Source organism: Pipistrellus kuhlii, unplaced genomic scaffold, assembly GCF_014108245.1.
Source record: "Pipistrellus kuhlii isolate mPipKuh1 unplaced genomic scaffold, mPipKuh1.p scaffold_m20_p_12, whole genome shotgun sequence".
NCBI lineage: Eukaryota > Metazoa > Chordata > Mammalia > Chiroptera > Vespertilionidae > Pipistrellus > Pipistrellus kuhlii.
In genome coordinates this window covers 21194762-21316657 of record NW_023425427.1, presented here as the reverse complement: position 1 = coordinate 21316657, position 121896 = coordinate 21194762, and the positions used below count along the sequence as shown (strand labels likewise).

Here is a 121896-nt window from a genome sequence, read left to right as displayed (position 1 = left end):
ATAAGGGCCCGGCCAGTGTGACTCAGTGGTTGAGCACTCACTTATGAACCAGGAGATCATGATTTGATTCCCAGTCAGGATTCATGCCAGGGTTGTGGGTTTGATTCCCAGAAGGGAACAGGTAGGAGGCAGCTGATCAATGGATTCTCTTTCATCATTGAAGTTTCTCTCTCCCTCTTTCTTCCTCTCTGAAATCAATAAAAATATCTTAAAAGTAAAATATACATAATGCATATTGTTAAAATTCCAGTGAAGTTAAGAATTGTGGACATGAGCTTACAGATATTATAGACATTGAACATTCAGATATGGATACTCCAGTGATTTAAAGTCACAAGTATGTGCCTAGGAAAATGTCTGAAAGAGCAAAATATGTCACACTTGCATTTAATGCATAAGAATTTGTGTGGACTATAGAACCACTGAGGATTTGACTCCTGGACATTTCATTCTAATACTTAGCATAAGACCTGTGTGTGTGTGTGTGTTTCATATAAGACACACATTGTTGAATAAGGATTTATCACTTTATTGACCTGGACAAAAAAGCCAATTGGCTAGTGAAAATTAAGTCCACTTAGTGAAGTCCGTGTGTATTTTAGCTGACACATTGGACCCTGAGTTCCTAAAGATAACAAGAACCATGGGACCAAAAAAGAAAAAGAAAAAAATTAGCAAAAGAAAAACTAAAGCACAAAAGCATCTTTATTGATGTTGTTATGGCCATAGCTACCTATACCTACAGAATTCCCCAACACTGTTACCTATAACACTCGACATAGGAAAGGAACTAGTATTTTTTGGATGTAGACATGTCTTCTTTCAAAGGCTCTGGTATGAGTGGGGGTGGGGGACCCAAAATGAACAAAAATAAGAAAACCATAAACATTTTATATACATGCAAAAAGGCAAACACAATGACAAAATGTTTAGACTAAAGAAATCATGTGAAATACAAAGTAAAACTATTAGTACTGTATGTAAAAAACAATTTTACTTGCCTTGAGCAGATGCGTTAGTTTTTCTTTGTGAGGGCACTAACTAAACTAAAATGACAAGAGTTTCACTTCAGAATATATTATTCAGGATATTATTTATATGTGTATGTATATAGCATATAAAGGATATATGTTTAACTGGAGGAAGGAAAAACCTGTACCTCGGATATTTAGAAGTCAGTTCACATTTGCAATATCAAATCTAATCACTGTTGGTTGGATAAATCTTTTGAGTTGGCTTTCAGAAAATGTATTTATATTGCCACAGATAAAACAAATATGTGTCAATTTCTTGGGCAAGCAGGATTCCAGTATCATTCTTACATGATTTCTAAATTATTTAAAATTGGGACCTTCATTAATAAATATATATTTATCCTATATAATAAAAGTCTAATATATAAATTGTCCCCTTGACTGGGATTCAACTGGGAGTTCAACCAGGAGTTTGACCAGGGGATGGGGCTAGCCAGCCAACTGCTGACAGCCCCTCCCCCTGGCTGGCCTGGACTGTTCGACCACAATCAAGGCAGGCCAACCAGATCCCACCTGTGCACAAATTTGTGCACTGAGCCTCTAGTTAATATATAATTGCTATGCTTTGTTAAGGCACTGGCTTTTGCCATTATCAATCTATATATACATTACATAGGATACACATTAAATATATGTCATATAAAACAAAGACAAAAGGAGGCTCAAAACCAGAATCTGCCTTCAAATAGTCTGTTAAAAACAAAATTTCCAAGATAGTTTATAAATTAATTGTTTGAAGCAGTTTCTCATTGGGCCAGTGTTATTAACTGTAGTTCATTTCCCAGTTAAGTCCACAGAAGTTTATTTAACCCATAATTTAAGTGAATTTTAGTACCATGCTTAAGAGATATATAAATTATTCACCAATTTAGAAGTTTATATTGGTTTGGTTTCCTTTTCCTATAGTTGTGGGACCATGGAACCCTACTACCTAGTGGCTAGAAACTTAAAAAAAAGAAACCGTAAGTCTTTGAGCACTGGTAATAGTTTGGGTCTTAGGTAAGGTGGTCAGGCTCAGTAGCAACAGAGAAAGGGGCAAAAGAAAAAAATAGTAGCAGCATCAGATAAGAAAAAATCAAGTCAGCAAGGAAGTGAGTGGCTCACTGAGTAGGCATCTATAAGGGTGTTTTTGCTACCATCCCACCAGACATGAATTAATTTGACCAACAACTTCAAGTGAGACTTTGAAAAAGTAATAAAAATCACAATATAAGTTTTAAAAAAAATCTCTCTGGTCATTATAAAGGAATATTTTCTATGATTGAAAAATATAGTGCAAAAGTAAAAACTGTATTATGTTGGGCAAATCACTATTTAGTTATTAATCCCAAATTATGTTGTTATATAATAAGGTTTAGACAAAAACTATTGAAAATTTTTCATTTACTTACTTACAGCCCAAATGTAGTCTGGCCTGTCTGGGTGCAAAGCCTGACTAAACAGGTTATAGAGAAAATTCTCAGATGAAGTGCATCATATTATTAAAGATCCTCTGGCTCGACGTCAAGCTTTATAGGTGTATTAGAGGCCTGGTGCACAGATTCCTGCACATGTGGGTCTCCCAGCCTGGCAATCTGGGACCCCTCAGGGAATGTTGGACTGCCAGTTTCGGCCCGATAACCTGGCCTGCGGGGATGGGACAGAAATCGCCAGTCCAACAACCCCTGAGGATGTAGTGGAGTGCAAAGCGGCAGGCAGCCGGGGAGGCGTCCAAGCCCAGGCCGGCACCACGCCACTTCTGCTTATCCAAGCCCCACTGAACCTGCCACCGCTGGGAAGCACTGTAGCGGAGGCAGAAGAGTCTTGTGCCGCCATAGCTGTGCTTGCCAATCACGAGCCGGGCATCTGGCTCATGTCAGTCAGCTGTGGGAATGCAGTGACCACCAGGGGGCAGTTCCTGCATTGAGCATCTGCCCCTTGGTGATCAATGTGTGTCATAGCGACTGGTCAAACAGTCTACCGGCCACTTAGGGTTTTATACATATAGATTCCATGTGACCAGATATATTTTCCTTGAAATGTTAGAATGCTTTAGTGTTATTCTATTATTGCTTCCCTGTTCCATAGAACTGCACTCATTTCTCCCATTTTTAGTAGCATAAAGAGAAAGATGTCGAATAGATAGGGCAGAAAAGAAATGAAAACTTACATTCTATAATATTATCAAACCAATATTATAACATTCTAAATACAATTTCAAAAAAAGAACAGAAGCCATGTTTAAAAAAATCAAGATCACTCAACCTTTGTGGGTTCTAGGACCATAAATTAACCTTAATCCACAAACCTAGCCAGTTGCTTTAGCCCACAGACTACATTTTGGCATAGGTTTTTAGCTGTGTCAATACATGTAGAGTAGGTGACTTTCCCTCTGACATAAGCTATCTTTAACTGGATCTTTTTAAAATAACAAAAATATACTTGTATTTGAAAATAACAATAACAAACGTAAGATAAAATTATTGCATTATAACATACATAATATACTTTTATATTATATAATAATATAAATTTGATTAATATACAGTTTATTATTCTACTCTTTGTCTTGTTCTTCAAATAAGCCTGGAAAAGAATTTTAGACGAATTTATAAGTGGAAATATTTAAATGTTCCATTACTGTCAATGTTCCAAATGTGTGTTTGGTTATTATGGAAAAGTAAATTAAAAGTTCTATTAATAACTGCCTAAGTTTTTAAGTCATTCGGTTTCCTAGCTATTTCAATGGAATCGGCAGTCATAGAACCAGCCCCAACTCCAAGACTGGACCTTCGTAATTTTAGTTCCAAGGCAGAAATCTGACGTAACTCTTTGCGACACAATTTTACAGGCATGACACCATGAATCTGTCCCACATTTCCCATTGGCTGAATTTGAGGTGGTGGTTGACTGTGAGGTTTTGTAAACTGATTGTCATCTATGTCTGTTTTATCCTCGTCGTTTAACAAATGCCCTCTAGTGGGTGCTAAAGAGCTATAAATTGGAGGTAATTCAGGGCTGTCTTCCCAGAGCTTCTGAGAATTTGTTTGTTTTCTTGAGCTGCTTGCTGAACTATCTAATTCTCTTTCCCTTCCACTTAATTTCATACTTTCAGTTCTGGATGCCCATTTTAATTCTTCTGAAACCATGCTTGCTTCTTCTGGGTTCAGAACTTCATCTCCAGCATCATGATCTAAAAACAATACAAAAAGCAAAGAAAATTAGAGAGTTCCTCAAAAGTAGGTATTTTAGTCATAACATCCTAACATTATGCCATTAGTGTTTTTCTTTTTAAAAAAATATATTTTATTGATTTTTTTACAGAGAGGAAGGGAGAGGGATAGTCAGAAACATCGATCAGCTGCCTCCCGCACCACCCCCACAACTGGGGACGTGCCCACAACCAAGGTACATGCCTTTGACCATAACCGAACCTGGGACCCTTCATTCCACAGTCTAATGCTCTATCCACTGAGCCAAACAGGTTCCAGCAGTGTTTTTCTTTTTTATTGAGTTTATTGGGCTGATATTGGTTAATAAAATTATATAGGTTTTCAAGTGTGATAATTACATTATTATCACTCATAAATTATCTTTCAGGGTTTTTTTTGTTAAATAATTTCTTAGACAAATATAAGTGTGAATATGAACTATTCTGATTTTATTTTGAGACATCTTGCATGTGAATAACTGGGAACTTTTTTCTCTGGAACGAAGTTGAAAAATAGTCTGCTAGTGATTTTGGTACTCCCTGGAAACACAGAAGTGTTTGGGCGTCTCTGGTACCCTTCCAACCTGCCCTCCACTGGGATTGCCACCGGTGATCACATTCTAAATCCTAGCTAAGTGAAGCCAGCACTGGAGAATACTGTCTCTGCCCCATATCTCCAGCGACTCTTCTGGGACTTGGCATTATGTGTGTGAAAATCTAGTCTTGATAGGAGGGTTCTACTCTCTGAATATACTCTGGGGTTCTATTATCAAAATGGAGATGGAAGCAACGCCCCTCAGTGACGAACACTGTGCTGGAACAAAGCCTGAGGTTCTCAAATTATAGAATCATCAAACAGCAAAGACAAAAACTTGCTTAAGGGAAGCAGGTACTGGACCTCATATAATGAAAAGATGCCAACTTTAACAGACGTTGATACATGATTAGTATAGTTCTAGATCTATGAACATGAAGTTTAAAAACAGAAGTTGCACAATGGCAACTCCCAAGCCAAAGGTTTTAGTAAGCATATAATATCTGACCCAAAATTTGAAAATTGGAAAGTTTCATATAAAAATACAGATTTCCAACATTTCTAGAAAAAAAAGAGAACTGACAATTTCTGAACAGCAACTGGAACAGAGTTGCCCCTGTCCACTTAGACAACAGCTGCAGTCCCCTCTGCTCACTGTGGCTTCCCTGGCTCTTGCAGTCATGTTAGTTTGTGACTCCTGGTTTAAAACATAATTTGTTTTCTAGTATTTAAAATTCTCTCAAAAAACACCTGAATAAGCAAATGACATTGATCCTCACATAGAACTAACAGATCCTCACAAAGCTGACCACACACAGTGCTCTCAAGGTTTGCTTCACATTAGAGTCAATAGGAAGTTTTAAAAATCCTAATGCACAGGTCACAGTGGCACATGTGGAAGAACACAGATGGGCTCGCTTGAGAAGCCCACTCCCATGCCAGTCTTGGATTCTTCAGAATAGAAAGTTCCCCTCTTCCAGAATTTTACCATTAGGGAACAAATTAGGGAAAGATTACAGTAATTCACACAAGGTCACACAGCTAGTAAAACAAGAAGTTAGGAGTCCAACTCAGATCTTCTTTATCTTCTTGTTTTATTAAACCCAGATCTTTTGATTCTATTGATAGTATCCTCACAGAGTTTTACAGTGATTTAAATTGATACACGGATAGAGACTGAAATATGTAAACAAGTGCATAGACTGCATGTCCTTATAAACTGATTCTATTCTCATAAAATATGTTACAAAATAGATGCTCTATTCAGAGACATGACTCAAAAGTGACCACAATATTTTGGTCAAAAGATTAATTTTTAAAAAGTATTTTACTGATTTGTTTACAGAGAGAAAGGGAGAGGGATAGTTAGAAACATTGATGAGAGAGAAATGTCAATCAGGTGCTTCCTGCACACCCCCAATTGTGGATATGCTCACAACCAAGATCCATGCCCTTGACCGGAATCGAACATGGGAACCTTCAGTCCACAGGCTGATGTTCTATCCACTGAGCCAAACTGGATAGGGCAAAAGATTAATTTTTATGCATTTGAAAAATGCTAAAAAATACTCAAAAAAGATAAATACAATACAAGCCCAAAAGGCAGACAATGAAAAGAGTACTATAAAAACTAATAACCTGAATACCAATTAATATGTATTAACTAGAGGCCTTATGCACAGAATTCTTGCAAGAGTAAGCCTTCCTTCCCCCTACTGCCAGCACTGGCTTCCCTCTGTTACCCGGGACCTGGGTTTCCCTCTGTGACCCGGGCTTCCCTCGCAGCCCTGGCTTCATCTGGAAGGTGGTCGGGAAGGACATCTGGTCTAATTAGCATATTATGCTTTTATTATTATAGATTAGGATACTAACTATTAAGCATATAGTATATTTTAGAAAACTCAGAATTTAATATGTTTAAGTTGCTATAGTTTATAATTCAAACCAATCTTGTTTAGTTCATTAGTAGAGTAACATTTTGAAATAAGATATAATACAAGCTATATTCCCAATATGATTCCAACTTTATTTTTTTTAAAGCATGAGGAAAATACAGACAAGAATTTATACTAAATGTTAATAGTTCTGAATAGAATTATGGGTATTTTTTTTTTTTGCTATATTTTGAAAACTTCTATAATGACTATATATCACTTTTTATAGACAAAAATAAAAGTTTTTAAGATGGGTCAAAATAGAATAGTAAATTAGCTGAAATCATATATATATGATTTCATTTAAAATAATATATATTTTAAATCCTCACCCAAGTATATTTTTTACATAGATATTTAGAGAGAAAAAAGAAGGGAGTTACTTTAGGTTAGGGAATACAAAAGTCCATGGCACATGGCAAGCAAGCAATCGATTTGTGTAGTTTCCTTCATACATATACAATTATACATTCATTAAATTTCCCTGTGGTTTGTCTTATAGACAGACTAGAGAATTACTTTTGTTTACAGAGCCAAATAGAAGTTAAATTTATCTAGTCCTGAATAACCAGATCAATTGGGAAAAGCTGAACTACAAATCAGACCGACTTCACCAAATGCTAGAAAAACAGTGTTAGCATGACAAGTAGCACTAAATGCTTACGTTCAGATGGTACCGGTGGCCTTCGAACTGCTTCCCCTAACAGTTCCTTAAGTTTCTTCTTAAGATCTCTACTGGTTTTCTTATAGAAATAAAGATCTTTTTCCAGCTGTTGGATTTTATCTTCATATGATTTTAAAGTTTCCATAATGCCTTCGCCATCTTGCTCTATAAAATAGAAATTTACATTTAAAATCAGCTTAAAATAAATGTTTGAAATGATGTGTTTTCATATTTAAAGGGTCAGATTATGTTACAATATATCTGTTACCTGAATAGATTTGTTTCTACCTACAATTTGGATTCTGCCTGTAAAATTTTTCAAAGTAGGAATGTTACCTTAGTCACCTTCTCTACCCTAGCCCCATCATATTTTTATGATTCATAAGCACTTGAATAACTCCTAACTAGATCTATCTTTAGAACAACAAACCTTTTTTCTATACAAAGTTCACATTTGGGACTCTGTCCATCAGCTACATCAATATCCAAGTTTGTATTAGGAACAGTGGGTATATGAAAAGTCACAAGCCTTTGACTATATGCCCAGAGAATATACAACAATAAACTCAAAAAAACAAAACAAAAAAAAAACAGCTAAAAAAAAAATCTAAAAAAAAAGCTAGAAAGATTAAATTACAAAGGAAAATGCAACAGAAAAAAAAGGGGGAAATAGCATAGTAACAGGGTGAGGCAAAAGTAGGTTTACACTTGTGAGTAGGTGAAACACAGGGTTTATTTTTATACTAGAGGCCCAGTGTACGAAATTCGTGTACTTGGGGCAGGGGGTGTTTCTCAGCCCAGCCTGCGCCCTCTTGCAGTCCAGGAGCCCTCAGGGGAAGTATGGCTGACGGCTTAGGCCTGTGGGAGCCTAAGTTGGACATACTTAGCGCTGCAGCAGAGATGGAAGAGGCTCCTGCCACCACCACTGTGCTCACCAGCCATAAGCCCGGCTTCTGGTGCACTGACCATCAGGGGCAGCTTGTTTTTTTGCTATATTTTACATGACAACCTGTTGTTCTGCCTTTCAGTTGATTTGCATGTTAGCCCTTTATTATATAGGACTAGAGGCCCAGTGCACTAAGTCATGCACAGCCAGGGTCCCTAGGCCTGGCCAGTGATCAGGGCCAATAGGGGCCATCTCACCCAGTCCTGATCAGGGTAGGCTGGAGGGAGGGACCACGGGAGGTTGGCCTGCCAGTGGGGAGGGACTGCAAGAGCTTGGCCAGCTGCAGGGAGGGACCAGAGGAGGTTAGCTGGCTGTGGGAGTGCACTGACCACCAGGGGGCAACTCCTGCATTGAGGTCTGCCCCATGGTGTTCAGTGTGCACCATAGCGACTGGTCATTCTGGTCATTCAGTCATAATAGTTGCTTAGGCTTTTATATATATAGACTAGAGGCCAAGAGCACAAAATCATGCATAGGTAGGGTCCCTAGGCTTAGCCTGTGATCAAGGCCATCTTCTGTCCACTCGCCAATCCCCAGTCCCGTCCCACTGCCACCGCTCCGGTTCGCCCTGGTTCCCCGCTGGCAGCAGACTCCAGTTCCCCAGAGCCTGTGGCTGGGGGGAGGGACCAAGAGCTCAGCTGTTCTGCCCGCTTGCCAGTCACCTTGGTTCACCATTTTCCCTGCTGTGATCAAAGCCTGCAGGCTGGGGGGTGGGGAGGGACCGAGAGGTAGTCAATGCACCTCATGGCGACTGGTTGAGCGGTCTTTCTGCTTATGGTTGCTGGTCTTTTATTATATAGGATTATTATTTATCTATCTATCAATAATGTGTTTTTCCATAATGTAAACCTATTTTTACCCCACCCTGTACACCAGAAATTATATTAAAATACCACTTTTAGAGCCTTAAGGCAGAATTAAAATAAGGTAAGCAGAGCACATTTGAATGATATGATGTAATGGATCCTGTCATCAGGCAACTGGATATCAATTAACTGGTTATAGAACTAACTTAGAAGCAAATTGCCTAAGCACTCAAATTCACATATTTTCCAATTTTCTGCTTCCTTGGTTTGCTTCTTCCAGATCCCTTTAAAAGCATTTCCAGCTATAAATGCATAAGAATCAGGACTAAACAGCTAAGTGGCCTGGACTGAAGCATTACCAGTATCCCCTGGCAGTGATTTTTGTTGTCATAGCAACTGCTTGTTTACCAGCCATATGCCCAGGTAATGTGAGGACTGACTGCTCTGACAGCTCTTTCCACACCAGAATTAATGGTTGAACTATTGCGCACTGATAACAGTATTTGCTCAGAGTAATTTTGGCAGAGTAATGTTGACCTATGATATTACCTTAATGCATAAAGATCATAATCAGCTGAAAATTATAACAAGAAATATAACTAGAAATCTGTCAGAGCCTATCACTTTAATTTTATGAAGGGAAAGTAATTTAAATATCAGTTACTATATCCTTAGGAGGCAGAAATTTTTCAACTGTATACCACAAAGCCAGAAGACATTCTACAACTCTATGTAAAAACTAAACCAGCAACAAAGTAACAGGATTGCAGCAGTTCTTTTGTGTGATAGTGGGGATAAGCACATGGGGTGGCATTTCAAGCATGAATAGCCCTATATCAAAGGCTAACCAAAACATAGAAAGCAGAAAAACATGAATAAGCAGTTAACTGTATACCTGCTGGACTTTTAAGTGATCAAATGCTGTTCTATCTTCCTTTCCAAATCCCCCTCCTACATATCTCCTGTTCAGAACTGACAACAGGGCAGGCAGGTACCTGCGAAATGATGTAACAGCAACTGCATTTTTTGCTCATGTTCCTTTTGTTGGAAGGTCAGTCTCCGGTCACATTGCAATTTCAGATGTTCCAGCGCAGATTCCAATTCACGAAACATATTATCCCGTTCCAGGATTTTCATTTTCATTTCTTTATTCTGTAACTGGAGTTTTCGCTCAGTTTCTCGCAAATTAACCACCTAGCAAATACATTTTTTTACTTTTTCAGTCTGTCTTAGATAACCTGATACAATAGATTGATCTACTTCTGTTAGGCAATGTAAGATGAACTTCCTTAATCACCATGGTATAACTAGGCAAATGCTTTGTAACAGACCCACAAAATAACCTAACATTCTTTTGAATTTTTTGGGATTCTGAATTGGTGGTAATTTTATTTCAGTATAATGTTGCTCTACTAACTGCTCCTCCAACATTTCTTAGACATTTATAATCCTATAATTTACATTTATAATCCTATAATTCTATTTCTTTAGTCTAAGAAGATATTGAGAAACTAAAGACTTATAACAGCGTGAAGTCCAAAATGGATGTTATAAATAAGTGACCAAATTTTTAAAACTCTATAAATACCAAGTTTGGTTTGAGATTGTCCATTTAGTCCATTGGGTTCCTCTCTGCATTGATATGAAGTAAAAAATGTCTGTGTCACAGAGCTTGTTAATAGTATAATGACTTTTTAAGAAAAGCATTTTTCTCAATGGTTCTCAGGATCAGAAAATCCACTTACCTTGGCCTGGATGCTTTGGGTTAAGAACACTTACTCTAAGATTACCACAAAAGAGTTATTTATATAAAAAAAAACCTCCAGAGTACCCCACCATTTTTCTACCCTGCACACATTCAGCAATAGAATGCACTCTCATCAATAACAGCAGCTTACTACTGACAGTAATTATCCAAGAGGAGGGTTGTGCACAACATTTCTATTCATTTCTCATCTTTTTTTCACTTGTGTAACAGAATTAAAACTTTATTTTAAACTTCAGTGTTTTATTGCTCATTAGTTGTCTGATATTCCCTTAAATTGCATATGCTTTTCAGAGAAAGAAGTTATCTACTTGTTTAATACTTCATAATATATATTTTAAAAGAAAAAAGATGGATATAGTTCTCCATGGTACAGAGAACATGGTACAGAGCATTTCTGGATCAGTAAATTGTCAAATACATATAAAATCCAATATAATAAAAGCCCAATATGCTAATGTCTGGTCGTTCAGTTGTCTGTTCAACCAATCTAAGTGTAATATACTAATAATATACTAATGCCACTCAACCACTCGCTATGACGTGCACTGACTACCAGGGGCCAGTCAACCGGTCAACCAGTCGCTATGATGTGCACTGACCATCAGGGGGGCAGACACTCCAACTGGTAGGTTAGCTTACTGCTGGGGTCCAACCAATCAGGACTGAGCGAGATGGGCCAGACATACCCTGGAGCCCTCCTGTGGTCCTTCCCTGGCTGGCCAATCTTCCACATCCCTCCTCATGCAACGATGGGGACCCTTGGCCTGGCTATGCCCTCTCACAATCCAGGACCCTTCGGGGGATGTCAGAGAGCCAGTTTCGGCCTGATCCCACAGGCCAGGGCAAGGCACCCCATGGGTGCATGAATTTGTTCACTGGGCCTCTAGTATATTTTTACTCATATTAAGCATATTCAAGTTACTGCTAAAATCTATTATTGTCTTTGCCAGTGATGTACCACTTCATCTCCATATCAATTCACATGTTATGATGAAAAAGTAAGTGTACCCCTCTCCTACAGCAATGAAAGAAAGGTAACCCAAACTTGCAGGTCCTTGATTTTTCATGAATGCTCATTAGCAACATCTAAATCTGGAAAACATCAAGAAGCAGTGACAGGAATGTAAATTCTTTGATTTTAAAAAGTACTTCAAAAAGCTCTTATTTCAGAAGGCCCTTCAACTTTAAGAACCACACCAAGTTAGGCATACATACTTGGATAATCACAAAGCTTTCAGATGACAGCATGCAGTACTGTAAAGAGAAATCGTGCTTAAATCTGGAGTTACACCATTTTTATATGTCTTCTAATTTCCTTAAAAATTCTAAATATGTGAGATGTGTAAACATCTGGACCCCTCTTTAGAAGAAAATCCTCTCTCTCTCAAAACTAACCTTATTGAAATATCTGAAAAGGATAGCTCTAATCTCAGTAGGATTCAGGCCAATTAGTTTTTCCAAGATGTTTGCTTCACTATGAGAAAGGTTTTGAAATGAAACTCTGAGCGAGTTCTGGCGACTTTGGATACTTTCATTCTTGTACTCAATTGCAGCTTCCAAAGCTTCAATCCCTTCTTCAAGTTGGAAAAGAGCATGTTCTTCCTAAGATACAACAGAAATCATTCATTTTATTTTATTATTTTAAAAAGATATATTTTTATTGATTTCCGAGAGGAAGGGAGAGGGGGAGAGAGAGAGAAACATCAATGATGAGAGAGAATCATGGATCAGCTGCCTCCTGCATGCCCCCTAATGGGGATTGAAACCACAACCCTGGTCAATGCTCTATCCACCAAGCCAAACCAGTTAGGGCAGAAATCATTTTAAATGAAACAGTATAACTTGGACTTTGTCACATACTAAGATCTTATTATGCTACATTAAGTCCTCACTTAATATTGTCAATAGGTTCTTGGAACTGCAACTTTAAGCAAAACAACGTATAACAAAACCAATTTTACCATATGCTAATTGATACAAACAAGAGTGAAGTTCCTATGCCATGTATCTGGCCACAAAAATATCATCAAACCCCTAAATAAAGACCCAAAACACTTCTAATATTAAACATTGAAATAAATGTGAGCTATACATATATTTAAGGAAGGTTAATAAAAACAATTATGATAATGACTTTCCAACCCACTAATTCAGGGTTATGGGTGGCTGACGCCTGTCTCTACACTCAGTGTGCCAGGTGGGAACCCTCCCTAGATAGAACACTTCCATTGCAGGCACACACTCACCACATTCACTCAGACTGGGACAGTTTAGACACATGTGTTTATCTAATGTGCACAGCTTTTGAGATGTAGGGGGAAACCTGAGTCCAAAGAGAAAACCTTCAGAGACTTGGGGAGAAGGTGCAAATTCTAAATAGATAGTGAACCTGGCCTGGAATTGATGCCTCCTCTTGCCCTCATGCACACACACACACACCATCAACATTATAATGAAATGACAATTTTATAATATATCTCCCTCCCTAGCTCCTAAAGTGTATATTATGTGTCAGGGAGATCTGGAGACCTCTTGATGTTTCTTCAAACATCTATTAAAACAATATATTGCTAGGAGGGAAAGAAGAAATAAGATTCAGAATAAATTAAGAACTAAATCAGAGTTGAGTCTCTAAGGGAAAAACAATATGGCATTAAAAAAAAGTAGTGAGGATTTAAGGACATGAAACATTTCATAAGAGACATCATTGGAGGGAAAATATGGCAGCATAACATTTTTTTTATATGTCAGAGATTTTCTTTGTAGGAAAGAAATACGATACGATAAATACCTCAGAAAATCTAGTGGTTCTCTGAACTATCCAAATAACATGTTATTTGTGGGGAGGGATCCAAATATTGGTAAGCCATGTTTCACACTTGCCAAGACCTTGCAAAATATATATTTGCACATGTGCTGGAGATTACCTCAACTCTAAGTTCCTGAGTGCAGAGTATCTTGTCTATATTCATGCCCTGGTTGCCTAGCACAGTATGTCACACAATTTAAACTCATTGTCTATTGCACATGTATCAAACACAAGGCCCGCGGGCCAAATCCGTCCCGCCAGGCCTTGCAATGTGGCCCGCACCGCGCTGTCATCACTGCACTCCACTGCGTTTCCATCACAATGACAGTTTATGACTGTTCAGTAAACCATTCGGCCCGCGATTTAGGCTGGATTTTAGATTTTGGCCCCTTCTCTGATTGAGTTCGACACCCCTAGTCTATTGAATGAGTTGATGAAGAAGAGAAAAAAATATTTTTTTTCATTATGTTTTGGATATAGGGCCCAAATATTTCTTTGCATTCCTCTCCCCAGCATTTCCAGAAAAATAATGTCAGTACTTTAATTTACCTAAAAAACAGTGATTTCCAGAGCTTATTTTCTGAAATTCAGGGAAATAGTATGTAACAACCTATTCCAGTGAAAGGTCAAATAATATGTATTTTTAAAAGCTAGTTTATAAAATATCAACAGTGTTCTACAGCCATTTTATTTCTCTGTGCAATCACTAACCTTCAAGAACTTGATGATTTGACAGTCACTCCATAAGAAAGAAAAAAATAAACTTAAATCCTGAAAGGTACAAGGATGAATGAATCAGGAACCAGAAAATAAAGGTAGGTTATCCAAAGAACATATTTGACTCATAAATGCATAGTGTGATTCTATTTTTACCAAAAACAAATGTGGAAATAGTTTGACTTTACATATGGCTGGGAACAATTAGGTGCTAATTTAATTCCTACAGTTTTGGATCCAAGTTAAGAAAGCAACAAACTATAGCAAGACAGTATAGCAACTACGGAACCCTGACACAGCCTGCTCCAATGGGGCTGCATTGCCTAAATATCCGTGGGTCCCACTAACCCAGCAATAGGGGTGTGTGTGTGTGGTGTGTGTGTGTGTTGTGTGTGTGTGTTGTGTGTGTGTGTGTGTGTGTGTGTATATATATATATATATATAATTTTTTTTTATTTTTTTTTATTTTGTACAGAGAGGAAGGGAGAGAGAGAGTCAGGAACATCGATGAGAGAGTCATCGATCAGCTGCCTCTTGCACACCCCCTACTGGGGATGTGCCTGTAACCAAGGTACATGCCCTTGACCGGAATCGAACCCGGGACCCTTCAGTCCCAAGCCGACGCTCTATCCATTGAGCCAAACCAGTTTCGGCAGCAATAGGTATAGATTGACAAGATGAGTGGCAATGGGAAACTGTTCCTGGATAAAAATTTGCTACAACTCAAACCATCGATTACCAAGAATTAACTATCCTTTAGCATAGAGCACTTTTTAAAATGACTGTGTACCAAGGAGCAGGTCTGGGTGGAGCCTGAGGCTCTGCATTTCTAATGCCAGGGGACTCTGCTGCTGCCGGTCCAGAGGTCAGTGATCTGAGAGTAGTAGAAATGTAAAGCAATGGGCTCCATACCTTTTAGATTACACATAGCAATCAATACAAAAAGAAAACAAAACTAAACGTTTTGAGCAAGCACTACATATATGTATATTTCTCAAGTTAAATATAACTTATTATCCTAAAACCTAAAATTGGAAGCATACCTCAATTACTAGGCAACTACTCTGCATTATTGATTTTTTTAATTTTAGTTTCTGAATTTTACCAAAGGAATTAATTTGCTTATATTAAAGTGTATAGTGATCTATTGATAAAACCTATTACTTTCCCAAATTAGAAAAATATTTTCATTTATTGTGGAAAGAGAAAATAATTCCAAGCAATAAAGACATCAAAACAGCAAACCATTTTACCTAGATTCTACTGTCTTGTGTCACCTCAGCATTTCATGTTCCCCACCATCTGCTATTGGCAGGCATATTTGTTAATATTAATCTCAGATTGAAAACAGTGGGAAGAACAGAGCTCATTTCAGAGCCAACTAAAAAGAACCATGTGGTCACTGGGCCAGAAGCTTAGTTAGCTCTGCTGCAAGGAACTTGAATAGAACCTGGGGTCATTCCCAATTAACCTCTTTCGTGTAGATCCAGCCTGAGATTCTGCCTGTGGCTAAGTTGTGGGTCTTATGATGCTGAGGAAAGGTTTTACTGGAGAAAGTATCTGTGCTCCAGCTTGTCTTTGAAGCAGAGCTTGGAATGTTCCAATATGTCTATTATAATCAGCTTAAAACTTAAAAAAATAAAAATAAAAATAAAAAAAGATAATCAGTAGTGTTATGAAGTTATTTTTTAATGTTTTTTATTGATTTCAGAGAGAAGAAGGAGAGGGAGAGAGAAACAAACATCAGTGATGAGAGAGAATCATTGATCAGCTAGCTGCCTCCTTCACACCCCCTTCTGGGGATTGAGCCTACAACCCAGGCAATGTGCCCTGATCGGGAATTGAACCAGGACCTCCAAGTTCATGGGTTGCCACTCAACTACTGAGCCACACCAACTGGGCTCAGCTTATTTATTTATTTAAATAAAGGTGTTTGTTTAATCCTCATCCAAAGGTATTTTTCCATTGATTTTTAAGAGACAGAAAGATAAGAGAAATATCAATGTGAGAGAAACACATCCATTGGCTGCCTCCTGCAGGAGCCTGCAACTGAGGTACATATCCTTGACGGGAACCAAACCCGGGAATCTTTGGTCTGCAGGCTGATGCTCTATCCATTGAGCCAAACCAGCTAGGGCTGGGCTCAGCTTATAACTTTTAATGAGAACACAAGGGCTGAATATAGCAGCAGCATCCTCCTTTCCTGACTGCCAAGTTGAGCCTTTATAGGTAAGAAATGTATAATAAATGTGTGTATATGTAAGGAGGAGGAGGAGAAAAGAAGAACCGTGTGGAAGAAGGGTGCAGAGAAGCTCACACAAATAAATGGAACTCCACCGAGGCTCATCACTCCCTCACACCAACCCAGAGTGGCTGCTACACTGGTAGCATGCACACTCTATTTTCACCACAAAACTTTACACGTCTTTAGTTATAGAATTCCATGTGAAGAAGAAACTTTTCTAATGGCAATAATGAACCATTTACCCTTCTGCAAACATTATTTGCTTATTCCCATCTCTATTCCTTATTTAACAGTGTTGTATCTATAAAATGGCCTTTTCTATATTGACCAGTGTAGTATATTATGTTTTTCATAATCTAACTCATTTCTAATCCACCAAGACTGTCCTAATAATCTTCCCCCACCTGATCACTGCATTGCTTTGTATAAATAATAAGTATGGCTTATTTATGTTCTTCAGTGTTTAGAGTTGTCTTATCCTATTTTCTCCAGATAGAGTATGAATCTCTCAAGAGAAGCATAATGCTTTTTTGTTTGTTTCTTCCATTGGGCCCAGTAACAGTCTTGGGCAGACAAGAATTTCTTAAATACTTATGTGTTTTTCTGTATTTTAGGTTCTCATACCTTCAAATTTATAAACTTGGGCTCCAATTTAAACCGTCTTGTAAGGACAGCCAGAAACTGTGATCCACTGCACAGCTACCTAGGTTGAGTAATAAAACGGCAGTAGAGGCTTATAATACCACATAGCCCTCAATCGACTTAGTTTTCAATACTTTTCATCAACTCAGTGAGCAATAATCTAGTATCATGAAATCCTTTCTCCTCTTCCCTCTTAATTAGTTCCCTTTAACTTCTTCTCATACTTTCTCTAAAACACTACAAGACTCAGCAAGGTGCATGTTTCCCAGCTACTCAATTTCTCTTAGCAAGTTTCTCTTTGGTAATGAAAAGACATCACCAATAAATATTCATAGAGAAAATTATGGCTCAAAAATTCATCATTGTCTGATCAAGTACAGTACAGGTACCAATGCCAACTGAGGTAAAATTCTGAAAAAAAAAAAGACAAAGTCTGGGGCAATTTGAAAGCCATAAATGAAGTATCTTTTCATATTTTTAAAAATAAAGGTGAGAGAAGCTATATGGCCCCTTAAAAGGGTATTTTTATTAGGGTTTGAATTTTATGCATCTCTCTGGAAGGTACATGCTTCTGAACGTTGGGCTTTTTTCAACCAAGGTAATAGAATTAATCCTTAATGCCTGGGCAATCATTGTATGTAACGAATGGCCTAGGATCGTTCAAGAAAGATGCAGAGAGAGAAGGGAGGTGCCTTCTTTGGAAGAAATGAGAAAAAAAGAGTCCCTTCAATCATTGTCTATTTTGTGAGTTCAGATAAGAAACCCAGCTGAGAAGGGCCAGTCTCAAGGACAGTGTTAGTCTCCCAACCCCTGGCAAACCAGGAAGGGGCCACCCACACTCATGGACCTCTACATAAGGACATGGCGGTCCCTAGTCAAGCATGGCTTGTGGTGCCAGGTAAACTCATTTCATCTGACAAAGTCTCAAGGAAACAAAGTTCACCAGATGTATCATTTTTTATGTTTAAGTGACAGAGGGAGGAAATCATCCAAGTGGTCCATCATACAGCACTTCCAGTTTCAAAGAATACTGACTTACTTCAGGTGATAACATGCTACCATTTTTAAGTTTCTCTTCCACACTGTTTCTTCGTCTCTGTAGCTGATTTTTTTCTTTCTGGAGGGCTTGAACTTGTTCTGAAATCTTTATTTTTTCCTCAGTTGTGCTGCTCTGGAGCTGCACATTCTTTTTGGACAACTCTTGGTCCAGCAAGTTCAGGCGAGTTGATATTTTCAAACTATCTGTGGTTAAGGCCTAAAAAGATACAATCAATAAGAACTCAAAAAAATTATAAATCCAGATTGCATATAATTAGTAAAAACAAAGAGAAAATTACTAAATAAATATTTTTTAGGTACTACATTATTTTATCCCATGGATTTTTTTTTGGGGGGGGGGGGGCGGGGGTAAGGAGAGATGTAGAGGGACTTCATTTTCTAAAATCTTAAGTTTAATGCCTTTTTTTAAAATGAAAAAAGCAAACAATGAATTTACTACCAAATATTGCTTGGCCATATCAGACCACACAGCATAGGTTTTGAGAAGTACTATTTTTCTTTTATTTTCTAAATTGAACTTTTCTTCTTTGGTCTGGTTACATAGTAGAATTAATTGCATTAAAATTTCCTAGAGTTTGAGATTTGGTTGGTTTATTATTTAAACATATAATTTGTTTCTACTCATTTCATCTGCAGAAAATACAGCCAGTCAGATTTATGGAGCTCTTAATTATGGACTAAGTTAATTTTTAAAAATATTTGTTCATAAAAGTAATTATATGTTTACTAGAGTTCCGGTGTACAGAATTTGTGCACGGTAGGGTCCGTAGGCTTAGCCAGTGATCAGGGCTAATCAGGTTCGCCATCTCCCTGCCTCTTCCTCCCCTCATTCTCTCAGCACCCCGCCACCACTGCTGGTCACCCACCATGTTCCACACTGCCCCCAATGGTCAGCATATGTCATAGTGAGCTCCCAGTCTTGTTGTCAAACTCCTGAAGGGACACTTTGCATATCAGCCTTTTATATATATAGATAGTAAGATACGGTGTATACAGTAATTTTTTTAAAAGCCACCCTCTCACCTGAGTCCCATTCCCTGGAAACAATCATCTTCAATGTTATACATTGGTATATAACATCAAATAGTACAGTTTATTTAGAAAATATCCACTAAGGTTAATAATAGAAGTCTCCAGGGGAAATGGCGAGTTACTGCTAAATGGTTAGAGAGTTTCTGTTTAGGGTAATAAAAAGTTTTAGAAACATACAGTAGGGATGGTTATACAACATTGTAAATGTAATTAATGCCATTGAATTGTTCATTTTAAAATGGTCAACATGATAAATTTTACATTAAATTTTACCACAATTTAAAAAATACAAATAGTAATAAATAAATCATATTTGGCAAAACATTGAAATTTTTACTTAAAAATTGAATAGATTTCAGTGATGGTCATTAGATAATAAACAGTAATAAGCAAAATATTCTGAAAATCAGAAGTTTTCTTCTGATTTCTGGCTTCACAATGGTTTACTTCGTAGAGAAAAAAAATCCTGCTTTATATGACTTACAACCAGAATGAAACAGTGTATTAAATAGAATACCTGACTAGATCTCAACTTCTTATTTTCCAGGTAGCTCTTCTCCTGTAACAGGGCCTCCTTCTTAGAAACTATGGCCTCCCGCTTCTTCAGATCTTCTTCCAGCTCCTCTAATTCTTGGCGTTGGTTCAGAACTTTCTCTACTTCTTCATCTAACCATTTCTTTTGCTCATCCAATTTCTACATTAAAATTACAAAGAAATTTTATTTGTTTTCCTTCTGCCATAAAATTTATAAGGTACTAAAACTTCAGTTGGCCGAAAGACTTTAAATGAACATGTGGAAATAACAAAATAATGTTCCTGTCTAAAACTGTCTAGAAGTGAGTGGTTCCACTTAACATGTTGCTGTGTTGTGTAATAAGGAATTAAAACTCTCCTAATATATTTGAGTCTGAGATTTATTTAGGCTGACCAAGAAAGGGGTGACAATTTCTTTACATAGAGTAAGAGTTCATTCTGAGAACAAGCTGGGAATATTTTTCTCTGTCAAAGAGATGCATAACTCCATCACAGCACTTACACTCTTGGTTCCCCAACTTGAGATCCTTGATTGAATATGAACTGTACTTTTCACCACTGTATCCCCAAAATTTGGCCCATGACTGGCCTCAATAAAATGTTAAATGAATGACTGAATGCCTGATTCAATCAACTAATTGATGAAGTGAATAAATGAATACACACAGTGGAAGACATTGATGATGGAGCATAGAAATCCACTCTGCACTGTATCCTGTCAACATCAAATAATTATTCAGTAAAATACAGTCAGAAAGATTTCCAAAGCAAGCAACTTAATACTCTCTTGAATTAAGGATACCCAGAAGCAAAAACAAACAAAAATATGAAGGGAATATGACTGTTCAAAATGAACTCTACTAAGCACTCATTTGCACTGTGTGTTCATAGTAATGAAGCAATGCCAACTAAACAACAAATAGATATAAAATCAATATAGTACTATGTTCCTGAACTTTTGAAGCTTGATAAAAAATGATCCCTAGAAATCTACATTAAGACAATGAGATAGAAAATATGCATGAGAAAAAGAGAGCAAAGTAGCCACAACGAAGTTCGAAGACTGACTCATAGCAAAAAGCTATGAGTATGGTCCTACAGCAGTATCACATCCAAACCACAAAGAAGCCTAAAATAGTAGTGCTATACTTTTGAGAAATCAAAATGCTATCCAGAGCCATATAGAAATACTTTATTTTTGTTATATCCAGCAATACCATAGAAAGTCTTTATATGAAACTCTATGAAGTCTAGCAATTAAACATATTCTACAAACATTCCTTGACTATGTGTTGGCTTTGAAAGATGAACAATAGAGCTTTTTAAAGTTCCATTCCAACAGGAGAGAAACCAAAGCATTATTGGTGATAATAAATGCTAACTCCTACGTACCATGTAAGCAAAAATGGAGAGGGATTGGCTTTGTTTGGAAATAAAAGAAATGCCAATGCAAGTCCTACAGAGTAGGTAATATTTTAGCTATGCTTTGAAGAATAGGTAGGAAGGAGTCTGCTAACAATACAAGATTTTTAGGGAAATAATAATAGATTTTTTTGCATTTGATATAATAGAAGTTATGATTTGTGTAATTCACTATATCTTAGTTTTCTGAAAACTTCTTGATTTGTTTTTTTCTCTTTTTATAGCAAAAGTTCCTACCATAGAGATTTAATTTTAAATACTTTTTTCTTATACAGGGACTTCATATCAAGTCATTGTCCTATAATAAGCCCTCTGGATACTCACATTAATTAACATAATTTTGTCCTTGTTTAGAATCAAATTCTGGAAAATTTTTGTTTTCCAACATTAAAAAACATAAACTTTTGTGTGTATTTTTCTTAACCCAAAACAGTCAATGCAAGCATTGTAAATTTTTTATTATTGTACCTGTTTAAAATTTAGATCCTAAACATTTTGAAAAAGCAGATCTCACTATTCTGCATATTCCTACCTCTTCTACTCCCCTCACACCCTTTCCACCCAGAAATGCTCTTTAAACATATTCTAAAACACTCTAGTAAAATAAATAACTGGGAATACAGTAAGTCTTCACTTAACATCATTCTGCAATTTTAAACAAAACTATGTATACATAATGGAACCAACTTTACTATAGGCTAATTTATATAAACAAAAGTTAACTTCCCAAAGTATTTTATCAACATTACAATGAAACAATATTGAAATAATATGACATTATTCCAGGACCTGCTGTATATTCATGAAACTCTACTATTAAAGTATAAAATTCAGGAACAAATAATAAATTTTTCAGAATCAAGATTATGTATATGCATGTGAGTGTAATTATAATATTTTTTGTTTTGAGAAAGAGATTCTATTTATTTTTTTATTTATTGATTAAAGAATTACATATGTGTCCTTATCCCCTCCCTGTTGCCCCCCAAAAGTGCAGTTTTCTGTAAGATTTTTAGAACTGCCATTTTGAATTTACATAAAATTAAAATTTTGTTTTTTTGAACTTTCATAGTAATTTATGAATTTCACTTTTTAAATGTGGCATTAGTCCTGGTGATTTTGCTCAGTGAATAGAGCATCCCTGGCCCTCAGTTGTGGTGGGTGCAGGAGGCAACCAATCAATGTGTACCTCTCACATTGGTGTTTCTCTCTCTCTTTCTCTCTCTCTCTCTCTCTCTCTCTCTCTCTCTCTCTCTCTCTCTCTCTTTCCTCCACCCTTTCACTCTCTCTAAAAATCAATAGAAAAAATATTCTTGGATGAGGAATAAATAAGACACTAAAACAAACAATAGTTTTTAATATTTTGTATATGGTGCATATGAAATGAACGGGAAGCTCTGATTTTTAGAAATACATAGTTCCATGGGAATAAGTCAGTTTTGACATGGGAATAAATACAATCTGGTGAACATGGATTTCATGTTTATATTCCACATGAAATAAATCCATATCTGGATAAGAAAATAATTTTTTAATTTTTTTTTGAAGAAAATAATTTTAAGAACAGAAAAGTTTCAGAGGAAATATAAATTTTACGCTTAAGTTGAAAAATCTAGTGTTTGAAGATTTTATTCAGAGTTCACCATTTTTTACCTCTATTTAGACAATTACCAAATAGAAGAAAAACCAAAAATCACTAAATAGAATTGACAAACCTGGAGTTGGTCTATACTTCCAAACAAACCTTTTCTTCTTTCCATCTTAAATGCATCTAGGTCCTCAGCTTTCAGTATCAGACCTTCTTCCAGTTCTGTTTTTAACTTTAATTCCTACAGAAAACAGAAATCAGAAATACCTATGGCTTTCATAGTGGCCAAAGATTACTATGATAATAATCATTTTTTAACATTTGCTTTTTTTTTTTTAATATATTTTATTGATTTTTTACAAAGAGGAAGGGAGAGAGAGAGAGAGAGTTAGAAACATCAATGAGAGAGAAACATTGACCAGCTGCCTCTTGCACACCCCCTACCGTGATGTGCCCACAACCAACGTACACGTCCTTGACCGGAATCGAACCTGGGACCTTTCAGTCCGCAGACGGATGCTCTACCACTGAGCCAAACCAGTTTTGGCAACATTTGCTTTTTTAATTGCAAAAAGAAAGAGAGTAGATGAAGTCGGAGCCATTTGAAAATAACATTAGCCCCTTAGTGAAGCAATAAAATCTTACAGCAAAAAAATCAAGTTTTACTAACAAAACTAAGGGTTGTTGGTGTGTGTGTGTGTGTGTGTGTGTTTCATTCTTTCCCAATGCTACAAATTAGTGTAACATGGACAAGTCTGAAAAACTATAAATGTGCTTTTTCTTGTGCCTTCTGAACTCATTACCCTCAGTTAATACATCCAAGGCACTCATCTGTCATTGGGATATAGGATTTATGATAATAGAAATGTAAAAAGTAGCAGTCAATTTCTGGCATTCAAAAATCAGATTTTGCAGTATGAGAATAGCCTTGCAAAAGGGATCATGGTCCTGTGAAGGGTATTTTCATTTAGTTTCCATCCATACCTTAAGGGTCACATCAGAGAGGCCCATTGCTCACAGTGCTCTTCAGGTTTAGTGAAGATGCTCTGCCACCACTATAGCTTAGCAGGAATCAGAAAGGAGGTCGCCAATCAAAGGGGGCTAGTCCTCATACTATCTCCATGGTCCATGATAGAGAAGTATAGACATTGAGTGTGTTTAGAAATTCATAGCAATTTGACAAAATAATTTTATGTCTATTGAATATAATGATTAAAAGATGGACTTTTATAATATATTTTAATTTTTATTAAAATAGTTCATGTTTTTAAAAAGCATTGGGCTGGCACTAGTTGGTTTGGCTCAGTGCATAGAGCATCGGTTTGATTCTGGTCAGGGGCACATGCAATGGTTGTACTGAGCTCCGGCCCTGGTCAGGCAGTGAGGCAACTAATCGATGTGTTTATCTCACATCAATATTTCACTCTGTCTTTCTCTCTCTCTTCTACTCTCTCTAAAAATCAATGGAAAAATATCCTTATGTGAGCGTTAAAAATATAGATATATTGGGCAGTGATATATTAGTAATAAAAGTTGTACCTTTTCTACAGGTAATTTCAGAAGTACAGAAGATATAAAGAAAGGAAAAAGGAAGTTTACCATTTACTAGCCCTAGGAACAGCATAAAGGAGAAAAGAGACAGTAAGAAAGATGTGTGTCTTACCCTAGCTGGTTTGGCTCAGTGGTTAGAATGTTGGCCCACAGACTTAGGGATCTCGGGTTCGATTCCGGTCAAAGGCACATACCTCGGTTGCAGGCTCGATCCCTAGCCCTGGTCTGGGTGTGTGGGGTAGGCAACCAATCGATTTGTCTCCCCTCACATCAGTGTTTCTTTCCGTCTCTCCCCCTCCCTTCCACTCTCCCTAAAATCAATGGGGGGGGAAATACCCTTGAGTGAGGATTAAAAAAAAAAAGATGTGTGTCCCCATTTTCCTCTCTTAAGTTTTGGCTCAGAAAGGGGGTGGTAAGTGAAGGTGTCACTGAGGGTAGAGGGAGAGAGAATGTAGAGTGCAGAGGCCCCACTCCCACATGGATTGCCCAGCCTTGCTGAAAGAGCAAGGTATAATCAGGACAGACTAACTGAACCCCTCAGCCCCAGGTGACAAGCACCCTGAGGTGGGAGCTAACGGGGTCAGTAATCATGGAGAATTGACTTGCAAAATGAAGATGAGGACAGACCACAAGGTTAGCAGGCTAGGTGGAAGACCTAGGCTCAATAGGGATTTATAATGCCACTAGGAAAAGAGATGAAGTCAAAGCACCTCCATGCTAAGATGAAAGCAAGACCAGACTTTGAGTCATACCAGCCGTGAGTTTCATCATCAGGGGCCAGCAGGGAAAGGTTGACAAGGGAGAGCAGATTCCAATCAGTTACATCCAAAGAACAAATGAAACTCAGGGGCCACCTCCTCCATAGGATGCAATGAAAAGGTACACATCCAATCACCACATACATTGGATTCCATCTTAGGGAGAGAAGCACAGGGTGGAAGAGGCTAAAAGTCTAAATATTCTTATTCAAGAGAGCTAGGAATTATTTAAAAGAAATGTTTAAATTCACAGAAAAAGCTTAAAGAGACTGGACATTTGGTTAATTCTCATGTTTCCAGCAATTATCATGACATGGACTGGGCGGGACAGGGGGTGTCGCAAAGAACACAAGTCTGCTATAAACTAAATAAGTGTTCTCTGCATGCATTATGAGTGAATTATACTTACTACCCACCAATTTTTCATGCTTCCCTAGATCTAGTAGTTCATAGTTATAGTTTGGCTCCTGTCTTCGTCACAGCAACTTCAGGATGCTTAAGTAAAGGTACCTTATTCTTGGAGTTAACTCTACTATTTCTGTCCTTCCACATATGCTTTAAAAGAATACTGCAGTAGGTCTAATTCCCTCTTCTGCATATCACAATAGACATTATTGCCTTTATTTCAATTGTAATCCCTGGCATTGTGCTAGCCTTTTTATATCCACTTAAGGACACTACTTTATCCTCAGAATAATCCTATTGCCAAGGATTGTTATAAACTACATTTTATAGATGAGGAAAATGGTTCTTAAAGGAGTAAATAGCCCAAGATCACTATGGCCCACAATTCCAGGAGTTCCCACATCTTTTCTTTATAGATTATCCATGGACTTCAGTTAAGAATTGCTGTTCTAAGGAGAACCCATGCAGAAATCATAATATTTTCTGGAAATGGCTTAGTTGAATGGAAAATGGACAAAGAGAAGAATTAGCTCTAAAAAGAAGGCAAGAGGGGCTTTAGGACTGTGAGCAGGTTTTCTATTTGTGCATAAAGTAGGACAAATTTCAATATTTCTTTGGGGCACACTGTTCCTTTTTCTGGAATACTTATTCTCTCCCTTAAATGGTCATTTCCCTAACATGCAAAATATGACTAAAGAAACAAAATTGTCTTACATAACAACATAAAAAGCTTAAGTTACAGATAGAGTTACACTTCAGCATTCTATGCACCCTGACCACAGTTTTTTCTTTTCCCTAAGCATAGATTTAGAGAATTTTGTGTCTTAAATGTTTAGCCAGGGCCTATGAGGGATGGATGAGAAGCTGAGATGAAAAGACCATTAAGAATGACAGGCAAGCCTGATCCTTACATTGGAGGAAGGACTGTAACAAAAAGACTGGGTTACTGGCAGTAGAAATGAGAACTGAACAAATTCAAGATATTTAAAAGATATAATCTACAGGATTTAGCAATTCATTGGATATGGGTGATAAAGGAGAGGATAGAGTTAAGGATAACCATCAAATTTCTAGCTTACCCAACTAAACAGATTGAGATATCATATAAAGCATATTAGAAACTCTATTTTCTCCTCCATGAAGTAAGCAGTGAGTGGGGAAAATAAGGAGATTATTAAGGAAGATCATAAATTTATCTATAGGATAACCTAATGAAGATATCAATAGTCAGATATGAATCTAGGTCTCAAAGTGCAAACTTGGGATCAAGGATTAAATTTGGAAGTTGTCAGAATTTAACTGCAGCCATGGAAAAAAAATTAGGTCATCCAGGATAGAATATAGAAGATGAGGGCACAGGCTAGAGCCTTGAAGAATTCCCATATGTAAAGGACTGATAGTGTAGGATAAGCTAGTCAAGACAGACAATAAGAAATCAATCAGAGAAAAAACAAGGAGAGAATAATTTCACAAAGGCAAAGAGGGAAATATTTCAAGATGGAGGGAGTAGTGAACTATGCTAGATGCAACTGAGGTGGTGGTAAAACCCTTTGTACAAAATAAGCATCTATAGATGCAAGCAAGATAAAAGCGTCTTTGAATGTGTGGCAGTTAACTAGTTAAGACAAGGATTTTAGTGACAAAGAGCAGAAGTAAACTGAGAACTTTGAAATTGATGGTAAAGCTGAGAGTCAAAAGCCAGACTAGAGAGAATAAGAGAATGAATGGAAGCAGAGAAAACAAATAAATACAGTAAACTTTTTCTAAGAAGTTTGGTTATGAAGGAAGAGAGAGAGTAGTATAAGACAGAAGGATAATTTTAGGATGAATAAAATCTAAGGTGTTTAAAGGATTCTAGAAGAAGAAAAAAACGTTGGAAATATAGAAGAAGAATTAAATATGTTAAAGCAAATAAGTGCTTAGTGTAGATTAACTGAGGATACTCAATAAATATTAACTACTGCAATAATAATAATTATTATCATTATGATTAAGAATGAGTAACTCAAGGAAATTTAAAAAATTCCATTTATAACAACACCTAAAAGAATAAAATACCTGGCAATAAATTTAACCAGGGAAGTAAAAGACTACCACACTGAAAATTATAAAACCTTGCTGAAAGAAATTAAAGATTTAAATAAATGCTCATGGATAGAAAGATATTATATTGTCATGATGTCAATACTATACTAAGAAATCTACAGATTCAAAGTAATCTATATCAAAATTTCAATGGCTTTTTTGCAAAAATGGAAAAGTTGACCCTTAAATTCATACAAAATTGCTAGAGGCCTCAAATAGCCAAAACAATCTTGAAAAGAACAACAAAGGAAAGAACTTACTACCCAACTTCAAAATATTACAAAGCCACAGTAATTTGGCATAAGGACAGATATGTACACAAACAGAATAGAATTGAGAGTTTAGAAATAAATCCATAAATCTATAGCCAATTGATTTTTGACCAGGGTATAAAGTCCACTCACTGGGGAAAGAACAGTCTCTTCAAAAGATGTTTCTAGGACAATTGGATTTCCATATCCAAAAGAATGAAATTGAACCTCTATTTCACACTATATAAAAAAATTAACTAAATATAGATCAATGACCTATTAAATATAAGAGCTAAAGCCATAAATTTCTTTTAAAAACCCACAGGGGTAAGTCTTCACAATCTTAGATTTGGCAATGGATTGTTAGATATGACACCCAAAGCACAAGTTACAAAAGAAAAAATAAATTGGATTTCATAAATATTAAAAACATTGCTGCATTGATGAGTATTATCAACAAAGTTTAAAGACAACCTATAGAATGGGATAAAATATTAGAAGTCATGTATCTGATAGAGTTTAATTTCTAGACTACTAGTATATAAAGAACTCCTATAACTCAACAACAAAAGATAAACAATCTAATTAAAAAGTAGACAGTCTCCTTCCATCACCATTTATTTCTCCTTTACTCTTTCCTACCTCCCATCATCCCCTTCTCTTATTGTAATCACCATGCTGTTATCTGTGTCTGAGAAGTTTTGTTTTGTCTTTCTCCCTTCACCCTTTTCACCCTAATTTTATTAACCAATATAACCCAAAAAATTCAATTAAAAATTAAAATAAAAACAGGTTGTAATAGGAACCAAAAAAAGTAGACAAAGAACCTGAATAGACATTTCTCTAAAGAAGGTATACAAATGACCAATAAGCACATGAAAAAATGCTCAACATCATTAGTCATTTGAGAAGTGCAAATAAATATCACTTCAGACATAATTAAATGTATGTAACAAAATACACACACACAAACACACACACAGAAAACAAGTGTTGGCAAAGATGTAGAGAAATTAGAACCCTTATACATCCTGGTGAGAATGTAAACTAATGCTGCATTTACTGAAAATAGTGCTTCCTCAAAAATGTAAACATATGACTCTGCAATTCTACTCCTAGATATTTCAATTCCAAAGAAATTGAAAGCAAGGACTTAATTACTTATATGCCAGTGTTTATCACAGCATTATTCACAATAGCCAAAGGTGAAAACAACCCAACATCTAACAACAAATGAATGGAAAAATAAAACGTGGTATATGAATACAATGGAATATTACTCAGCCTTAAAAAGGAATTAGGTCTGCCAAAACCGGTTTGGCTCAGTGAATAGAGCTTCAACCTGGGGACTGAAAGGTCCCAGGTTCAATTTTGGTCAAGGGCATGTGCCTTGGTTGCGGGCACATCCCCAGTAGGGGGTGTGCAGGAGGCAGCTGATCGATGTTTCTAACTCTCTATCCCTCTCCCTTCCTCTCTGTAAAATAGGGGTGTCGAACTCAATCAGAGAAGGGGCCAAAATCTAAAATCCAGCCTAAATCGCGGGCCAAATGGTTTACTGAACAGTCATAAACTGTCATTGTGATGGAAACGCAGCGGAGTGCAGTGATGACAGCGCGGTGCGGGCCACATTGCAAGGCCTGGCGGGACGGATTTGGCCCGCGGGCCTTGTGTTTGACACATGTGCTGTAAAAAATCAATATGATATATTTAAAAAAAAAAAAAAAAAAGGAATGAGGTTCTGATACATACTATAATGTGGATAAATCTTGAATTATGCTAAAAGTTTTGGAAATAGTGATGGTTGTACAACATTATGAATGTAATTAATGCCATTGAACTGTAGAACTGAGCATGTTTAAAATGACATTTCATGTTATATATCTTTTATAACTTATAAAATTAATTGTAATATATAAAATCCCATTTACTGTCTACTTTAAATGGGTGAATTGTATGGTATGTGAAGTATATATCAATAAAACTGTTTAAAAAAAGAATTAGTAGCTTGGCTTAAATACTTTTTAAGTTCACTTCTCTCACTAAATTCTATGATTTTTTTTTAAAGGTTTGAGAATAGATTATATTCAAAAATTAATATCTAGGAAATCTCCAATTATGTTCTAAGCTGTGGGTTTGGTTTAACATTTCAAGAGAAGAGACTGGTATGTAGTGCTAAATAAGTGTTTGTTATTGTTATTATGATGGTGATCATCCTCCTCTTTCTTCAAAAAGAGTTCTGTGAGGCAAGAATGATTAAGGCTATTATTGATATGAATAAACAGACTCACAGAGGGTAAGTGATTTTCTCAATGAATGATCTAGCTAGGAACTGAGAGAGCTGGGATTTAAACTAACTCTGCTGGCCTGGCTTGAGAGCCCAGGCTGACACCACACCACTAGTTTACTCCACTCTATAAAAACTGCTGGACGTACAGGTTTGATCACTTTTCTGCTCACTATGAATGAAATAGTACCATTTTACTTTGTACTTTTTCCATGCCACCACATGGACAATGCATTTCAAAGCACTTTGAAAATGGGAAATCCTATTCAAATGTCAGAAGTTATTTAGAAAGTTGGCTTTATATGTTTTTGAGTCAAAACTACAGTTAAGAAACGGTATCACTGAACTTTCTTTTATGAAGTCAAAGCCTTCAAGACAGTACTCAGAATTCAATAAATAGTCTTTACTATGTAGGTGAACAAAGCTTTAAAGAGAATGAGGACAGTAGCCAAGGAGAGGCCAAGATGAGATATCTCACAAATAAAATCAAGACCTTGGCTTCCTTAGCTCTGAGCCATTTCATATTTAGCAGGAAAGTATGACAATATTACTTTGATTTTTTGTTGATCCCGCTGAATTTCTGTATCCAATAGCTTCCTTTTTTCATTTTCTTCTCGAAGTCTCTTTTGCAGCTGTACCTTTTGATATTTCATGTGATCTACACTCTGCTCTAATTCATTAGCACGTTTCTCATTTTGGATTGAAAGTGATGCCAACTTCTTACTATTTTGTTGCTTCTTCTGTAAGACCTGGGATCATATGGAATATTTCAAAATGAAAAAATTGTATTTCTCATAAACTTCAAATAAACTTAAAACTTTCAATTCTATGGCAAGGATAAGCATTTTGCATAGATTTTTTTTTTTTTTTTTTTTATAAATTCACAACGGTTTTTTTACATTTTTACTTTTACAATTGGGAAATTACCATAATTTCCACTAGATATAAAGGATGATGAGTCTCCCTGATGCTGACACCCAAACAGAACAAAATTATTATCTTTGTTTTTTATTAATGATATTGTAATTTAAAATTTTAACATGTACATGGTAAATATTAAAATAATACAAACCTGAACTTATATTTAATTTTGACAGTAATTGCAAAACTGCTGCAAAATGATGCTACTAGAATTTAATGTCTTTTCATATCACTATAAGTACTGAAAATCTTATTTAAAAGTGAGATAGGGCTCAGCCGGTGTGGCTCAGTAGTTTAGAGTCAAATATGCACCAAGAGGTCACTGGTTCAATTCCTGGTCAGGGCACCTGCCCAGGTTTTGGGCTTGATCCCCAGTAGGGGTGTGCAGGAGGCAACCAATCTATGTTTCTCTCTCACAGTAATGTTTCTCTTGTTCTCCTCTTCCTCTCTCTCAAATCAATAAGACATAAAAAAACAAACAAAAAAACAACCACCCCGAGAAAGGGTATCACTACCTTTTGCATTTATTCCACAGATGCTCAAGTGTACCAATTAGCATCAAAATATTAATGCAGCATATAGCTACATATATAATACCACAAAGAATACAAATTTCAGGGTTTTTCAATTTAAAAATTTGTTTTATGAACTGAAACAACTTCATAATACCAAAACAAAACAAAAAAATGTATTTCAATATTTAAAATGGTATATGTTAGAATACTGAAAGATGGTATTGTTATAACTATGTGACCCTTAGTTTTTTCATCTTTCTAAATTTCAGCTTGCTCGTTTATAAAATAGGGTAAAAAATACCCACTTCAATGAATTAAATAATGATTAAGTGATGCATACAAAATACCCAGGATGTATATGGCAGCTTATAGACACTTAACTGGTAACTGTCATGCTCCTCCTCACCCCCACCACCATCCTCATCATCTTCCTCATGCCCTCCTCCAATAGTTGTGCACCCATATGTCAAAGGCACAGAAATTTCTAAAACTGCATGTCCTTCCAAAACTGACATTATTTCTGTGTTATATTTATTTCTTACCTTATGGTTTTTTAGAAAAGATTAAAATAATCTATTTCTTGAATACAGAAATATTTTACCTAGATGGAAATTATGTAAACCTACCAATGCTCTGGAAAAGAAAAGTTGTATTCTAGTTTCTCTTGCTATTAAAAACTGAGTCCTATTTTTTTTCATAACTAGGTACAAGAATCCTCAAAAGCAGAAAGCTTTAAAAAGGTTTTCTCAATTACATTTTTAAATTACCTGGATTTTCAGCTTTGCGGCATCCATCTTTTTACGGAACTCCCTCTGTAATTTTACTTTCAAAGCAACATCAGACAGATCTTTGTTTTCCAGTTCCTGTAGCTGCTTTTCTGTCTCAATTAATTCCACTTTTGCCTGTTCTGCTTCGTGGGCAAATTTTGTTACTTTCAGAGAATACTGTTTGCTTACAGACTTGGCATCATTACCTTCACCAAAATAATAAGAACAATTATAAATTATATATATTTTTAAAAAACTAAGTAAAACATCAAAAACATAAAAATGCTCTACTCTTTTTTTTTTTTAACCCACATCCAAGGATATTTTTTCCATTGCTTTTTATAGAGAGTGGGATGGAGAGGGAGAGACAAGAGAGAAACACCATTATGAGAGAGATACATTGATTGGTTGCCTCCCGCATACTCCCACCAGGGCCCAGGAACCTGCAACCGAGGTATGTGCCCTTGACCAGAATCTAACTTGGGACCCTTTAATTTCAATGCTCTATTCGTTGGCAAAAACACATAGGACAAAAAATGCTTTACTCTCAAAAAGACAGCTGGGCCTGGTCGCCATGACTCAGTGGTTGAATGTCAACATATGAACTAGGAGGACATGTTTTGATTCCATCAGGGCACATGCCCAACTTGCAGGCTCAACCCCGTGTGCGGCATGCGGGAGGCAGCCAATCAATGATTCTCTCTCTTCATTGATGTTTCTATTATTCAGTGCTTCTCTTACAAATATTTAGAACACAGAGAAAAACAGAGTAAGATATTTCCATATCTCTTTTCATTCTAAGGTCAGCTACTAAACCTAAAAACTTCGTTTTGAAGAGTCAACTGTCCCTAAACTAGATTAGCAAACTCATGGCAGTGTTAAGTAAGAGACCAGAGGTCCTGGAATGAGTAATTTCCAGGGACAGTTTCTCATACTATTATACTGAAAATCTCTTAATATTTTCATAAAAAGGAGTTCTTGAATTAAATGTACTGGCTCTGCAACTCTGTGATAATTTTACTAACTTTAAAATACATACAACTACTATATTTTAGTGAATCTAAGGCCCTATAAAGTATTCAACACAATATTTTATAAACTAAAGAAAAAGGCACAGTGCCAATTAACCAATGACATGACAATGTGTTAAGATGCCAATGATTATGACATACATCCTGATTTCAGAGATATTAAAATGTAAAAAATATGTATCAGTTGATGAAATACAGCATAATTATTATTATCTGAAGTAGTTGCTATTCAGGAGAAATCATAGAGGCACCTTTGAAAAGCAAGCACACATTGACCCTTTTGCTAGTCACCATCTCTAGGGTCCTTTGGAAAGCTCGCAACTGTCTGTGGTTCTAACGAGTAAGGAGAGGACCTTCTCTGTGTAAGTTCAGGTGTCCTCTATACTAAGTTATCCAGGATGCGATACCCCGTGGTGTGATAACCTGAAGGGTAAATATCCTCAACTACCACAGCAGTACCCTAAAATCTTGGAGACGAAGAAGCTATTTAATCCCCTAAACCAGTTCTTGGATACTCCTAAGAGAGTTTTACTGGCAGTGATCCTGTCTGTGAGGAAGGAAGATATTCATACTCAATTAGACATTGGGGAGACTGGAGCTGGGGTGATGCACAGCATAGAGGTCGCCAAGAATAAGGAAGAAAATGCTTTGGGACAGGAGCAGGGTGAGGCGGTTTAGAAAGGAGGACGATCAGCCAGAAAGCAAGTTTGCAAGAAAAGGGGGGAAGTAGAAAAATGGGCAGAGGAGTTGGGACCCGTCATAATTCTTTTTTTTTTAAAATATATTTTATTGATTTTTCACAGAGAGAAAGAGAGAGGGACAGAGAGCCAGAAACATCGATGAGATAGAACCATCGATCAGCTGCCTCCTACACACCCACTACTGGGGATGTGCCCGCAACCAAGGTACATGCCCTTGACTGGAATAGAACCTGGGACCTTTCAGTCTGCAGGCCAACGCTCTATCCACTGAGCCAAACCGGTTTCAGCCTATCATAATTCTTGTAATTTGGGTGTGAGTATAGCCAGGGGCTTAAAGAAAAGAAAGATATAATTTCCTTCAGTTCCCCTATATGTGACCAGAGAGTTGTTTTTCATTGGAATTGGGGAAAAGAAACACTAGTGTCTCTTATTCCTCTAATTCTTAACTGAATTTCTAAGTAGTCAGCTCATACTTTGAGTATATTTGGGGCAGGAGAGGGTGCAAAAAGCATGAGATATACTTTTAGGGCAATTTTAATGTAACTGAGGGTGAGGAGAAGGTGTGGCACATACAACCAACCTGGCAGAAATTTGAAACTAAAAGTCAGAGGTAAAAGCTTGGCTTGCTCAAGAGAACAGCTTTTAAGAATAACTCCTTACATCTTTAGAGAAATAAAAATTAACTACATTTATATGTACACATATAATACCTTAATAAAAAAATTTTAAAAATTAACATTTAAAATATAAAGTTTATGATTACTGTTAAAAATGAACTATCCAAAAATTGATTAATAATTGAAAATAAATTATTATTAAAACGAATTAGAAAAACATCCCAGACATATTTCCAAATGCCTAGGATAATATTTCTTTGAAAGTGGCAAAAATGGAAGTGCCACAGAGTTTTAACACAGCACAGAAAGCACACTGGTTAGAAAAATTCATAGATGAATCTCAGTATAACAAAGTTCTTTTAATAACTAATCACATATTGGCTTCCAAACACACCTTGTTATACCAAATGCCAAACTACAGTGGAGTGTCCTGAGCATCAAAAACTAAAGTAAATGTTACACATCAGAAATAATTTTAGAAACTTTTCTTTCTTATATTAGCTGGTTCATAGGCTATTATTACCTGTTTTCACTAATTCTTTAATCAGATCTTCTTTCATATTGATGTTAATTGTAAGTTCTCTTATTTTTTGTTTAGCTTCAGTAAGTATGAGTTCTGAATGCTTTAGTTTTTGCAAATTCAACTCTTGACTCTCCTGAAGACATTCAATCTTTAAATCTTTAAAATAAAAGAAACAAAATTGGAAAATAAAACTATCTCCTTATAAAATATTCAACAGAAATGGAACTAAAAGAAGAAAAGTGAACACGGAAGATGTCTAGAGATAGCAGAGGAAGGGACAGAAACAGGGAAGGAAAAAATACATGGAAATTGGGATTTTAGTTTTCTAGTTTACAGTAAGAGTCTTTTTATATGCTTTCGTTGTATCCCATACAGTTCTGATAGTTTTTCATTCCCCTTAAATATTCTGCAATTTGAGTTTTTTACTTGAGTTATTTAAGAAAGGTATAAAATCTCCAGGTGGGTATAGTGAATTTTTCCTATTACTTTTAGTCGTCTGGTAATAAAAGATCTAGACTATACCAGACTACTAGAATGTGGGCCAGCACTGTTTGTTCTTATCTTACACTAGAACATAGATAAACTATGTCACCATTAAAGATTAAGTTCAGCTTATCTTTCTTTTCATAAGGAGTCTTCCTCAGTGAAGGAGCTAGTGCACTGATTTACATTCCGGCATAGTTTTTTTCTTGGTTGTAGATCAGTAACAAACAGTTCAAGAATGGCAATTTGACTAGTACTTATCTGTATTTCTTACACATTTTTTAATTTACTTAAGATTTATTTGTGACATATAGGTAAGTTTTTGTTAAATATTTATGCATAACCACTTTAAAAAGACTATTTTAATAGCGTAGGGCTTATCTGTCATGTTACTTATATTCTCTATACTCTTACTTTTTGTGCTTTAAGCACTCATAGGCCAATATAAACTAGTTAAAATTTCCTACTATAATTTTGGGAACATAAACATTTTAAACTGTTATGCACCAAATAATGTGTATTAGAATATTATAAGCACCCGCAGATATTTGGCTCCAATGGTAAGCATGTGTGCCAATGAAGCAGGAAAGCAGACACCTAGTAAATTACGTAAGATACATTTTAAAGTAGTCAAGAGTACAGTGCATAGCAACTTGGGCTTGTGTGTAAAATCCTCCTTCTGAGAGATTTAGCCTGTAACTCTATCCAGAATTGTTTGGTGGGAAAAAACTTTTTATTAAGGAGTAAAATGAATGAAAAAATTAGAAGTAGAGCACAGAACATACAGAAAGTTCTACCAATGAGGAAAACACTCCTACCAAGTTCCATCATCAAGAATTCCTAGATGCTTCTTAAATTATTGACTGAAGAGAAAGAGATGTGTCTTATAAACATTAGATATAAATTACTTAAAATCTGTGTACCTTCATTCCCCAAACTTGACTTTTGTGTTTGATCATGAATATCATTCAATTCAATAAGAGAACAAACAGAGCCTGGCTTCTGAATCCATGAGTGATTTTTATGTCTAAAAAAACAAAGATCAGGATCAAAGGTAACTTGTCTGTTAGTGTTTGCTAATCTGCCCTCAAATTAGTTTTGCCAAAAAGTGACTATAATGTTAAAGAATTATTAATTATACTGTATAAGATAAACAGAATTTTACTAACATTCACATCCATGTTGGGCCTTATATCTGTTGCCACTGTGGTAGCAAAATCAGGAAATTAAAAAACATTCTCCCTGAAAATTAATATCCAATAAATATATAAGCTCTAAAAGCAAAATTATTTTTTAATTTAAGACTGATGACTGTGTTTAAACACTGGTTTCATAATGCATTAGTTGACAGCACATTTATCAAAAACTACCTACTGTTATTTCAATAGAAAAGATACATTTTAATGAAAAAAAAATCTGTATATATTTATTGCATCATAAAATTATGTTTATTAAGCCAGTTTATATTTAACATACCTAATTTCAGATTTCTCTTGGCCTTCTGATTCTTCATCATCACTGTTATCAGAAAATTGGCAGTGGAGGACTTCATCTTGTTCTTCTATGTGACCCAGCAGGATCTGACTTCGTGTTCGAAATCCAGCCACTACTCGATCCAGAGAGTACATAGAAGGGCTTGTGTAGACCTTACAAGTAATTCCCCCACCCAACAACAACAAAAAATGATTTTTTAAATGTCTATTTTTATCTTACTCAAAATGTCTTAAGAGGTTATTAAATAAGTACTCTTAAATTGTCTAATTGCTGAAAATATGCATTGCCCCCCAAAAATATCAAGTTTCATTGCACAATACTATTGTGCTTCATGAGCACATGCTTCTTCCAGAATCCACATAGCTCTTCTTCTTCTTCTAAAAAGTTCTTCTATCTTCAACTACAGCTTCATAGAAAATTCTTTTGAATACTATTTGGACTAATTTTTATGAAAGCAAAGACTAAAAATATCATAGCATGGGTACTTCCCAATGAATGCAAAGCCCATACATAGTGCAATAGGAGGCAACTGTTTTACACCACACCAACCTTCCCAGTGCTGAACACTTGGAGAATTACAGTATTGCTGTAAAGGGTCAACATCCCCCTCCAATCCAAATCTACCAAATGAAGTCACCACTCCACTGCTAAGTCAAAATATTCTCAATTTGAAAATCCAAATGTATTTACTCACACTTTATATGTGGTGGTTAGGCATACTGAGTTAGTACTCTAAGTGACATACTTAATATGTCTCATAGGATAATTAAATGTTCATGAGCTAGCCTGAGAACTTTCTATATTATAGCATGCTTCTATTGACAATGTACCTTAATGAGCTTGAAAAACAACAATAATGAATTAGAAATTGCCTTTATAATTTTTTATATTTTGTTACCAAATATTTATCTTCACCACCTCTTTGTAACCGAATCTCAGGGTAATTTCTCAAAAAAGGTAAATAATAAAACCTTTACAGGATACATGCAATTTGTTACTATAAATTATTGTAAGTATTATAACATGAGGCCGTCAGTCAAGATGGCAGCAATACTCACCTCCTCCCACAACCACATCAAAATTACAAATAACTACAGAACAACCATCATTCAGAACCTCTTGAAATCTGGCCGAATAGAAGGCCTTAATTAGGGAATTAAAGAAGCTACATGAAGTCTAGGAGATGGGGTGGAGATGCAGAAAAGGTTAGTCCCATATCCACCTTTGGTGGATAAAAATTGGGAGGGATATCTTGGCTGCATAGGTCTCCCTTAAGAAGCCAAACTCCCAGTCCTCTCATCCTAGTGTTCCATGCCAGGAAGAGAAGTCCCCATAACTTCTAGCTGAAAAAACCAGCAGATAGTGAGGCTGAGTGAGATGAAGGGCTGCTAGAGTCCCAAGCAGTTCCTCTTAAATAGACCACACAAAGACTCACTCATACTTTACCCCTCTGAGCTCAAGCACTAGAGCAGCAGCTTGGAAGACACTGTTTGCCCCACCTTGGTGATTCTCTGGGGCCATGGCCACCCAACTTTCAGACCCACCCAAGCTGTTCCCAGTGGCTTTTCCATACAAATGATCTGTCTTGGTCCATGTTTCAGATTTTCCTAAAATCTCTCAAACAAGCAGCATCTGGCCTCAGCAAGCACTGTACCTCTCACTGGTTCCAGGCATGGCACTTAGCAGCAGCTGGCCTTGGTTCATAACATGGCCTTGCCTGGGCAAATCCAAGTTCACCACAAGTAACAGCCATAGGCAGATCACTTTGTAACCAATGCTGAATGGCCCCAGGCAGGTCACAAATTAAAGAAATGGAGGAAAGCAAATGACTGGATATAGAGTTCAAAACAGTTATAAAGTTTTTCTAAAATTTTCTAGAAAAGGCTGATAAATTTAGTGTGATCCTTGAGGATATAAAAAAGGACCAACTAGAAATTAAACATACACTGACTGAAATAAAAAATAATATACAGATATCCAACAGCAGACTAGAGGATCACAAGAATCAAGTCAAGGATTTGAAATACAAAGAAGCAAAAAACATCCAACTGGAAAACCAAAAAGAAAAAAGAATCTAAAAATAGGAAGATAGTGTAAGGAGCCTCTGGGACAACTTCAAGCATACCAGCATCTGAATTATGGGGGTACCAGAAGAAGAGAGAAAGCAAGATACTGAAAACCTATTTGAAGAAATAATGATAGAAAATTTCCCTACCTGGTGAAAGAAATAGACTTACAAGTCCAGGAAGTGCACAGAACCCCAAACAAGAGGAATCCAAAGAGGACCACACCACGACACATCATAATTAAAATGCCAAGAGCAAAAGACAAAGAGAAAATATTAAAAGCAGCAAGAGAAAAACAGTTAGTTACCTACAAGGGAGCATCCATATGATTGTCAGCTGATTTCTCAACAGAAACTATGCATGCCAGAAGGGAGTGGCTAAAATATTCAAAGTGATGAATAGCAAGAGCCTACAACCAAGATTACTCTACCCAGCAAAGGTATCATTTAGAATCAAAAGTCAGATAAAGAGCTTCACAGATAAGAAAAAAGCTAAAAGAGTTCATCACTGCCAAACCAGTATTATATGAAATGCTGAAAGGTATTCTTTAAGAAGAAGAAGAAAAAAAGGTTAAGATAAAAATTATGAACAAGAAATACATATCTATCAACAAGTGAATCTAAAAATAAAATGAATAAAAAATCTAATGAACAGAATAAATTGGTGAGTATAATAGAATCAGGGGCATAAAAAGGGAGTGGACTGACAATTCTTGGGGGGAAAGGGATGTTGGAGATGCAGGAAGAGACTAGACAAAAATCTTACACCTATGGATAAGGACAGTGGGGTGGGGGGTAAGGGCAGAGGATGTGGTAGAAACCTGGTGGAGGGGAGTTATGGGGGAAGAAAGAGGAACAATTGTAATAATCTGAACAATAAAAACTTACTAAATAAATAAAAAATTAAAAAAAAAAAGAAACAGCCGAAACCAGTTTGGCTCAGTGGTAGAGAGTCAGGTCTGTGGACTAAGGTCCCAGGTTCTATTCCAGTCAGGGGCATGTACGTTGGTTGCGGGCACATCCCTGGTAGAGGGTGTGCAAGAGAGGCAGCTGGTTGATGTTTCTCTCTCATCCACGTTTCTAGCTCTCTATCTCTCTCCCTTTCTCTCTGTAAAAAATTAATAAAATATATATATTTTTTAAATGGGGCACATTATTTAAAAAAATAAAAAAATAAAAAAGAAAAAAAGAAACATACAAGAACAACCAATGATACATAAATAAGTGGAACAACAAACCGATGTTTCTTTCTCCCCCTTCTTTCTTTCTCCAAAATCAATAAAATAGCCCTAACTGGTTTGGCTCAGTGGATAGAGCATCGGCCTGTGGACTCAAGGGTGCCAGGTTTGATTCTGGTCAAGGGCATGCACCTTGGTTGTGGGCACATACCCAGTCGGGAATGTGCAGGAGGCAGTTGACTTGTTTCTCTCGCATCGATGTTTCTAATTCCCCATCCCTAATCCTTCCTCTCTATAAAAAAATCAAGAAACATATTTTTATAGAATAAAATCAATAAAATTTAAAATTTAGCCCAAACCAGTTTGACTCAGTGGATAGAGCATCAGTCTGCAGACTAAAAGGTCCTAGGTTCTATTCCAGTCAGGGCATGTACATTGGTTGTGGGCACATCCCCAGTAAGGGGTGTGCAGGAGGCAGCTGGTCAATGATTCTCTCTCATTGATGTTTCCAGCTCTCTATCCCTCTCCCTTTTTCTCTGTAAAAAAATAAAAAATAAAAAATAAAAAATAAAAATATCAATAAAATATATATTTTTTTAAATTTAAATGTAATGCCTTCAGGGGGGAAAAATTGCAATTTTACAAGTATTCTACTTTTGTGAATCTGGATATTTCAGAAGGTTTTTAAATATATCTCTTAAGAATATTCCAGTTGGTTTTCTTAGTATACAATTATGTCAAATACTGAAAGTGGTATTATAAACATATTTGCCTTATTTCCTTTTCATGATACCACATTTCATCAAATCTAAAATGCCAGCAACACCATTATTTTTATAGCACCAAGAAGGGAAAAATATCTTTCAAATTATGACATAAAAAACTGTCAAACCATCAACCATAAAGTTATCCTGCCACCAAGGATGATAAAATGTGATAGTTTAAATCTTATAATCAATGAATTATGGTAGGTTTTCATCAGCATTTGTGTTTTGTTTTGTTTTTTTTGCCCCCCCCCCGCCCCAGCTTTTGTGTTTTTATACTAAACCGAATGACTGTGACCACCTTTCTAATTTATTTTTTTTCCAAAGTGCCTTTTTAGTATGTATAACATTAGCTTTTGGTTTTAATTATATCATATTTCAATATTTAAAAAGTTAGAAATCTCTATTATATTTTAAGTTGAAATCAAGATTCAATTTTGCATTTCATCAGATCAATTTTTGGTATTTATTGAGACAAATAGTTTTTTCTTTTTTTCATATTAATTTAGTACATAATATCAGTACTTTTCTTTTATTTACCTGTATACTATTTGCAAAGATATTTGTGCCCCTAGCCTGGTTGGTGCAGCTCAGTGGTTGAGGGTCAATGCATGAACTATGAGGTCACTGATTTAATTCCCAATCAGGGCACATGCAGAAGGCAGATAATCAATGTCACTCTCTCATCGATGTTTCTATCTCTCTATCCCTCTCTCTTCTTCTCTCTCTCAAATCCATAAAAATATATTTTAAAAATAGATAAATAAAATAAAATAAAAAACAGAGACCAAGAGAGGGGGAGAATAAGTATGTGTAACTTCTGTAATAAAAAAAAAACAAACCCAAATGTTATTTTTAAAAAATAAAAAAATAGAACCAGAAATACTTTCACATAACTAACCAATATAAAAAAAACAGAAAATTAGTCGAAACAGATTTGGCTCAGTGGATAGAGCGTCGGTCTGCGGACTGAAAGGTCCCAGGTTCGATTCCGGTCAAGGGTATGTACCTTGGTTACGGACACATCCCTAGTAGGGGATGTACAGGAGGCAGCTGGTCAATGTTTCTCTCTCATCGATGTTTCTAGCTCTCTATCTCTCTCCCTTCTCTCTGTAAAAAAAATCAGTAAAATATATTTTTAAAAAACAGAAAAATAAATATAGATGACTTAATATGTAAGTATTAAACTAAAATAACAGTGTGAATTATATGAATTTACCTTTCTCCCTAAATGTTTTATAAAAAAGAACTATATATTCAACCATAAGGAAAATGTTGATGATTCTACAAAGTAAAACTAAAATTAATAATAACAATGATTTCATTTTTTAATTCAATTACTCAAGATTGAAAACCATAGAGAATAACATGTCTGTCTTAATCACTCTGAGGTAGTAAACCTGGGATATAGTGAAGGCACTATATCTATTGGGCAGTGAAGGCACCATGGACATCTATTGAGGACACAATGTAGTAGGCCTGTGGTCGGCAAACTGTGGCTCACGAGCCACATGCGGCTCTTTGGCCCCTTGAGTGTGGCTCTTCCATAAAATACCACGGTCTGGGCGAATCTATTTTGAAGAAGTGACATTAGAAGAAGTTTAAGTTTTAAAAATTTGGCTCTCAAAAGAAATTTTAATCATTGTACTGTTGATATTTGGCTTTGTTGATGAATGAGTTTGCCAACCACTGTACTAGACAATTTCAGAGTTATCATCTAAATCCTCCACACATAACATTCTGACATATAAGAAACCTGGGGATCCCACAGGTTTAGTCATATGCATGCCTATGCAATAGAGCTGGTGTTCACCCCAAACCTACCTGATTGCAAAGTCTATGACACCTAGCATATTTCTTATCTCTTTGACTATAATCACATAGATCTCAAACAAATCATCTCCATAAAAATAACAGAAGCCAAATTCATGAGTCTGCTAGTCTTTTCCATGTAGAGATAACTTGATTTTTTAAAGAGAAATGTGTGTGCATATATTTACTACTTACATATTCATAATTAAAAAAACAAAAGTTCAGCCCAGCTGATGTTGCTCTGTGGTTGAGCATTGACCTATATAAACCTGGAGGTCACAGTTTGATTCACGGTCAAGGCTTATGCCGATTTGTGGGCTTGATCCTCAGCAGGAGGCAGCCCATCAATGATTTTCTCTCATCATTGATCTATCTTTCCCTCCCTCTCTCTTCCTCTCTAAAATTAAAAAATATATTTTCAAAAAGTTCATACAGATCTTCATACAATCTTGAAGTGTCAGCTTGGCAAGACTGAGTAATACATAAATGTCATTTTGAAAATAGTAAGACAAACCAAATAAATAAAAATAAATACCCTCCAAACTCATCTTAACTTGGTGTGGTTAAAGAAAAAAAAAATTCATGAAGATATCAGACTTATTAATCATGACTAAAAATATGATGGCAAAGGATAGCTTTTTCTCCTTGATGAATATAGATATTACCTTCAAATATTCTTTTTAAATATAACTATTGTCCTATTTTTTATTAAAAAGCATTATATGATTAAATGTAAGAGAATATACACAAGTCTATTAAAACCAAACAGAAACCAAACTACGTGCTGAGACTGTACAAATACACTGTGATATTTTATTACATATAATATTTTTAAGATCTTAAATGTAAGAGATTATTGTTTAGACTTTACCTTCCTGGCATCTGATCTTTCTGGGATATAAATATAACGTCCCAAACGAGCATCAAACGGTACAGTATATGGTCTCTTTTCTGGTATCCTGGCATCTGGGCCATCTCCACAAATTTCCTTAGCTGAAGAAGTCATTGACAGGTTAAGTTTTGTTGGTTCTCCACTCAGGTGATCCAGAAGAAGTTGTTGTTCTATGATTTTTTCATTCTTTGTAGAAGAAAGATGAGAATTTAAAAAATAGAGATCCTCAGTACGTGTATAAATAATGATAAAAAATGAATTGTACATTGACCAAAATCACAACTACAAATCACAATTACCTTAATGGTACAGTAAAACCTCATTTATCCAAAGACTTCTGGTGTTCACAAGGATCAAGAACTGTTCTGATTGGTAAACACTTTTGAATAGTAAGCAACAAACACAGCAGAGAATTAAATACTTAAAAAAAAAAAAAAAGGTCCTATACACTGTGTTTGGTTCATTTGCCAACCTGAACCACTCTGATTAGCTGATCTTTATAAAAATTTGGGCTTTCTGAGTGAAATCAAAAAGTAATAAGAGACAAGAAAGTTGAAAAGTGGAGGAAAAGCTGCAAATAGCAGAGGTGGCAGCAAACAGACAGCAAATGAAGAGAAGTGAAAGTCTTTACTCATTGGGGGGAGGGAGGGAGGCCAAAGCACAAAGAGATAAAATTAGACAAACAATAGTTATTCACACTTGGGTACATAGTAGACATTTTCTCAAAAACGAAAACCATCATTTTCAAGGGAAACAAACTCTGGTTTCATGCAAAAATTACAATTTTTGGAAAACATTTCTGCTATTGTGAGCATGAGGACAGCTTCTAATACTTAAAGAATGCTGTTGAAATAAGTGGTGATAGTAATGAATGTGGTTTTTTTTATATTGTATAATGAAATGTGTCAACATCTGCAAGGTCTGCATAACTCAGTAAATAAATATTTTCCAAATGACCGATGCATGATGACTCAAAATCAGATGTGGATAAAAGGTCCATTCAAAGTACAAAACAGGGAGGGACTAACGACTTCATTGTATAAATATTTTTACTTTTTTTTAAATTAAGGTATTACATGTGTCCTTATCACCCCATTAACTCCTACCCCCATACCAACTCATGCCTTCACCCCACTAGTGTCTGTGACCATTGGTTAGGTTTATATGAAAGTATACAAGTCCTTTGGTTGATCTCTCCCCTTTACCTCCATCCTCCCCTATCATTCCTCTGAGATTTGAGCATCTGATCGATGCTCCTCTGTCTCTAGATTTGTTTTTGTTAATTAGTTTATATTGTTCATTATATTGCACAAATTAGTGAGATGATGTAATATTTATCTTTTTCTGACTGGCTTATTCTGCTTAGGACCATCAATGCTATTGCAATTGATAGTTCCTTCTTTTTAATTTTTTAAAACATTTTATTGATTTTTTTATAGAGAGGAAGGGAAAGGAATAAAGTTAAAAACATCAATGGGAGAGAAACATCAATCAGCTGCCTCCTGCACACCTCCCACTGTGTATGTGCCTGCAACCAAGGTACATGCCCTTGACAGAAATCAAACCTGAGACCTTTGTATCCACTAAGCCAAACCAGTTAGGGCACTTCCTTCCTGTGTAGATGTACAACAGGTTTTTTTTTTTGTCTTTATTGTTCAGGTTATTACAGTTGTTCCTCTTTTTCTCCCCATAGCTCCCCTCCACCAGTTCCCCCCCCACCCCCCACCATGGTCTAACCCCCCCCCCATTGTCCTCGTCCATACATGTTCAATTTTTAAAAAAATACATTTTATTTATTTTTTACAGAGAGGAAGAGAGAGGGACAGAGAGCTAGAAACATCGATGAGAGAGAAACATCGACCAGCTGCCTCCTGCACACCCCCTACCGGGGACGTGCCCACAACCAATGAGCATGCCCTTGATTGGAATCAAACCTGGGACCTTTCAGTCCGCAGGCTGGTGCTCTATCCATTGAGCAAACCGGTTTCGGCTACATGTTCAATTTTTGCCCAGTTTCTCCCTGTACCCCTTACTCCTCCTTCCCCCTGAGAATTGTCAGTCCACTCCCTTTCTATGCCCCTGATTCTATTATATTCACCAGTTTATTCTGTTTATCATATTTTTTTCACTGAAGTTTTAGATTCACTTGTTTATAGATATGTATTTGTTGGCACTTCTTTCATTTGTTGTTCATAAGTTTTATCTTTACCTTTTTCTTCTTCCCTTCTTAAAGAATACTCCAGCATTTCATATAATACTGGTTTGGCAGTGATGAACTCCTTTAGTTGTTCTTATCTGTGAAGCTCTTTATCTAACCTTCAATTCTAAATGATAGCTTTGCTGGGTAGAATAATCTTGGTTTTAAGTTCTTGCTATTCATCATTTTGAATATTTCTTGGCACTCCCTTCTGGCATGCATAGCTTCTATTGAGAAATCAGCTGACAATCCTATGGGTACTCCCTTGTAGGTAACTGTTTTTCTCTTGCTGCTTTTAATATTCTCTCTGTCTTTTACTCTTGGCATTCCCAGGTGGGGGAAGTTTTCTGTCATTATTTCTTCAAACAGGTTTTCAGTATCTTGTTTTCTCTCTTCTTTTGGTACCCCTATAATTCAGATGTTGGTACACTTGAAGTTGTCCCAGAGGCTCCTTACACTATCTTCATATTTTTGTATTTATTTTTCTTTTTGGTTTTCAAGTTGGGTGTTTTTTGCTTCTTTATATTTCAAATCTTTGACTTGATTCTTGTGGTCCTCTAGTCTGCTGTTGGATCTCTGAATATTATCCTTTATTTCAATCAGTGTATGCTTAAATTCTAATTTGTCCTTTTTCATATCCTTGAGGATCTCACTAAGTCTCAGTAACCTTATAACTGTGGTTTTGAAATCTATATCGTCGTTTGTTTTCCTCCATTTCTTTCATTTGTAACCTGTTTCTTTGTCTCTGCATTTTCAGAGTGGTAAGTCAACCCCTGCCTGAGGCCACCCAGCAGGAGCTACAGAGAGATCTGCAGGTTCCTCCTCTATGTTTGAGGTTTGGAGGTGCCCAGATGAGGTATAGCAGTGAAGCAATGAAGGCTGCTGATGGACCTTAGGCAGACTTTGAGAAGCTCTGTGGTTCTTTGACCCAGCAGCAGTTTGTGAGGTTAGGTTGCAAAAGGCCAGGCCATTCATATGCAAACACTTCTATGCTCAGCTTGGGTGTGTACACTGAGTGAGGCATGGTCTCTGGGAATCAGAGGGCAGAGCAAATAGCAATGGCTTCCAGTCTGCCCTGCCCCATTGAGTCCCTCCGGTCTCTGTGTCCCTGGGCCCCATTCAAGAACAATAAACACTCCAATCACCTCTGAGAGAAAGCCACCTTCATGTTCCGGCCTGATGCCAGACAGTCCAGTTTCTCCCCAAATGAGTCTGGGACCTCAGAGTCTCACCTAGTACTGGAATTCAGAGCAGTCAGAAGCTTCTATCTCCCTCCGCATTGAAAAAGACCACATCATACTCAGTTTCCAGCCCATTTCTGTGCACACCTCCATACCTCCTCTCTTTTGCACTTACGCATCTCCTACGAGTCTAGATGTGCTTTTCTCTTCCTGTTGTAGAACTTCCTCTCAGCCAGCCTTCTGTGGTTGTGGATATTTTGTTTTTTCTTTTACTTGTAGTTTTGATGTGGTTGTGCAAGACAGTAAGTTCAGGTGTTTACCTATGCCACCATCTTGGTTCCCCTTTTACTATAATTTTTAATCCACTCAGCTGTTGATGGGGATTTAGGCCGTTTCCAAATCTTAGCTATGATAAATTGTGCTGCTATGAACATAGGGGTGCATATATCCTTGCTAATTGGTGTTTCTAGTTTCTTGGGATATATTCCTAGAAGTGGGATCACTGGGTCAAATGGGAGTTCCATTTTTAACTCTTTGAGGAAATTCCATACTGTCTCTCAGTGGCTACACCGGTCTGCATTCCCACCAGCAGTGCATGAGGGTTCCTTTTTCTCTACATCTTCTCCAGCACTTGTCGTTTGTTGACAACAGCCATTCTGTCAGATGTGAGATGGTACCTCAATGTCATTTTGATTTGCATCTCTCAGGTGATTAGTGACTTTCGATCATACATGTTTTCCTATGTTTCTTGGCTTTCCTTATGTCCTCCTTTGGAAAGTATCTACTTATGTACGTTGTCCATTTTTTGATCTGGTTGTTTATCTTTCATTTTTTAAGATGTATGAGTTCCCTGTAAATGTTGAAGATTAAGCCCTTATCTGAGATAACACTGACAAATATGTTCTCCCATGCAGTGGGTTTTCTTGTTGTTTTGATGATGGTTTCTCTTGCTGTGCAAAAGCTTTTTATTTTGATGTAGTCCCATTTGTTTATTTTCTCTTTAGTTTCCATTGCTCTAGCTGTATTTGTGAAGAAACTGCTTCGGCATATGTCTGAGACTTTGCTGCCTGTTGATTCCTGTAATATTTTTATGGTTTTCGATCATACATTTAAGTCCTTTATTCATTTTGAAGGGTTTTTTTTTTGTGTGTATGGTGTAAGTTGGTGGTCTAGTTTCAATTTTTTGCATGTATCTGTCCAATTTTCCCAACACCATTTATTGAAGAGATTGTCTTGACTCCATTGTATGTTCATGCCTCCTTTGTTAAATATTAATTGAGCATAGTGGTTTGGGTTAATTTCTGGATTCTCTATTCTATTCCATTGATCTGTATGACTGTTCTTGTGCCAGTACAAGGCAGTTTTGAGAAGGGTGGCTTTGTAATCCAACTTGCTATGTGATATTGAGACCTCTTCTACTTTGTTCTTTCTCAAGATTTCTGCAGCTATTTGGGGTAGGCCATGTTTTCTTATCCACTCACCCACTCGATATCTTTTGATTGGATCAGTTAGTCCATTTACGTTTAAAGTTATTATTGACAGGTATTTGTTTGTAGCCATTTTTATTTCTTTGTGTCGGTTTTCCTTCTTCCCTTTTTATTTCTTTTTTTTTTATACCGGTCCCTTTAGCATTTCTTGAATTGCTGGCTTGGTGGAGATAAATTCCCTTAGCCTTTTTTTTTTTTTTTTTTTTTTTTATCTGTGAAGCTTCTTATTTGGGCCTCTCTGTGCTTATATAATTTTGTTCTTCCCCAAATCAGGACAGTTTTTTGACATTATTTCTTCAAATGGGTTTTCCAACCCTTGTTCCTCTTCCTGTCTTTCTGGCACTCCTATTATACACGTGTTGCTTTGTTTCATTTTGTTGCAAAGCTCCCTTAGGCTCTTCTCCTGCCTTTTCATTTTTTTCTCCAATTGCAGTTAAGATTGGGTGCATTTTGCTTCTGTCTTTTAATTCATTAATTCTGTCCTTCACTTCTCCTAGTCTACTCTTGAAAGCTCCCAATGAGGTTTTTTATTGTAGCTATATCACTATTTCTTCCTAATTCTTATACAGGTTGTTGATTTTCTCATCCATCCAGTTTATGAATTGTCTGACACTTATTCTGAATTCTTTTTCTGACAAATTGCTTGCCTTAGTTTCATTTAATTCCTCTCCTGATGATCCCTCCTTTTCTTTCCTTTAGGTTTTTTTTTTTTTTTTTGTCTCCCATTTTAAAAAATAGATCTTTATTGTTCAGATTATTACAGTTGTTCCTCTTCCCCCGCATAACTCCCTTCCACCTGGTTCCCACCACACCCCCTGCCCTCACACCCCACTGTCCTAATCCATAGGTGTACAATTTTTGTCCAGTCTCTTCCCACATGCCCACACCCTTTCCCCCCTGAGAATTATCAACTCACTCCCTTTCTATGCCCCTGATTCTATTTTATTCACCAGTTTATTCTGTTCCTCAGATTTTTAATTCCTGTATTTTCCAGTGTATAAGACGACTTTTGAAACGAAAAAAAAAAAAGCCTGCTCAGATTGGCCAGAGTCTGAGAGGTGGTCTATTAAAAAAAGAACTGGTGTTGCCTCGGAAGTGGGGGGTATAGTCTTATACAGTGAATATAGACCTAAACCTATGTTTTAACTGTAAAATTAGGGGTCATCTTATACGCCGGAAAATACGGTCACTTGATTTTTAGATTCATTTGATAGATATGTATTTGTTGTTCATAATTTTATCTTTACTTGTTTCTTCTTTCTTACAGAATATCCTATAGCATTTCATATAATATTGGTTTGGCGGTGATGAACTCCTTTAGTTGTTCTTATCTGTAAAGCTTTTATCTGACCTTCAATTCTAAATGATAGCTTTGCTGGGTAGAATAATCTTGGTTGTAGGTTCTTACTATTCATCACTTTAAATATTTCTTGCTACTCCCTTCTGGCCTGCATAGTTTCTTTTTTATTAATTTAATAAATCTTTATTGTTCAGATTATTACAATTGTTTCTCCTTCCCACCCCCCATAGCTTCCCTCCACCCAGTTCCCACCCCACGCTCTGCCCTTACCTCCCCCCCACTGTCCTCATTGATAGGTGTATTTGTCCAGTTTCTTCCCACAATCCCCACACCTTTTCCCCCCTGAGAATTATCAATCCACTCCCTTTCTATGCCCCCGATTCTATTTTATTCACTAGTTTATTCTGTTCATCAGATTTTTAATTCACTTGATTTTTAGATTCACTTCTTGATAGCAATGTATTTCTTGTTCATAATTTTTACCCTTACTTGTTTTTTCTTCTTCATAAAGAATACCTTCAGCACTTCCTATAATACTGGTTTGGTAGTGATGAACTCTTTTAGCTTTTTTCTTACCTGTGAAGCTCTTTATTTGACCTACAATTATGAATGATACCTTTGCTGGGTAATCTTGATTATAGGTTCTTGCTATTCATCACTTTGAATATTTCTAGCCACTCCCTTCTGGCATGCATAGTTTCTGTTGAGAATTAGCTGACAATCATATGGGTGCTTAACTGTTCTTCTCTTGCTACTTTTAATATTCTCTTTTTGTCTTTTGCTCTTGGCATTTTAATTATAAAATGTTTTGGTGAAGTCTTCTTTGGATTCCTTTTGTTTGGGGTTCTGTGCACTTCCTGGACTTGGAAGTCTATTTCTTTCACCAGGTGGGAAAAGTTTTCTGTCATTATTTCTTCAAATAGGTTTTCAGTATCTTGCTCTCTCTCCTCTGATAACCCCATAATTCTGATGTTGGTATGCTTAAAGTTGTCCCAGAGGCTTCTTATACTATATTCAAGTTTTTGGATTCTTTTTGCTCTTTGTTTTCCAGTTGAGTGTTTTTTGCTTCTTTGTATTTCAAATCTTTGACTAGATTCTTGCATTCCTCTAGTCTACTGTTGGGTCTCTGTATAATATTTTTTATTTCAGTCAGTGTATGTTTAATTTCTAGTTGGTCCTTTTTCATATCCTGAGGGTCTCGTTAAATTTATCAGACTTTCCTAGGAAATTCTTGAAAAACCTTATATTTTGAACTCTATATCCGGTTGTTTGTTTTCTTCCATTTCTTTCATTTGTGATCTGTTTCGTAGTCTCCATATTTTCGTTAATCCCCTGAGTTGGTAGGGTGGCTTTGTGTGGTAGGTGTCCTATATAAGCCAGTGGGTCGGCCTCCCAGTTACCTGAGGTGGACACTCTTAGTGTACCCCTTTGTGAACTGTGTGTGTAGCCTTGTTGTAGTTAAGTCTTGATTATTGTTGGTGTCACTGGGAGGAATTGACCTCCAGGCCAATTGGCTGTGAGGACCCGCTGTGTCTATAATGGAAGTACTGCTGAGCTGAAGACACACTTATGGGGCAGGACTTGCTTCAGTGGGGCTCTGGTGCTCACTGAGTCTGCCTCTTGAATGTGTCACTTATGGATGTGAGTAGTTGAAATCTGGTGTCGTCTCACAATGACCACTAGTTATACTAGCTTCTGGATCTCCAATGGGATGCAGGTCAGATCTACTATCTGAGGCCACCAAGCAGGAGCTACAGTGGGAACTAGTTTTCTCCTCTTTGCTTGGAGTTTGTAGGTTTTGGAGCTATCTGACCAGAGCTGCAGTTTGTTAGGGTAAGCTAAGATAGGGCAGGCCTTTTATATGGAAAAGCCACTGCAAGGAGCTTGGGTGGATTTGTAAATTGTGCAGGGCGGAGTCTCATGAAGTCACTAGGCTAGTGTGGAAAACAGCGATGGCTGCCAGTCAGCCGTCTCTGTGTCTCCGAGTTTCCCTGCCCCCACGTCTCGTGCCCCAGCATAGTAAACAATGATTGCTGTGCACACCTCTATAAGAAAGTCACCCCTACTTTTTGACCCGATGGCAGACAGTCCAGCTTTTCCCTGTTGGAGTTTGGGTCCCCAGCATTTCCCCAGAAACTGAAGTTCAGAGTAATCAGGAGCTTATCTCCCTTCGGGTTGAAAAAAAGTGGGGCACCCAGTCACCCACCACCAGCCCGATACGCTTGCCTCCATACCTCAGCTTTTTAGTGCTTGTGCACGTCTCAATGCTCTTTTTTCTTTCCTTATAGTTGTAGAATTTAACTTTCAGCCAGCTTTCCTGTGGTTCTGGGTGATAGATGTTTTGTATTTTAGTTGTAGTTTTTAAATTGTTCTGTAAGGTAGCAGTTTAGGTGTTTACCTATGCCATCTGGGTTTCCCCCTCTGACCTGCATAGTTTCTGTTGAGAAATCAACTGACAATCGTATGGATGCTCCCTTTAAGGTAGGGGTGTCGAACTCAATCAGAGAAGGGGCCAAAATCTAAAATCCAGCCTAAATCGTGGGCCGAATGGTTTACTGAACAGTCATAAACTGTCATTGTGATGGAAACGCAGCGGAGTGCAGTGATGACAGCGCAGTGCGGGCCACATTGCAAGGCCTGGCGGGACAGATTTGGCCCGCGGGCCTTGTGTTTGACACATGTGCTTTAAGGTAAACTTTTTTTCTTGCTGTTTTTAAGATTCTCTTTCTCTTTTGCTCTTGGCATTTTAATTATGATGTGTCTTGGTGTGATCCTCTTTGGATTCCTCTTGTTTGGGGTTCTCTGCACTTCCTGGACTTGTAAGTCTATTTCTTTCACCAGGTGGGGGAAGTTTTCTGTCATTATTTCTTCAAATGGGTTTTTCAATATCTTGTTCTCCCTCTTCTTCTGGCACCCCTATAATCCAGATATTGATATCCTTTAAGTTGTCCCAGAGGCTCCTTGCACTATCTTCATATTTTTGGATTCTTTTTTCCTTTTGATTTTCCTGTTGGTGTTTTTTTTTGCTTCTTTGTATTTCAAATCTTTGACTTGATTCTCAGGATCCTCTAATCTGCTGTTGGATCTCTGTATATTATCCTTTATTTCAGTCAGTATATGCTTAATTTCTAATTTGCCCTTTTCATATCCTTGAGAATCTCACTAAATTTCTCAGATGTATCTAGAAGATTCTTGAGTAACTTTATAACTGTGGTTTTGAACTCTATATCCAGTTTGCTTTCCTCCATTTCTTTCATTTGTGACCTGTTTCATTGTCTCTGCAATTTGGCTACTTCCCTGAATTGATAAGAGTGGCAGGCTTTGTATGCTAGGTGTCCTATAGGCCTAGTGGCTCAGCCTCCCCAGTCACTTGAGGTAGACACTCTTAGTGCACCCCTTTGTGGGACGTGTGCAGTGTTGTAATCACTGGGAAGAATTGATTTCCAAGCCAATTTACTATGAGGACCAGTTGTGTCTACAATGGGAGAACTTCAGTGCTAGAGACACCCTTATGGGACAGGACTTGCTTCTATGAGGCTTATGTGCTCACTGAGTCTGCTCCCTCAGTATGTTTCTTAAAGATGTGAAGAGTTGTAATCTGGATGATCTCACTCTGATCATTGGGATCTCCATGGAGGTGCAAAGTCAGCCACTGCCTGAGGCCACCCAACACGAGCTACAATGAGATCTTCAAATTCCTCCTCTTTGTTTGGGGTTTGGAGGTGCCAAGATGAAGCCAGCTATTAAGCAATGCAAGCTGCTATCCAGCCTTAGGCCTTCTTTTGGAGGCTCAGGGGCTCTCTGATCCAGTTGCAGTTTGACATGTTTTTAGGTAGAGAAAGGCCAGGCCATTCATATGGAAACACCTCTGCACACATCTTGGATGGGGTTGTAAATTGAGTGGAGCATGGTCTCAGGGAATCACGGGTGGAGCAAACAGCAATGGCTTCCTGTCAGCCCTACCCCAAAGAGGCCCCCAGCCTCTGTGTCCTGCGGCACTGTGCAGAAACAATGATTGCTGCAGGCAGCTCTGACAGAAAGCCATCCTCGTGTTCTGACCCAATGTCAGACAGTCCAGTTTCTCCCTGTATGAGTCTGGGTCCCCAGAGTCTTGCCCGGAACTGGAGTTAAAAGCAGTCAGGAGTTTGTATCTCCCTCCCAATTCAAAAAGACAACAGCATACCCAGCTACCATCCCCTTTCAAGTGTTCCTCCGTACCTCCACACTTCAATTCCGCACCTCCTATGGGACTCAATGCACTTTTCTCTTTCCTTCCAGTTGTAGAATTTCCACTCAGCCAGCCTTCCTGTGGTCCTGGATGATATTTGTTTTGTCTTTTAGTTGTAGTTTTTATATGGTTGTGTGTGGCAGCAAGTTCAGGTGTTTACCTATGTCGCCATCTTGGTTTTCTCTCTCTCCCCATTTTTGCTGTTTCTTTCTGGCCCTGGGTTACCTGCTTGGTGTGTAAGGGATTGAGGCCTCTCACAATCCAATGGCCATGGACTCGCTAGCCCCAGGGGCTGGGTCTCCCTTGAATTTCATACCTTTTTTGTCTCTGCTCTGAGTTGTAACCCCTTCTCTCACGGTTCTGGTTCCTCAATTATCCCTTTCTCAGGTTGCTGGGGTCGCCTAGTACCCCTAGTAGTGCTACTCTCTGTGAGAGCCCAGAGCCCTCTGGCATACAGTTCACTGTGCTCCTGCAGCTTAGGTCCCTCTGGCAGTGCACTTGCAGTGTGGTCCTGTGACCTGTGATTTGGCACACCAGGTCGCGCCAGCAGCTCTGACCTGTGCTGTGGGTAGGGCCTGCACCGGTTGACAGCTGTCTGTCTATCCTGGGGACAGGGTATACACTAGCAGAAGGCTCTGTCTGTGCTGATGGCAGATCACCCACTGGCGCAAGGTTCTTTTTTTTTTTTTTTTTTTTTTTTTTTTCCTGGTGCAAGGTTCTGTCTCAGCCAGATGCGATCCCACTCTGGGCTGCAGCTAGAGTGGGGTGTGTCCCAGCCAAAGGGTCTATCTGTGCTTGCGCTGGGGACACTGAGTCTATGCCAAGGCTTGGGCACTTGCCCTGAGGGGCTCTTCCTATGCTGGTGGCTGGGCGTGTTCAATCTGTGCCAGAGATGGGATGCTCACCCTGCAAGGGGTCTGCCTAAGATGGAGGCAGGGGATAGATGATGGCACTGTGCACTCAGGCTGTGCCAGAGGCGGGGTGCTGGCCCTGTGCAGGCTTTGCCTAAGCTGGCAGTGGAGTGCAAAACTGGTTTGCAGAGCATGCTCAGTCTGCACAAGGGGTAAGGCCCTCACTCAGTGCCCTGTGAGGGCTCTAAGTTGGCTGCAGAGCGTGCTCAGTCAGTGTCAGGGGCAGGGCGCTCACCTGGCTAGGGTTCCGTCTGGGCAGGGGTGTAGGACACACTGGGCTGAGGTTCTGTATTGGTATCAGGAATGGAGTGGGGAGTGGGGAACCCATAGCTTGCACTCACAGCACGAGGACCTGAAGCGTGGGATCCTGGGGCGCTGGGTTTGGGCTCTGGTTTGGAGACTCTGCTCCGAAGATCTGGCTGATGTGCTCCCACTGAAGTCGTCTGGGACCCACGTCGCGGTACCATGTTGCTCACTGCTGGGGCACGGTGATGGTTCCACGCAGGTTATAGCTGGCAAGCGGCTCCCTGCCCAGGTCCGGGGGTTCTGCCCAAGGTCAGTCCGGATGTTGGTGGGGCAGCACTCTTGGCCTCCTTTACTTCCTTCTACAAGATGATGTGCTTTCCACACCAAAGCCAAACCAGCGTCGGGGTGCCCAAGGCGAGCCCAATCTGCCAGTCCCTGGTATTCCTGAGATATCTATCTGTCCCTCACTCACCCACGCACACACCACATACTTCCCCACATGCTCCTCGCGCTGCTTAACTCTGTCACTGTCTCTCCCTGCTGTCCTGTCAGCCGCCATCTTCTGAATTCTAATGTATAGATCTTAATAAAATAGTTTGAAATCCGACATTGCAAATAATCCTTAGGAAATTTCTACTTGTTGAGTTTGAGTATGATTTCAAAGAATATCCACAATTATCTAAAAAAGGCATTAAATATTCTCTCCTTCTAATTATAAATTATATGATGCTGGATTTCCTTCATATATTTCAATTAAAACAATATATTGTGACAAACTGAATGCTGAAGCAGATATAAAAATTTACCTGTCTTCTATTAAGCCAGATATTAAAGAGATGTGCAAAAATGTAAAACAATTTCACTTATTAATTTTTTGGTTTCTGGAAATATTATTGTTCATGAAAAATAGTCTATATATTATCATGTAATCAGATTATTATTGTTATTTTTTAATAAATTAGTAATTAAATTTTTGTTTTAATTCTAATATAGTAAATATCGATAGATACAATGGTGGAACTTGATTTTAAGAAACCTGCAGACAGCCTAGCCTGTGTGGCTCAATTGGTTGGGGCATCATCCCATGCACCAGATGGTCGCGGGTTCAATACCTGATCAGGGCACGTACCTAGGTTGTGGGTTCGATTCTAGTCAGGGGGTGTATAGGAGGCAACTAATCAATGTATCTCTTTCATTGATTTTTCTCTCTCAAATCAATAAAAAAATAATAAAAAAGAAACCTGTGAACAAAATTTAAATGACTGCTATAATAAAGAATATATAATTGGCTTTTTCTAATAGATATAAAAAGGTATTGAGGAAAGATTTCTAACTAGACAGCTATGTTTTAAACTATTTTTACATTTTAACTATGTTTTCCTACTTTAAAAATCTGTCAGAACATCTATTTGCCCACCCAACTGCAAATTCCACAAAAGCAGAACTACGTATGTCTTGCTATTTACTACCTCTCCTGTGACACATAATCTTCACTCAGTAAATGTTTTTTTAATAAAAAATTTTTTAGAATTTTTTAAGTAATTCTAAACTCAATGTATGTAAATGCAATACATATAACACATACATGCACATATCTACATTTCTTAAATATTACCAAACATGATGATTTTGCTTCTTTTATAAAAAATCAGTATTCTAAATTTAAGGAATGAAATATTTTTTCTTTCAAGAACCACTGACCCATAGAGGGATATAACTCAATTAAAGTATAACTAAATTTTGTTTCTGAAACAATTTCTTTTCATTCTCTAAATTTAATGACCAGGTCCACAAGATTGTACTTAATAAATATAACAACTTAAAATAGGTTTTACAAGAGAAAAAAAGGAGGAGCCAGGAAAGGTATGAATATGAGAATAGGAAAAGGAAGAAACAGAGCAAAGGCAAATGAGATTTCTACATATAATCCTTTTAAAAATTTTCTGACATTCTACAGCAACTTTTACTTGCCCAAATAAATTTAGTCCTTAAATACGTTATTTTATAAAAGCAGTGTCTATGTACCTGGCATTTCTTCAGCTCTCGCTTCAATTGGTTAACTCTAATATGCTGTGTTCCTTCTTCCAGGTTTCTAATGCCTTGGCTTCCTCTGAATGAGCTGGGAATTGCCTTCCTGACCTCCTGGGTCATGTTAAACCACTCCTGCAGCTTCTGTTGCTGATTTTGGTTTAGACTGACAGTATCTTTTAACTCCACCAGGAGGCTGAAGGCTTCCTCTACACAATGTTGGTAACCCAGACATTCTCCTTGGAGCTGAGCTACTTGTTCCTCAAGAAAAATGATCCTGTTATCAGGAGTCCCCTCTCGATGGATCTGGCTGGTTTGGCTAATATTACCAGCCTGCTGACTTCGCAAAGCTTCTCGAAGCAACTTAATCTCAAATTCCATTTCATCCATCCGGTCTGACTCGGGGCTGAAGTTTAAGGTGGGTTTGTTCCTGATGTTGCGTGCTCTATTGGCATATTTGAGAGAATTTAAGGATTCATCAAAATTCGAGGAAGATGGGCTGACACAAGTGATCATGACAGTCTTGGCAGTGCCTCCCAGGGAATCTTTCAGAAGCCGGGTAATTTTAGCATCCCTATATGGAATATGTGAACTCTTTCTGCGTGGGTCCCCAAGGGCACTTATTACATTTCCTAAAGCCAGCAACCCACTGTTGATCTGAATGGATTCTTTGAACCGTTCGCCAGTATTCCCTGTTTTCGTTGCTCTTTCTGATCCAGCCAAATCCACAAAGTGGAACTTTGAGACAATTTGCCGACGGGAAGACCATGGTCCATCTTTAGCTGCCTCTGTATTTTTTTCAACTTGACAAATGCTGATTGTAAAAATTGCATGTGATCGACTGGAGTATTCATTCATTTGGGTGGTACCTGTACGCCTGGCTGCATTCCCCATCTCCAGGAGGCTCATCACTTCATCTGCACTCTCCACCAGGCATTCCTTGGCCCCGACAATCACTTAAAACAGCAAGTTTTTAAATCAAGTTTTAATCAAAATCCAGTACAGTCAAATCAACCACATAACTTTTATTTGCTAGACTGCCCAACTAAGACATTCCCTTCAAAAAAATCAATAGTGCCCTAGCTGGTTTGGCTCAGTGGATAAAGCATCGGCCTGCGGGCTGAAGGGTCCTGGTTTTGATCTCAGTCAAGGGCACATGCCTTGGTTTCAGGCTCCCAGGGGCATGTGGGTGGTAACCAATCAATATGTCTCTCTCACATTGGTATTTCCCTCTGTCTCTCCATCTCTCTTCCTCTATCTCTAAAAATCAAAGGAAAAATATCCTCAGATGAGGATTTTTTTAAAAAATCAATAGTATTTCAAACAGTATTAATAGCAGCAACACTAATTTTAGAGAATGTCCCAAAGAAACATTTTACGAAGAGTGCTCATTTTGATGTTTAAATTCTAAAAGATATTTACATAATTTTTAACGATCTGGTTTCTCTGCAGTCACACATTATGCTCAGTTATTTAAAACAACTAACAAGAGAAAAACTCTTGATTTTAGTATTTCATTTGGAGAACCTAGTGGATTATTTTAAAAATAATAAATTAATTAAATATATAATTCAAAAGAATTAATCAGCCCTGGCCAGGTGACTCAGTTGGTTGGTGTGTATGTAGTCCCATACACCAAAAGGGTGCACATTCAATTGCCAGTCAGGACACATACCTAGGTTTCAGATTCAGTCCCTGGTTAGGGTGAGAAGGGAGACAATGGATTGATGTTTCTCTCTCACATCAATATTTCTTTCTCTCCCTTCCTCTCTCTCTAAAATGAATAAATATATCCTTGAGTGAGGATTAAAAAACAAGTAATTAGTAATAGATTCATTTTAAAAAAATAGTTTCTCTTGAATTTCTTTTACCATTCAAGCTCTCCTTAGGTTTAAGGTGGTTTTTTAAAAATTAATTTCTTTATTGATTAAGGTATCACATATTTGTCCTCCACCCCCCATTCCAATCCCCCATTCCCCCTTCATGATCCCACCCCCCTATTATCCTTGACCACTGGTTAGGCTCATATGTGTGCGCATAAGTCCTTTGGTTGATCTCTCCCTTTTATTCCCACCCTCCCTTTGAGGTCCAACAGTCTGACCCATGGCTCCTTATCTCTGGGTCTGTTCTTGTTCATCAGTCTATGTTAAGGTTTTTTTTTCTATATTGTGAAATCACATCTAATGACAGATAAAAATTTTAGTATAAGTAGTTATTCATTTTAAAAGCAGGTATATGCCCTACATAATATCAGAGTGCAAGGTAAACAAATGAAATGGCAATTCAAAACAAGTAGAAAATTTCTATTTCAATAGCAGAATAAGAACCAACAAGTAACCTAAGCTTACTATCACCAACATTATGTTTATATACAAAATTTTCAAAAAAGAGTAAGTAAATTTGAGATTTGAATCAAAGCAGCAAAGCTCCTAATTCTGAGCTCAAATTACGATGGTATACTTCCTTTTTAATCAGATCCCATCATGCTACTATTTTCTTTGAAAAATAATCATTATGCTTATTTTATTTCCATTATGCCACCTTCTTTAACAAACTGGTTCATTTAAAGTTCTAAAGTACCTCTACTGCAGACAGTGCTAAAATATCAGCAATTATAAAATATGATAACTATAAACCATAGCATAAGTTTTATATAACTTTTTTAATGTTGGGGAATAGCTAAGTAGTAGCTAAGGTTCTCAAGCCCAGCTGCAAATCACCTGGGAGAGAGCTTTATAAAAAAGAAAGTACCTGTGCCCAGGTCCCATCCCAGACTAATTCATTAGAATTTCTGAAAAGTAAAGCCCAGAAACCAGTACTTTAAAAAAATATTTTTTTATTGCCTTCAGAGAGGAAAGGAGAGAGAGAGATAGAAACATCAATGATGAGAATTATTGACCAGCTGCTTCTTGCATACTCCACACTGGGGATCAAGCCCGCAACCAGGCATGTGCCATGACCAGGAAGAAATTTTGGTGACTTCCTGGTTCATAGGTTGACACTCAACCACTGAGCCACACCGGCTTGGCACCAATATTTTTTTAAAAGCTTCAAAGGTGATGTTAAGTGTGCAACTTCCAGGTTGGATACCAACCACTGCTTCACACAAAAGACTCAATAAATATGTCAAATAAATGCATGTTGTAAGACATTATGTAAAATATTTGGCATTTTGTCTTAACACTATTTGTTACATCCTTCCAAAATTTTTGCATGATTGATATTAGTCATGGAATATTTTGATCATTAAGTTTAACAGGAGTGACAATGTACCCTTCCATATTGTAAGATGATTTTAAAATGTCTTGTTTTTGTAATTTTAAATAAAAGATAAAAATATTCAATAAATATATTTCATGATACAAAAGCTCAAAACACCAATCTGAATTCTGTCCAGAAAAAAATAACTATACTGAATTATCTAATCTATAAAAGCCAAGGGACCCAATGGCAGTGGAACGACCAGAATGATTGGTGGCTATGACACTGTGGTGGCCAACCAGCCAGATAGGGGGCGGGGCCAGCCAGCCAACGAACTATAGTCCCACTCCTGCCAACTCCACCCCTAATCGCCCTCCCCATCCCCACCCCATCACTGAAGTGATTCTAAGTAAGTAAACACTCTCCAGTCTTCATAGGCCAGGAATCTGAATGACAAGTGATCAGGAGGAAAACTGTTCATGGTCTGGACCATCAGCCAGGTGTCCAGGAGAGATGCCCAGCACAACCACCATCTCCCTGTGTTCTCTCTCCACTGCTTAATACCAAAGAGGGCAGTCACATCACATCATAGCATCTCTTTAGAGGGTTTATCAGCAGGGAACTAAACCACATTGCCTGTCTAAAGACAGGCTTAGAAACGGAAGCTGTAAGTCCCTGACACTAAAGAGCCTTTGAACTTATCTGAAAGCCAACAGCAAATGTATATACCCTGCAAAGACACTAATAACTCCTTCCCTCCCTCCCCCTGCTGGCACCACCCCCGGTTGCCCCCCCACCCCCCAAGCAGGGGTGGGCAGCCAGACCCCTCCCATACACTATTCACGCACTGGGCCTCTAGTTATTTCATAAACTACTACGTATGCTTTTTAAAAACAAACAAAAAAACAAAACCATTTCTTCAAATGTCCAGGAATGCCAGAACAGAGTCTCTAAGAAGACAAGCTTTACTGCCCCCTGCAGGCTGCTATTTAAATGATTATAGCCATCTTACTTTTCTAGCTGATAAGAAATTCCCCCAAGGAGTGACTCCATCACCAGGACCCTTTATCTCCTGGAAGGTTTTAGGAGAGGAAGAAATGCAAGAAGTGCCACTTGTTATTAATAACTAGGAGCCCATTGCAGGAAGATTCCTGCAAGTGGCTGCCACAGCTGTGTGCGCTGCTGCCACCCTGCCCCACCCCACCCCAACCCACCCCACCTGCCCTGCCCGCACTTTCCCTCAGGCAGCCGCCTTGGCTTACACTTTTCCTCCCTCCTCCTTATATGCTGTCTTCAGCCTTCACTCCTCCCTCCCTCAGCGTATGCAAATTAACAGCCAGTTGGGTTAATTTGCCTACTCTCTCTGATTGCCTCTGGGTGTAGCGAAGGTATGGTCAATTAGCATTTTTCTCTTTTATTAGTGTAGACTAGAGGCCTGGTACATGAAATTTGTGCATGGGGGTGGGGAGGCGGTCCCTCAGCCCAGCCTGCACCCTCTCCAATCTGGGACTCCCTCAAGGGATGTCCAACTGCCTGCTTAGGCCTGATCCTGGTGGGACTGGGCCTAAACGGGAAGTAGGACATTGCTCTCACAATCTAGGACTCCTGGCTCCCAACCACTCGCGTGCCTGCCTGCCTGATTACCTCTAACTGCTTCTGCCTGTCAGCCTGATTACCTACTAACCACTCCCCTGCCAGCCTAATCGACACCTAACTGCCCTCCCCTGCAGGCTTGATCACCCCCAACGGCCCTCCCCTGCCGGAATGGTCACCCCCAACTGCTCTCCCCTACAGGCCTGGTTGCTTCCAACTGCCCTCCCCTGCTGGCCTGGTCACCCCTAACTGCCCTCCCCTGCTGGCCTGGTCGCCCCTAACTGTCCTCCCCTACAGGCCTGATTGCCCCCAACTGCCCTCCCTTGCAGGCCTGGTCCCTCCCAACTGCCCTCTGCTGGTGACCATCTTGTGTCCACATGGGGACGGCTATCCTGTGTGTTGGAGTGATGGTTAATTTGCATATTACTTTTATTAGATAGGATAGTGAAAATTTTGAAACAGCCTAAATATCTAACAACAAAACAATAGTTAAATTATTATAATACATTCAGAAGACAAATTACCACATGATCACTAAGAATCACAAGGCTGAAAACTACTTAAAGCCATGTGAAAATGCATCTTGCCTACCAGCTGAACTACTTTTCACCTGGGCAATTTAACTGATATTGTTAATAAGATACTCAATTTTTAAAGTAAAAACAAATTCATTTTGCTTATATGTCTTTCTAAAGCTTCTTTGGAATGTATCCAGAAACTGAATTAAATCATATATATTTTTAAAGAAGGCTATCTAGTAAGTAGGCTACTTTACCTGTGTTTCCTTTTTCATCTTCTCGGATGTGAAGATCCTTCACAGATGTCTCCAATTCTAGAAGATCTCTTAGTTCTTCCTTATATACTTCTATATAAGAAACTTTTATTTTAAAGTCAGTGCTAGGATTTTCTGAGATGTTTTGAAATATTTCTTGGATAGCTCGAGGAATGATACCCTTTTGACCATCTACAACTGAAGCTGAAATTTTAGGAGGAAAAAAAAAAAGAGAAAAGCACAATGAAACTTAAAATATAAGAAAAGCTACAACATGAAATCGAAAATCAATACATTTATTTTCTTACAATTCTCTATATTATAAATCTTTTAAACCATAATTATAAAATTCATAGTTAAAAGTTTTCACATGCATGCCCTTACTCAAAATTTATTCATACAGTCATTCCACAAATATTTATTATCTTCTTTTTGCCAGGCAGTATTCTAGGACCCTGGGAACCATTAGTGGACAAAACAAAAGAAAAAAAATCCCTGCCCTTGTGGGACTGTACTGAAGATAGACAATAGCAAAAAAAGGTAACTGATAAGTGAATTAAATAGTGTGTTAAAACTGATAGGTATATCCAGATAAAAAAAACTGAGCAGGGTAAGGGGGAATGGATGAGTAGGTGCATCTAAGTTGGAGGTGTTTGCAACATTAGGTAGGAAAGTCACAATGGGAATCATTGAGAAGCTGACATTTAAGCAAAGACTTGAAAGAGGTGGCAGAGGAACCATGTGCGTATCTGACAGAAGAATAACCAAGGGAGAGAACAACCAGTACAAAGACAATTAACTGATGTGATCCATTAGCAAGAAGGCCAGTGTGGCTAAAGCAGAGAGAGCAAGGGGAGAGTGACAGGGGATGAGGTCAGAGAGATGACAGAGCCAGAACATGTAAGTCTGTGTTGACCAAAGCAGACCTTGGGTTTTATTCCGTATGAGAGGATAGTAGTAAGTTGCGATTTAAGAACAATTTAAGGCGGTGTTTTGCAAATACCATAAAAGGGCAGGAGTGGATGTGGGGAAACCACTTAGAATACTGTGAAGTAATTTGGGAATCAAGAGGATTAGGCAGGTAAATATAATGTGGCTCACAGCAGGGTGGTAGTAGAGAAAGAATGAGAAGTGACCCAATTTGGGATTTATGTTCAAAGGAACATCATTAAGATTCCCTGATAGATTGGATGTGGGATGTGAAAGAAAGCAATGAGTCAAGAATGACTCTAGCCCTGGTCAGTTTGGTCCCAAGTTCGATTCCAGTCAAGGGCATGTGCCTCAGTTGCAGGCTCCTCCCTGGCCTGGGCCCTGGTCAGGGCACATGCAGGAGGCAACCGATCAATATGTTTCTCTCACATCGATGTTTCTCTTTCCCTCTTTCTCCCACTCCCCCTAAAAATCAATGGAAAAATATCCTTCGGAGAGGATTAACAACAACAGAATGACTCTAAGGTTTTGTCTTGAGCCACTGGAGTTGCCATCAACTAATATGGGTAAGAGTGGGGACTAAATTGGTTTGAGAGGAAAATAGCAGAAGTTCATTTTTTTTTTTTTTTTTTTTTTTTACCAATTAAGCTTGAGGTGTCTGTTAGCATCCAAATGACATATTTAGTGGCCAATTGCAAAGACTAAACAGGCAGTAGTTGGATATTAAGTCTAGAGTTCAAGACAGTAGTCTGGATTGGAGATTTTTTAAAAAAATCAAAAGTCAGCTACATATAAGTGATATTCAATATCATGAGACTGGATGAGATCAGGCAAAAAAAAAAAAAAAAAAAAAGTCATATTCCTCTTGTCCTTCACCTCTTCTACAACCCAGAACACAGATCTGCACATTATGAATGAACAACAATACATACTAGAGACACAGATACTTGTACACCAATGTCCATGGTAGCTTTATTCACAATAGCCAAAAAGGGGAAAACTCAAGTGCCAACCAACACAGGAATGAATAAGCAAAATATGACTTATAGATAAAATGGAATTTTATTCAGTCATAAAAAGGAATAAAGTTCTGATACATGCTACAAGGAGGATGCCTTTGGAAAGAAGTGAAAGAATCCAGACAGAGGAGGACAAATACTATATGATTCCATCTCTAAGCAATATCTAAAAGATGAAAATTCATAGAGAAAGTAAATTAGAGGTCACCAAGGGGTATGGAAGGGGAGTTATTTCTTAATGGGTATGGAGTTTCTATTTGGGATGCTGGGGGGGGGGGGAAGCAGTGATGGTTACAAAACACTAAGATTATCGTTAGATCACTATAATTTTAAAATGGTTAAAATAGAAAATGTTATGTTATCTACACTAATAAAAGAGAAAGATGCAAATTGACCATACCTTCATGACGCCCACCAGCCAATCAGGAATGAGTATGCAAACTGACCCAACAAAGATTATGGGTAAATTTGCGTGTGCAGGCACAGAGTGGCCGGGGCAGGATGCCTGCATCATCGTCGTCACCAACAACGCAGGTAACCCGCACTGCCCCAACCACTCTGGGGCAGCATGGGAAGGCAGAAAGGTAGCTCTGGCCAGAATGAAGGTGGTGCTATCAGCCAGGGGAAGGAAGGCCCATTCTTGCATGAATCGTGTGTGTGTGTGTGTGTGTGTGTGTGTGTGTGTGTGTGTGTGTGTATACTTACCATAATTTTTAAAATAGTAAAAAAAAAAAAGTACAATATAAAATTTAAAATAAATGACATAAATTGGGACTTAAAGTTAAATAAGTTTATATAGGCCAATTTAGAAACAAACCTATCATGTTTAGCGGAAAATATATTACAAGCTACAAAACACTAGTTTACAAATGAACCTTAAAACTAACTTGTTCTCAAGTTAAAGATTACCAATGTTTAAATTTTTGGCAATAATCATCCTGAAAAAAGTAAACTTCTATTAAATTAGACTGCCTTTCACCTAACTTAAGATGTATTCAATAATACTGCCATCATGTGGTATGTACAGGAAGCTGTAGGTTTTTCAATACAAGGGAGAAAGTGATTCCTTTTTGACAGCTTCCAGGAACAAGATAATAGCAATACCTATAAACCAAAGTATAAGCATTCTGTATTAGCCAGTATGTAGAGATGATCATTCCCCACTTCAAAAGATAAAAAAATCCCACAAAAATTCAAAAGACTTATCAAAAAGCTCAATTATGCCAAAACTGGTTTGGCTCAGTGGATAGAGCGTCGGCCTGCGGACTGAAAGGTCCCAGGTTTGATTCCAGTCAAGGGCATGTACCTTGGTTGCCGGCACATCCCCAGTAGGGGGTGTGCAGGAGGCAGCTGATCGATGTTTCTAACTATCTATCCCTCTCTCTTCCTCCCTGTAACAAAGTAATAAAAAATTTTTTTAAAAAAAAGCTCAATTTCAAGTAATTATAATAAAGCTTCAATACGTATTTTGGTAACCTATAAACCACACTTCAATGTTAGGCTTATATTCCTGAAATAAACTATTTCAGAGAAAGAATTTATAAAAATTTTTACCTCAATAGCCATCATTTAGCTATATATTATATTATATGCTACTTAAATAGTAGAGAAATAAAAGATTTTAGAGATTAGGCCTACTAAGTTGGTACATCCAAGTTTCTGAAAAATTGGAAAATGATTAGTTTAAATAAAAATCATATTAAAAAAATAAGAAATTTCATTCTATCATAGTACCTAGCATGGTACCCTAGATACTGCAAATGCTCAATAAATTATTTATTGGGTAAAAAAACTAACATTATTTTCACGGTCAATAATTAAATAGTAGACAACTAACCTAGAATTGAGAATTTCATGAGATGAAATAATATTCCCAGAATTGGGAATGTCAATCTGGGAAAATGAAAATGCTCACTGGTTCACAGGTTGATGCTCTATCCACTGAGCCAAACCAGTTAGGAACAAAATTTATTTCTAATGGTGGTCTGTTTCTTCTGATAAAGAGCAACTCAGAATAGTTAAAAGTATTTTAGGACAACTTTCTTCCTTAAATAATTAATACTACACTCGTGGCCTCTTAAATTAAAAAATATATAGGTATGCCCAGCCAGTGTGGCTTAGTGGTTGATTCCCAGTGAGGATACTTGCATGAGTTGTGGGCTTGATCCCAGGTGGGGAGCTGTGCAGGAGGCAGCTAATCAATGATTCTCTCTCGTTATTGATGTTTCCATCTCTCTCTTCCTTTCCTTTCCTCTCTGAAATCAATAAAAATATATATTTTTAAAAAACAATATAGCCCCTAGCTCAAGCATGTCAAACTTGCGGCCTATAGGCCGCATGCAGCCCACAATGAAAATTTTTGTGACCCAGCCAATATAATATGTACGAAATGTTTTTGTTTTTTAAAAAAATACATTTTATTGATTTTCACAGAGAGGAAGGGAGAGGGATAAATAGCTAAAACATCGATCAGAGAGAGAGAATCATCGACTAGCTGCCTCCTGCACAACCCCTACCGGAGATGTGCCCGCAACCAATGTACATGCCCTTGACCAGAATCGAACCTGGGACCTTTCAGTCCGCAGACCGACACTATCCACTGAGCCAAACCAGTTTTGGGTATGAAAGAAATGTTTTAATAAAAGTTTCATATCTCAATTTTTACAATATCCTATTACATATTAATAATGAACTATAACATTCACTAATGAATGATTATTATGATCGTGTTGCATTCATTTCCCTTACACGCCTTATGCACAGGCACCCCATTTCTCTCCACTAATAGTAGCAGCAAATATTTTAGCAGCCAGTTTCCACGTCATTAGTGTTCTACTGACTTGTTTGATGTGTACAACAGGAAATATTTCGCTTTTGGAGAACAAGAAAAATAGATTTGCTTGCATTATGCTTATTAATTTATGCAGCTCTTCAGTGTCTGGTAAAATTTTTTATTAAAATGTTCTATTATTTTATGTTAGTGATTACTCATTTATTTTAGCTCTTTGTATTCAGCATGTTTCCATCAAAATAAACATATAATTCTATGAAAATTAAAGCTTTTAGCTTTTGCAACCTACATAAACTTAAACCTTGTTTATTTGGCCCGTGTTAGTCCTAGTTACTTTGGCTCAGTGAATAGAGTGTCGGCCTGTGGACTGAAGAGTCCCAGGTTCGATTCTGGTTATGGGCATAGGCTCAGGTTGTGGGCTTGATTCCCATTGTGGGGTTTGTAGGAGGTAGCCAATCAATGATTCTCTCTTATCATTGATGTGCTTATCTCTCTCTCTCCCTCTCCCTTCCTCTCTGAAATCAATAAAAATATATTTTTTTAAAAAAACCAATGTAGTTATATTTGTCATCAAGATCTAAACATTTTATACTTCTATTAGCATAAAGCACATACTGAGTCTTTAAGGTGATAAAACATTAGCCAATAAAAAACAAAAACAACAAAAAACTATAATCTTTAAGAAAAACCAAAATAGTAGAAAATCTGAAATTTATTTTATTGTGAGACCCTAAAATAATCTAATATCTTAAATCTCCTATTCCTGTATAACACTAATTCTAAAAAATTGGAGAAGGTAGAGGCATTAGGCACTTAAGGCCCCTCCATTTAATCTTTGGAATGAGGGCTCCCTCAAACCACACAGCCACCTCCAAATCTCCCCCTACCCATCCCTACAGTTAACAAGAGATTTTTCTGAAAGTTACATATTCTACATTTGAGTATGAAAGTAGAAAAAATATTAAAAGCCATTATACATATAGATAATACTAATGATCACTTTCAACTATGATCTATATGCATAACATTCAAATGCTTGCTTTTTGTATAAAAATACCAATACAATCAACAATCTCAACAGAAGACTTGGCTTTCAATTCCAGCTCTGTCACTTGCCACCTAACTCAGTAAGCCCTTCAGCATTCTGTGGCTAGAGCTCCTCACTCATAAATGAAATTATTTTCAAGGTTCTTTCCAGCTCACAGATCAAATCATCACAATGTATACTTAAAATATCTTACAATTTGTCAACTAAACCCCATAAAGTAACAAACTTTACAACTGGCTAAAAAATGGGGGAGGAAAGACTCTTTAAATTACTTTCCTATAAGTACTGGTTACAGGACTCTTAATATTTATAAGTGGAGTATTAAAAGATGCAAAATCTAGAAAGAAAAAAAAAGCATAATCCCATCATGTTAACTCATGTCTCTCTAATTTAAATTTTGTTCAAAATGACAAAGGGTTGCCAGAGGCATATGGTTTGGGGGTAAGGGTAATGGTTATAAAATAAGTAAGTCCTGAAGTGACTACAGTTAACAATACTTTATTGTATATTTAAAAATTGCTAAGATTTCTCATCATAAGAAAAAAAATTGAAACTGTGTGCAGTGATATAAACTCAACTGTGGTAATCACTTTGCAATATAAATTTATATCAAATCATTATGTTGTATACCTTGGACTAATATGTCAATTTATCTCAATAAAATTGGAAAAAAATGTCAAAGGTCTAAACACTACACGTTGTCTTAAACTTCTTTCCTCAAACAAATATAAGCATAAATTGTTTAATGAAAATTCAAATTAAAAAATAATGTTTTAAAGATGACATATGAGCACATCTGATTATCCTATTCATTATTTCATTCAATTAATATGCAGAGCATCTACTAGTGTTAGGTAATCTCATGTTTTAGCTTCTTTCAAGTGTTTCAAACGTCAAAGACTATGGGAATCTTACCAACATGGCCTCCTCCGATGGTGTATGTCTTCCCAGATCCAGTTTGTCCATAGGCAAAAACAGTTACATTATAGCCTTCAATGAGTGATAACACTAGTGGCTTTATGCACGTATTATAAACTTCATCTTGAGTGGAACTTTTGCCAAAAACAAAGTCAAAAGTAAAGACTCTATCTCTCCCAATGATAATTTGCTGGGTGTTTGGAATAACTCTCACACAAACTTGATGATTATGAAGAACTTCTTTGCATAGCAGAGGTCTAATTCTTACAGCAACTTTTACTGGTATTTCCTCCATGGCAGCTTAGATTTTGCTAAACAGATTTTCTACTTAACATTCAGTGTCTAGTGTGAGAGCCATCCATTTTACATAAGATCTGGACTCCTGTGTATCAAAATAAAACAAAATTTAATTACTAATTCTATCCTAATAAATTATCGTCTAAAGCAAAGTCAACTAGAGCATGTTCCAACATAAGCTAGTTACAAATCTGTCTTTTAAACAACATCTATAATTTATAGATGAAATGATATGTCTGGACTTGCTATAAATAATCTAGGGGGTAGAGGCCATGAGTTGGTAAATGATGAAAACTAAATGATAAACACATGGGATTCCATTGTGCCCTTCTTTCTGTAATGATATTTCCCAGCTCATTAATCTAAATATTGAATAATTGGGGAGTTAAAAATTTAAATTAAGGAAATAACTGGGTAACTGTACAAGTGTGTTAAAAGCAAATCCTTGCACTGGTTTTATAGCTATATATTTAAAAATAACATCTCCTCATTGCCACAAATATTATAAATAAGTCCATAAAATAATTTTAAGGATTTCCATAAGTCAATATAAATCTATTTTTTATTAAAAAATAATCAAAACTGAAAAACTGCTTTTCTACTCCTAAATTGTTATACTAATTTCTGAAGATCTCTAGTGGAATTAATACATTAAAAATTACACTGGGTCAGGCTGCTGTGGCTCAATGGTTGAGCATTGGCCTATGAACCAAGAGGTTATGGTTTGATTCCCAGTCAGGGCACATGCCTAGGTTTTGGGCTCAATCCCCAGTAGGGGGTGTGCAGGAGGCAGCTAACTGATGATTCTTTCTCATCACAAATGTTTCTATCTCTCTCCCTCTCCCTCCCTTTCTCCGAAATTAATAAAAACATCTTTTAAAAAAATTAAATTGGTAGCTACACTTACAATGAACAACCCTAAAAAATAAATTAAGAAAACAATTCCAACCCTAGCCCATTTGGCTCAGTGGTTGGAACATCTGCCCAAGAACTGAAGGATTCAGGGTTCGATGCCGGGAAAGGGCATGTATCTAGGTTGTAGGTTTGATCCCTAGTCCTCGTTGGGGAATGCATAGGAGGCAACTAATCCATGTCTCTCACATCGATGTCTCTCTCTCTCTCTCTCTTCCTCCTCCTCCTCCTCTTCCTCCTCTTTCTTCTCCTCCTGTTCCTCCTGCTCCTCCTCCTCCCTTCTATTCTGTCTAAAAATCAATGGGGGGAAAAAATATCCTTGGATGAAGATTAGCAACAACAAAAAGAAAACAATTCCATTTACAATAGCATTAAAGGAATAAAATACTTAGGAATAAAATTTTTAAAAAGTTTGTAAAACTGATACTTTGAAAAATACAAAATACTGTTTGAAGAAAGAAGATCTAAATAAATGGCAAACCATCTCGTGTTCATGGACTGCAAGACATTGTTAAGATGACAATGCAATATTTCCCAAACCGATCTAAAGATTCAACACAAGTCCTATCAGAATCCCAGCTGACTTCTCTGTAGAAGTTGACAAGTTCATCCAAAAATTCATATGGAAATTCGAGGGACACAAAATACCAAAAACTGTAGTGAAAAAGAACAAAATTGGAGGACACACATCCCCAATTTTAAAATCAAGCAATAGTAATCAAGACAGTGTGGTATGGACATAGCCAGACTTAAAGATCAATGGAAAAGAACTGAGAATCCAGAAATAAATCATCACATTTATAGGCAATTAATTTTCAACAGGCCAAGACAATTCAATTGTGGAAAAGTCTTTCAACAAATGGTCATGTACAACTGGATATCCACCCTCCAGATGAACTCCTATCTCACATACACCAAAGTTAATTCAAAATGATTCATGGACCTAAATGTAAGATCAAAACTATAAAATTCGTAAAAGAAAACATGGGGGTAACTCTTGGCTAACCTTAGATTTGGCAATGGTTGTTCAGATATAACACCAAAAGAGAAATAAGCAATAAAATGAAAAAATAGGTAAAATGCACTTAATCAAATGCAAAAGTTTTTAGCCTCAAAAGACACTATCAGCCGAAACTGGTTTGGCTCAGTGGATAGTGTGTCGGCCTGTGGACTGAAAGGTCCCGGGTTCGATTCTGGTCAAGGGCATGTACCTTAGTTGCAGGCACATCCCCATTGGAAGGAGGGGGGTGTAGGAGGCAGCTGATCGAGATGTTTCTAGCTTTCTATCCTTCTCTCTTCCTCTCTGTAAAAACTCAATAAAATATATTAATTAAAAAAAAAAAAAAAAAAGACACTATCAGCCCTAGCTGGTTTGGCTCAGTGGATAGAGTATTGGCTTGTGGACTGAAAGGTCTCAGGTTAGATTCTGGTCAAGGAAACATGAGCCAGTTGCAGGCCCAATCCTCAATCCTGGATGTTTCTAACTCTCTCTTCCTCTCCCTGCCTCTCTGAAATCAATAAAAATGTATTTTTTTAAAAACACAAAACTTGTAGTTCTTTGTAGGATAAAAAGTTTAAAAATGTAACAAGCAATCTATGATAAAGTTTAGTGTAGGTGATGAAAAATAATCAGTTTGGGAGAAGGCAAGTCTTTTTTTTTTTTTTTTTTTTAATCAATCTTTATTGTTCATATTATTACAAAGGTTCCTCATTTCTTCCCCCCTCCACCAGGTTCCCACCCCACCCTCCGCCCCCCTTCCTCTCCCCCATTGTCCTCATCCATAGGTGCACAGTTTATGTTCAGTCTCTTCCTCCCTCCCTTTCCCCGATAGTAAATCCCTTTTCAGATAGTAAATCAGTTACTTAACATTTTCTCATATCAATAATACCTCCACATGCCCAAAGATACACTTCACACATAAGACATTTCCAAATAGGTCAACCAACCTCATCCAGGCCCCGCACAAGGCACTCACAGATCAACACCCCAGGACTATACTAACTCAACACATCCAGATCTAAGCCTTCATCACTTGATTCAGCAGACCCTCAAGTTCCCGCAAAAGTTTCCAGCCATGTCTGAGAGGCAGCCGTGGGGGAGGGGCAGGCGAGGAGCGAGCTGTTCCGGGCCTGGCTGCTCCGGGCCTGGCCTCTGTTGCTCTGGTCCGTTCCACAACCAGCTGCTCCGTGTCTGGCCACTGCCGCTCCAGACCTGGCCGCTCCCAGCCTGGCAGCTGCTGCTCCAGGCCTGGCTGCACCCGACCCGGCAGCTCTGGGCCTGGCCGCTCCCAGAGAAGGCAAGTCTTAATATCATTAAGTAATCTAGTACACTAATGAATAAAAGTAACACCTGCTTGCTATAGAAATGTTAACTAAGACATATTTAATGTTCACTAGCCTTTAAAAACTCTGCAGCAATAACTATGCATTTATAACTTTGTGAGGGGATAGTCTGAAAAGGATCACAATAACAAAAAACATTTACATCACTTCACTAAGAGCCCACAGAGAGTAAAAAAGTGTCAGCTCCCTTGGACATTAAATCCCAAAATAGTTAGCAAACTATCTTTAATGGCCAAAAAGATGCATCTAACCTTGTCAGTTTTATTCATTCTACTAAATGAATGAACAAATAAATATTCATATGTATTTATTCAAGGATCCTAAAGGACTATACAATCATCTGCTGCTAGAAACGTTTTCAAAGAAATTGCAGAGATGCTGTGTTGACTTGGTTCTTCCAAATGTCTTTAAACACCTACATTAGAAGTCTCATCATACAGATTAGTTGTGTTTTTTTATGCTACCACATTAAAACAAGTCATGGTCTGTGTTAAGCCACGACTAACTTACTTCCAACAATGTTGCTAATAAAAAGTACTATAATTGGGATATTTTCATTTTCTTGGGTTCAACCCTCTCCCCCTGCAATGATCATATATTTTTAATGAATATATTTATTTCATAAGACAGCCATTAAAGCAAATTAACTAAGTAGTGATATATTTTCAAGCGATGCAAGACACATACATACAATCATAAATTGGTTTTAGGCTGATGCAAAAAGGTATGTGTTTCTCAATCTAATAAAGGAAGTGGGTTTAGACAAAGTGAAAATCAAGAAGTATTTCTTTCTCAAAGTAAATGTGCATAAAAATAAATGTGCATAAAGACTCAAAGGGCAGATGAGCAGAGAAAAGCAGTCCTGAATCCCTGTGGAATCAGCAGGAACATCGCTGTCCATGGTTACCAGCTCTAATCAGTGTGCTCAAATGTCAGCATCTTTGCTAGCTAGTGTAGTCTTATTGTTTTATCTTTGGTAACAGCATACTTGTGTTTCACATGGAATGTTGATTTAAATCAATGGTGAGGAAGTTCTACTTCTTTTTCAGAAAGTTCTGAATTCTTCCTTTCAAACAGTTTTTGTTTTGTTGCTTTTGTTATTAGTTCTTTCCTTCTCTGCATTTCTCTTTTTAAGAAACTTGACCCAGCCAAAACCAGTTTGGCTCAGTGGATAGAGTGTCAGTCTGCAGACTGAAAGGTCCCAGATTTGATTCCGGTCAAGGGCATCTACATTAGTTGCGGGCACATTCCCAACAGGGGGTGTGCAGGAGGCAGCTGGTCGATGTTTCTCTCTCATCGATGTTTCTAACTTTCTATCCCTCTTCCTTCCTCTCTGTGAAAAAATTAATTTATATATATAATATATATATATATATGAAAAGTTAAAAAAAAAAAAAGAAACTTGACCCATAGGAGATACCATGAGATTTTCAAACCTTCCACTGCCTTCCAAAACCTGTGTAATACTTAAACTTGGCATATTTCCACAATTTCTTCTGATTTCTTAACTTTAGATAGTAACAGTATTAATTTTTTCAAAGTGGTTAGAGATGTAAATACTTCTCCATTTTTTCATTTCTTTACAATGACAATATATATTATCAATCATACTGTCTTTTGGAATTTCACTTTTTCTCATTCCCACTGAGTAGTAGGAGAAAGGACTAAGAAATGTGCAAACCTGTAGAGAATTTTTATAAATGTGTATTTGAATGAGATAGGCAGCATAATCTTAAATGCTCCCCCTCTTGGGGTTTTGTGGTTTTTTTTGGTATGTTTTTTATAGGAATTTATCTACAAAGGCTAGGACCCATAAACATATGGCTTGCAAAAAAATTAATATATATAAATTTATTTAAAAACCCACGGCACTGCCATAACTGGTTTGGCTCAGTGGATAAAGTGTAGGCCTGCGGACCGAAAGGTCCCAGGTTCGATCCCCAGTGGAAGGTGTGCAGGAGGTGGCTGATGGTTATTTCTCTCTCATCGATGTTTCTAACTCTCTATCCCTCTCCCTTCCTCTCTGTGAAAAATCAATAAAATATGTATATAAAAATCCACAGCACCTACACTTCTTCAGCTTCTGATCAATTACAATAATCAGAAATATGAGTATTATGTCATCGTTAAATGTAAAGGAAGGTGAAATCTGACTGGCTGGTAATATATAGATATGCTCAATGGAAGTTTGAAATCTGAGCAAAGACAAGATAAATATTTGATCACTGATGCCATGTCATTAATCAGAAATAAGTGTTTCCAAATACGGTTGGCATCCCATGCCCTTGGTTTTTCAGAAGTAGTGGTTATCCACTCGTGCACTGCTGGTGGGAATGCAGACTGGTACAGCCACTGAGGAGAACAGAATGGAGTTTCCTCAAAAAACTGAAAATGGAACTCCCATTTGACCCAGTGATCCCACTTCTAGGAATATATCCCAAGAAACTAGAAACACCAATCAGAAAGGATATATGCACCCCTATGTTCATAGCAGCACAATTGAGAATAGCTAGGATTTGGAGACAGCCTAGGTACCCATCTGCAGATGCCTGGATCAGAAAACTATGGCACATCTATACAATGGAATACTTTGCTGCCATAAAAAAAGAAGGAATTCTTACCATTTGCAGCAACTGGAGAACATTATGCCGAGTGAAATAAGCCAGTCAATGAAAAAGAAATACCACATGACCTCACTCACTTATGGATAATAAAGAACATTATAAACCGATGAACAAAAAATATATACAGAGACAGTAAAGCAACAAACTGTCAAATTACAGCAGGAAGGTTAGGGAGACATGGGGGAGATAGGAAGTCAACCGAAGGACTTGTATGAATGCATATAAGCATAACCAATGGACGCAAAACGCTAGGGAGTGAGGGCATGTATGAGGTGTGGGGCGATGGTAAGATATGTACACATATAATACCTTAATAAAAAAAAAAAAAAAAGGAAAAAAGAAAAAAAAAAGAGCTGAAACCGGTTTGGCTCAGTGGATAGAGTGACATCCTGAGGACTGAAGGGTCCCGAGTTCAATTCCGGTCAAGGGCATGTACCTTGGTTGGGGGGGCATCCCCCAGTAGGAGGTGTGCAGGAGGCAGCTGATCAATGATTCTCCCTCATGGATGTTTCTAACTCTCTCTCTCTCTCTTCCTCTCTATGAAAAATCAATAAAATATATATTTTTAAATGACAAAAAATAGTGGTTATCTAAAAATTGTGGCTTGTTAACATTTCCATAAGAAACTTCCCAGTAAAGGGACAGTGAACCGCCTAGGGACCTCAGAAAAGGCTTCAAACACATGAAGTACTAGACGGAGAAGATGGGAAGTAAAGAGGGGGAAACACGTTAAAAACTTGAAGGGGGCGGTGTTATCTGAAAGGTGTCTTAGAGAAAGAACCTGGGCATCCTTTGCCGGTTCTCCGCTCCCTCTGGGGGAGGGGCTGTCGGACTTCTCCCGCCTCAGGAAGCGCCAAGTCTCAGCAAACGCGAAGGAAAAAAGGCGCCCGGACCAAACGGAACCCCCAGAGGGGGCGGACCTTCCCGGTTCCGCGGTTGGAAGAACAAACACGAGAAATAACCAAGGATCCGACTCCAGAGCCGCTCGGCCCCGCGCATCCCTACTCCCCCGACCTTCTCAGGGGCGCCCACTTCCTCCGGCGGGGTCCCAGCACCCCGCGGGCGCCGTCGTCCAGACTCCCCAACAGCACCCCCTCTCCCCTCTCCCCTTCCCCCCTCCCCCCTCCCCGGGCCTCCGCAATGAAGCCCGCCCGCGGCGGCCCCCGAGCGCGCCCGTCCTCCCAACGGCCGGCCGGGACTCGGCGGGCGGGAGGAAGCTCCGCACCGGCCTCGCCGGCCCGGCCGGCCTCCCGCGCACTGACCGGCCAGAGAAAGCCGGTCTCCGGCGGCGAGCGCAGCGCAGAACTCCTCGGTTTCCCTCCTCCGCGCCGCCGCCGCCGCCTCCTCCGCCGCCGCCCGCGCCTTTTGTTGTCACGGGTTCTCCGGGCAACCGGCGAAGCCCGACGCCGACGCGCCCCCTCCCGGCCGGGCGTCACGCTGCGCACGGGGCCCCGCCCCTCCCCGTCAGGCCCCGCCCCGCCCCGCCCCGCCCCGCCCCATCCCACCCCACTCCGAGTTGTAGGTTATGACAGCAAGTTGAAAGGACAAAAGCCTCAATGAATAACAGTACAATTTAGAATTGAGAATTCCTAGGAAAGCCAACCAAACCATTTGTGACAGAGGGTTGTTTGCAGGAACTTATAAGATGTGCCAGCCCCAGAGTCTAGTCCCATGATGAACTAGAGAGAGGAAGGAAGAGATAGAAACGCCAATGCATCAATATCAATGGGCTGCCTCCTGTTGGGGATCAACCTTGAAATTTGGGCATGTGTCCTGATCTGGACTAGAACCAGTGAGCTCTTGGTGCATGGGTTGACATTCAACCACTGAGACACACCAGCTGGACTATTATTTATTTCTATGTTCCCATTGTTGAGCAATCAGTATTAAATATATAGTAAATATTAAGCTCATTTTATAGATTCAATAAACATTTATGAAAATAAACATTTTAAAAAAGAAAACAAAAATACAGAAAACTGAAATACAGTTTGTATACAAATAGCAGGATACATACTTGATTTTTTCCTCTTTTAGTTATTGATTTTGAGAATAATGAATTGATCAACCAATAGAGTTTCTTTTTTTGGAGTTGAACTAATAGATTTTTGCTTTCAAAATACTACTGTTTTCATTCCTCAAAGCAAGTATATCTAGACTTCTTATTAAATACCACTTGACCCATTGTTTCTTTGGCATTGTTTTGGCATCCTCAAAGTTATTGATACTTACTACAATAATTGAATTCCATTCCTGCAACCAACCCTTAGTTTAACCCTTAGTCAGTCAAAATAGGAAAAATAGTAAAAGAAGGGAGAGTTACTAGGTTTTTCCCCCCACAGGAAATTGATTAGTTCTTTCCTTACATTGAATTACAATAGTTATTTCATTGAACCAACTCAGAATGTAGCCTTATGCTTTTCTCAGTTCTTCTTCAGCAGTTTCTACCTTGAAATGATCCCCACTTGCTGAAGAATTCTGAATACACAAAGGTATAGAAGACAAGGCTGTTTGGGCTGCCTGCCATCCCTTCTTTTCTGTAAGAAAATCTCCTCTATTTCTTCAAGAACTGTCCCTGCTCCACTTCATAGGCCAACCAAGTATGTGGCCACAGCAGAGGCCAGAGTGGCAGGTGGGGAGGTTTATGGGGCACCTGAGACGCTTGAGTCTCAGGTGCCCCATTAGGAAAAATGCTCCCTCATTAGCAAAACCTGATTCTTGCTTGAGCTATTGGCAAAAATTTGCATTCTGTTGCCTGGACTCATTAGCTATTAGTTATTTCTTCAAACAGAACAAAAAGAAATACAAAGTATGGTATCTGGGCATGGCTAAGGCTTCTTTTAAGGCAGATTTAGCTTCTTTTTTTTTTTTTTTAATCATTACATTTCCCTTTTCAATAAGCTAATTTCAGTCTAGCTCCCCCCCCCCCCCCCCCCCCCCCCCCGCTTCTTAAAACTAAAATATCCTCCCACAGGCACCCTGTTCCTACAACCAGAGTCTATAAAGAGAACTATGTGCAAAAACAAACAAACAGAAAAAACTAAAATATCCTTAACCCAAAGAAATCAAAACAGAAACAGAAATGTAGTGCATAAGAGAAACTTAGATGAACGTTACAATATGTTTCTTCAAATTTCCAATTGCTTTAGTCAATGAATTTTATATCTGAAAGGAATCTTGCAAGTGATTTAGTTGCACCATACATTTATTAGGGGTTTTTGTGTGTGTGTAATACATTTTTTTTCATTCATTTCATAGAGGAAGGGATAGAAATATCAACGATGAGAATCATTGCTTGGCTGCCTCCTGCATGCCAATCGTTGGGGGGGGAAAGGGGGAAAGTGGAGGGGAACCGAGCCTGCAACCAGGCATGTGCCCTTAACCAGAATCGAATCTGGGACCCTTTAGTCTGTAGGCCAGCACTCTATCCACTGAGCCAAACCAGCTAGGGCCATTTATTAGTTTTTTATTTTATAGTCAATATCCCTGAGATAGACCAAAGTTATTTTGCCATATTATTTATTTTTTAAAAAAAATATATTTTATTGATTTTTCACAGAGAGGAAGAGAGAGGGATAGAGAGCTAGAAACATCGATGAGAGAGAAACATCGACCAGCTGCCTCTTGCACACCCCCTACTGGGGATGTGCCCGCAACCAATGTACATGCCCTTGACCGGAATCGAACCTGGGACCCTTCAGTCCGCAGACCTACGCTCTATTCATTGAGCCAAACCGGTACTGGCTATTTTGCCATATTATTTATCCATACTTGTATTAGTGTTCTCCAGAGAAACAGAACCAATGGAATATGGGGAGTGATAATGACAGACATAGGTCTATTTATAGACCTATAATATCTATCTATCCATTTAAAGAATCAGAGAAACTTATTTTAAGGAATTAACTCACATGATTATGGGAGCTTGCAAATCCAAAATCTGAAGGGCAGGCCAGCAAACTGGAAATTCAGAGAAGAGTAATGTTACAGTCTTCAGTCTAAACTCTGCAGGTCAGACCAGCAAGTGGAAACTCAAGCATGATTTCCATATTTGTAGTTATGACAAGTTTCCAGCAGATGGCAGTAAAGAGCTTGGGGAAAGAATACCTTTTTGTGTTACAGTCACAGGGAACTGGCAAGGTAGATAATAACAAAAATCAAGATTAGAAAGAAGGTAAGGGTGAAAGTGGGAAATAAGTGAGTGGTAGATAATGAGAATTCCAAAATATAAAGTAAATAATCAAATTCATTGTAAACCTTTTAAAATTATATTGTATCTGGTCAATTCTATTTTAATGAAAGAATACATTTCAGGTTTAAGAAAAGTTTTTAAAATCTTTATTCAATTTCAGTGTAGTTACATACTCTGAAAGAAAAATAAAACTGGACAGACTGTATCCTAAATTGAAATCACTATGTACAGAACCCACTGCTGCCCTAGCTGGTATGGCTCAGTGGATGGAGCCTCAACCTGCAGACTGAAGGGTCCCAGGTAATTCCAGTCAAGAGCACATGCCTGTTTGCGGCTCGATCCCCAATAAGGGGCCTGCAGAAGGCAGCCAATCTATGATTCTAAATCACCATTGATGTTTTTCTCTCTTCCTCTCCCTTCCTCTCAGAATCAATAAAAAAATATATTTTTAAAAACTACCCACCATCATTACCAATAAAAACTTTAAAATAAGCTGTCAAAATTTTATATATAATTGCAATAGCAATTATATAGCAAAGACCTTACCCACCCATCTCATATCTCATGATTAAGGTATACAGAAAATTATACCTTGAGAAAAGATACCAATTAAATAGATTAAATACTGTCACTGAAGATTAATTATAAGACATGATTAAGTCCTGATTGGTTTGGCTCAGTGGATAGAGCATTGGTCCCAGGTTCAATTCCAGTAAAGGGCATATACCCTGGTTGCGGGCACATCCCCAGTGGGGGGTGTGCAGGCAGCAGCTGATTGATGTTTTTCTCTCATAGATGTTTCTAACTCTCTATAAAAAATGAAACATATATATTTTTAAAAAATGATTAATTTTAAGAAATCTGAGATTTAAAACATTAAAGTTCCTTCACTATTTCTGTCATATATCCACAAAAAGGAAAAGTAGTATCAAACTAAATAAGTAGAAAAAGATAAATTTGGGAATACCGAGTGATATGTCAGGAGAAAATTTTTAAGTGAGACCGGGTAATCAGTGTTGTTGCTGTAACCCTACCACTTTCTCTTAATATCAAAGTGAAATTGTATAAACAATTATGTGATATAAAAATGCAAGCAGTTTTCTCTGGGTCAATTCACACTTTGGATCAATAATATATGCAACGTGTTCGATGAAATGGAATTCCTTTCATATCGTCCCTGTGATCGCGTGCATAGTCCCATAAGTAATAATCCAGAAGAATGGAATTGATCTCTTCACTCATTTTTTCACCCTTTTTTTCAATAAGCTCCAGAAGACAATCCCGGATCAGCTCAACACACCAAAGCGAGCACCCTCTGATTTCTACTTCTTGCCTACTCCCATACGAGAGCATTTCTCCTGCAAGGGGAAAACAGAGCAAGAAGCACCAACAGTCAATGATATGAAATCTACTCAGAACACTACTATAGAACAAAAAACACAGTTTAAAACTGTAAACCTATCTATTTTTACTTTTGGTAATTCAAACTATTTCTAAACTCAGGCATTAATTCAAAATTCCAAGTTAAGTTCCATGAGGACAGAGATGATGTTTGGCTTGTTTGATTCAATATTCCTAGGACCTAGCATGGCAACTTGCACATACTAATTCCCAACAAATATTTACTAAAAGAAATACTATAAGAGCCAGAGGTTTGATTTTCATATGAAATCTCCTGTCAAGTGTTGATAACTAATAAAAAAATTTTTAAAAGCACTCTTCAGGCTAAACACATCGTAGGCCTCTTACACAGATCTTCACAGTACCCGATAAGCGCAATGATCCAGTGAGACTTAGGAAAAATGCCCCAGCCCCATTAGGTTCCACTCTGTCACCTGGGATCTTAAATAATGTTACTAACATCCCATCTACCCATCTCTCCCAAGGGCTTAGGCACTGGTCACTGGGGAAGAACCAGTGGAAGAACAGACACTGGCTGTGCCCCTCCGTTTCCTTATTTTTCTCCAGGTGCCAGCACACAAATCCATCCCTTACTCTTCATTTTGTTAATCAATTCTCCCAAACTTAACTGCAACTTGCCTAATTCTCAAATCAACCACAACAGCGATTTTGGAGGTAAATACCACCACCCAAGTCAAGTCTTTTGATGAGTCCACTACCACAGCTGTCAGCTTGATCCACAGGCATTCAGTTAGGCAGCACCCAGTCTCCTGACCCACAGAAACCGTGAGATGATAAGTGTCTTATTTTATTTATTTTAAAAATATATATATTTCGTTGATTTTTTTACAGAGAGGAAGGGAAAAGGATAAAGAGCTAGAAACATCGATGAGAGAGAAACATCCACCAGCTGCCTCCTGCACACCCCCACTGGGGATGTGCCTGCAACTAAGGTACATACCCTTGGTTCTACTGGAATCGAACCTGGGACCTTCCAGTCCACAGGCCGACCCTCTATCCACTGACCCAAACAGGTTTTGGCAGGGATCCCTTTTAGACAGGAATCCCTTTTAGCCAGGGATCCCTGTCTCTGCTACTGTTTTTCTCACAGTAGCAGAGACAGTTGGATGCTATAAAAATTCAAGAGAAGGAGATGGACAAATCATGAAGAGTCAGGAAAAGCTATGTGGAAGAGGTAACACTGGAGCTAAGCCTTTGTGGATGTGTAGGATATTAACTGAAAAAAGAACATTTGAATTTGGGTGAGAAAAACCGGGCAAGAAAATGTGTAGAGATAGGAATGAGCAGCATATACACTGGCCAAAAAAAGGTCAGCTGACCTTGTCTGTATGCAAAGGAAGCCCTGATTGCTAACAGTTGTCCCTTTTAAAGGTATCCAACAATGAGCCGGGACATGAGCATTATGACATAAAATGGCTTGTTATTTTTCAAATAAGGAAACAGAGAGACAAAGTGGATTGCCCAAGGCAGCATTAAAGCCTGGAAGAAGCAACCACAGGAATAATGGTCCTTTATATTCTGTATTATTCTTATTTTCAGTGATTAAGATCTATTTCACAAGAGAAAATCATGCACCATAAAAAATGACTTTCTTTTAAAAATAAAGAAAAAAGTAGCTGAAAATACAGCACCCAAGAGAGAAATTAGCATTAAAATTTTACAATATAATTATTTTCCTTACACAAAGAGATGTTTAAGAAACAAAAAGCTAATTTTCTCACAAACCCAATTATTTGTACTCTAATATTATAATAAGGCTTCCACACTTGAGAATAATATCATCAAATACAATAATGGTAAATAAGCCTAGAAAAGTGAGTGACTGGAGCATTTGAAATCTTGCTTCCCAGCATGTCACCAGTTTGGCTCAAATAAACAAATAAGCTCATACAAATAAAAATTAAAAAAGAAAGAAACTGAGTGACTTGTGAAGATAATCTAGTGGCAGACCTTGGAGCCTCCAAACTAAAAATCCACTACCTATTACCTCTCAGCCCATGTTTTATTTCACATCATAGTTTGCTCTTCGGCTTACTTCTCATCAAATACTACACTTGATGAACTGTCTTAGTGTTGCACACCTTTATATAATAAAAATTTAGATTTCACTCTATTATGATGCTCTAAAATGATAACGTCTTAAATAGCACAATTTCCCACAATATCCATATTCCATAATGTAACAAGAAAAGCAATTTTCTCCGTATTTTAATTGCCCTTGCATTTTTTTCTTTTTTCTTTTTTTTTTAATGTGCCTCAGGCATGAAACAGCTATGGCCACGGACACAGGCATCGAGCTAGGATGAACTAAGGGCTGTACATCTGCTTTGCCCCTGATTGATATAAGAGCAACACCATCAATCAGGTGTCTCCTTGCCTATTGCCAGGGGGTAATGTATGTTTTTAACAATAAGTATTTCTTTTTTTCTAAGGAAAGGAGACCTTTTGTTATAATTCACAGTATAACAAAGAATGTCTTAATTAAGCTGACAGACCTTTGAGAAGCTTCTCCAGGAGTTCTTCCGAGTACTTCAGGGCTCCCAGGTGAACAAGCACCTGAGGCAATCTATAGTCAGCAAACATGGTAATACTGGAGATGTCCTTAAAGCAGCCGTCCCCTTCTCCCTCCAACACACTCCACGTATCTGCCACAAGGATTTGGGCCCGTTTGTAAAAAGAAATTCTTTTCCCCTGATGAGTGAAGAGAATATAAATGTTACCTTGGTATCTCAAAGCCTTATGAAATGCTATAAAAAAAAAAAAGACATGTTGAAAATACTTTTCAAGGGAAGAATAATCTTTCTCTGTTGGTAACAGACATTTTACAAAAAGAAAAAAGGGGGGGAGGGTAATAAATATTATCTCTATCGCTCCAAATTTACTTCCTATATTTTTCAAGGCACATAAAATACCACTTATGCAATCATGATACTATTTAGTGTTCTTTTTCAATAGTGTTACTTCATGTACATATTTCTGTCACAATAATTGATCTACTTATTATTTTTATTAGATAGTATTTCATCTGAGAGTTTATATGTTTTTCTAATTGTAACATAATTCACATTAATTGCATAAATATACGATAGAAAAGTATAAAGAAAAAAATAATTATCCCTAAACTCACCTCAGAAAAGAATCACAACATTCATTTTTGCCTGTTTCCTTTCAGAAAATATGATTAACTTATTCACAGATAAAGACATAATTGACCAACAACTAGAATTTGTCTGCCGCTTTTAGAAATGGTCAAAGTTAATATGTAACAAAAGTAAACTACCAATTATATTTATACATGGGGGAAAAAAATTAACTCAGCATTACAAGACAGTGGGTTATAATTTAACTCAAAAATCCTCTACAGCCGAAACCGGTTTGACTCAGTGGTAGAGCGTCGGTCTGAGGACTGAAAGGTCCCTGGTTTGATTCCGGTCAGGGCATGTATGTTGGTTTCCGGCACATCCCCGGTAGGGGGTGTGCAAGAGGCAGCTGGTCGTTGTTTCTCTCTCATCGACGTTTCTAGCTCCCTCTCTCTCTCCCTTCCATTCTGTAAAAAATCAGTAATAATAATAAAAAAAAGTCTTTAATTCTTAAAAAAAGAATACATGAATTAAAAATAAATTTTTTAAAAAAATCCTCTACAGAGGAGAATCCAAGATGGCTGCTCGGGTAGGCAACTAGCCACAGCCGCACACAATTTCAACAAAATACAACTAAAATACAAAATGGACATTACCCAGAACTACAGGAAAGTCGACTGACTGGAAATTCTACAACAAGAAGCAAGGAGAAAACCAGAAGGAAGCGCAGAGGAGCTGTAAAAGCCCAAGGTACAGAGACACGCGGCGCGCGCGGAGAGGACAGAGCCGGAGAGGAGGGAGGCCGAGAGCCTGGCTGGCGGTCCCAAGCGGGAAGGAGAGAAAAGCTCTGACTGTGCTGGGCCCAGCTCCAACTGCTCTGAACCCCAATTCTAGGCCAGACCCTGGGGACCCAGGCTCATCCATAGGGAGCCGGGCTGTAAGGCGGGACTCCGGGGAAGCAGCGAAAGGAAGTCCCGGAGGCACGCACACTGCGCGCAGAGAAGGGCCGGCCGGCTGTGCCGCGGGATTGCCCTGACGGGAAGGAGACAGGGGCTCCAGACTGCTCTGAACGCCACCTCCAATCCCACTACCAACTGAACTGTACCCCAATACCGGACTCATTGGGGGAGAGCATAGACAGTTTGGCAGCAGGCGAAAATCGAGGGCACCTTTCTCTCAGAGGCGCTCGCAACAAGTACTGAAGGACCCTGAGTCTCAGGAGTCGCATAGGGCGGGGCTGATGGAAGCCAAGGCTGAAGGCTCCACCCTGAAACCCCGCCCCATCAGGAAAGCTGCCTGCGAAAATGCCTAAACCAAATAGATCACAAACGAAAGAAATGGAGGACAAAAAGCGACTGGATATAGAGTTCAAAACCACACTTATAAGGTTGTTCAAGAATCTCCTAGAAAAGGCCGATAAAATAAACAAGACCTATGAGGATATGAAAAGGGATCAACTAGAAATAATAAGGGATCAACAAGAAATAAAGAATACATTGTCTGAAATAAAAAATATTTTATGGAGTCCTAAAAACAGAATGGAAGATCGCAAGAATCAAGTCAAAGATTTGGAACATAAAGAGCCAGAAGACACTCCTCCGCAGACGCAAGAAGGCCAGAGAATCCAGAAAGTTGAAGATAATGTAAGAAACCTCTGGGACAACTTCAAGCGAACCAACATCAGAATTATGGGGGTCCCAGAAGATGAGAGAGAGCAAGATATCGAAAACATACTGAAAGAAATAGTGATAGAAAACTTCCCCCACCTGGTGAAAGAATTAGACTTACAAGTCCAGGAAGTGCACAGAACTCCAAACAAAAGGAATCCAAAGAGGACCACACCAAGACAAATCATAATTAAGATTCCAAGAGCAAAAGACAAAGAGAGAATATTAAAAGAAGCAAGAGCAAAGAAGGTAGTTACCTATAAAGGAGCACCTATACGATTGTCAGCTGATTTCTCAACAGAAACCATGCAGGCCAGACGGGAATGGCAAGAAATATTCAAGGTGATGAATAGCAAGAACCTACAGCCAAAGATAATCTATCCAGCAAAGCTATCACTCAGATTCGAAGGTCAGATAAAGAGCTTCACTAATAAAAAAAAGCTAAAGGAGTTCATCACCACCAAACCAGAATTATATGAATTGCTGAAGGGGGTTCTTTCAGAAGAGAAAGTAAATAAAGATAAAAATTATGAACAACAAATACGTAACTATCAACAAGTGAATCTAAAAACCAAGGAAACTAAAAAAAAAAAATCTGAGGAACAATATTAACTGTTGAATATAATAGAATCAGAGGTATGGAAGGGGAGTGAACTGTTTATTCTTGGGGAAAAGGGGAGGGGGGGATGTGGGAAGAGACTGAACATAAACTGTGCTCCTATGGATGAGGACAATGGGGGGTGGGGAAAGGGCAGAGGGTGGGGTGAGAAGGGGGGGAAAGGAACATTTGTAATAATATGAACAATAAAAATTTATTTAAAAAAAAATAAAATAAAATAAATAAAAAAATAAATAAATAAAATAAAATAAATAAAATAAAATAAATCCTCTACAAATACAGGATGAGGCAAAAGTAGGTTTATAGTTGTTTTTTGGAAAATAATACAATAATTAATAAGTAATCATTCAAGAATAAACTCTGTGTTTGGTGTACTCACAACTATAAACCTACTTTTCCTTATATTCAAATGGGCCAGGAACTGGATCCATTTCTTAAAAAACAAGGCTGAAATTATGTACTTTGAAGACAAATCTCAAAGTAACCTCTGCATTAGCAAAATGGTTAGTTAAAACAGAATGAAGTTCAACAGTAAGCTAACCTATGGACTCTATACTAAGAACTGTCTACGCCCATCCACACACCCTGAAAGCCACATCTAAATGGTCACAATCTCTGCCAGTTCAATAAGTCCTTGCCCATAAGTTTTAGAATTGGAACTGAGAAAGTCTGTCTCTCTCTCTCACTGAAACTGAGAAAAATCTGTCTGTCTCTGTCTCTCTCTCTAAAACTGAGAAAGTCTCTGTCTGTCTCACCCCCCACCCTCCCCCCCTGCAGAAGCAATAAGATGCAAAGTTCATGGATCTTCATGGAAAAAGCTGGTCAACAGTAAGAGAAAAATGGAGTCAACAGAAACTAAAAGAAGACACTGAATCCTGAAGGCACTGAGCCCTTGATTGATCCTGGATGTGCCTATCCAAAATACCTTCCAAAAATTCTTCTTTTTAATACGTTTTTTCTAGTTTTGTTCCTGTCATTTGCAAATAAAAAATTACATACATAATCAGGCCATCTCTAACTTTATAGCTAACTATTATCTAAATAACCTAAGATAAACTAGTTAAACTTTCTTTTTCAACTGGTTCCTGCTGCAGGGGACAATATGCCCCTTGTCCTTAGGCTCTAAAGAGCAATTTAATCAATATTATGGTTAATTTTAATTGTTGAAATGTGACTACAAAAAGGTAGCTTGAACATTAAAAATTGACTTAAGAATTTGTTAACTTAGGCAATAAGTCAACAGATTTATATTATGTGAATCCACTGAAGTTGCTTTCAATTGCTGTCACAGTTAAAATATAGTGATAAATATAGTGATAAAAATTCTAAATTTTTACATACCTGGAATGGTATACAAAATGCTCACCATTTTAAAAGTAAATATTTTTAAACTATTTTGTACCATAAAGCAATACTGTCAAAGTACTCTGTCCATGTAAAGGAAAATCCATTATATATACATATATATATCAGAACTCTTCAAAAAATACTTTTTATTTTTTAATATAGAATTATTTAAAAATTATTAAATAATTGTTTACCTAAATATATTTAGAGATTTAATAAAATAACTATTTAAATATAGAGAAAATTTATTATACATTCTGATTTTCATCTAATGAAGTAGATTTTTTGAAGTATTAAAAGGACCTCTTTATCCCTAAGTGACAACATCATGTTCAAGGTTCAGTGCTGTATTTAGGTCTGAAACATTATAAAAGGGCAACCAAAAAATAAAAATAAAAAGGACAACAAAAAAAGGACAAAAGAATTATGGGAATACACCAATTAGAAATCACTAGAGAAGTAATGTCTTTGAAACACTACTTGTTATATCCCTTGTCCACAAGAACAAATTTCAAAATTTAACTTTTTATTCTCAAAAGAAAGGAGTTCCAGAAATAAGAGTCCACAACAGACTTGACAATGAAAAGATAATCAAGAATTCTAAAATCCCCAGGGGGACTCTTTCCCCCTCCCCACTGTGCTGAGATTCCTTCCTCTTCCCCACGTGGGAACCTGTATTTGTTCTTCAATCAAAATTCCACCTTTGCTATTAAAAAAAAAAAAAAAAAATTCTAAAATCCCCAACTAAAGCAACTCACCTCAAACTCAGTCACATCTCTGTAAGAAGGAAAGTTTTCAACTACCAGATGCATTAACTTCTGTGCACTTTTTTCACTTTTTCGGACACAATTAAGAAAAGAGCCTTCGAATTTCTCAAGCAAGATTTTCCCGGTTTCATTGAGAATTCGATGCCTCTCTTCTATCAAAGGCATGGGAACATCCGTGTCAGATCGAAGTATATGCCGAACTTGATCCAGGGACACTGTGGCATAGTACGATGCACTAGTTATTGGTATCCCTTGGGGAGAAAAGAAAACCCAGAGAAACAATGTTATATTTTTATATTTATTAGATCCTTTCTTTTGCAACACAGTTAATATGAAACTACATGAGTGTTACGGGACTGAACTAAAAGTGGATGACTAATAAAAAAATAAAAAAAAGACCAGGTGCCTCATTTTCTGTGTATTCATCTGTACTGTTGCATCCTTTTCTAACAACTGTAATATGACATCAGGTGTATTTTGGCTATGTAAAATGTTTTATATATATATATATCTGTCCCCTTTGTTCTTAAGATTTCATCAGACTGGCTTTTGTGCTTGGTTGCGATAATGGCATCAGGATCAGTTCCCACTGAACAAGGATGTTTAATGCCAGCCTCTTATCATACTTTTATTTTAAAGCTGAGGGGCTGGCAATGAAGAACTTTAACACATTATTCCATCTCCCACCCCGCTCCGTGGGACCCTTCCGGAAAGCTGACGCCGCAAAGGCGGCGGGTCTGCCGGGCAGAAGGGGCGCCCACCTTCGTCCAGGGCTCTGTTGATGGCGGCGCACAGGGACCAGTACCCGCTGTACGTCCTGCCCCCGAAGCCCACCAGGCACTTGCGCTCCTCACGCTCCGACCAGAAGGAGAAGTTGAGCGTGTCGGCCACGAACACCCAGTTGACCGCGGCCTCGTCGGCGGCCCTGGGGTTCAGCTCGTGGAGGGCCTTCCAGCCGCCCAGGCGCAGCTCGGGCCCCGCGGCCTTGGCGAGCAGCAGCTCGGCCACCCTCCGCACGCCCCCGCCGTCGATGGACACGTCCCGACTGTTTTCAGCGATGAACTTGGCGGACTCCCGGGGAGTCAGGGGCCCGTCCATCTCACCCCTCCTTTTGGGGACCAGGGAACGACACCTTTGCCGCCGGCGGGACAGCCGAACTCTCTTTCTTCTGCGGGACCAAGGACGGAGATGTCTGCGGCAACCGCTTCTCCTCTCAGGGCGGCCGCACTTCCGGGAGAGCGGCCCCGCCCACTCCCTCCCCGGGGCGCGCCGGAGTCCGTTTCCGACGTCGATGGTCCGCCGGAAACGCACCCGGACGGCCCGGCGCGCGCCGGCCCGAGTCGCCCACCCTGCGCCGTGCGGCTGCGCCATTTTGTCCGAGTTCCCCCGGCCCTGCCTCCCTGCGGGGTCTGAGGTCTGAGGTTCGCTTCCTGAGCCGCAGTTGCACCGACTCCCGTGGATGTACCGCTTTCCTCCACTTGGCTTCCGCTTCTCCTCTCTCCGAGGGCGACGTCTGGGCTGGACGCTGCCCCGCATCGGAGCCTCGGGCCGCGATGAGTAGACGGCCTTCGTCGGCTGCGACCCGGGTCGAGGGTCCCCCATCCCCATCCGTGCCTCGTCTTTCTTTTTACTGAATTCCTGGCCCCGTAATCGGTTGGAACGTTTGAAGAAATGAATGAACTTAGCAAGTATGTGTGAAGTCATTAAATGACCTGGAATTGTACTTAAAAACTGAATCTCATTTAGTGTTGGTCGTGGCAAAGTTATCCATAGTCCGCGTCTTGCAAGAAGCTGGGATTTGAATTCTTGGTCAGCGATTCCCTCAAGCCAAGGAAGGGCACTTTTCTGCAAACCAAGCTTGTCAATCAATGTGCACTGGTATAGTCAAGTAATGACTTTATCAATGGTCCAACGGAGACAGAGGAGATGGGTATTACCTTACAGCCCCAAACTTTTTAAACAATACTTTTTTAGGATGAGGAGAGAGGTATTAAAAGCCAATTTAGTGATGATCCACATTTGCCTAGTGGTGAAAAGTTAGAGGCATATTCTTTTTTTCTCCTTCGGAGACAAGCCACTATGGATAATATAAAATGTTTACACATTTGAAAATCAACTATTTTTAAAAAATCAGTAGACTCGAGTTACTGACAGTAAAGAAACAAAACAAAAAAAAAAACCCGAATCTTTGGATGATTTGGAATTTGTAAGTTTGACAACTGCCTCTAGGAAAAGAGAACCTCATCTCTCCAGTTTCTTATTTTTGCAAGAAAAAGGAACTTAAGAGACTTCACTGATTTACTTTTCCTGAAAAAGTCACTAGTACATCAATATAGTTGTTGAATAAATGTACATCTGTGGGTTTGGAATTTTTCCTGTGTACGCCAGCAGCTCTAAAGTTTTGGGAGTCAAAGAAGTTGATTAAAAAGAAAATCTAGCAATCTGCAAAAAAAATAAAAAATAAAAAAATCTAGGAAGCTAAATTAAGCCATTTTATCTCACTGAGACTTACTGATTTAAAAAAAATAATTTGAATTCCTACTATATTAAGGATTGAGTTAAAACAGTAGTAGTATAAACAAAGAGTAAAACATACTTCCTTCACTCAAGAAACTTATTGTTGAGATGAAGCATAAACTGTTTGTGGGTGTTCTGTTTTGGCTTTTAAATTTGTCTACAAGATGTTGGGAATACAAAAAGTGAGCTGTTCACATATTCAACATCTTTTCCCGCCTCCCTTTCCAAAAGAACCCTGCTGTTCAGGAATCCCTCCCTCCCACCCACACTTGGTGTAGCTCAGCCTCCTGGGTTCCAGGTGTGGTCTGGCCTGGTCTAAGGATAATAGAGTCTTTTGCCAGGGACTGGATTAGGATCATGCATGTACCCCATTGCACCTCAATGAGTTTCAAGGATAGGTTTTCAGGATCCTTTCAGAAAAACTTTTCCAGAGGAACTTCCAAAAGTGATCCACACTCCCACTGGAAGTTGTGACATACGTAATGAAATTCCTCCAGTGCTTTTGATGGCAACCTGAGTATATGAAGTCAACACACAGGAGGTCAAAAGAATAGCAGAAAGCCCTAGCTGGTTTGGCTCAGTGGATAAAGTGCTGGCCTGTGGACTCAGGGGTCCCAGGTTCAATTCTGGTCAAGGGCACATGCCTGGGTTGTGGGCTCAATCCCCCCTTAGTAGGGGCCGTACAGGAGGCAGCCAATCAGTGATTCTCATCATTGATGTTTCTCTCTTTACCTCTCCCTTCCTCTCTGAAATCAATAAAAATAAAAATAATAAAAATAGCAGAGAAATGTAACTGGGATAATGGGATCACGTCAACTCTTAGGTCTGTCCTACTTTTGGATCTCCAGTTATGGGAGTTCATAAACTCCTGTATAGCTTAAAGCAGTTTTGAGTTGAATTTTCTATCTTACACAGATAGCAAATATAGACATGGTACCTCACATGATATAGTGGGAAAGACAGACAATCAAATATCTGGGTAGGATTGTACTTCACACAACAGAAAACCAGACTGTCATGACTAAACAAACGGGATTGTTTTTTCATTTAGTATGTCTAGAGGTAGGTACTCCAGTACTAGTGCACCTATTTGAGAACTAGGCTCCTTGCTTTCAGCAAGAAATATAAATGGGCACTATTTAAAAAAAAAAAAAGATATTTTTTTAATATATCTTTATTAATTTCAGAGCAGAAGGGAGAGGAAGAGAAATAGAAACATCAATGAGAGAGAATCATTAACTGGCTGCCTCCTGCACGCCCCCTTACTGGGGATCGAGTCCCTTTAACTGGAATAGAACCTGGGATCTTTAGTCCACAGGCGGATGCTCTGTTCACTGAGCCAAACTGGCTAGGGTACCACTTTATCTCTTTATGAGAATAACAGTATAAAGAAAGCTCTTCAATTGACCCTTTCATCTAGAACTTCTAAACACTCACCACATGGTCAAGGTTGACCCGAATTAACCCCCGTGAGACCCAGGAGGCCCCACTAACAGTCATTTTAGAAAGGAGGCCTTCACCATATTATTGCTAGTGTTCACAGATTATGCATATATGCATATGTTGTTTTTTTAATCTCATCCCATCCTTCCCCTCCCACTTCCCCTCTAAGATGTCATTCTTGCCAAAACTGGTTTGACAACCAGTGGATAGAGTGTCAGCCTGTGGACTGAAGGGTTCGATTCCAGTCAAGGGCAGGTATCCTGGTTGCGGGCACATCCCCTGTAGGCTCTGTGTGGAGGGAGGTAGCTGGTCGATGGTTCTCTCATTTATGTTTCTAATCATCCCTCTCTCTTCCTCTCTGTAAAAAAATCAATAAAATATATTTTAAAAAAGAAAAAGATGTCAGTCTTTCATTTATCCATGCTTCTGGTCCTATTTTATTTTGTTCTTTATATTCCATATATGTGAGATCATGTGATATTTGTCATTCTCTGACTTATTTCGCTTAGCATAACACTCTCCATTTTCCTCCATATTATCTTAAAGGATATAAGATCCATTTTATTTTTTTTATCCTCACCCAAGATTAGTTTTTCATTGATTTCTAGAGAAAATGGAAGAGGGAAAGACAAAGATTGATGTGAGAGAAACACAATTGGTTGCCTCCTGCACATGGCCCTGACCAGGGCCTAGGCCGGGGAGTCTGCAACCAAGGTACATGCCCTTGACTGTAATGGAACTCAGGACTCTGGTCTGCAGACCGATACTCTATATTCACTGAGCCAAACTGGCTAGGAAGCAGTGGTTCTCAACCTTTCCAATGCTGTGACCCTTTAATACAGTTCCTTATGTTGTAATGACCCCCAACCATAAAGTTATTTTCGTTGCTACTTCATAACTAATTTTGCTACTGTTATGAATCGTAATCGTAATGTCGAGACCCTCAGGTTGAGAATGGCTAGTAGGGTCGCCTAAGACTATTGGAAAACATATATTTACATTACGATTCATAATAGTAGCAAAACTAGTTATGAAGTAGCAATGAAAATAATTTTATGGTTGGGGGTCGCCACAACATGAGGAACTGTATTAAAGGGTCAGCATTAGAAAGGTTGAGAACCACTGGGCTAGGGCAAGAGAACCTTCTCCCCTACTGCTGCATAGTATTCCATGGTGTAAATGTGTGCAGTTCCAGACCTTGGCTATTGTAACACCGCTATGAATATTGGAGTGCGTATGTTCTGATTGGTGTTGTGGGATTCTTAGGACATATTCCTAGAAGTGCAATCAGTTCTTTTTAATTCAAAATGGTATTTTTTTTTAATTGATTTGAGAGGGTGAAACATCAATGATGGGAGATTCTTTGATCAGCTGCCTCCTGCATGCCTGCTACTGGGGATTGAGCCCCCAATTTAGGCATTTGCCCTGACTGGGAATCAAATTGTGACCTCGTTTCATAGACTGGTGGGTCATTTTTTAAATTTTTTGAGGAGACTCCATACTGTTTTCCAGTGGCTGCACCAGTCTGCATTCCCATGAACAGTGGACTAGGATTCCCCTTTCTCCATATCCCCTCCAGCATTTGATCAGATAGTTGCCATTTTGACAAGTGTGGTGTGATACCTCATTGCCATTTTTATTTGTATCTGATCATAGGTGACCTTGAGCATTTTTTCATGTCTATTGGGCATCTGCATGTCAAACGTGCAGATTCTTGATGCCTCTTTATAGTGACTGATTTGCTAGAACTGAGGTGTGGGCCATTTTCATGTTTAACCAGCATTGTTGATTTTGAAGATGGTCCTATTCAACAGTTTGAGAAACACTGTGATTCTGCTTTGAACAAGTTCAAGTTCCCATCAAGAATGGTCAGTTTCGCCAGAACTGGTTTGGCTCAGTGGTAGAGCCTGTCTGCGGACTGAAAGGTCCCAGGTGCGATTCCGGTCAAGGGCATGTACATTGGTTGCGGGCACATCCCCGGTAGGGGGTGTGCAAGAGGCAGCTGGTCAATGTTTCTCTCTCATCGACGTTTCTAGCTATCTCCCTTCCTCTCTGTAAAAAAATCAATAAAATATATTAAAAAAAAAAAGTCAGTTTCGCTTCGAACTTGCCAGCAAGGGGCAAACATTGACAATAAACAGATATAACCATAGTATTTAAGGTTTAATTTAGCCACAAAGATTAAACCCCTTTCCAAAATTCCGATGGCATTAAACGTTTTTTAAACTAACCTTATGGACTTATTTTCATTGACCTGAAAATAAAATTTAATATAGGCCTGGTTGAAATTCATCCATGCAGCGAAAGGTTGTGGGTTTCATCACCAACCATTGTTTCTCTCTCCCTCTAAACATGTTTGCTGGTGAGGACTAAAAAAATAAAACATAGGCCTCTTCAGTGGCAAACTTAAGCAAATCACAACCTGTCATGTTTGTGAACAGTAATCTCATTTTGAGTATTAATCTAAGACACTGGAAAACAAACCACTGAAGTAATTGAAAATGGAAGGGAAACGTCTAGCTCACGGCCTCATATAGCCTGTGAAATCATTTGGTCTGGCCCTACCAAGGCATTAGGGGTGAGTTAAATGTTTGACCAAATATAGCAGGCTAATTTTTAAGTTGATAATTTTATATGGCCTGTAATTGAGGTTATATCCAAATCACCCTTGGCAGAAAAATGGTTCCCCACCCGCTGTAAAATCTTGGTACAACCTGATTTCCATTTTGTCATTTTGGTACTTATCAGAAAATTAAATTAAAATTTGAAACCTTCCATGTTTGTTTATACTAATGAAAAATAACTTGTTTCACTTATTTATGCATTTATTGGTTGATTATTATGTGCTAAACTGGGATTGAATCCACAATCTTGGTGTTAACAGTACGACACTAACTGAGCTACCCCAACAAGGGCTGTTTACATTTTTAAAGTTGCAAATTAGCATATGTACTTGTTATAAAATTTATTCAATGTTGCATTTAGTAATTTCTAACTTCACAATTTTTCTCAATCTCTAGTCTACATTCAAGTTCACCCTTTACCAATGCCAGATATTCTCCAATTCTTTAGGTTCATGTGTTTAGCCTGAATTGTTTTTAGAAGGCAAAAATTAAAACTTTCAGTTACTCAAATATATTTATGCATAACTAATTTTTGAATGACTAATGAAATCTTTGAAAACCAGTGTTTGCTCCAGGAATGCTTTCCACAGTTGGAATTTGTCTAAATGTCATTCCCCCTCGCCTTTTCTCTGGGGAGGACTCATTTCAACACCAGCAGTCTGTACTACCCTCAGCAATCCCAATGTGGCAACTCAGCCTGACTTCACCTCTTGGGAAAACCTTAAAACTACAATAGTATTTACTCATTTTAAGCAATGTGACACTATGTACTTCATTATCAAAAGACCACTCAATTCCTCTCTCCTAAAAGGGGAGTGTTACTGAAATACTAATAGCCTTAAACGGCACATTTGCATGCATCATTATGTATTAAAAAAAAAACAGGCCACGTCACATTTGTCTATTATACACAAATTTCTTTCCTAAATGTAAGAAAGCGGAACTATCCCCATGAACCCTTTCCTATGTAACTAAGTTCTCATGCCTTCTGGATAGTTGGAGGTCATTAACAAACTATTTTAGAAATTTATGAATCAGGAACCATACACTAGTTATTTTAATATTCTCAAACATCAAACTAGAAGTAATTCTATAGATAGAAACCAAAGACTCAAAATTTCTCATGTGATGGGAGAACAGGAGCTGTAAAATTACATGACTCAGCTCCCATTATGCACTACTCCCTCTTTAAGATTAAGAGCCTAACTGCTAAAATTGTCTTTACCACCCCTACCAAATTTCATTTATAAATGCTAGAAAAACACTTCACACAAAAAGTATGTAATTTAAGATTACTATATTTCCTTACAAGAGGAACGGTTTAACAAATTTTACAGCTGTCAACCCTTGCTCAAATTGGGCACACATCAAATCTAGCATTATGGGAGTTTTATTCGGAAGTGAACTTAACTATTATTAATACAAACGTCAAGATACTACACAAAACATCCACAGGAATTTTCCCTTTTTTTTTTTTTTTAATTGTTCACAAACATTTCCTACATAATCCAACATACAACAAAGAAATGATACATCTTTTTCTTTCACTTTGCATACAATGGAAAAACAAGAATATATATATATTTTACAAAGTTTAACTAATAGACACTAAGCAGGCTGACAGTTTAAATTTGTTGATAAGAAATTATCTAATAAAAAATAACCAGAATTTATTTAGCATTAATCACTTCCATAACCAAGTATTACTCCAATTAATAAAACTTGCTATCAGGCTCCTGGTATACATTTATACCATTACTTCTGCTCCCCACCTTGGTTCTTCACAATTACTAACATAGGAAACTGTTGCAAAGTAGGGGTAAGCATTTACAAAAACAAAATCCCCAGCTTATTATAAGCCTGAGGGCGTATGATGGAATTTCTTCCCAAGCAATGGACATTCAAACCATCCAGAAATCACCAGAACTGAATTTGCAAAGATTATTATTATTTTTTTTTTTTTGCCTAAGTCCAAGTCCAACAGAGGAGCTGAAAATCAAACTTAGTGTTTAGTTGGGAGGTTGGAGAATTTAGCCATTTGAAAAATGACCATCTTAAAAAAAAAAATGACCACCAAAAATAGGTTCACTAAATTTATTTTAAAAATCATAAAACGTTTCTTACAAAAGAGCATTACATTCTGCACACTGCTCTGAATAGATGCCAGGGACATATTGACTATTATTACTTTTCCTCCCTGTCCCACCCTCCCCCCCAATGTTACAGTGACCACAAAGCAAAGTGTTCACAATAATTACATAGGGGGAATTTTCTAACCACCAACAATGAACAAAAATTAAAATTCACTCACTCTGCTGCTGTTTCAAAATTTCAATGTTAGTTTTTGCACTCCCTCCCTCCCCCCCCCCCCCCCGTTTGTAAGGAACTAAAACATTACAACTGGTGAACAGCAAAGATTTCACTACACCTCAAATGCAGAACACCTATGAAGCAGAGGAATGTTGGCTTTTTAAACAGAAGCAGATAAAAAAAAAAAAGATGCAGGACTCCTTCAGTTCTTCACTAGTCTTAGAAAAACTTTCCAGAATACTGCTTCACACTATAAAAAAGAAAAAATATCTTGCATTAGAATCCTTCAACATCTGCATACTGCTTCACACTATAAAAGAAAAGAAAAAAAAGGACGAATTAGAATTTTTGTTCGTAACATCTTCATCAACATTAAGACAATTTCAATGCTAAATTAAAGCGATAAGCATGTCCATTAAATTAGAAATAAGAATTAAAACAGTAATTACAAATTAGAGCAATGTAAAATTCAAGAAAAAAAATGATTAATAGTGAACCAGACATTAGTAGAGCAGAATTAAGAAAATGAAACAAAAAGTTGTTAATATTTGGTAGAAAAAGACAAGAAATGCCAGTGAAGGTGTGAAATGCTGCATTTTACAGCACCAATCATTTGTCCTGTAGAGGCATGGCCTGTGCCATATGGCAGACTGTGATTTGTTGTCGATTTAGTTATCTAAAAACAACAAAATCACTAGTCTTCCACACAGAACTAGACCAACATCCACTGAATCTTCTACATTTTCTACAGGCTTTGTATAATTTATAACAAGTGGTTTTGGCAGCAGTTTTCACCAGAGAAATGAGAAGTTTGCTTGGTTAAGGCTTCTTCCAGCAAGATTAGTACTGAATGTCTCCGTTTTTAGTAAGAAAGCAGAAGAAAATTAAAGCAAAACTATTAAAATGTTTAGAAGTTAGGTCCCCAAAAGGTTGAGACACCATGGCTTCTAAAAGAAAAATCAATTGAGAAGAAAAGCTTTTGAAAGTTTTAGTACGTGTAGGCTAACATGAAACTAAACCTAAACTGACCTGTTCTGCAGCAAATACTGTGCATTCTGTATCTGGTCCTGTGTTCCTGTAATGGTAATGATCCGATCTTCGGACCCTTCTAAAGGCTCATCAATTTTGATCGAAGCTCCTGACTCATGACGAATTTGTTTAATCCTCTGACCACCTTTGCCAATTATAGATCCAGCCAACTGAAAAAATTTTCAAAAACAAATTTATGGTATACTTTAAAATAAATCACATTACCTATATTTTAAATGACCTTCGAGAATTTAACTTTGTAGTTATTTTTTCTGAATTTTAATGCCTCCCCAACTAGTCAAGATTTAAGTTACAATGCAATTACTTCAACATTTTCTTAACGAATCAAGGGCTCAAAACTATCTTCACAGCTTTTGATAGTACTGGACAACACCTGACAAATCCCAAATTGGGAGGATACCCCACTGAAATTCTTAAAAAACACAATTTTAATCTTAAAATGGAATATTTGTTAAAATCTTTTATTAAAAGTTAGAGGACTTAAAATAATTAAATGTTTATTGTTAATACAGTAAAGATACTTACATCTTTGGGAATAGTTACTTGTGTTGTAATAATAGGTCCACCAAGATCACCATATGAGCCACGACCCCCTGCATAGGAATAATCTGATTTAAATAATGAGCATTAAGTTCTTTTAGAAAGCAAAAAATAATGTTTGATTTCACAAAGGAGAAAACTTACCATATCCAGAGCCACCCTAAAAATGGAAAGAAAAAATGGAAAATTACTTTGCCTTCAAGACTATTTTTCAGATATCTTAGTATTCCTAAAATTCCTCAGTTTAGGAAACCAAAGTCCCATATGTTCCCTAGTAAATATATTTCAGAAGGCAATCCTTAGGGCAAGAAACCACAGGTACACAGCATTTAAAGAAAGAAAAATAGGAGGGGGGAAAAAAGACACTTATTGGTGAATAGGCAAACATATTAATTATTACTGATATGAGTGCAAACAACCAGGATACTCAACCTGTGGTTCATAAGCCATCTGCCATTCTGAAGGGCTCCATGTATCTATTGCAGAGTCCCAAGTTTCATCAGCACTGAAACCAACCTGTGTTGAGACAAGGAACTGTTAATATGAACCTGGCAGGATATTTTTGTCATAGTTACTGCTTTTATATGCCTGGTTTATATTTCTACAATACATACTTTGGGGAATAATGATGGCTCAATAAAGTCTTACTAGTTCAACAAAGAACCAAAATGATGTAAATGGCTATCTAAGGAGTGAATTTGTAAGACAAGCTTTTCAAGCAACATTTTTTTTTAGGGAAAATGTTAACTACACATACTTTTAGATGCCTTACACATTGAAATATACATTGATGACAAATGAAAATTCTTACCATGCCATCGTAACGATCTCCAGGTCTTCCTCTCCTGTCATAGGCCATTAGATCTCTGCAAAAACAGTACTGGTTGTAATCTCAGCTTATTAACATTACACACATCAAATGAAACAAAACAAAACAAAACAAAAACCCTAACCTGGCTCAACCCCTAAACTACAGCCTCTTGTTAGTAACATATCGATGAAAAGAAACTTACCCTCCTCTCGGTGGTGGTGGTGGAGGAAGAGGAAGATTGCGAGCTCTGCTACCACCCCGGCCACCTCGTCCGGGAGGAGGGGGAGGGGGTCCTCGCCGAGGGCTCATATCATCATAATCTCTTCTAGACGGAGGCATGGGACGCCCACCCCGACCAGGAGGCATTCTGTCAAAACCACCTCTTCCCCGCATGGGAAACCCCACAGGACGGCCACGGCGGTCATCAAACATCATTGTAAAGCCACCATAATCATAAGTTTCATCATAGAAGTTGGGATCATAAGGCTGTGCACGTCCTTTGATGGGTGACTAAAACAAAAACAGCAATATTACAGACCAAAGTAAAATAAACTTGATAACAAACCACTCTTTTTACAAACAAAATATCTAAAGTCTTTTATTTTTCCTGGGAGGTACCTTCAGATAGGACAGGAATATGGACAAAAACATAGGAAATAACTGGAAAAAATTGCATTATTTTTGTGAGTACTAAATAAAAAGTGAGCTTTACTGCTTGGGGAAGTAGCAACTTGCTACTTTTTCCAGACAATCTTAAGGGACTACAACAACCCCTTTCATGTTTCACAATGGGGTCTATGAAGTGAGCATTCTAGACAGATAAAGGTTCAGTATCTTGCTTGGGTGAGCCTGTACCCCATATGGACATTTAAATTATCAATTGGGAAGCTATGCAATATAGTATTGTAGAAATTTCCTTTGAAGGACTAAAGGCTATAAAGTCCCAACAGCAATCAAGATAGTTCTTCAACCTCTTTATTTCTAAATTAAATTAATAGCTAGCTAAAGATGGGGGATTGAAAATTGCTAGGGAAAGGACAAAAGACATTCATCTAAACATCCTGAAATACTTTGACATCTAAGTTTCATGAGGTTAAACATAAAGATAAGCATTCTCAAGGTACCTCTGATATAAGATCAAGGATGATCTTTATGCATTCTACAACCCTATCAGGTTTTCCACCAATAAGAACGACTCTGTCAGTGGAATGAGGACAGCATTCCTGGAAAAGCTTGATTGTTGTCTGAGTGTTCTGTATTAAATTAAAAAAAAAAAAAAAAAAAGGCATTAACAACAAAAAAGAAAAAAAACCAACAAAACAAAATACAAGGGAAGTACACTAAAGAGGTTAGGAAACCTAGGAAGGTTCAGATAAATGTATCTACCTTAAGCAAATCCACCCATCTCCACCCCAAATTTTATTGATAACACTAGGACTTTTTCTTTCTTTTTTTTTTTTTTGGGGGGGGGGGGGGGAAGGTGGGTGCAAAATAATGTGGTCAGGCCTTCTTGTGGCATTTCAACAGCAAATTGTGATGAGGAATCTCAGGAGAGAAACTCTGTAGGATAACAAAAGCCAAGCCCACTGTACCAAGTCTATATAAAAAATATTTCCAGCAAAATAAAAAGAAAATAGAAGTGTCTTTACCTCTCGAAGTTCTTTGATTTTAGCACCTTTGACCCCAATAATCCCTCCTGCCAGACTCTGATGAATCAACAGTCTCAATTCGCAGTCAAAGTCGCTTCCTTTATAGTGTTGGTACTGCAGAGGGAGAGTTATAAAATTTTAGTTCCAAATTAAGGATTTCCCCAATAATACACACTTATCTGCTATAAGCATAACAACATACTGTTGCAGTGAGCAACCTGAATTTATATTTCAATAACTTTACCAGTTATGTGCTTATTATCCTCAATAGCCAGGCCCAAAAAGGACATTCTGCACCACCTTAAAAAACTATTTTATTTTCAGGTCCTGCAACACCATACCCACACTGCAGCCATTTAGCATGTCGCTGTTACTACAATATAATTATTAACATTCAAATAACATAATAATATAAATGACTGCAAAGCACTTTGCAAATGTAGTTAATTCCCACTGCAGCATGGAGCAGGGTCAACAGTGAGTTGTAAGACCATTCATTTATCATTTTAAGCCTTTTTCTATAGAGACCGGAAAAGCACACTATGTTAAAAATAAAATTAATCCCATGGGCCAGGCTCCATACTTCAGTGGGGTTCAATGGCACTATGACATACATTTAAGCATTCCACAGCATCAGATTCGAGCGGGAGCTGGCTGGTTGCAGTGGGTGATGGCAACTGCAGGCCCTGAAAGTAGAAAAATAAGAGTAATAGGTTAAGTGTCTAGTGTGATCAGGCTATTGTCGCATATATTGGTAAAGCTACTACAACTTATTTCACATATACATTATTAAATAGCGAGAAACTGCTAACTTATACTAAGAATGTACAATGGTTTTCTCTACACACTGCAAATAATTAGAGAACTTAAAAATCCTTAAAACAAAAAACCAAAAAACCAAAACACACACAAAAAAACCTTCTTTAAAACTAAAGCCCATGAAAATGCATGACCACAGATTTTTAGTTCAGATTTACTCCGTTGTGGTCATTTTAAAAACAAACAGTATTGAATACAGCAACCCTGTACACTATGGAGCAGGTTGTACGATGCTGCTACTACTACAAAATGTTATACCCACTATCTCCCCACCTCCCCCACTATGCCCCAAAACATACTTTAACCCCCCCCCAATCAACAAATACATAAAAATGAGCCTACCTCTTCCAAGGTAGGGATGATTTTCTTCAGAATTTCTCCAATTGTTTCAATATCAGCACTGATACTCAATATGCTGTCAAACATCACAAATACCAGATAGTACAAAAAAGTTGGAAAATAAAAATGAGTTTTGTGTTTATTACTAGTATTCATACAAACTTTTCCAGAGAAGTAACATTCAATACTCCCCATTTAAAGTAGCCTATTTATAGGTTTACACATGCATTTTGTTTTATGCCCAATACAGATATGATAACAATATTAGGAGACTTGGAGAGAGACAGAGAGAATGGGCTCTTGGAAGGGCTCAGATTAAGTGGGCAATAAATTGTCCAGAACTGAAGCAGAGTTGAATATTTATGTTCCCCGCCACCACTAAGTTAATTAAGGATACCCTCGCTGTTACATTGGTAAAACTGGCACACTTTCTCTTAGGCAAAGTGGGGGAATATGCAAGTGGTGAACATTATATTTGGAGTAAGGTTATGGATACCAGTTAGAAATTAGATCACTAATGGGCTCTGCAAGAAAACAAATACAAATGCGAGACAAAACAAAGACAATACAAATGAGAAGTGAAGGAAAGTGAACCAGAGTTAGCATTTCATCAGAAAAAATTATGAACAGGCAATGTTGGGAAGCAAGGTGGGCCACAAAGACAGAGCGAGAGACTATTTTGGTAACAATTTGATTTACAATGCAGCAAATATGCAACACTTGAAGCTGTGCTCCTTCCATCGAAATAAAATTAGTGGATCGTTTGGGTGGGCAACTCACGGTAAAAGTTCAGTGACAAAAAGACTTAATGGGGAAAATAAGACAGAAACTTGAAAAACAATACACCGTCTAAAGGGGATACTATTTAATTATATAAAGGCAGGTAATAAAATACATTTCTCTCTTTCTAATCAGGCAGTGAGGCATAAACTGTTGGGACATACCGCTCGGGGCCACTGCTGTCTGGGACTGAAACACTGGCATTGTACTGCATTGGTCATTGGCGTTCGTGGATGTTGGCATTGGGCATGGGCATTCAATCAGAAGTTGTCAAGTATGGTACCCGTTTGGCAACGAGCACATTTTTGGGCATAGCCAACCAGGGTTTTCACATGGGCGTTCAGGGGCGGATGGGCCAACGTCATGGTGGGCAACGCAGGGGTAAGTCGATCCAGTACATGGGCAACGGAGATATATGGCCAAAAAAACAAGGAGAGGGAAAAGGGGGAAAAGCAATAAATTTTAATTTAATACAAACTATACTCATACTCTCAATTAATGAAAACAAGTTTAAGTTGTTCTGAAGACTAACACAATAATGGACTTCTCTATATCTGACTGTGGCTTAACATTTAAGGACCTTAAATGACGGTACTATTTTTTTCTTTTTAAGAAAACAAACGATGTTTCAGTAGCAGGCTGGCTCATGAGGGTAGACACAAAACCTGTCATGACTCAGTTTACTGAAGTTCTTGAGGAACGGGGAAATTAATAACCCAGATAACTATACAGAACATCTGGATTAAGAGGAGAGAGGTTTATAAAAGACAAAACAAAAATTCCCACACCACCAAAAACCCTAACTCTTAAAAGGGTAGTTGGTTTCCTGAAGGTTTAAAAGGCATTCCTAGATCCTAATAGGTAAGTTTGTAAAATTCTAAACAAATTTTCAAGTTCAGTTTACAGTACTCAAGAAGAACATACAAAGATCTGCGACCAAGAGAGAAATGAAATACTGTAAGTATTCAACACAAAGTTATTATTTGCCTCCATTTCTGCAAGAAAACATTTAAGAGCGTGTTCACTGAGAAAATTTTTTTTAAAAAGGAATTTAGGTGTAGCCAAGTCCTATAAATATGCTTACTTCTGGTGATATCAATATTTAATGTGTCTAATCACAAGAGTCAACCCACTATAAAATATGAAGATTAAAATCATTGGCAGTGACATAAGGTTTCCCAATCTTAAAAATAAGTGCCTACTCTCTTCTTTACCCACATTTAAATCATGCAAGCTCAACATTAATTTGTTTGTGTTCCATGTGCAAGCTGTTAAAGAACAGATGGACGATTTAAAAAAGGGAATAAAAATTTGAGTTTAATCAGCCACCTGCAATGGCTTTCAGTAACACTGTAATTGATTCACGCACATGGGAAATGATGCAATTAAGGGTTTTTACACTGTCGTTATTTCTAATTAAGATGTTATCCTACCTGAAGTGAATAATTTGGTGCAAAGTTATTAGAAAGTGAAGAGGTTTAATAAAGACCTCACCACCCAACCCAATCCAAACTTTGTTAAATAAGGAATGGCAAACCTTGCAATTATCTATGAAATTATTATAATGGCATGTATCTAAACTATTAAGTGGTTTCTATGATGCAACTCTTTAAATTTCTACGAACATAAACTGAAGCTGGAATAATAGTTTTAAACTCTGTAATACTTACGTCTGTACGCAGAGCCTTAATATTCTTGCCTCCTTTTCCAATCACTGCCCCAGCATTCTGGAAAAAGTAAAAAGATAAATTATTCCCCTTCCTTCCTATGCTCTCAAGCTTTAACAAAAACAATATATATCTATATCTACATATATATCTAGTCCCTCTCATTTTTCGTTGTTGTCACAGAACTAAAAATCTATTTGGGATATTAAAAATAAACAGTAAAAAAACAAAAAAAAACCACCAAGGCAGGAATTTGAAATATTCAGAATGTCATTATACACTGAACATTAAATTTCAGCACTGTTTAATTTCAGTTCCCATCATGAGACAAATATAAAGAATAGGTACCTTCTCATTGTTACCTGAAAATATCAAATAAATTGCCAAATTGCTTTCTAATAAATTTGCAATGCAATCAAGATCCATTAATGATTTAAGGATTACCCACACCCTTCTCCTGGTTTAAGTTGGTAAGTGGCTCAAAATATAAAGGGATTTCATTTTAATTGTTAGGGCAAAAAAAAGAAACAAAAATCCACAAAAAAACCCAAAGCCACTATTGCACAGCCTACAAGTCCTTGTGGAGCCACACAAATCTTTCATATTATTCAACTAAGGCTTTGAAGGCTTCCAAGAGGGCCAAACCAGAACTTAATTTCCACGGGAATAAAAACCATTTTCAAATTTTCAAGAATAAAACAAATACCTTGCTCTGAAGCAGAATGCGTAATTCAACCATCTCATCAGTGTTCCTAGATCTTTTAAAAGCCTGTTCCTCTTCCATATCTTCTGCAGGGCGTTTACCTAGAAATCAACAGTTTCAAATTTCAAAGGAAGCACAGCATCTTCAAAAGGCATCTTTAATCACAGTCTTAATTTAACTAACTTAACTTAAATGAAAGAAACCATATTCTATCTTAAAAGATGGATTACTTATTGTTAAGTCTGTTTTAACAAGGCTGAATACATTCTTTGACTTTTAAATATGAATCAAAGCATGCTCCCTTTCAAGTTTCTAAACACAAAATATGGGAGTAAGGATTACTTTTAGTTCATAAATAAAAGCCAAGATGTAACTCACAGGGATCTCAGACTAAATACACAATCATAAAAATTGCTAAAATGTCTTACCAAATTCACCATTGGTTTCGGTGTTGGGGAAGGTTTCCTCTGGCTGTTCAGTTTCCATTTTCCTGGATTATATGGACACACCAATCTGTTAAAAAAAGAAAGAAACTAGTCCATTTGGCTTATCGAAAAGTAACCTCTGTTACTAAATATTTTTAAAAAGCAAAGACATGACTCTGTTTCTAAAACGTACCAGTTATTATATATCCTTGCAGAGCAGAACTGAAGTGTTCTGGGCGGGACCAACTGACACCCTAGTGCTGCAGTAGCCTACAAAAACCAACACAAATCAGTTTTGCCTTTTGGTTGCTGATTACTAGACACTAACAAACACTGATCTGAACACAACAAACGAAAGAGCCATATTTCTTCATTTTAGGGTCTTAAGCCCTCAAATAATTGCCTTAAAAAAATCCAAAACAATTATTAGGTTTTTCTTTTACAAAGGAAAGAACACTAAAGCCACTGGATCTAGTCCCACTTCAGAAACAAGTTATTTTTCATAATACATATAAAAGCAAAGGCACACAACTCATCAGCCCACTAACAGCAATTCTGTCCCCGAAAACGGAACAAAACTAGTTTTACAGAGCAGCCCCAAACCGCCAGCACTACTCGAGTATTTAACAGTTAACGGAGCCTTAACCACCACCAAGGTATTTTACATCAGTTACACATCCACAACCGGACTGGCGAGAGGACAAACAGCCTTTGATCTATCTTCCCTCCCAGGGCTGGCAGAAGGCGGCGACATGTGGCCCCGCTGAAAGAGAGGAGAGAGGAGAAAGGAGAGGAGGAGAGAGGAGAGAGGAGAGGAGGAGAGAGGAGAGAGAGAGGAAAGAGAGAAAAGGCGGGGGATACCTAGGCAGCCTAGCGCTGAAAAAGGGCAGCACTTATGCCGTCCCTAACGTTCGTCGACAAGACCACTCTAAGGACCAACTGAAACCCTCTCTCTTTCGGGCCCGCCCGTCAGTTGGGTACGGAGGTGTGGCGGAAGACTCGGATTAAGAAATTTAAAGATCATCTATAAAAACCACCACCACGCTGACACGGGATCTGGCTATTAACAAAAAAAAAAGAACCTAAACACGTTGATGCGGTCCTCCCATCACCATTCCTCCGGCCGCAAAAAATAAAAAGTAAAGTCGCTAAATATGCGCGTGACCACCCGAGGCCAACACGAACCCTCCGACTCCCGACACCGGGACCGGCTGGGGCGGAGGAGCAGGAGCGGAGACAGCCCGAGGCGAGCGCACAGGCGCCGCACGTCAACTCCCGGACCCGACAGGAAATGGCCGCCCTTGTAATGGCGACTACGTGCTACTAGGCGGAGCCGAGCGCCGACCCCCTCCCCCACCCACCACGCGGCCCCGCGATCTCGTCCCCGCGCCCTCCCCCCACAGCGGGAGAGACAAAGCGACGGAGGCGGCGGCCCCGACCGTTCCACCTTCCCGCTCCGGCCGCCGCCAGCCCAGGCCGGGGGAGCCGAGGCGCGGCGGGACCCGCCAAGAGGCTGCGGCCATCTGTACCGCCCTCGGGTGTCACCCGCCAGCCGGCCCCTTCTCCTCCCCAAACAGGAGGCCTTAGTCCCCAAGACGACACCAACGCCGCTTCTCCTGCGGGCACATGCCTCGTGGCGCCCCGAAGCCTCAAGCATACCCCAACGCGGACTGCGGATAAACGCTCAGGGAAATGGCGGAGGTGGGGGGGAGGGGAACCAGGCAACGTTTCTCCGCTGAGATTCGGCCAACCACCAAGCAGGCCCTCCCCCCAAACGCCTCCCTCCAGCGGCGAAATGTGTCTCCGACTTTCGCCCTCACGCGCCGCTCGCCCAGCCCCGCTCCTCACCGCGCGAGGTCGTCGTCCCTATGCCGCCGCGCCGCCTCAACCGGTCACAGCTAGACCGAAAACGAGCGCAGGGCCCCTCCGCTCTCCCCCGCCTCCCGCGCTCTCCGACGCCACCGCCGCCGCTGCCCGATTGGCTGCTCGGGCTTCGGCGGTGGCGCCTGGGCGAAGCTATTGGTCCAAGGCCGCGTCAATCAAGGCGCCAGAAGGGAAGGCGACACCCCCGCCTCCCACCGGCGCCTCCCTTCAGGCTGGGAGGCCGCTAAGGGCCCGAGAAAAACCGGACTTGGTGGAGGAAGTCAACGCAGCCGTTAGGGATGCCGAATCCCCTGCCTGAGTCTGTAACGCCGAAGCCCCAATGACCCCAATTACCTATAAGGCTGTACACGAGCGGGACGTAAGCAAGACGTAGAGGTGGGTGCAGCAGAGAAACAGAGGATAATGGCGTCCGCAGCGCTTTCGCCTGGAGCGCCCTCCTCCTTTCCCGTTCGCGCACTCACTGGCTGGGGGAGGGGAAGGAACTCTCGCGAGAACTCCCGCCGGTCCCGTTTGATAGTATAGGGACGGGGTGGGGCGGGAAAGGGGCGTTCTTCGGCCCAAAGAAATCTTCTGGGTTTGGAGGAGGGGCGTGCGCTCGGGCGGGAAAAAGGCAAAATAGGATTACTAGGGAGCGCGCCGTTTCGGTTCCTGTTCTCAGAGTCGCGCGGCCGGGGAACTGCCGTTTGCACGAGGGGGAAAAGCGAGAGTCCCAGGTCGGTTGTAGGCTCAGACATATGCCACCGTCTCCTCGGGCCACACTCGCGTTTCCCCTTCTCTCCACAACCCCCCTCCCGCCCGGGCTGCCCGGCTGCGGGGCGAGCTACGGGCCGGTAAGTGCAGTCCGCCCGCCGGCCCGGCCCTCGCCGCGGACACTCGCTGTGGGTAACGGGCCGCAGCCCCCGTTGGGCGTGGGCCCGGCGGGGGGACGTCACGGGCGGGTGGCGACCGGCCATCAGCTCGGCGGGACCCCGGGCTCCGCCGGCGGGGCTGGGGCGCTGGGCCTCTTGAGTCCCGGAGAGCTTGTCCCTTCGGTTCCGACCTGGAGCCAGCACGTCCGGAGGGGATCCAGGCATCTCTCTACAGTGCTCCCCATTATAAAGAGACCTTTCATTCTACTCTTTTTTTCTTCTTCTTGTTAATGGGGCCTGCGGTGTGAGCCCTTTGTAGTGTCGTCGCTGCATTTGATCTGGAAAGTTTCTGGAAGTAGTAATTTCATTCATCCAAAGGGAATGCAAACCTCAAACTATGCGTGCAAGCTCGTTCACCTAGGAAAGAGCTTACGGGGTGTCGAGGTATTCGGCAGTGATAAAAACTTCGCCCTCCAGTGTTACCGGTTCAGCTATCTGTCCAGTTGATACTTGGCTTTGTGTTAGGTTATTTCTGAGGCCCCTGTGCTGAGCTTTGGTGGTCTCTTTTCTTAAGGGCTCCCCGAATCCTGACAAACCCGGGAGATCGCCCGGCGTGGTGTACCCAGTTTTCACATCACCTTTCCTCAACCCTCCTGGCTTCTTCTGCAACCCTAACCTCACACTTTAGAAGTGTTATAATTTACACATAAAGCTAAGTCCACCATTGGTATACATTTACATATGTATATATTTGTAATGATAATTTTGTGATTAATTATATATTGTAACTTGATTTCCCTCTTGAGTAATTTGCAAAATAGATGTAAACAGCACCTATTTTACCCGGCTATGATTCCGACTGCCCTTTATCTTTTACTCGCCTAATTAGGAAGAAAACTCAGAGGGAACTGAGGACTTCACGAAGCACCACTTAACTGGTCGAAGCACCACTTAACTGGTCGGAAGGATTGAGAGCATAGTTTCTGGGATTGTGGAATTTATAAAAGGTCTCTTTAAGTGGTAATATAGTTTTTCTAATGTTCTCCCCCAGGAAGAGTTGTAAGTCTTGTTCAGAGATAAAACCTCACGTTTTGGTTCTATTGATACATAGTTCAGATTTTCATTAAGTAAACAAGAATTGAAGAGTATGTGTTGGTAGGGAATACTTGGGTTGTATACATCTGTCCATTAGGATTAGGATCTGCAACATTTAATTGGATCTGTCATTTAAAATATGGGACATTTCACTAACACTAATGGGCACTTTTAGGGGCACTGTACTAATGATGCTTTCTTTCTTTTTTTTTTTTTTTTTTACACTGTACTAGAATAGAATGAACCACCTCAGTAGCTTCTGAGGCCAATACATTTTTATCACCACAATTACTTTAGCAAAATGATGCTTTCTTTTAAACTAGTATTTCTGTTGCCAGCCATCATTTTCTGCCTTGATCAATAGAGATGAGGAATAAACATGAATGCAAAGTAAGCATCCCCATCCAGAAACTTCCAATTTTTAAAAAAATATATTTTATTGATTTTCTTACAGAGGAAGGGAGAGAGAGAGAGAGCTAGAAACGTCGATGAGAGAGAAACATCGACCAGCTGCCTCTTGCACACCCCCTACCGGGGATGTGCCCGCAACCAATGTACATGCCCTTGGCTGGAATCGAACCCGGGACCTTTCAGTCCGCAGACCGACACTCTACCGCTGAGCCAAACCGGTTTCGGCACTTCTTCCAATTTTATTGTCTTCTGACTGGACCCTAATTGGTGAAAGCTGTTAACTTTTCCAAATGCCATTGTTCCATGTTTTTGTTTTTTTCCCTTTTCCACTTGTTTTCTTATCTCTTACAATTTATTGTAGGTTTACCCTTTAAATTACAGGAAAATCTGTCTTTTCACTATCCTTTCATCCTCTATTGTTATCATCCAAACTATATCATTACCTATGCTCATTCAAGGACTTGCCAAATTATTGATACGTTCAATGGCTCTTGTTTTGTGTAATGAACTATATGATCACTTTGGATTCCCAATGAAATCAGAGCTAATATTACTGAGGTATGGGTTTTACTTTTATTCTTTAAAAGAAAAAATGCTACTGATTTTGAGAGAAAGAGAGAGAGGAGGGAAACATTGATCTGGCTCCCCCAACGGGGATGGAACCCACAATCTGGTTATATGCTCTGACTGGGAATCAAGCTGGAGACCTTTTGGTGCACAGGCTGATGTTCAACCAACTGAACCACACTGGCCTGGGTAGGATTTACTTTAGATAAGCTAATATAATTGAGATTGTATACTGTCTGTCTGGATGATTATTTAAAATATCATAGCTAACATTTCCTGAATTCCCCACCATGTGCCAGATCTTATGCTGGCAGTTTAATTGTTATTACAATTCTGTGGGTAGGTTGTTATCTTTGTTTTATGGATGAGGAAATTAAGACTAAGAGAAATTGTCTAAAGAACATGTCTGAGGTCACATAGCAGACTTGGGATTCAGACTCCTAGACCTATTCCCTTTCTGGTTTTTTTCCCCCTTACATTAGGTTATGGAAGATCCACAAATAGCCCCATTGATTACTTCTTTCTGATCAGTCATTATATGTAGTTATATACAATGTAGTTATATTTATATTATATGTAGTTATATATAATTCTCCCCTCCCCCCTCATTTTCAAAAAGTATCTTGAAGTCATCCCAAATGAATTAAAGCACATATTACATTTACTTTTTAAATGAAGATAGTGGAAACAATGAATGATTATTAAGTCTCAGCTATTGGTTGAATGAGTATATACAGTGCCCAAAAGGATAATACTTTTACCTCTTTTTCTATTTTTAAAAAAATTAAAAGCCCTAGCCAGTTTGGCTCAGTGGATAGAGTGTTGTCCCTCAGACTGAAGGATCCTGGGTTTGATTCGGATCTAGGTTTTATCTTGGCCTTGTTTGGGGCTCATGCAGGAGGCAACCAATCAATGTGTCTCGGTCACATTGATGACTCTATCTTTCTCCCTCCCTTCTACTCTAAACATACGGTAAATGGAAACATGTCCTTGGGTGAGGACTAACAACAAAAAATAATTGAAATATGTGAGGCTCATTGAAAATTAATCTATAAATCAAATATGCTTAAGTCTTAGTGATGAGTGATAGAATTTTCCTACTCTATTTTCTTTCTGCTCAGTTCCTGCAATCAAGATCTCAAATGTAGATTATTGTGGTCAGCCAAGTTTAACATGCACAAAATATCAAAAGTGTGTTTAAAATTTTTTTCATGATTATAGAATTAGTGGGAATTAAGATATGTGTAGCTTATAGCTGGCCTTTACCCTAACAAAATAAAATATGAACATATCATTAAATTGACCTTAAAATGTTTTTTAAAGATGCTATTACCTTACATTTCCTAGATTGTTGTTGTATTTTTCCCCTACACTACAAAAACAATGACAAACACTCTAGCACATAAGTCTTTATCTTCATTGTTGGTTGTTTTCTTAAGATTAATTTTGAAAAGTAAAAAAGTGGATTATATGGTACAAGCATTTCGTAAAGTACAATTTTGAAAATATACTTTTGAGGATTTAAAGCTGTTTTTTGTATGTGGGCTGATTAGAAACCGTACTGCCTTAGCTAACATTTTCCCTCTGAGTTGCTTCTACCTGCTGTAACTATGGTTACTCAATTTCCTGAGAAAGATGGAAATAAAAACCTTAGGAATTCTCTGAAGGAGAAGATGAAAAAATAGGATTTTTATTAAATTATTAAAGGGCTCAGTTATTGAAATCTAAACATAATACAGACCCCACATGTTAATACATTAATACTTTTATCATTTGATTAAAATTTTTTTTAAATGTATTTTTTATTGATTTCAGAGAGTAAGGAAAGGGAGAGAGAGAGAGAAATATCAATGACAAGAGAGAACCACTGATCGGCTGCCTCCTTCACACCCCCCACTGGGGATCAAACCGCAACCGAGGCATGTATTCATGACCAAAACCAAACCTGGGATCCTTCAGTTTGCAGGTGGACTCGATCCACTCAGCCAACCCATCCAAGACTGATTAAAAATTTTAATAAGCTTTTCTTTGTAACCTGTAGAAAAAACAATCCTAGTATACATCCTCACCAGATAAGTTTTAAGTTTTTACAAAGAAGCAGCATTTGCCATTTGTCATAACATGAAGGGACTTACCATATATAATATATAGAAATAATGCCTTTTCACAAGAAATAATTCGAGTTTTGCTAATGGCTCATATCCCATAAGGGCATCTAAAATACCAATCCATGGACCAAGTACTTCTCTCTTCTTATCTATTTATGCAGTAGTTTTCATGGTTTTCTGCCTAGAGGCCCAGGCAAGACCAAAAGTTATCCAGGACTTCATCCCTGTTCTGCCAGAAGTAGGTTTTCTGGTTATCCTCCTCCACCTTAGTGCTGCCACTGCCATGGGATCACAGAGCCCCAGCTTCCTTGGCCTTGAACTCTCTCTCCCTCTGCAGGCAGTGCTGTTTAATTTCAGACTCAGCTACTCTGACCTGCTTCAGTGTCCAGTGGTTTGCGGGCCTTGGACACCTTCCAGGTGGTTCGCCTCTCTGCCTGCAGCGGCTGCTGGATGCCTTGTAACTGAGTGGCCACAGAGGTGGTGATTCTGAGGGCCAGTGAGCAGCCTAACAGCTGGATTTGCCCAGGGTCAGCTGACCTAACTGCTTAATATCTACCTGGGCTGGTGCTCTGCCCTCTATCCTCTCCCATCTCCTTTAATTTTTATAGTAGCCCATGAAGTAAGTACTGTATAGACAAGGAAACAAGCTTAGAGGGTGTAAATTTCTCATGGTCACTTGCTTTTGTTCATCTCACTCCAAACCTCATTTTAAAAATTCTGTATTACTTATACTCTACCCTGACTGATAACAGGGATCTGAAAAACCATACCTTCCAACTCTTACACTTATGAAAACAGACCAGTGATTCTGCAGCTTCCTCTTATAACCCTTACTGCTTCTTGTCTTAGCTCCCAGGGCTATTTCTGAGCAGTAGAGGTTACAAGTACTCCACTGAACAACCAGTTCCAAGTCCTATCATCAAATCCTATGTTCCTGTTCCTAATGGTAAGTTTTCTTATGGATGTATTAAAACTTTTGTAAATTTTAACTCTTGAGATTTTAAAATATATATATATATATATTTCAGAGAGGAAGGGAGAGGGAAAGAGAGAAATATCAATAAGAGAGAATCATTAATCGGCTACCTCCTGCACGCCTCCTACTGGGGACAGAGCCTGTAACCCAGGCATATGCCCTTAACCAGAATTGAACCAAGGACCCTTCAGTTCGCAGACCGATGCTGTATCTACTGAGCCAAACCGGCTAGGGCTAACTTTTAGATATTTTTATCTGTAGAAGGAAAAAATAATTTTGTGAATATAGGGTTGATTAGTCTTTACTGTTTTGCTTCTGTTTTTTTGTGTGTGGGGGTTTTTTTTAATTAAATATATTTTGATTTTTTACGGAGAGGAAGAGAGAGGGATACAGAGCTAGAAACATCGATGACAGAGAAACATCAACCAGCTGCCTCCTGCACAGCCCCCACTGGGAATGTGCCTGCAACCACGGTATATGTCCTTGACCAGAATCGAACCTGGGACCCTCCACTCTATCCACTGAGCCAAACGGGTTTTGGTTTGCTTCTGTTTTATACCGAGAAAATCAGAAGTATATTTACCTCGTAGGGCTATTGAAATTATTTAGCTAAACAAATAAGATGCTTTATGTCAGCTCAGAATTTATTATTTGTTTTAACTTTATCCTTAGACTACATATTTAACTACTATATGGTCATGCATAATGGTATGCTTTAATAGAGTATGAATTATATATAGCTATGAAAATAATTTTAGTGAATATTGTTTCTTTTTTATATATATATTTTATTGATTTTTTTTTACAGAGAGGAAGGGAGAGTGATAGAGAGTTAGAAACATCGATGAGAGTGAAACATCAATTAGCTGCCTCCTGCACACTCCCCACTGAGTATGTGCCTGCAACCAAGGTATATGCCCTTGACCGGAATCAAACCTGGGACCCTTGAGTTTGCAGGCCAACGCTCTATACACCGAGCCAAACTGGCTAGGGCTGTTCCTTTTTTTGTATTGCCTGAATAGTTAGGAGATTGATTTTATTAGAATTTAGAATATTTCTGAAACCCAAATTCAGATATTGTTTTAAATTATTAAAATCTGATCATGATATTAATATAGTAATTACTGTTTACTATGTGTCTTTCATAGATCTGATATTATGCTTTAAATGTTATGTAATCCTCACAACAACCCTGTAAGATAGATGGTTATATTACAAATGAAAAATCTGGGCTAGAAAAGTTAAGAAATTTATATTAGGTCAGAGAAATAATTTGCCTGAACTAGCTTTCAAAGCTTTAGCTTTTCTCATAATATACTGTATGTGAACTTTGGATATGTAGAAAGTGAAAGAATTTTAAGATGCTGAAATTGAGAAAAATCAAAAGGGTGTGGTTATGCCTGTTGGTGCATTGTGCATAATTAGAGAGGCAACATTTAAGTTGAACTGTAATTCTAAATACTGAATTATAATTCTTTTGCTTTTGTTTTTTGTTTTTAGGTAACAGATGTATATTTCTTTTACTTAAAAAAATGAGTGTAACTAGTATTGCATTAAGAGTTGAAACCTGGCTTTTAGCTACATGGCATGTTAAAGTACCTGTAATGTGGTTGGAAGCTTGTATTAACTGGATCCAAGAAGAAAATGATAATATTAATTTGAGCCAAGCACAAATAAATAAACAAGTTTTTGAGCAATGGCTCCTTACCGATCTGAAAGATTTAGAGCATCCTCTTTTACCTGATGACATTTTAGAACTTCCAAAAGGAGAGCTGAATGGATCTTTTGCTCTGCAGATCAATTCATTGGTTGATGTAAGTCAGCCTGCATATTCCCAGATGCAAAAGTTGAGAGGAAAGAATACTATGAATGAGTTAATTACAGCTGAAACACAAGTAACCCAAAAGCCTTGGGAAGCCAAGCCTTCACGAATGTTGATGCTACAGCTAACTGATGGAATTATACAAGTGCAGGGAATGGAATATCAGCCTATTCCAGTTCTTCATAGTCATCTTCCTCCAGGAACAAAAATTTTGATTTATGGAATCATTTCTTTTCGTCTTGGTGTTCTCTTATTGAAACCAGAAAATGTGAAGGTGTTGGGAGGAGAAGTAGATGCTCTTTTAGGGGAATATGCCCAAGAAAAAGTACTTGGAAGATTAATTGGGGAGCCTGATCCTATAGTTTCAGTCATACCAAATAATTCTAACCATAACATCCCTAGAAATACAGATGATCTAGAGCTTGCATTAGAACCTTCTGATGAAGAACTCTTGGCAAGTCTGGATGAAAACGATGAACTTGCAGCAAATAATGACACCTCCTTGGAAAGAAGATGTTTCAGCATAGGTAGTTCCTCAAATACTATTCCCACAAGACAGACAAGTTTTGAACAAGGACTTGTTATTTCTCCAAGACCAAAGGAGAAACTACCAAATCAATCTATGCATTTCACTGATGGGGAATTAGATGACTTTTCCTTAGAGGAGGCCTTGCTTTTAGAAGAAGTTCTCCAGAAAGAACAAATGGAGACTAAAGAATTGCAGCCGTTGCCTTTGAACAGAATACCAGATGACAGTATAACAAGATCTTCACATATGCCTAATACTCCAAATAATTTTTCATTAATTGGCAAAAATGGAAATGATAATTGGAATGAAAATAATTTATCTGAACAAATGACTGATGAAGACCACAACAATAGTGTTTTTTCAGTTAATCATAATGTATCCATAACCCACAGTTTTTCAAATAAAGATAAGAACTCAGAGACAGATGATAAAGTAAAACAAACCATCAGTTCAAATGTACATTCCTTAAATAATACAATATTAAATAGAGAACTGGTCAGTTATGTACCAAAAAGGAGTTCACAAATTTATAATGGAAATGATCAGCATTTACAGAATTGTTCTTTAAAATCATCAGAGAACAGCACTAAACTTTCTATCATGGATTTATATTCTCCGCCTTTTATCTATTTATCTATTCTAATGGCCAGCAAACCAAAGGAAGTTATAACAGTGAAAATCAAAGCCTTTATCGTAACCTTAACTGGAAATCTCTCAAGTTCTGGTGGCATTTGGAGTATAACAGCAAAAATTTCTGATGGAACTGCATATCTAGATGTAGACTTTGTAGATGAAATACTTGCTAGTCTGATAGGGTTTTCAGTAGCAGAAATGAAAAAGTTAAAAAAGGACCCTCCTCAATATCAGAAGTTCCTGGAGGGTTTGCAGAAATGTCAGCGAGATCTAATAGATTTGTGCTGTCTAATGACTATTTCATTTAATCCTTCCTTGTCTAAAGCAATGGTACTGGCATTGGAAGATATTAATGTGGAACACCTTGATAACCTAAAGAAGCGATTGAATAAGTAATTTACTAAAATAATATTAGAAATATTTAGAATTATATTTGTCCTTTTATTTTTGAAACTTTTCATAAAAGGGGAAAAATGTTTCACAACTTATTTCAATTTAAAAGTGTTTAATAATGTTTGTTTAGGTACTTTTAATAAAATTTTTTATTAGATGAACTTGACTCCTGTTGTTGAGAAATTGGTTTCCCACTGATTTCATGTAAGATGATTGCTAGAATATTGTATTAATGTTTATTGATGTGTCATATTGTTGAAAGTTAATTTTAAATAGTTGTATTTCTGATATATTGAGTATTCCAAAATGTTTGTTCAGGGGTTGAGAATGTCTGGCCCACAGGTTGTATGAGGCTCATGAAATCAAGGCCAACCCATGTAGGGTGAGCTAATTAAATGTTTAACCAAATATGGCAGACTAATTTTTAAGTTGATGATTTTGTATGGCCTGCAAATGATGCTATAAATATCCAAATGGCTGTGGCAGAAAAAAGGTTCCCCACCCCTGTTTTACATTATTATACTTAGGAAAATATAAACCAGTTAATCAGAATGCCAGGTTTTCAGATGCAAATTGTCTTACTGGTTTTTATTTTGCTGATTTTAAATATTTTGTATGTCTAAGTTAAATATTATGTAAACAAGATGCCATTTCAGAGAATATATTGAAATGTTAAAAGAAAAAAACCAAAACCTTATTTTTAAGAATCATTTATTTTTAAATAACATTGAAATTTCATTAAGGTCCAGTAAATACTTCTTTTTCTTTTTGGGGGTTAAAATAAGATATCATCCTCTTTCTGAATTAGCTCTGCGTATGTAAGCCTCTCTAGTTATTTTTGGAAGTGCTGAATTTTTTTTTTTTTTATGAGAGATTGTTTTTCATTTTTCCATTTTGCTATTAAAAAAGCCACATTTCAAAGTTAAGATTATTTTTATTAATCTTTGTCTTTAATGTTTTTCCCCCAAACATTTTTTATTGATTTCAGAATGTAACGAAGAGGGAGAGAGAGAAACAAAAATGGTGAGAGAATCATTGATCGGTTGCCTCCACACCCGATTATTGGGGATCTCGCCTGAAACCTAGGTATGTCCCCTGGCTGGGAATTGAACTGTGACCTCCTGGTTCATAGGTCAGCATTCCACCATTGAGCCACACTGTCCAGGTTGACTTAAATATTTTCAAAGTATCTTTAATTTTAAAACATTAAATACTTAAGTAATAAAATGGAAATTTTTCTTTTTTGTTGTTGTTGAAATAATGTAATAGGAAAATATCTGGAGGACAAAATGCATATATAAAAATATATCGACATAATAGAAAAATATTTTTAAAATCTTTTGTTGTTTGAAAGATGATAATCAAAATTCAAGGAACAACAGATTTTGCTGATGTATGGCCTCAGGCAATCATTGATCTGGTTTGTTTATTTTTGTCACTAAATTAATTTGCATTCCCTTTCATTTTATATAAATGGCATGATACAATGTGTATTTATTTGTATTTGGCTTTTACTCAGTATAATGGTTTTGAGGTTTATTCAGTCATATATCAAGATTTCAGTCTTTGTTGCTGAGTAGTAGTGCATTATATGGGTGTACACAATTTGTTTATTCATTCACCTATTGATGGATATTTGAATTGTTTTCAGTGTTTGGCTATAGTTACAAGCTGCATTGAACTTTTGTCACAAGTTTTTGTGTTAATATACACTTTCATTTCTCTTGAGTACACACCTACAAGTAGAATCGCAGGATCATATCATAGATGTATGCTCAATTTTACAATAAACTCCAGAACACTTTTTCAAAATGATTGTATTATTTTCATTCTTGTGAATAGTGTGTGAATTTTTTAAATTTTATTTTTCAATTACAGTTTACATTCAGTATTATTTTAAAAAAATATATTTTATTGATTTTGTACAAAGAAGAAGGGAGAGAGATAGTTAGAAACATCGATGAGAGAGAATCAACGATCAGCTGCCTCTTGCACACCCCCTACTGGGGATATGCCCGCAACCAAGGTACATGCCCTTGACGGAAATCGAACCTGGGACATTTCAGTCCCCAAGCCAGCGCTCTATCCATTGAGCCAAACCGGTTTTGGCAACATTCAGTATTATTTTCTATTAGTTTCAGGTATGCAGCATAGTGGCTAGACAATCACATACTTTATAAAGTACTTTCCCCTGATATTTCCAGTACCTACCTGCCACCATACTTACGTATTACAATATTGACCCTATTCTTTATGCTGTACTTTACATCCCCATTTGTAACTGTCAGTTTGTACTTAAGAGAGTTATTTTAAATAAATGTTTGCATAAGTATTTCATTTTTGTTGTAAAAAACGTGAGTAAAAAGACAAATCACTAAAGATTCTACCAAAATATATAATAAGTTAACATTTTGGGATATATTCTTGTCTTTTTTGCACTATATTAATTTTAATAAAATTTATATACACTTTAAAAAATATATATTTTATTGATATTTTTACAGAGAGGAAGGGAGAGGTATAGAGAGTTAGAAACATCGATGAGAGAGAAACATTGATCAGCTGCCTACTGCACACTACCTACTAGATATTATATGTGCTCGCAACCAAGGTACAAGCCCTTGACCTGAATCGAACCTGGGACTCTGGAGTCCGCAGGCTGATGCTCTATCCACTGAGCCAAACTGGTCAGGGCTAAATTAAAATGTTTCTCTCATATATACATGTACATATCCTTTTCAGTTTTAAGCTAAGCAAAGTACACATTTAGAGATGTATTCATGTATCAAAACAAAACATAACCCAACTTAATACTATGAGAAATTGTTACATTCTAGTGTTTGATAGAGGGAAAAAATTGATTTTGACACATTTTATTCAGATAGTCTGTTCACACACAGTCTAAGAGCACTGAACTAATAAAACCAAATATAATCAGATGTTAAAGATTGGTTTTTAAACTGCCTTTTAAACATAGCCAATGATATGGTGCTTGCTTTTGATCTAGCCAATATAAAACCACATCCAGCCTGGCCTGCATAGCTCAGTGGTTGAGCGTCAACCTATGAACCAGGAGATCACCGTTCAGTTCCCAGTCAGGGCACATGCCTGGTATTCAGGCTCGATCCCCATTGGAGGGTATACAGGAGGCAGCTGATGGATGGTTCTCTCTCATCGATGTTTCTCTCCCTCTTTGAAATCAACTAAAAAAATTATTTATATATAAAAATATATATATATATATATATATATATATATATATGTAATCTCCACACTTCCAAACCATTTAGCACAGCTTCCTTAACTGAGTTGTTAAAAACTACTACTTTGAGCACTAATTACAGCTTGAATAGCTTGTGGCGATCTCAGCAGGAGTCTGAGGAACCAGCTCAACTCTGACAATGTAGTGCCAAAATGGGGCCAGTGAGGCTTCAAGTAAGTCAGCAGCGTTCCCCAGGACTGGAGCCTCTGAGGTTATGTACAAATTGGGCTAAGGTTCTAGGGTGGGAGAATCTGTCACCCAGAACCTCTTTCTCAGTGACAGCAGTGAAGAAAGGGAAGGTGGGGAAGAGTCAAAGAAGTGGTGTTGATGCGGAATCATTCCACATTTTGATTAAAGGAATAAGATTACCTGCAGAGAATAAGGAGATGGGCATACAAGGGCATTTCACACATATAGAATAATCTTGTTAATTTTGTAATTAGAAAAAAAATGCTAAAGGGTTTTCCTTCATTTAGTAAAGCAGGTGGCTTGCGGCAGCACGACTTAATGGAAAGAACCTTAACTTAGGAGCCAGAATGGCCTAAACTT

The 121896-nt window shown here is 38.2% G+C and overlaps 4 protein-coding genes, 1 long non-coding RNA gene and 2 pseudogenes across 21 annotated transcripts; 2 read left to right on the top strand and 5 right to left on the bottom strand.

Annotated features, from left to right (window-relative positions):
• Positions 1–240: 240 nt before the first annotated feature.
• Positions 241–77467, bottom strand: KIF27 (kinesin family member 27). 5 transcript variants are annotated; one of them, XM_036433655.2, is made up of 17 exons: positions 77311–77467; positions 69870–70254; positions 63170–63370; positions 57598–58556; positions 44002–44208; positions 37294–37463; positions 36741–36844; positions 35335–35490; positions 32463–32668; positions 30811–31008; positions 23053–23166; positions 19899–20075; positions 18330–18545; positions 12273–12479; positions 10105–10303; positions 7358–7522; positions 241–4206 (listed from the first exon to the last, which is right to left on the bottom strand). In XM_036433655.2, exons 2-17 carry the CDS (start codon positions 70165–70167, stop codon positions 3722–3724), a joined length of 4062 nt encoding a protein of 1353 aa, XP_036289548.1. In that variant the 5' UTR covers positions 70168–70254; positions 77311–77467; the 3' UTR covers positions 241–3721. The 5 variants fall into 5 exon arrangements, with proteins under 5 accessions (XP_036289548.1, XP_045436041.1, XP_036289549.1 ...); XM_045580085.1 differs by lacking the exon at positions 18330–18545; XM_036433656.2 differs by lacking the exon at positions 35335–35490.
• Positions 77468–80630: 3163 nt separating this feature from the next.
• LOC123652134 lies at positions 80631–85080 on the top strand. Its single transcript, XR_006741272.1, has 3 exons — positions 80631–80934; positions 82385–82391; positions 85067–85080. It is a non-coding gene; the product is annotated as an uncharacterized LOC123652134 (long non-coding RNA).
• Positions 81346–91074, bottom strand: CUNH9orf64 (chromosome unknown C9orf64 homolog). Of its 3 annotated transcripts, none has more exons than XM_036433675.2 (4): positions 90855–91074; positions 89134–89393; positions 84158–84353; positions 81346–81598 (listed from the first exon to the last, which is right to left on the bottom strand). In XM_036433675.2, exons 2-4 carry the CDS (start codon positions 89305–89307, stop codon positions 81366–81368), a joined length of 603 nt encoding a protein of 200 aa, XP_036289568.1. In that variant the 5' UTR covers positions 89308–89393; positions 90855–91074; the 3' UTR covers positions 81346–81365. The 3 variants fall into 3 exon arrangements, with proteins under 3 accessions (XP_036289568.1, XP_036289566.1, XP_036289567.2); XM_036433673.2 differs by lacking the exon at positions 90855–91074 and adding an exon at positions 89904–90385; XM_036433674.2 differs by lacking the exons at positions 81346–81598; positions 90855–91074 and adding exons at positions 82747–82878; positions 89904–90658.
• Positions 83910–84054, bottom strand: LOC118716793 (annotated as a pseudogene).
• Positions 91075–97806: 6732 nt separating the features above from the next.
• On the bottom strand, positions 97807–109190 carry HNRNPK (heterogeneous nuclear ribonucleoprotein K). 9 transcript variants are annotated; one of them, XM_036433664.2, is made up of 17 exons: positions 109037–109186; positions 107013–107089; positions 106823–106907; positions 106398–106495; positions 105695–105751; positions 104189–104232; positions 103248–103320; positions 102701–102772; positions 102087–102200; positions 101562–101690; positions 100640–100947; positions 100438–100492; positions 100059–100142; positions 99771–99786; positions 99612–99694; positions 99066–99235; positions 97807–98346 (listed from the first exon to the last, which is right to left on the bottom strand). In XM_036433664.2, exons 3-17 carry the CDS (start codon positions 106878–106880, stop codon positions 98313–98315), a joined length of 1395 nt encoding a protein of 464 aa, XP_036289557.1. In that variant the 5' UTR covers positions 106881–106907; positions 107013–107089; positions 109037–109186; the 3' UTR covers positions 97807–98312. The 9 variants fall into 9 exon arrangements, with proteins under 9 accessions (XP_036289557.1, XP_036289563.1, XP_045436040.1 ...); XM_036433670.2 differs by having other exon boundaries at positions 97807–98286; XM_045580084.1 differs by lacking the exon at positions 109037–109186 and adding an exon at positions 108668–108806 and having other exon boundaries at positions 106823–106927.
• Positions 109191–109250: 60 nt separating this feature from the next.
• RMI1 (RecQ mediated genome instability 1) lies at positions 109251–119016 on the top strand. 3 transcript variants are annotated; one of them, XM_045580083.1, is made up of 4 exons: positions 109251–109416; positions 110441–110558; positions 114582–114678; positions 116209–119016. In XM_045580083.1, exon 4 carries the CDS (start codon positions 116241–116243, stop codon positions 118086–118088), a length of 1848 nt encoding a protein of 615 aa, XP_045436039.1. In that variant the 5' UTR covers positions 109251–109416; positions 110441–110558; positions 114582–114678; positions 116209–116240; the 3' UTR covers positions 118089–119016. The 3 variants fall into 3 exon arrangements, with proteins under 3 accessions (XP_045436039.1, XP_036289554.1, XP_036289553.1); XM_036433661.2 differs by lacking the exon at positions 110441–110558; XM_036433660.2 differs by lacking the exons at positions 109251–109416; positions 110441–110558 and adding an exon at positions 109445–109533.
• LOC118716840 lies at positions 110869–110983 on the bottom strand (annotated as a pseudogene).
• Positions 119017–121896: the final 2880 nt, after the last annotated feature.

Coding starts and splice junctions, on each gene's coding strand:
- KIF27 (XM_036433655.2), bottom strand. CDS start 70,167: ATGGAGGAAATACCAGTAAAAGTTGCTGTAAGAATTAGACCTCTGCTA. Junction 23,167..30,810: donor GGGATCAACAAAAAATCAAA/GTAATATTGTCA, acceptor TGTTTTCTGTAG/GAATTAAAGTTAAAAACAGA. Junction 7,523..10,104: donor GCTGTTACATCATTTCGCAG/GTACCTGCCTGC, acceptor TCTATTTTATAG/AGCAAGATGGCGAAGGCATT.
- CUNH9orf64 (XM_036433674.2), bottom strand. CDS start 90,513: ATGGCGCAGCCGCACGGCGCAGGGTGGGCGACTCGGGCCGGCGCGCGC. Junction 89,394..89,903: donor CAACAGAGCCCTGGACGAAG/GTGGGCGCCCCT, acceptor TTTCTCCCCAAG/GGATACCAATAACTAGTGCA. Junction 82,879..84,157: donor CCTGGAGAAGCTTCTCAAAG/GTCTGTCAGCTT, acceptor TTCTTTTTTCAG/TTAATATCCTACACATCCAC.
- HNRNPK (XM_036433665.2), bottom strand. CDS start 106,880: ATGGAAACTGAACAGCCAGAGGAAACCTTCCCCAACACCGAAACCAAT. Junction 103,321..104,188: donor GACAGCAGTGGCCCCGAGCG/GTATGTCCCAAC, acceptor GATGTTTGACAG/CATATTGAGTATCAGTGCTG. Junction 102,773..103,247: donor TCATCCCTACCTTGGAAGAG/GTAGGCTCATTT, acceptor TTCTACTTTCAG/GGCCTGCAGTTGCCATCACC.
- RMI1 (XM_036433661.2), top strand. CDS start 116,241: ATGAGTGTAACTAGTATTGCATTAAGAGTTGAAACCTGGCTTTTAGCT.